This window comes from Hakea prostrata, chromosome 11 (genome assembly GCF_041222555.1).
Source record: "Hakea prostrata isolate BN-2017 chromosome 11, UWA_Hpros_2, whole genome shotgun sequence".
NCBI classification, from domain to species: Eukaryota; Viridiplantae; Streptophyta; class Magnoliopsida; order Proteales; family Proteaceae; genus Hakea; species Hakea prostrata.
This window is the reverse complement of record NC_142610.1, coordinates 10216960-10323941: the sequence shown is the minus strand read 5'-3', so window position 1 is coordinate 10323941 and position 106982 is coordinate 10216960. Positions and strand designations below refer to the sequence as shown.

General features: G+C 36.8%; 5 protein-coding genes across 5 annotated transcripts; 2 read left to right on the top strand and 3 right to left on the bottom strand.

The window, feature by feature from the left end:
- The first annotated feature begins 8443 nt into the window (after window positions 1–8443).
- ATSRL1 (PRP38 family protein) lies at window positions 8444–22674 on the top strand. The gene is made up of 5 exons (XM_089140030.1): window positions 8444–8686; window positions 8817–9281; window positions 9606–9686; window positions 13309–13380; window positions 21313–22674. The coding sequence occupies exons 2-5, from the start codon at window positions 8994–8996 to the stop codon at window positions 22189–22191; spliced, it is 1320 nt and encodes a 439-aa protein (XP_088996156.1). The 5' UTR covers window positions 8444–8686; window positions 8817–8993; the 3' UTR covers window positions 22192–22674.
- Window positions 22675–27872: 5198 nt separating this feature from the next.
- On the bottom strand, window positions 27873–63125 carry LOC149000029 (protein transport protein SEC23 C-like). The gene is made up of 12 exons (XM_089140916.1): window positions 62262–63125; window positions 61978–62151; window positions 51504–51665; window positions 45994–46136; window positions 44149–44224; window positions 43898–44073; window positions 43725–43806; window positions 40643–40720; window positions 33703–33864; window positions 33328–33591; window positions 29398–29502; window positions 27873–28593 (listed from the first exon to the last, which is right to left on the bottom strand). The coding sequence occupies exons 1-12, from the start codon at window positions 62982–62984 to the stop codon at window positions 28450–28452; spliced, it is 2289 nt and encodes a 762-aa protein (XP_088997042.1). The 5' UTR covers window positions 62985–63125; the 3' UTR covers window positions 27873–28449.
- A 3304-nt stretch (window positions 63126–66429) lies between these two features.
- Window positions 66430–74538, bottom strand: LOC149000028 (E3 ubiquitin-protein ligase SINAT2-like). Its single transcript, XM_089139362.1, has 4 exons — window positions 74391–74538; window positions 72682–73073; window positions 68475–68861; window positions 66430–68005 (listed from the first exon to the last, which is right to left on the bottom strand). Exons 2-4 carry the CDS (start codon window positions 72976–72978, stop codon window positions 67685–67687), a joined length of 1005 nt encoding a protein of 334 aa, XP_088995488.1. The 5' UTR covers window positions 72979–73073; window positions 74391–74538; the 3' UTR covers window positions 66430–67684.
- A 6281-nt stretch (window positions 74539–80819) lies between these two features.
- On the top strand, window positions 80820–85825 carry LOC149000027 (ferric reduction oxidase 2-like). Its single transcript, XM_089139361.1, is given in 9 exon segments — window positions 80820–81228; window positions 81319–81409; window positions 81492–81689; window positions 82148–82382; window positions 83946–84273; window positions 84365–84608; window positions 84694–84869; window positions 84872–85405; window positions 85500–85825. Coding segments are annotated over 9 exon segments (2160 nt in total). The 5' UTR covers window positions 80820–81014; the 3' UTR covers window positions 85640–85825.
- A 1997-nt stretch (window positions 85826–87822) lies between these two features.
- On the bottom strand, window positions 87823–90941 carry LOC149000026 (late embryogenesis abundant protein At5g17165). The gene is made up of 2 exons (XM_089140513.1): window positions 90712–90941; window positions 87823–88443 (listed from the first exon to the last, which is right to left on the bottom strand). Exons 1-2 carry the CDS (start codon window positions 90828–90830, stop codon window positions 88167–88169), a joined length of 396 nt encoding a protein of 131 aa, XP_088996639.1. The 5' UTR covers window positions 90831–90941; the 3' UTR covers window positions 87823–88166.
- Between the last annotated feature and the right edge of the window lie 16041 nt (window positions 90942–106982).

The following is a 106982-nucleotide window of genomic DNA, read 5'->3' as shown; positions in this document are numbered from 1 at the left end:
AAGAGGCGTTTGTTGCTAGTATACAAATTTAGGATAATATATATGTTGTTCAAGAAACTATTTCATTTTCTTTATTCAAGGCAAGAAGGTAAGTTTGGCTAGATAGCTATAAAGTAGACTTGTCCACAACCTATTATAGTGTTGAATGGTCATTTCTTTTTACTATTTTAAAGTTCATAAGCTTTAATGGTCTTTGGGTGCAATCAATTTCTAAACTTTTCTCTGCTTCATCTTTTTTCTCTTAAGCTGGAAGGCTCCTCTTTTGGATATTTCCTTCATGCTCATGGCCTTAGGAAAGGCTGCCTTCTTAGTCTCTACCTCTTTTTGTGCACTATAGAAGTGTTGTCGAGAATTATAGGGGTTTACCACGAGCTGAAAGGGTTTAAAGGAACCAAAGTGGCTCCGTGTTCCCTTCAAATCACCTATCTCTTTTTTGCCGACGATGCTTTCTTATTCCATCGTGCCATGGAGGAGGACTTCCTAACCGCTAAGAGATTCAAATTGAGCCTTGATTATAACTCTATGACTTGCCCTTTTTGCAATTATGAGACTAAGACTTTGTTGCATATGTTTTTATTTGTAACTAGTCCAAAAACATATGGTTTGTAGGACTTTTAGGTATTCAAACAAAATAATTTGTGGGCTCTTCTTTTTTGGATTTAGTGATAAATATTACCGTTAGATTGAAGTGGGATGTTTATGAGACAAAAAGAGTTTTTTAGTAGATCATGATATCTTGTTATTGTATTTGGAATATGCGTAATGACCATCTCTAAGAAGACCAAACCTAATCTTGTTAAGTTGATTTACACAATATCATTATGGTTTGGTCAAAATTATGAGTTGTATAACAAGGCACCTGAACATACTAGGATTCATCTAAGATATATATCTCTTTGGACAGTTTATCCAACTCTTCACTGACTGTCGCATGTATCCCAAAACAATGAGAATTAAAAGGTAGGTGGGCTTTTTCGCTTATACAGAATGGAAAAAGTAGAAGTTTTAGAATACAAGTAAATACTAAAGTTACCAAGGAAGACATTGCAATCAAGGAGGGATGGGAAATGGTTAAAGATCTATAGCTCAACGTGCACACAATTATGTTAGATCTAGATTGGAAATGATGGATTGTGGAACCTATTAAGCCATGACCATTTCACTTGATCCCTAGTTTTTTTTTTAATTATATCTAACTTATTTTAGTGAATGTTTGCTCTAGGACATGTCCTGATTTAGTTCTACATGTTTTGTATTAGCTTATAGCATTGGACCACTAGCTTGTTCATTTTGTTTCTATCGTTAAAAAAAAAATTAAAACAGAGGGCTCAAAACCGTGCCAAAATTCTGATTTCTTTGAAAAATAAATGAACAAAACACAAAAAACATACCAAACTATCATATAAGATTGTTTGCTTGAGGCATCATTTGTTTATCGGATAAAAAGGGGTAGAAAAAATAAGCATGTGGAACCCACTTATAGTGGGTTGGGGCAATAAGAAAGGAAATGATTTTGTAGAGAAGTTGCAAATGAAGGCCCCACTTTTATTATATCTCTCACTTTCCCACAAAGTCCACAAAAAACTTGGAACTTTTAAAAGGAATAGGGTTGAAAAAATGGGATGCCAAGATAGTAGATAAAATTCTTTAATCTGTGCACTTTCCCATCCCATTGAACAAAAAAATTTAGATTTTATAAATTTGTGGAAAATGTTACTTTTTTTATCCCTTTTTTCCCACCCCATTTGCAATTCTTCAAAGCTATGTTTGTTTGTAAAGGTGGGGTGGAAAAAAAAAAAACATGTGGGCCCTATGTGTAGTGGGGTAAGAGAGAAGGAAAGGAAATGAAAAAGAAAAAAAAAGTGTGGAAAAATGTTAATTGTGGGCCCTACATTTTACTTTTCCACAAAGTCTGGGGTTTTGAAAATGTTTGGGGTGGGAAAATTGGATTGCCACCTCACCAGACAAGTTTTCTTAATTTAAGGAAACATATCTCTAATTTTCTCACCCTAAACAACCAAACAATACACACTTCTAGGATTTAAAGGAAAAATAGCAAAAATGTGTTTTTTTCAAGAATTTTCTCACCCCACCTTTATTCCAGCAAACAAATGCAGCCCAAATAAACACTACCTAAGGAATTTGAAATGGGGTGGGGAAAAAAGGGTAGAAAATATAAAATTTTTCACAAAATTCAGAAATTGGGTTTGTTTGTTTAAATGGGGTGAGATAATGGGAGACAATCTTCAATGATTTAAGGGTTTTGTTTGTTTTTGTAGGAGAGCACTTTTCCCACTCGATCTCTTTTAAAGCTCCTACCTTTTAGATGAGACTTAGTGGGAAGAAGAAAAAAAAAATGAGACTTATATTTTTAACTTTTCCACAAAAATTCTTTCCTTTCGTTTCTTGTTCTCCTACTCCGCTACCAGTGATCCCACATGTCTATATTTCTCACTTCTTTTTCTCTTGCAAACAAACGGAGGACATATGATTTGGGCTCCTTGTGTTCTAATATTATTAAAAACACAAGAAACAAGATACAAGAATATTGCATGTTGGCATATAACCCTAATTCACAGCATTGTTGGGTGCTCAAGGCACACACGTGATGAGATATGGATCCTCTACTGACATAGAGAGAAAAAACTCCAATACACATGGTTGGATGTTTGACACATGTCTGATCTAAACACAAAATCTTTTTCTTTTTTTTTTTAATGAAAGGAGAAAGAAGATATGGATTCTTTTTTTTTGGGGGGGGGGGGATTTTCCTTAGAAAAAAAGGATTTTGTGTTTAGATCATGTTAAGTATTTGACAATGTGAATTGAAAATTTTCCCCTTCCGTAGGTGGAGGATCTTGACTCAAATGATAAAAATGTAGGGTTTTTCTAGTTGATCTAAAATCAAATAATAATAACGAGATTTATATCGTTCTAATTTTTAACGTTCATATTTTCAACCGGTTTATTTAAGCTGAACACGGCTTGTTTTCTTACTAGTTCGTTTGGACACCCAATTGACCCTTCGAGCTTGTTCATTTTGCACACCAGTTATGGGGTGTTATCGGGCTTGCTTTGGTGCTATCACCTTGGAAGTAGGCATTGTCCTTTTGTATTTTTGGGTTTGTGCTTTGCTTAAATGGTCGTACCTATGCATGGTTCTAACAATCATTTTCGGTTCCGGTAGCACTTGGCCGTTTCATTATTTTTATAACATTTGAATTATTGACCGTTTTAACGATGGTTTTACAACTAAAACACCAAATGCACATTTCCAAAAAAATAGTTTAATACAAGGCATTAAGTTCGATTTTCAGAGAAGGGTTCCCCACTTGTATAGCTTCCTCTGAGACATGACTCTATATTGCCCTTTCACCCCTTATGGTTGGAACCTTCTTCCAATTGAGGGGTGCCCGGGTATTGATGGCATATCATGTTTTACCATAAATACTAGGAAATAGTGGGTCAAGACCTCATCCTAGGAGTCAAATGGGGGTTATGTGTTACTAAGCTTAAACGAGACTATTGTCTCCCTAATCACCAAAAACTCAAAACCCCAAGAGTGTCACACTTAAGACCTATCAGTCTTTGCACCGTTCCATATAAGGACATAGCCAAGTTTCTGACTAATAAACTTAAACCCATCTTAGGGACCATTATTAGTTAGTATCAAAATGCTTTTATCCCAAGAAGAGCCATTTTGGATAACATTTATCTTGCACATAAGTATCTACATTTTCTCAAAAAACGGTTTCATGGATGTAAATTGAACCTGTGTAAAGCTTATGATAAACTTGAGTGGTCCTTCATTAAATGCATCTTGACACCGTTTTGTAGTGGATCCGGGATTGTATGTATACCACTATGGACTACCAAGTCAAAGTCAATGGGGATCTCACTAACAGCATTACCCCACAACGTGGTATTAGACATGGGCGTCCATTGAGTCAATACATTTTCATTATGTGTCAGGAAACCCTCACTCAAAGACTAATTTCAAATCAAGGTTTTCTTAGACTACCTGACATCCGAATAACACACCATGCACCTATTGTAGATCATTTATTATTGGGCAAATTACTTATAGCAACCCCCTACGTTTGCAATCAATTACTTCTACTACCCTTGATCATTACAATATCCCCTTGTTGTTGATTCTTGTTGATGTTATCACTAAACAATTAGGTAAAATACTAATTCTCCCCTTTTACATTCAAGTATTTTTATACAATGCCAATTTTATGTCCTTATTTTATTCTCTTTCCTCTCTACTCTTCATCAGCCTTCTCCTTCTTCTCCTCCTTTGGCTCCGGTAGTATCTGATGGGCCGGAAAATAAGAATCTAGGTAGGTAAAAATGGAGGAGGGAGCAGGAAAACCCTAGGATTCAAGGGTCCAATGGTAAGCAACCAGTCAAAGGTCGTAAGGTTAGGGTTGCGTAGGTTCTCACTCAGGTCATTTGCCATTTCGCCAAGATCTAGTTGAGATCTGACGCCAATCTCGCCAATATGGGAAAGAAAAAAAAAAAAAAAAGAGAGTAATCCAACATGTATATGGCTTACTCACCTTCACCTTCAACCGCCACTCACTTTCCTCACATCTCGACATTCCTCCACTCCAACTTCTTATTGGGACAGGCGCTCCCTTTCCCAAATTCCCTCATTCCCCCCCCCCCTCTTCGTTCGGTTCAACTTGAATCATGAGGGTTGCTCACTTTTTCAGTTTAGATCAAATAGTCAACTGGAATTTCTCATTCTGAGGTCGTCAGATGTTCCATTCTTGATAAAAAAGAAAATTGTTCGTCTCTTGATTGCGAGTAGATTTTGTTTGTCTCTTAAGGCCAATGGAAGGTGGGAATTTGGCTTGATCCGTTTGTGCTTGAGATGGCGGCAAAAGATCCTTTAGATCCTTTGACTTAAGCTAACAGCTTTGAAAATCAGGTCTTGGTTGCATTCTCCTCACTCATTTTCCAAACCAAACGAAAGAAAAGGACAACCCTAACCCTTCAGCCTTTGGCTGGTTTTTTTGACCATTGGACACCGGAACATTAGGGGTAGGGTAGGAAAAATCGCCAAGTTTCGGTGATATCTTGCTTTTTTAATAGAAATTTCATGAGATATGGTGATTTTTTTTTGTGATTTCTCGCCAACCCCTCTCCCTTTCTCATGTCATCTTGGGTTGGGTGCTGCAAATAAAAAAAAAAAAGAATGTATGGTGGTGAAGATTCAAACGTGGCTTATGTAATTAATGTGCACTTCACCCTAGGGTTTACTTGTGATTCACGTTATTCTACTCTCTTTTGTCTCACTTTCTCTTGTTATTCATGTTCGTTATTTTATTCTCTTTTTTTTTCTCACTTGTCTTATCAACTACCATTAAAAAAATCATCTTTCAGTAATTTGTCTTGTCTTCATTAATGTTTTACATTACATTGTCTTTTGATGAAGAAGCCAAACGGAGCACTCTCATCTCCATCTCCGGTGAGTTGAAGATTTATTTGCAAAGATCTAATGAAATGGCAAATTTTTTTTTCCAGAAATCTAACTGCTTCTCTTGCTGCTCCTTTGCTACTCCTCTTCCCCTTATGGTGTTGGATTTTGATGTTCCTACTTTGTGAAGAAAAAGGAAAAAATATATAGATCGGAAGATTCGAATGGGCTCAACTGTCGATGAACCTATTTACGAACTATTGGCGAAATCTCAATGAGATTTCGCCGTTTTGCTGGTTTCGGCAACCAACAAACCGGTGAAGTTCGCCCCTTGATTAGGGGTCTTTCTAACTCCCTCCATTTTTTTTGGCCTGGATTCTTTGTTTGTTGGTCCATTAGTTATGCCGGTGCTACCTAAGCTAAAGAAGGAGAAGGTCGGTGAAGAGTATAGAGGAAAGAGAATAAAATAGAGAGATTATGATAGAATTGGTATTGTAAAAGAAATACTTGAATATAAAGGGTAAAATTGGTATTTCAACTATTTGTTTAGTGATAACATCATCATTTAGCTTTAATATTTAACAGTAGGGGGATATTTGTAATTGGTTTTTTTTTCTAGGGGTAGTAGATGTAATTGATTACAAATCCAGGGGGTCTATATGTAATTTGCCCTTTTTTCTTTGCTGGCGATGGTATGCTTTTTGCCCCTACCACTGTTCAAAATGCATCACTGATTAATGTTATTTTACAAGATTATGAACAAATATCTGCCTTCACATCAACTCGGCAAAATTTGGAGTGGTTTTTAGTCCCATAACTCCTCAACCACCACTGGTTGACATCTCCTCCATCATGTATATTTAGGAAGTACCCTCTTATAGCATCTACTTAAGACTACCTTCATCCATTAGTAAATTTAAGACTCAAACTTTCTCTTTTAGACTTGATAGGTTGAAAACCAACTTGTTTGGCTGGAGGCCAAAACTCCTTTCCTTAGTTGAAAAGGAAGTCCTTGTCAAAGCAGTGGCTTTTGTCCTGCCCATCTATGCCATGGCTTGTTTTTCAATGCCTAGTGATATTTGCCAAAAAAAATTGAACAATTGATTAGGGACTTATGGTGGAAGAATGACAAGGGTAAGGATATTATGTGGGTGAAATGGAAAACTTTGTGCAAAAAGAAAATTGAGGGGGGCCTAGGCTTTAGGGATCTCAAATGTTTTAATAGGGCTTTGTTAGCCATACAATGTTGGAGACTTTTCGCTAAGCCTGATCTCTATGAGCTCAAGTAGTTAGTGCAAAGTATCTTAAAAATGATCATATTTTAGATGTTGTACTCCCTAGAAATTGCTCCTGGGTATGGAGGAGCATATTGCCAGGCAAAGACCTTCTATTGCCCGATTTGGTGAGACAAGTAGGTAATGGGAAACGATTAGAATATACCGAGACCCTTGGATACCCTCTTTACCTACTAAGAGGATCACTTGTGCCCCAGTGCCTTTTGGACCCAATCATGTGAGTAAACTTATCAACTTGAATACCCTACAATGGAATACCCTCCTCTTGCATTCTTTATTCTCATCTCAGGAAGTAGAGGATGTTTTGGCTTTGCCCATTTTATCAGCTAATGCAAATGACGCATGGCTATAGGGGAAATCAAACAAGGGAATTTCATAGTCAAATCAACATATCCTTTCTGTGTTGCAATTTTAGATTGTCAAAGTCATGTAGCCTCTTCATCTTCAACCCCCTCCCTTTGGATAGATGTGTGGGCTATTCTCACTCTCCAAAAATTAAACACTTCATTTGGAGGGCCTCACATGAAGCCATTGCCGTGAGTGACATTCTCTTTTTGTTGGAAACATGCTCCTACTACCCTTTGTCTTTTATGTGCCTTATGGAGAGAAACTCTTGTACATGCTCTATTTCATTGTAAATACATTAAGGACTGTTGGTCTTTATCACTTCTTAGGCTAGACACAAGTGATTTCAATAGCTCTTCTATATTTGACTGGATTAGTTTCCTATACTCTAGATTCAATAATTCTGTGGATTGGCCTATTGATACCATTTGGAGCTCACTTTGCCAGTGTATTTGGCAATCTAGGAGCTTAGCCCTTTTCCAAGGCATGTCTTCTCTTCACAGGTAGCATAAATTTTGCAGCTATTGAATGCTTTACTTGAGACCAATGTTGCTGAATCTTTTACTGTTGCTCTTGATCCTATTGAATAAAACACTTTCATGATCAATGTTAATGGCGTGTGTGACAAACACTGAAACAAAGGGGGCCGGGGTGTCATTAGATGGGATCATTTTAGGTCTTTCATTGCTGCCCAGTGCAAGAACTGCAGAGTTGTTTATATTGCAATGGCTGAGTTAGAGGCTGTGCATGATGGATTGATGCTACCACACTCTCTCCACATTGATAGTCACTCTTTTTTCTGATTCTGAGGCTATTGTTAAAGCCCTCAATGGACTGAATTTCTCTCTTGATTGGTTGTGTTGGAGTCTATTCATGAAATCCATAAGCTTCGCTTTGGTTTTTCATGTTTAGAGTTTCATTGTGTTGATAGGAATAATAACAGGTTTGCTAATTATTTACAGTTTAATTTAGTCAGGTCTTGGTGGATATTCTACCTCAGTTTATTGTAAATAACTTTGTTAACTTCTACAGTTGTTACTCGAGGGATTAATATAATTCTCTTTACGTTTTGAGCAAAAAAAAAAAACTCTTTTTTTTTAGCCGGTGAGTTTATATAGGTGACACTAGATGGATACGAACTGAAGACTTCTCATGGGAGTTTGGCTCAACTAACCCATCATTAAGCAAAAAAATAAAAATAAAAAATAAAAAATAAAAACATATAAAAGAGAAAGAGAAGCTATTAAAAAAAAAAAAAGAAACGATAGATGATCGATATGTATCGTATCGGCTATATCGTATCGTACCGTACCGTGGACACTTTTAAATCATGTCTTTAACCCCTTAATTACCAACGAAGTCTTGACGACTTTAATGCAAAAGACGAAACGCGTTACATCGAAATCGAATAGCTTAGGTCAAAACACCTCTCAAAGAAAGCTCTCTTATTTGCTCCATTCCGAAATCGAATCGAAACATTCACACAGAAGGGAGAGAGACGTTGAAGGGGTGAACTAGGGTTTATTCATCTTCAATCCAGTCCCAAAGCAACGGTCTACTCCCTTCTCTTTTTCATCTTTGAAACCCTAAAGTCACTGCGGGTTATCCTATTTCAAAGGTTAGAAGATCTTCTATCTATTGAAGTGTTATTTCTTTTGAATAAGCTTGTTGGATATTATGATGAGTAATCTTTCCTTTATTAAGTGATATGGTTCTCTAAAAATTTGCATTTATGCATTTCGTTGCAGATTCTTTTAAGCTTTCCAATGTCGCTATGCTTTCTTGGGTGTCGAATTCAAAGTTGTTGAAGACGGTTTTGGGATGCCCTTTGTTCTGAAAAATTTATTTTCTTTGGTTGAGTTCGGCTGTGTCTAGAAGTGGGTTTCTTTGGAAAAGCTAAAATTTGCTTATCTTGCTGTGAGTTAATGGAGATACAGACTTCTGGGAAGCCAATTGATTCTTTGTTGGAGAAAGTCTTGTGTATGAACATCCTTTCTTCGGATTATTTTAAAGAGCTTTACAGATTGAAGACTTATCATGAAGTTATAGATGAGATTTATAATCAAGTTGATCATGTGGAGCCATGGATGACCGGAAACTGTAGAGGTCCTTCGACAGCATTCTGCCTTCTGTACAAGTTTTTCACTATGAAGCTCACTGTCAAGCAAATGCATGGGCTCTTGAAACACTCTGATTCTCCTTATATTAGAGCAGTAAGTGTCTTTCTTCCCAAAGTTCTTATATTGATGGTTAGGATAGTTAGCTCGTTACAAATGTATTCTTCCGCCTAATACAAGTTCTTTAATTCTTCTTTGTTTATCTTGACTTCCGAGATGGATATATTATCCGAATTTAAAGCTGGCATAGCTGTATTGTTAGGAGTTTTCTTTAGAATTTATTATTTCCTGTCTGAATTTTGTTGGACTACCGTTTCCTGGTGTACAACAGTACACTCTTCTACATTATTATCTGTGACTGGGAACTGACTTTGGTACCTTGCGTCTTTGTATGTTTCTCATGCTCGTATGTTATTGCAGATTGGATTCCTCTACTTAAGATATGTAGCTGACTCAAAAACTTTGTGGAACTGGTTTGAGCCTTACCTTAAAGATGAAGAGGTACTTACCAAATCTTACACTCATATTGTATTCCACCATTTTCTTAGTTATCATTGTCTTTGGAATTTCTTCTTAAAATTTTGGTGTCCTTTTCCTTTTCCTTTTTTCTTTTTCTTTTTTCTTTTGGGGGTGCGGGGTTGTTACCAGCCTGCTTGTTTCTGTAGGGGCTGTTAGATTCTAGAGTTTTTTAAACGTGTACTGTTCTACTTAAACTCTTAAATGTATTACATGGTTTACTTCCATCGCATGGTAGAAGATCTCGCTCTCGACCTTGAAAAACCGAGATCTTGACCATCTTGGCGAGATCTCGGTCGAGATAGACAGTTTTTTGCTTCAACTCGGTGGGTTTTAGGGTCCCAATTGGGTTGAAACTTTGTATTTAAACTATTTAAGGCCTTTTGAACACATTGGTGGCCTTGGATTTGTCAGAAAACAACACTAAGCATGATTTCTAAGTCTACCCATAATGTGAAACCGAAATGTTGCAGGATTAGGGAATGTAAGGTTGTACAATATATAATATAGAACCTTTAAGGCATATAAATGAAAAGCAAGTGTATCAAATGCATCAAGTAACCTAAATGTTATCAAAATTTAATCCATATGAGTATCACAATCTCAATTTTCAAGAATAGAATAATAAAATTATACTACCATTAAAAGTTCTATATAAGTCATTAAATCATAAGTTCATATGACAAGCAGAGAATGATTGATCTTCCTTTGATGTTGTAGATGTGCTAAGAGTAGTTGCAAGTGAAAATTCAGCCGAAATCCACAACAAAGACAAAAATTGAGAGTTCCAGGCGAGATCCGGGCGAGATATGGCAAGATATCCCAACTCTCTACTGTCAACCTCCATCTCATCTTGCCTACTTGAAAAAACGAGATATCTTGCGAGATCTCGCGGGATCTCCCACCATGTTCCATTGTTGGTGCTGTTAGCTTTGAATATCATTGACATACTTGTCCAAGACTGACCTTTATGGTTACTAGAATTAGTAGATAGATTTAAAAATGAGTTACACCTATGTACCAAATTCATGACTTTCAATGCTTTTATTTCACATTTGTGGTGACTACTTTTCCTCGAAACATATAAAGTTGACATTGATTCATGACTTTGAATGTCCCTGATGTAAACCCAATTCTAGGGTTAGTGTTTATAGAATAATTTCCCTAGATTTATGTGTTTGCCCAGAATCTTCCAGCAACTAATCTAATAATTTTAAGGGAACCTATGGGTTGTAGGGTTTTATCAAAACTATATGGTTGGGATAATTGGGAAGGAAAGGGAAAAGTAGGGTGTTATCAATCTTTGTGGGATGGTAACAGAACAATGGGGAATGGATAACCAAGATGAAGATCCAAATACATGATAATTTGAAAAGGGAAAAATTAGGGAATGATCAATATGGGATGGATCTTTGAGAAATCTTTCTTGAAGCTTTCCTTTCTTCTCTTTTCTTTTCTGTTCTTTCTTTTTTCTTCGTTTCTTTTTCTGCTTTTTATTTTTATGTTTGAGGTCTGCCGCAAGCCAAAACAGGGGAGGGGGTGTTGCGATGATTAGAAGAGAGGGAAAAGAAGGGGCAGTAGGGTAGGGGTGTGGGAGTGACCAGGCAGAGTTGTTGAGGGCTGGGGAGGGAACTAGGGTCTGTCAAGGGCTGCTGCCAGGGGTGTGATAGCAAGGGGTGGTCGGGTTTTTAGGGTTGTGCAAACAGGAGGACTGGGGGGAAAGGGGTGCGATGGCTGCTAGGCTGTTGTACCTACCTGGGTTTGAGCTGAACTGATGTCTGCAGGTTGCATGCTCACTGTACTTCGTGGAATTGAAGGTTGAATGCTTGAAGGTGGGTGCTGGAGTTGTGGAAGAAGAATGCTAGATAGGTTGCTAACTATTGAAGAAGAATGCTTTCTCAGATTCTTCCGTGGCTCCCTCAAATAGGAACTACGATCCTCCAAAACTCAATTTCTTATTCACATAATCAAACTTTTATAAAGAAAGAGTAGGCTCTTATTTATAGTCTACTAAAAGACCTTAAGTATAAGTGAGATTCCTTTATAAATTAGGATCCCATCACATAATTTCACCCATTGAAATAAAAATTAAAACATCCAAGGGTCCCCAATGGACACATGCTGAAATAAAAGTCTAAATAACTTAAAACTCTAATAAACACATGCTAAATTCTATTAAGTAAAACTCTATTTGCCACATGTTCTAGACTTTGAAAGAACTAAGGAGTAAGGACTCAACTACTAACTTGACTACTAACTCAAATTAAGACTTCTTAACCAACGTGGACTGGTGACTAAATATTTCTGAAAATACACAAAATATTCCTTCTAGGGAGGGTTCTTCTGGCCTAGGAAGGCTTCTTAGGTGCATCTTGTGGGCTCCACTTAGGGTTTCGGCCAAGGGGCAATTTCGTGTGCACACATCACCATAATTCAAATATATGATACTTGGATTTCATTTAGCTTTTTTGTGGAAATGGATAGATTCCCTGATCTGAGCATAGAGATCGGTTGAGGCATAAAATGGCTATCTTCACACAATGAAAGGAAGGTGGCTTGCTGAAGATGGACGGGATCTATGACCACCCTCTCCCAACATTTTTTAATAGGGTTTTCTTTCTGCCAAACAACTTCATTTGCTTCGTAACCATCCCTAGTTTGTTCCTGCCACCAATGATGTTGTTCTATATTGAATAGGATCAATGGAAATAGTTCTTCCAAGTTCTCATTTAGGACCAACTTAAATTTGGACATTAGAGGATTCCTAGTAGGAATAGGACGGGTAAAAGGGTAAATTAAAAAAATCATCTGTTTAGATTGCAACCAGGTTTGAATGGTTATGCTAGAAGGTATGCAGATGATATGGTCAAAAAAAAAAAAAAATCAGCCTTTGAATGCGTTTTTCGAAGACTAAAGATTAAAGTGCTTATTTATTAGTCTTAGTTTCTGCATCTGTCTTTATGGATATGAATTGTGTGACATCTTTTCTGGAGCCTTTGTAGGGTTATGGTTAACCATGTTTGGAGATCATAGATCCCTTCCAAAAGCTTTGAGTTGGTGGATCACCAGTGTTCCTATGTATCCCATTTGGTTTTTGTATTGAGCCTGTCTTCGTATTTCTTTACATTCTCTGTTTTATCCATATTTCATTACCCAATCCTTGGTCCTTAATTTTAAGAATTTTAAGCATTGCACACGGGATTTCCGGTTATCAACCCTGCAATTTAGATTCCTGCCCTTGTCTATAGATCTGCTACCATAGGCACTAAGTGGATAGTAGTATTGGGGGCCACTTGGTGAGTGAAAAGGAATCTAAGGCACTAACTAGCATGTGTTTGCTGTGATCAGGATTCCTTATTTTTGGTACTTTTGAAATGCCTTACCTACATTTTTGGGTATCACATATTGACTTCCTGGTCGCTGATGTGGTTACCCAGGCTCACCTATGCTTTTTCACCACTGACACTAGTTGTGGGTAATGTTGGCTGAATGTCTTTTGGGAATTGGCATGTTGAATGCAGACAACATTCACGGAAGAAAATTTTTAATATATCATTTTATTATTTTGAGATTTGCTAAGTTTCTTATGTTCATGATTTTCTTTCAGGAATTTTCACCAGGATCAAATGGTCGGATGACAACAATGGGGGTATATGTGCGTGATTTGCTTCTTGGACAGGTGAGTTGCCATTAACTTCTTCCATTCTTTGAAATGTATAATATATTATTTTACTGCTCACTTGATTTTCCATTTTCTCTACACTAGAAATTCCCCTACTAAGTTTTAGGTTCAAGCATTATTAAATTTTGGAACTATTTGCACTCTGCATGTATGTTTACAAATGATTTCTCCTAAAGTTAAGGCTAGAAATCAAATGGCTATTGTTCCCTGATGCATGTGCTCGTTAGTGCTTGCAGTCTTATGGTCATTGCGGTGGCAAAGCATAAAATGATCTGTTGTTGTCCTGGGTAACTTTATTAATAAATGTGGTTCTCTGTCAAACAAAGGGTGATGAAACTGATGTGTTGTCACAGTTCTTTGTGTGTTTTTGTTTAAACTATTGATATCTTCAGTCAAATATTGAAATCTCAATTTGCTTATTGTGTAGTACTTTGCATTAGTCTCCTTTTTTCGGTTCATCTTTAGACCATCCAAGATAAATACGGCTGAAAGTTTTTCAGTCGAATCTAAATTTGCGTTCGAAGTTAGCATATGGTCAACCTATTTACTTGAACAAAAGGGAAAAACTATCGTGGCACCATGTTGTTCCAAACTGGCTTTGAGATCCAAGGATTTATGCATAGAAAATAGAGTTTTATATGTGCGCCCCCTTCAGAAAGCTAACCTTATGGATTCCCCCTCCAATCTTAACACCGTCAAAGGGCATTACCGAGTAATGGTTGTAATTCAATTTTTTTTGGTAATGATGATTATATACCCTTACATGCGTATTATGACCATTTTCCCCCTTTTGTTCTATTTTCAAATTTGAACCAGGGTATTCCTTCTTTCTTCAAACAACACAATGACTCTCTTTCTATGCTTACCGGCTTTAGAGGGAACCGACTGCAACGATGCCAAATATACTTCTTCTCTTACTCAATTCTGTTGCATTCTCATCTTCCAAACAACCCTTTTGGCCTGCAAACCAACCTATTCTGAATCTGAGAAAAAAAAACCTCTTGAAAGCAAGCTTTCTCAACCTTTTGGTACCATCAAATTCAAGAAAGGGAAGGTAAATCAAATTCTTACTAAATATAGACCAACAGAAGGACTAGCATTAGACTTAGATGACTTAGAAGCTGCTTACTTTGAAGCAGATTTAAAAAGTGAATTTGAAGATTTTTTTTATTAGCATAAAAAAGGGGGACTTTGAAGACTAAAAATCAGATTTTGAAGATTGAACATCAGGCTTTGATGCAGACTTGGAAGAATTTTCTTTTTCCAATTGGCTCGACTTATTGGCTTTGGCCACATGCTGGTTGTTGGTTCAGATTCGATAGACGTCCGTTTAGATGTCGATTTTTTGCTTTTGGCTTCACGTGCAATTTTAATTTTAGATCAGTTTCTCTCTCTCTCTCTCTCTCTCTCTCTCTCTCTCTCTCTCTTTGCCTAAGGAATCTAGATCGAGAAGCAGCTGAAGTTTTGATCAGATTGACCTTCAGGCGGGCAAGGACAATCGCCTCCAGCGCATCTCAATGGGTCTCTTCTAGCAGCTGATAAACCCTTCTGTGAGGGGACTGGAGGAAGCGAAAAAGACCGGGGAAAGGCAAGAACAACAATGCATGGCTTTTTTAGGAGGGCAATTTGGTAATTCATAATTGGTTTTTATTTAACTTAACCACTGAGTAAAATGGCAGCTATGCTTTTATCATTAACAGCCCATTGATGGTGTTAAGGTTGGAGAGGGATCTAGAAAGTGCTTTTGAATGAGGTGCACAGAGTTTAGGTTGGATGGATACAGAAGGTTTGCATGTCATAAATCTACAAAATAGTACAAGAAGGTATAAGATGTATTATGATCATTATTTGAGATCCCAGATCCTAGGATTTATGTATGGAAAATAATACAAGAAGAAGGTCTAATATGTGATCATTATTTGAGATCACTGATTTAAGTATCTGAGCTTGATATGGATTCAACTATATCAACAGCTCGAATCCAGGTCACCGTTCAAGTGGGTTGAAAGTTTTGGTAAACGTGTAACTTATTGAAGTAATTTTCTGTTGCTAATGTTATATTCTTTATATTGTTCCGCAGCAGGGTCATAGTGTTGGTTTGATTGGCATTGTTACTTTAGTTCAAAATGTTTCATATGTGTGACACTTCATTTGACAGGAGACAATGTGATATTGCCCTAGATTGAATAGGATTAACAAGGGCCAGTCTTCCGAGATCCCAATTCAAAAGATTAGGATTCTGGGGTAGTTTCATGGGTACAGGAGAACGTACATTATGGTAATTGGTGGAGTTGACCCCTCAAGTTTGGGATGTTCTAACCATCAAATTGGTGTAGATCTAAGTTTGAAATTTGGGTCTTTTTTCTGCTCAGATGTGGAAAAGAGAAAGGGAAAAATGAAATTATGATTGGGGAATTTAGATGGTTGGAAGCTGGGATGGGGTGATCTAATGTAGTGCTGGTCCGAAGAACAACAGGTGGAATGCTTGGAGAAAGCCTTGACCTTGTTGAAATGTCCAGCAACAAATGAAGAAGAAAATTGCATTAGAGAGATGGAGAGAAAGAAAAGAAAAAAGGGTGGGGGTGGGAGATGCTATTTTTTTTGGGGGGGGGGGGGGGGGGGTTTTGGAGGATGCTATTTCTTTGTACCTCACTGATAGCAATAAAACTCAAAATTTAATTCATCAATACTTGGATCAATTGCATCTATATTTATAGCCTATTGGCTGACAGTTTTAAACTCAAAACTATAAATCCAAATTGTAAATGGACTCCAAAATATATTCCTTTACTAAAATGGAAAGGCCTAATTGAATTCCTAACCTTTTAGGTACCTAAACTGTCTAGGAAACTGAATTAATAAAGGAAAAGATTACAAATAGGACTCTGACTAAACTAATGAAACCAATCCCATTTTCCTACTATATTTTGGCTCATCAAATTGGCAAGTTACAAATCAAATCCATGGAACCAAAAGCCAAATACGTATATGATCTGAACCTTAATTATTTCTATGGAAGATAACCCAGTTTCCTTGATGTAGCTCTAGATTGAATAGGATCAACTAGGGGCCATCCCTCTAGGATCTCAGTTCAAAAGGTTTCGAAGAAGTAGGAGGATTTGGGTTAGAAGATTAGAAGGAGCTCTTAGGAAAGAATAGAGAAGAAGGAAGAGAAGAAATCAGAATTGGGATAAGCAGTCTTGTATGCACTGTCAAACAGCATCAAAACACCTCTAGAAAAAATACTCTTTTCTTTCTTTCTTCCAGTTACCCTTAATTGACAGGGAATGCATTACGTACTTCGAGATTTCCTAATTTTACCCAAAAAGGACTTGGTCACTCTAAAAGACTTAATAACATAAATGTATTCAAATAAATTCTCATCAATTGTTAACTGTCCTAGTCTAAGCCAAATACTAATGTTAACTACTAATCCTGTATGCTAGCATTACCCCCACTCTATGGGTTTATATACTAGATCGATTATATCCATAAACCCAAAAAAATAAGTAGCCTAATGTCCATAGAATTCATCCATGGGCCACATTGATCCGCCTAGACATTTTGAACTGCATCACTATGTGCAACAAAACTTTTGCTTCACTTTTTTTCTTCTTCTGCAGAGTAGAACAACATTGATATGTTAAAACATTATTGCAAAAATGTTCCAAATTTCAGTTGGGATAACTGAAATTTCATGAAATTTTTGGGCTTAGTCAAAGGTTGAAGTCAAACTAGGTGCAGTACATGGGTCTTACTATGTTTTGTTAATTATTTTTCTGGTTTCGGCAAATTTTTGACTGTTTTTTGGATTTTGGTATTGTTTTGGTCAACCTTTTTGTATAGATTCCTATAGAAATTTCATAGTTCCCATGAAATTTCATCCATGGTTTGATTGTCAGGATAGTTTAGCAAGTGATTTTTGGTCAAATCACTCCATATATTTATTGGGGACCATTTATAACATTTGATAATTATTAAATAGTTTGTTGTATTCCTTATTCATTGTAAAGCATCATTTAGTTGTTTCAGTTGGATTACTTGTGTTCTTTTACTAAATTTATTGTATAATGCATGACATAATTATGTGTAAAGCATAAAAAAAATGTGTGTGCGTTTTGTTTTTTTTTCTTTAATATTGTTCAAAGGAACCTTTAAACAGGGCTTCATAAGAGTTTCAGGAATTAAATTGGGTATTAAAGCCTTGAAACCATTAACCAAAATTAGTAACTGAAGCTGTCCAAGTTTTCATCTGAAAATTGCACGGTTTCAAATCTTAATCTAGTTTGTAACCAAAACCTCGAACCTGATCTTCAAAAAGGCGGGGACTCAAATCTGAAAAGCTGGTTACTCTTTACAAGTAGAACTCTACTTAGAGTAGAATAGGAAAGCTCCAACTCATGACCCTTAGAGAGAGGGGAACAATCCATCTAGACAGCTAAAGATAGGGCAGGAAGCGGGAAAAAAACCCATGAAATGTGGTGTTAGAATTCTAGTAGACCCCCACTTGAGGGAATGCTTTTCTGCAATAAAGAAATAGATAGAGTGGTTTTGCTCGGCTTTTTGAAAATTGGGTTAGTCCCATGTCCTTACTTTCTAAAATTATGAGTTAAGGCGAGATGCCCCTAAGGCTGATGGGATGGTTTTATCACAAGATATTACCAGATAGAAAGGAGGAAAGTATACAAGTCCAGATTGTTGGACTGGGACGCATCTTGACCTGCTTCCCAAGTATGCTAAGCTGTGCTTTCTTTCTTTCCAGCTCCAGGTAAATGAGCTTGTTTTAGGCTGGTAAATGAGCTTGTTATGAAAGGGGAATAAAATTAGGGCTTTGGGGGAAAAAGGCTTTGAAGCCTGAAGCTGCAGGGTAGGGTAACTTCAGCGGAACAAGCCTATTAGAATTCTATTATTATGAGTATGGATCAGAAATAGTGTAAGCAGTCCTAGCTGCAGCTATCGGTCTATCTACAATCTCTTTTTGAAGAAAATGAAGCTTACTTCTACTTGGACAGTTCAACGAGCATTGTAACGATCCAACGAGCATTGTAACGATCCAAGTGAAGATCTCCTGGCTCGGCATTACTTAACTTTCACATATGCTTTTATAACAAGAGCAACAGTCACCAGTCTGGTCCCTACCTCACAAAGTAGCTTGATGGCCGAACTACTCCCAAGTCGAATAGTACCCTGGGGGTTGACGCAATGCCAACTGGCTGATGCTCCCTCACAGTAAGAGTGGACGGAGTCGGTATTCATCTATGAGAGGCCTGGAAAGGAGTAATGGAATAGTTGACTGTCGGTGCGCCCAAGCGCAGAATCTCTCTGGACTTTGTCTGAGTCTTCCGTAAAGGTAGATTTGGGTGAGAATTCTCGGGTTGACCCTGGGGCCTGTCTGGAGATGGTTGTATGGTAAACCAGATGCTTTGCAAACCACCAGTACTTTTCGTTGCACTTAAATCACCCTCATGAAGAGGCACACTCCGATAACATTGATGTCCAATAGCTTTGATAGTAATGGCTGGATCTACTACTACCTTGTCCATTGAGTATAACGGAGCAAAATATGGTATAGCAATGAATATTGGGATTTGGCTGAATGATGCTTCGGTTCACTAAAATCTTCCCCTGTTCCAGCAGACAAACCCCCCTCTTTTCTTCGTGCACGCAAATGTGTTGGTTGTTTTTCTTTTTTTCTGGTGGATGCGGGTGGGGGAGGGTTTCTCAAGTACAATATAACAGACAAGTACTTATATGTAGTTGTGTAAGGTCTTTGAATATTGTATAAGCTGTTTATTTTCTGCTCTGTTATTTTGTAAAGAGAAAGGTGACCAACTGCTTGGCACTGTGCTATGAATTTGATAAATTTTGGCATATGTATCATGAGAGAGATTATACAGAATATATTGTTGACTGGTATCACCATCTTTACTAATTTTGTATAATATGACTTCCATCTATCTAGTACATAGAAGATTTAGAGCATAATTTCTGGCCCTTAAAAGGCTGCCTAATTTTTGCAAAAAACTTTAATTTCTACTATATTAGCATATGGCAGTGGCATGGGTGATCAAACCATCCAGTGCATGATTTCTATGAAAAATAGAAGTGTTGGACATGACATGATTCCCATTTTGATGCATCCAGGTGTCATGGTTTGCTTCTTAGTAAGTTACTGTAATTGCACTCTGATGGCAAGTTACTTGACTCTGGTTGTCCTGGTTCAATGACCTTTGATGTGTGAAATTTGTTACAGATCAGCTTTTGGATCCAGTGGTAGGGTTACTGGCTATGAGGCTATGACATCACTATCCTCTGTAATTCTCTTCTTATTCTAGATTGTTGTGACTTGTTTGATTGTTTTCATTTATCATTTGACATTGTAAAATGGTTGGGACATTTGGAGCAAGTTCACATGCATGTCTGTGCTATTAAAATCTGCCTTGGTCCGGACAATTACTGTTCCAGACAAAAGTTATTCTGGGATTTGTAACATGTTAGGGGGGGGGGGGTGATTCCAATTTAGACAAGCCTGAGGGATGGTTCAGCCCTTCAATGCCATTGATTGGTGTTGCTAGGGTTTTAGTTTTATAATTGTTTAGTTTTATACGGGTAATTGAGTGTTTAAGATGGCAAGTTAATGGAACCTATTTTAGATTGTTAAGGCACAAGCCTTTTTTAGCCAATCCAGAATATGGATAACAATATATCGTCACAAGTGGTGCCTATGGAGGTCCTCTCCTTTTCTTTTCTTTTATTTTATTTTTGTTAACACTTTATATTGTTTCTGTTGCTTTTGACCTTCATACAAGTCTTTTCTGCAAAGCCATGCATTGCAATCACATGGTTGTATTTTTTTTCCTGAAGTTTGAAGTTACTTTTGCCTTTAACTCTATGGGCTGTCCTCTCTTCTTCTTTTTTTTTCCTTTCAATTTCCAAAGAACCTTTGGCATCCTAACATTTTGACTTGGAAACAATTATTGAATAGCACCCACTTGCTGAAAATGCTAATGCACTCAAGGCCAAAACCAAATGATCTTACTCTCCACTTGTTCTGAATTTTGACCATTTATGCATTAGGTGTGTGATAGGGCATCTTCATGGCCTCTCCAATGTATTGCATGGGTGTCAAAGCAACTTGTCATTGCTGTGGTATTCCTTGGCACCATAAAAATATGCTTGGTTCACAGATGGATTTGTTGCTGAACATACAGAATTGCTAACGCTGATGCTTCTGTAAAATTGCCCTTCTGTTATGCAAGTTATCTTCAGTCACTGTTACTGTTCATTGTTAATGTTGTCAACACCTATCAACAGATACACCCCTCCCTTACTGGCCATACAATGCAGTAGTGTCTATATTGGTAGATAAAATTGTAATGAAGATTTTTGTAGATTGGAGAGTTTTTTTATGGTATGAATTCATGAGAAAAGATGACGATGGCCCTTTTTACCTTCTTTTAGTGGGGGTGGTGGGCGGGTGGGCTAAGGGTTAACCCATAAAAAAAGTAAGATGTGAAAATTTTGTTTCATGAACCTATTTGTATTGGGTTGTGTTTTTTCTGAATGAAAGTTAGATAGTGCCTTTTCTTTAGTTTTTCAGATTTGATCATACTACAATTCCTCATCACTCAACCAAGTCCTTCCCAATAGATTATTGATTTAGTTTATTTGTTGGTGGCTTGAGCAGCTTGGATTGGATATTGTATGCTGAATGATATTGGTGATCACAGGATCGTATTTCCATTTTCCATATTTGGATTGCCAATTAATAGTGGACGCTGTTTGTAGTTTCAGGACATGAATATAATTCCTAAAAAGAAGCAATTGATTGTATTTGCTTTCCCTTTCTTGTGACTATTTGTAGCTAGATTCTATTGCTCTTTTTGTACCTCAGTGGAGGCGGAGTACTCACTTCTTGTTTTTCAACAGTACTACTTCGATACCCTCTTCCCTCGGACACCTGTGCCTATCATGCGTCAGATTGTTGCCAACCTCGAGAAGATGAATCTTCCTTCCAAGCACTCTGGTGTCACAGGGGAATCTACCCGTCATGGATCTGATGATACTGCTCGACGACCACCATCTGTCAAAGCTGCCCTTTCAGTCTCCTTTGGTCAGCGTGCTCCTCATCGTGCATCCACAAGGGATTCATCACCAGTTAGGCGAACGCTGCCATCTCATGACAGAAACAATGGGGATGATAGTCGAGGATCTCCCAGCCGCCACCGCAGCCGGAGCCGTGAATTTTCTGATCGTGACCATTCAGAGAGGGACAAGGACCGGGAGAGGGAACGGGATAGAACTAGGGAGAGGGAGAGAAGCAGAGACAGAGAAAGGGACAAAGACCGTGAGAGGGATAGGGACAGGGTTAGGGACAGAGACAGGGATAGGGATAGGGAGAGAGACAAGAACAGAGATAGGAAACATGAGTACGATCGACATGGAAGTTATGAGAGCAGAGACTATCACAGGTCCAGGTATGCTGATGGAGATAGAGAAAGCAGCAGACGGGACTATGAGAGGGGTCGGCGTGAGGGTAGCAGGCATAGAGAATCTAGCTCTCGTCGGAGTCGGAGCCGGAGCCGAAGCCGAAGCCAGAGTTTACAACAAGTCCACAATCATCACCCAAGTCCAGCTAAAGATGTAAACAAGGAGAAGACACCCACACCTGCATCTAGCAATCTGGCCAAGTTGAGGGATCTATATGGGGATACAAGTGAACAAAAAGGCTATACTGGCCCAGATAGGGGTCCCAAAGACAGCAGCACGGAGGAGGTGATTCGACTTGGTGGTTCTAAATGGAAGTAGACTTAAGTTTATTTCTTCTTCCAGGCATGTGGTTGCTGGAAATGTAAAATGTATCATCTTTGCTTTGGCCTTGCTTTCTAATAAGTTTTAGGAGGGACCAAAGCTTTATTCTGTTGGGACACATTCTGACAGTGTGGGATTGCTGTGACATGTACTGTTGTACTGCAGTTGTATGTGAACAGAAATTTTCATACAACAACGAATGACATGCATTTAACTTGATTTACTCTCTTTTTTCAGTTATTTGGTTTTTTTCTCTTCTCTCTTTCCCTCTCAAGCGTTTCTGGAGAAGATATTGCCATGCTTAGGACCACACTGTCTTGATTTTGGTCGTTCTTTTGATCTGGTTATGGCAATTGAAATCTTTTCCTTGCAGATCCATGGTGATATTTTCATTTTGGGATTAGATATCGTTCTGGGTTCTGCAGTGTCTTGGTTTTACAATTTAGGGAAAGTATATGTGATCCACTCTTGGTTACCAATTTGTTCCTTTGAGTTCGAGCAAGTCCCCTGACCTTCATTTGTGAATCTGTTTGGCGTCTTGGAGAGTTCTTCATTTGCCGACCTCGGCCGCTGTGGTTCCCCTCTTTGGAGGGTATATCCAAAGATCACTGTCTGTGGTTCCTCGCCCCATTGTGTTCATTCCTTTCTGTCTTTCCTTCTCTCCTGAGATCTGTTGACTCTTGGGTCCCGTATCTGTTGGTTTTTTTCTTGTCATTTCTATTCCTTCTCTTGTCAACCAAATTGACAAAACAGCCTTAGTAAACACTTCCCTTTTTTAGCTATGTAATTTGTTTAATGATACATCATATCTTAAGAGAAAAGAAGGCAGGTAAAGAGAACATAGAACAAACACATTGAATGAGAGTGCTAGAATTGTTCAAATATTCCTCCCATCTACTAGGGGAAGATGGACACAAATCAGAGATCCAAATAAATTAACAAGGATAAAAACTGACAACAACCATCAAAGGGAAGGTCTATGAATACCCAAATTTGAGAGAAGAGATTGATAGAGATGAAGCAGTGAACAATGAGAAAGCAGCTCAGCTCTCAATCCCAAAGGTTGCGCCCTCCTAGTTACGCTTAGTCTAGTCACATGAAAAGAAAATATGCTTAGACAAATTTGATACAATTTCCACAGAACACACAAGAATGATTGATTAAGTTCCATTGAGGAAATGGTAGATTGGGATCCCTACATTCAAGAAATGTTAAAAGGAAATCTTAAACTTGGAATGAATATTAAGCTTGCAAAAAACCTCCACTAATCATCAAAGTCATGCATAACACTGAAAAATTTGAAAGATGCCCCATTCTGATTTCTATTCATTTGAGAAATGGAGGACTTCTGATTTGGCGAGTTTATTGCTAACTTTGTAGAAAAACACCATTAGTAGATACCAGAAAAGTCTAGTAATCAGGAAAATCAGGCAAGTCAATAGAAGCTAACAAGATGTTCACATGATCATCCAATGTTGCAAGGAATCTTCATTCCTAACCACAGCAGCCACATTGGAAACTCTGTAGAGTATGTTAGGGTTTCTAACACAGTGGTTGTGAGAGGAAGGGATCCATGGGTCAAACCAGAAGGACGTATCGACCCATTGCTCACACACTTGAAAACCAACTTTTGAAGGGTAGGAAAAATTCCTTGTAAACTATTCCATGTCCAAAATCTATTCTTTTGTAAAACCTTGGGGGTCAAACACAGGTTTTCCCAAAATATTTAGATTTGAGAGTTCTAACCCATAGAGCAGCTCCTTGAGTAATAAGTCTCTATGCAAGCTTGAGGAGTAAAACATAATTAAACTCGTCCAATCTTCTGGAGTCCAAACCACTAAGACTCTTTAGGAGAGTAAGTTTTTTCACACCTTGTGGGTTCCCCTCCACAAGTTTTGACAAACAAAGTACATTTTTTAACAGAAGGGTCTTTGGAAAAAGCAAGCTATAGGGACAAAATCCAAAACAGATTGATTATTACACCTTGCAGAAAAAAGCTGGTTAGTCTTCCATTTGACCAGTTTAACCCTCATTTTGTCAAAAATAGATTGAAGACAAAATAAAAAGGTTGAGTCTAGTCTGGTTCAAATTTCTTTTGTTACCTTTGACTACAACGTGCTAATATATTCACAAAAAGTTTGAGTGTCAAGTTATTTATTAGTATTGTTAGGAAGTTGGGCATGATAGATATCTATGCACCAACTTGAGGGGGAAAGTTGTTAGTCATAAGTTGAGTTCAGTTAAGAGTTTGGTATATTAGAGAGTCTTTATTGTTTGTGTTTTTAGTCTCACATCGGGGAACATTGTGCTTGCTCATTCATAATTATTATTATAAATAACCCTCTGTTATATCACAGAACAGAAGTCAAGATTCTCTCAAGAGTTCTACATAAGGATTAACCTAAATATGCACCACCTCCTGGATTACTTGCATGGACCTACATATGGACAATCATATATATTATAAAACAACATTGAGGCTTTTTCATAAAGATAGATGTTAAGTTTCTGCAAGTATAGACCTACCTATTTGACATTTTTTCTATGGATGAGAGTTCTTTGTGGGGGGAACATGACCTTTGCTTGTAAATGGGGGCCAAAGGAAGCATTGCCTAGTGGTGAACCTGACCGTGAACCTTTGTTTGATGCCCAAGAATGATATGATGCATGGCTAGAAATAGGGTGTTTGGTGCAAGTACGTGACTATTTTCTTAATGCAATGGGCAAATCTAGGTCAGAGACAAACTCACTAGGAGGAATGGTTGCTTTAGGACTAGGATCTAGTGCTTCCAATTGCCATGGCTAGGACGACTTCTGCTTCCTTTGGTAGGTCTTTAGAGGAGGTCTATACTCCCCCTACACATCATCCACCAGCTGTTCCTGTCCAGTTACTATCTTCCAATAGAAAATTTGCCAAAGGAGACTCAATAGTAAGAACTTTAGGAGGAATCTCAAGGAATACCGAGCTTCTTCACTAAGACTCTACCCTTGAAGACGAGGAGAAAAAAGGGAATCTACTCTTGAAAAACAACACCCATAGACATAAAAAATTGACGAGATCCAGGATGGTAACATTATAACCTTTTTGTATAGGGGGATAGCCCTAGAGTATACACTGTAACCCTCTGGGATCAAGCTTACCATGACTATGATGGTTGCGAACAAATGCAACACATCCAAAGACCTTAAGGGGTACAGTAAAATTGGTTGTACCTCAGAGAACTTCAAGAGGACAGTGCTGATCTATGACATGTGAAGGCATCCTATTAATGAGATAGGTGTCAATTTGAACCGCATCACTTCAGAATTGAGGTGGCACATGCATAGTAAACATAAGGACTATGCCACCTCCAAGAGATGCCTATTTTTGCACTTTGCAACCCCATTTTGAGGAGGTGTATCAACACAAATGGTTTGATGAATAATCCCATGATCAGAATAGTTAGAGGGAAAGCTGCCACCCGAATATTCAGTCTCATTATTTGTCCTAAGTATTTTTATTACAGCTCCAAACTGGGTCTTAACCATATTGTGGAAATTTTGAAAACAGGTGAACGCATCACTTTTTTATTTATGCAAGAGATAAACCCAAGTAGTGCAGGTGCAACAATCAATGAATGTAACAAATAAACGATACCAAATATAGACACAGTCTAAGAAGAACCCCATACATTAGAGTGAATAATAGAAAAATGAACTTTACTTCTATTATCTAAAATGAGATAAATATGTCTTGTTTGCTTGGCCAAAATACAAGCATCACAACGGAATCATTCAAATAACACTTTTTAGCCAAATCATGAAAGAGTCCAGACAAAGCTGACAAAGGAATGTGGCCTAGACGATTATGTTGCCGTAATAAAGAGACTAATGCAAGAGAGGATGATGTAGAAACTGTAGAAACAACAGATGGAGAACCAAAACCATCCATTAGGTAGATCCCCTCCTTCTGTTTACCACTGCCAATTGTACACCTCGTCTCTAGGTCGTAAAAACCACAGGGAGATGGAAAGAATGGTATTTTGCAGTTCATATCAAGGGTTAGGCTACTAATGGATAATAAATTAACTGAAAATTTAGGAACATGCAAAACAGAGGAAAGGGTGAGGTTAGGTGAACAGATGATGGAACCCTTTCTAAAAATAGGGGACAGAGACCCATCAGTTGTTCGAACATTTTGAACAGGTGGAATAAAAGAATAAGTATGGAATAAAGAAAATGAACCTGTCATGTGGTCGATTGCCCCAAAGTCAATTATCTAGGAGGGATAAATATAATTGACACTATGGCAACAGAAAATACCTATAGGAGGCTGGGAACCAAAGGTAGAGGCAACAACAGATGCAACACTCGCATTGGAAGTCAAACCGGAAGAGTTTTTGTCAAGTTTGGTCATCAGCTGACGAAAAATATGTGCTGGAGTACTCTGTATGTATGGAATAACCTGATTTGCAAATACTTGATTGCTACACATACTGCCACTCTTGGTTGGACGTCTATGTAATTTCCAACATTTATCCTTTGTATGACGTTCCTTCCATAATACTCACACTTCACATGATGTTGAGAGTTACCAAAACTAGGCTTAGGATTATTAGAACCAACAACTAACACAGATTCCTGAACAGACTTATCAGGAATCTGTGTATGTACTATAGCTATCCGTCAATTGTCCTTTATATCTACCATGGCATAGGCCTGAGCCAAAGAAGAGAAAAACTCTCTAGACAGAATCTGTGCGTGGATTTGATCAAATTTTATATTCAATTCTGATAAAAATTTATAAACTCTTTGTTTGTCTTTCCATTGTTGATAGGCAATAACATCTTCAGCATTCTTCGGTGTAAACTTCCCATTGGAATCTAAAGTCGGGTAATATCCCCAAAGAGTGTTATAGTACTGAGAAGAGTAAGGTCTTTTCCCTGCAACTGATTGATCTTCCGTCTAATTTCAAAGCATTGTGCATCATTACCTATTTTGGAATATGTATCCTTAACAACTTTTCAAATAGTTGCCGCTTTAGGAAGGAGGAGATAATTGTTTGCTATGCTTGATTCCATAGAATTGATGAGAAAACCGATGACCAAGCATTCATCTGTGTACCACTTGAAAAGTTGCGGACCAAGTGTGGAAAGTTTTATAAAAATCCCATCAAGATGGCCAGTAAGACCACGAGCACCAACAACAAGGAAAACTGAATGAAACCATCTAAGATAATTTGTCCTATTGAGTTTCACAGTTGTCATCTGAAGCAGAGAAAACTCACGATCCTTATGAATGGAAGGTATGGGAGACTCTTCAAATATACCAGACAAGGGAGAGGTGTTGAAATCATCCATCGAAGAAACAAAAAATCACTCCAATTTTACAAACAGTTCCCTAAAATCATTTAAATTAGCTTAATAGCCCCCTGGAACTATGCAAATTACAAGCACCTAAAAACACCCTTGAGAGACATCGATGGTTCTAGGAATATTCAAAAAAATCTAGTTAGGTTAGGCAATAGGTTCTAGAGGGACTTTTGACTCATAAAAACCCTTCTAGCAATTATTGCAGGTAAGAGGAAGAAGGGACGAGAGATATTTTTTTCTTCTTAAAAGGAACGTTGATCATCCTAGGAGAGTCGTTGCATCACGGAGTATCACCAGATGATGCATCGAGACTCCTAGGGTTAATCGTTGGGTGTTGAAAGGGTACTTGGTGGTTCGGTTTAGGTAAAATGGTGTTGAAGGCTTAGGTGAATGGCTGTAATGGGTGGTGTGTTGTCAGGGGTGTTGATGATGGTAGGTATGGAGATTCAGAGTCTGGAAGCTTTTTCCGAATTTTTCTTGAGAGAATCCTGACTTATGTCTTGTGTGACACAGTTGGGCTTTATTTATAAGAATGGTTATGAATGACCAAGTACAATATTCCGTGATGTGAGACTAGAAACATAAACAATAAAGACTCTCTAATAGACCAAACTCCCAACTAGACTCAAACTCCTAACTAAACTCAATGTAGGACTTACAACACCTTAATCCCTTATCGACGAGGGATAATTATCATGAACAAAGAAATAATTATTATTAAAGAAGTATTGAAAACGGAGGAAGTATGGGTCTAAAAAAGAGTGTTTGTACAACATTAAAGCCAAGATACTAAACTAGAAGCAGAATTTTAATGATTAATAAGTGCAGACAAATGAATAATTCTGCAACTTACTGTACAAAAATTTTAAGATGAAATTTTACAAAACTGAAGGCCTTCCTAAAGTTATTGTTGAACTGCCAGCCTTTGGAGATGATCCAAAAAGACCTCAAAGTTGACATCATCTGTAAAGATGATATCCCCTCCTTGTGAAACAGAGCTTGAGTTGTATGTGGCTGAGGGATTCAGTTTGGCCAACAGAAAACGGGCCTGCATACATCATAAGATTGTAATTAAATAAAGAAATACACCTCAATCTATAATGTGAATGAAAAAGGAAAAAAAGAAGAAGATAAAGATTAAAAGCTTCCGCATAATGCAGTTAACTCAGATTCATATGCTTAATGTGACATATGATTGGCCCCATTCACCACAGATGGCCAGCATCCAAGTTCAAGTTAACTGAGGAACCAGCGGCTGGAGAGAAGATCTGAAACAAATACAACGTTCTCTTTTTGGCTGCTATTCCCCTTTCTTACATATTTATTTATTTATTTTTATATAATAACGGTGGGAAAACCCTCTTGCTTCACTGCGATAAGGTAATGGTGGCCTGGATCTGGGAGACTTTTTTCTTTTAAATTGGTTTGGAAACAGGAAAAGGAGGGGGGAAGTGGTTTCCGGCAATAGTGGATGGTTTCCGGTCAAGTGTAGGAAGAAAATGGGTACCCACCTAAGGGTTGGGTATGCGATGAGACAACATGAGTTTCACCCCAACTTAAGTGAGTTTAGATGTAAAAACTCTAATAAAATTATTGGTTCATACTGTCTTAGGAAGCATTTATGAACCATCTGCTAGATTTAGCAAGCGAATGGTTGTCCAGCGGACGAAAGGAGGATTATCTGAAGCAAACTAAACACCATTTCAATTATTAAGGACCGGCCTGTTCTTAAATCCACTTAGCATGGGCTATATCTTCCTATTCCACCATAACGATAAAGGAAGATCACCTATGTTAGTTTCTTTTGGGAAATAAAAACTCTTATAGAATGAAGGTGGGTCAAGGAAATGACCTGAGAGCCATATTGATCACAAATTACCAAGCGAGGCACTGGGAACCGTTCCTTGAGTATTGCTTCTGCATCATCACGAGGAGCTTGCAGCAACTGGGCAAATGCCTATACAATAAAGCACCCACAAATATTAGTAAGTATGAACGTTGAAACTAGTAATTTAGGTTGAATAACATTCATTTAAATGTCACCTAAGGAGAAATATTGGCATACAACAGATACGTCCCCAGAAGTCATCATTTAACCTTCGGAAACCACCTCTCCACAAGGGGGGGGGGTTAATGTAGTGTACATTATGACACTCCCCAGTTATGACCAGGCAGCATTAACAAGGGAATTGATGGATGGACTGTAAGCGAATGAATCTTGGGAATAGTGAAGGAAGAAATTATATATTTCTCAAAGAATTTAACACTGTGAAAGACAATTGTAATTTGAAGTCAGTCCTTTGGGTCTCGTTTGAATACCATCAAGTCTGTTCCTATATAATCCAAGTAAAATCAAGCGCAACACTCCCTTCAATAATTTTAATTTATAAAAAAAAGCATTATAGGACCACCAGATAACTATTGCATCCAGCTCTCCTATACCACCTTAAAATAATATATGCCTTCGAACCAAAATTACTGAATCTAAATGGAAATTTAGATGGAGTGTCACCTTGCCACCAAGTGTGCTCCAACACCAAGCACTGCGACCCAAAGTAGAACAGTACCAGAGAGGTCAGTCCAACCCTCTGATAGAAACAATGGTGCAAAATAGATGTGCTACATGCCCCTTCTGTGAATGTTCAACCATGAGAATTTTTTCTGTATCAAGGGAATAGAATCAAGCTCACACGGGTCCACCATTGCTTGAAATTAATCTGCCAACCGTAAGTAAAATTTGCCAAGAAACACATTTCTCAGATGAGAGGGTTGCATTAAAATCACCTAGCACTACACAAGGGAAGGACCCAATAGGAAGCAAGGCAATTTCCACTTATAAGGATCGTCAATCCACCCTACAGCAAGTTGCATGGACACATTACACTGTTTTGACCCTACCAATCTACCTCAACTGAGATTTTTTGTTCTGTAGTGAAGATCGCCACAAGCCTAGGAATGTCTTGCCTCCAAATAATTCACAAATTTGGTACCCTATCCTTTATGGAGTTTGAGATCACATCACTGGAAAAACCAACTTATCAAAAATAAACTAAATCTTTAGAAAAATCAACCTTTGGTTATGCTAAATAAAGAATGTCTGACTTGAACTACCAAATCAACACTCTTTAAGTGCACTCACCCAACCAGCCTTCTTACACCTCTTATATTCTAGGAGAGGTCTGCATCTCTAACTACTAAGAAGAGTCTGCACCACCAACCCCCTATGGCTGGCCTTCCTTTCGTCTTAATATTGCATCCAACGGCTCAAACATAGCAATAGTGACATCCTACAGGACCTCATTCACCCCCTGCACCTCATCATATAACACCATCACATGGCGTCACCCGACCTCTTACATCATTGGAGATGAAGTAAACACATGCCATTTTGGGTCATATCCCTCCATGGATCTAATCTCCTTCAAAGACCACCCACAAGCATGCCAACCTCTAAGATCATACTTCTTCCCTCCACATTGAAGTTCGAAATTTACATCCACATGCTTAGGACGTGAGTAACATCCACCCATTATATAAGTACCTTGCGTCATCCCTGTTTCAGCCATAAACATATGAACTGGTTGGGTTTGGGTTAACTTGACAACAAATTTGACATCCCTGAACTATAGAGTTGTCTACCTCCACCATCTGCATATTGCAATTATTGCACTCCAATCAAGTCTATTATGTAGCCTTACCTTTCTCACCTGCTAAAGACTCCTCTCTGACAAGTCATTGTTGCAACATAGCACACTATTGGCACTCCAAAGAAAGACTGAACCTCCCTGTACAACATTTGGAGTAACTACCATCTCCACGTTACCGAAAAGAGTGGCATACTTCTAGGAGAAATCCACCTGAAAGGACCTTCGTATCCTTCCAGGGCGAAATGTCCTCCACGTAAAGCGCACCAGGAGTACTACTCTCGTCAGTGACAAATTTCAAATTCTCTTTCCTTTTGGCTTAGTAAGACATCTTCATAAAAAACTTGTTGCAAGAAGCTGTTGACTTGGTTTAACCTACTGCACCAACTTTTGCTTCACCTCCACCTCAGTGGCTTCAACTTCATTCTCCACCAAATACATGCACAAAAACCTCGAACACCTTGCTTTGTTTGACATAGTTGTCAAAGCAGCAAGGCAACCAAAGTGATTGGGGTCCTGCCTAGGCAATTAAGCAACAAAGGCGGCAATAAGGCGACCAAAGCGGTTGGGTCAAAAGTTTTCATTATAACTACTTTTCAATACAATTACTTTCTATAATAAGCTAAACAAATATTTAATAGTCACATTCATCCAAAAAATATATATATTCAAGAATCATAATTATGAAAAATAATTCAAAAAAAGAACACAAACAAAAGTTCATCTCATCAAACCATGGTTGTCAAAACTTTTGCCTAGGCATATACTGATTCATTGATTCTTGATGTTGAATATGGCTTATGCATTGCCGGCGGGGGTGTGGGGGCAGCGGCCCTGGAGCAAAAAATAGGTTCTATGTCACTTTGGGCCTTGGAGTTCCTTTGCAGATTGGTTGTCAATTAAGCGGCTAAAAAAAAGCGGTTGAAAATCCGCTTTGCCGCCTAGGCAGACACTTTGACAACTATGCTGTCTGGTGGTCCATTGATATTTGTCTTCCTACCATCTTGGCAATCATTAGCAACATGCTCTCATTACCAATACTTAGGAGGCAAGTTTGAAAAGCCTATTGAACCAACTTTGAAAAGGGTTTTGTCTCATGAACGCTGAAAGTCTAGCCACCAGCACTGATACCTATGGACTACGACCAAACCCTCCAATAATTCCTACACACCTCTAATACATCACTTTTGCATCAAAAGTTGAAATATAATAAACCGCTTCCTTAATTGAGACATCGAAGGCCTTAGCTTCATATTCCATGTCCTTCTTGCCTCCTCTTGCAAATCAACCAGCGTCATGATTCATGAAGCAAATATTCTCCCCACCAATCTGAACAGAATGAGACTGGTTGCATTGTGCCTTATACTCCTGACGTATCAGAATACTTTGAAGAGGGTGGCCTGAATGGGTCCAAGAAAACATTCAATCCCAAGAAAATCCAAACTTCGCACCACATTAGTATAGGATTTTTTAGTCTTCGGATCACCTCTCACCATCTCCAAGCATCGCAACATCACCATGCTCAACACCACAACCTTAAGTTGGAGACACCACTGCCATGCATTGATCAATTTCAGTAGTTACATTGATTGATCCCATCCTCATTACCCAAAAGTGGGGGAAATCCTCTCTTGTTCAATGTGTAGAAGTTTTTCATGTTAACATCCTCATCTCTGCCACACATAGCTTCACTACATGAGACACCTTAACTGCCTAATGTTGTGCCCAATTTATCATAGCTGGTTGGAAAACATCCTATTAAAGTTTCCCTTCATCTTTAGAAAAGTTCTCTTGATAGTTAAGATTACAAAAAGCAAGACATCTCACAAGCTCTTGAAGTATGTAGTTGGTTATATATTTGTGCATAGTAGGTGGGGTAGAAGGGAATGCGCACCTTGGAAAGAGTCATCTCTGCTACCCCTTCCTCCCCCGGGGTTCTAGGAGGCTGCCTAGTGTGTAATTTATAATATAAAGCTTATTTATCAGGAAATAACCCCCCACCCCCCAGCACAAACATCCTGTTGGCCTCTGAAAATTAGGTTTATTCAAAGTCAACTACCAGCATCTTGACCTTATCCAATAATATGCGATGGCTAAATTAGTACTACGTCCACCTTGCATGTCAAATACAAAATTACCTCATGTTCTTTCTGATTATGGTATCCAGCATTTCGCCACTGAGCAATCGTCATTCCATGAAATACGACGACAGTAAAATAGGCATCCAAAAGTAGGATCCTGTCAGCAGCAACTGCAGCAACATCAAGGAGCACTGGTTCTGGACCTGAATGGAAGGAGTAAGATAATAATGATGGCTGAATCATAACAACTGAATTCGCCACATTTTCCCTGTTTAAGATCATTCTGAAATAAGCAGTTTCATCTGGGCTATTGTTAAAGACCTGTAGCAAATGAACAACCGTATTAACATTTGTAAGCTTTAAGATAAACAGGATACCACTTTTAAGACAAGGTCAATTAGGAAAGACAAGCAGAATGACTTTGAAACATACCTGAACAAACTGAGAACGCCGCAAATGGAACATAAATTGTGGAAATATTGAAAATCGGGGTGATAAGCTGAAAGAAGATGGACTATCTTTCTGGTAATCACCAAACCTAGAACATAGACGTATCAATGATCTATCAAGCCATCTGACAGGATCAAAATCAGCCTGCTCACCAATCAAATCTTTTAGTTATTAATGAGCAAACAAGTACATTGTCAAAATAGTAAATGATTATAAAAAGTATGACTATAACCAGCTAAATATTTACCAAAAAAAAAAAAAAACCAGCTAAATATAATACATTTTATTTAAGTGAGGAGTTTTTCCATGTGGGTTGTTTAGAAGGGTTCCTTGAAGGAAGCTCAAAGCTATGTGGTAGCTCAAGTGGGGACCATATCTTGTGGACAGGTAGCAGGATTATTAGCAGCCTACAGCCACTAAGTGATGTGTTGACTATCTGACCATGGTGTACAATAATGAAAACAATAATCTGTTATAGCTGCAAGACTCCCATCAGTTTTCATACACCTTGTTTGAGCTCCAGTCTTGGGATCTCTGATAATTTGCTCCACAAGGATGATTGTTGTCACATCTTGCTGATTTGGATCTTCCCACTTCCTCCACTTCAGAGTCAAATTTGGTTCTTCTACTTCATCTTCCTCAATATTGTCCACAATGATATTTTCATAAATTGAAAAGTTTACATTAGCACCTCTAGGAAACATTTTCTTCCCATCTTTTGAGTTTTGACAATGTTTACAAACATTTCCACTTTTAATGAAGCATTTGTATACCTTGTTTTTGATGAATAACCAAGGAAGATGCCTTTGTCAGTTCTACCTTCATAGGTTTTTGCTTAGTTCTGCTGATGGAGCACTTGCTTCTGAACAATTCAATGTCTGACATTTTTTTTCCCTCTATATGACATAGTTGTAAAGGTGCTAGGTGATCCTCAAGGTCCTTCCTAAGTGTCCAGGTGGCTCCACAACATAGTTGTAGGGGTGCTAGATGATCCTTGAAGTCCTTCCTAAGTGTTTAGGCTGCACTTAAGCGAGCAAAACCATGTTCAAGTATTATCATTATTTTTAGGTGTTCTTGATGCCAAATGAGTAAGAAACACATACACAAATAAATAACCCGCTACACTTCAGAGCAAAGGAAAGTTGGATGGGTTTGAATGGTTGAAGACAGATGCTGCTCTTGAGTCTATATTGCACAATTGAAATAAATAATCAGGGAACTAGATAATCATATCATCATAGCGTTACAAAAACACAAATCAAATAACCTCAAGTTACATAATCATACAATGAAAAATTATATGACCTATACAAAAAACTAAACAATTTGATTTGAACTAAAAGAAATTAAATACAACAGAATTACGGTCCCCTGCCACACCAACAGCAGCCAATGCTGGGGCCACTGACGCAGAAGAAGACAATGGATGGGAAAAACCCACGACAGAGCAAGATTATAAACTTTCAGTAATTTTAAAAGGGCATATCCCTTGTTTCTGAAAAAATAAAAGATCACTGCTCAAAGATTCCCATAATTATTTTTTATAAGAATACTTTGGCAAAAGGGGTTTTGAGGAAAATGGGTTTTGGTATGAAATTCCCATGGATCCATAAATGTTCTTCAGTAAATAATGCTCTCTGGAAGAGTTTTGGCTTTTACTAGAAGTCAAACCTGAGAAGTTGAGATCAGAAAAGAGGCAAAAAACAGGGGAAAAAACACAGTAGAGAGGGAAAAAGGACTTTTTTCCTTTTTGGAAAAAACACAGTAGAGATGGAGAGAAGCTTGCACCAAATATATCTTCCTGACAGAAAGAAGCAGCAGGACGTATCTGCTCATGTTCACAGCTTCATGATTAGGGCTCACACTTCTGAGTTCTACACAGCCAGGTTCTGTCCCCAGTTCCGACTTTTGTTAGGTCTTATGTTATATGGTTTTTTTCTTTTTTGTTTCAATGAAAACTTATGATGATGTGTAGTTTCTACCAGCCAATAGCACAGTTAGTAGTAGTATTCTTCATAAAATCAAAAGAATATATAATGTGATTAACGTGTTAGTGAAAGGCAGTCAACCACCAGGTCCCCAAATTTCTGCCTGGACGCTTTAGGTGACTCTTTCACAGCTATGCTTCACAACATCATTTTGTTGAGGAACTTTGGATGCTGAATATTGTCATTTTATTCCATGCTGACATGATACAAGGTGAACTCTTTCCAACTATAATCTCCACCCTGGTTGAGTCTCAAACATTTCATCCTTCTACCTCTTGGATCCAGATCTTGATTCTTGAAGACATTATAACAGTTCATAACTTCTGACATATATTTTGAGAGCATAGCCCACGTCATTCCTGATTGTCATCAATGCATGGCATAAAGACATCAGTATTTATGCTCTTAATTCTCATAGGCCTTCACAAGACATTGTCAACAAGATCCAAGGGTTTGAAAAAATTGTACTGTTTGGCCTTATATGAGTCTCTAGTCTGCTAACGTCTTTGACAACAGGCTCAGATGCTAAGCTCGTCAAGTTTGAAAGTATCCCTGAGAGCCCTTTCCCCCCCCCCCCCCCCCACAAATCTTTGTTAGATTGTCAAAGCTAATATGCTTGTGTCTCTTGTGCCATAGCCATTTTTCTTCTTCTTGTCCAAGTTACAAAACCCATCCATGTTCTCAGCAAAATTACAAGATTCCAGATGATGTGGAATCTGCCACTAACTTGCATTATGTTCTTTGTCACATACAAACAGGACATCAATTGATTTGATGTTTCCTTCCCAGTTGGAATAAACCTTTGTTGTACAAAAGATGTAATTGTGCTCAGTGCTGGTATTCTAATTGTTGTCAACACAGTTACACAGTCAAAGAGCAAAGCATGCACAAGTTTGATTGACCAAGTAGTGCAGTGAGTTGATAATGGAAGATTACTCAGGAACAGCATAACTGAAATTGTAAAGGCTGACATTGTTGAGCTAGATTGATAGACAAAGCAAGTTGACAATGTGGCATATGGTCAACCAGGCAGGAAGACAAGGGCACTAGGGTGATGCTGCACTCTCCACAAGTGTTTTTTGAGCCGTCCTCGATTTGTGATCCGTGGGAGCTGAGAGCATGAGAATATGGATCTCTCGAATAGATTTCCAAGGGTTCAAGAATCAGATCAATCCAACATCATAGTCGGAAATTGTAACTGGATCACCAGGCATGGCATGTATGCTTCACGATATTGTTTCTGCCCATATATCAGATTCAAGCATTTGGTGTCATCATGTACAGTTGTAAAGGTAGTCTACCGTCATTGTTGGCAACACCACGCAATTGTCCACGTAATAGAAATTCTGTCACCCAACGCTCTCTCAAATGGGGTGTCTGTATCTTGGAGACGGTAGTGGATGAGATTAGGATCATTGGAATGTGTTGAAAAATATCATGAGCTGGTATGATGAAGTCAACAAACATTAAGTGGAGGCACACTAAAGTGGCCTGGATGATTGAAGTGGCACAGTTGCTCAGAAGCCTGTTTCTCCATGTCCAGCAACTTCAAGCTTTATTTTGGACCTCCTTTACTAAACCTATACTGAAGCTCAAAAGTTAAACAACTCTAGCCCCATAAATATGCTTTATGGGTTGAAACTACACAACTAGAAGAAGGCCTTTCCATGGCTATCAAACATGGAGTTTTTATAAGCAGGGCCGCTGTTACTGTTATTAGTAATTGTGATATTTTACCTCTAGTTCTACCTATTCTCCTTAAACCATGGCCACTAGATTTGGTACCAGACATGGGGCTCCCAGCTACTTATGTTGCTGATACTAGCTCTACTATTCAGAAGCTCATACTTTGTACAAAAACTTTTCCTAAGTAATATAAAGTACCTTGCTTTGCCTGATTTAATCAAATAAAAAAAATAAAAAAGGGAGAAGAAGAAGAAGAAGAGCAAAAAAGAAACCACAGAAAAGAGAATTGACAAGAAGGGGAGAGAAGGTAGTAAGGAAGATGGAGCTTCTATGTGCAATCCTAGTTAACCAACCACTCTTGATAGTCAAATTATTTACTGAGAGCAAGAAGATTGGTATTTGAAGAAGTTATCAAAGACCTAGTATGGGTATGAGAAGATTGAGAATAAAGGGGAATAAAGGTTCATGAGGAAGAGAACAAAGGAAGAGAAGGAAGGAAGAAGACAGAGGATACCATCAGTGATCAAAGATGTCCAGTTGCCAGCATCTCCTTAGGTTACCCTGTTTCCTACTTAACCTTTTTAGCTACTCTCTTTATTAGACCATAAACTAGGTAATGCAGGCCACACAATAGGTCTGCTATGGTGAGCTTAACAATGGGAGATTAAAAGGAAAGAGGAAATTGCAGGAGTTAGGGGAAGAAACGCACAAGGCACACCACTCTCAGATCTAGAGAATACTCAAGTTCTAATAAATTCACTATAATAATTGCTGGGCTACAAGCATGTACTTAAAGAGAAAAAAAAACACATATCATAGTTGAAGTTTGAAACTTAAAATAAAGCGCAACTCAAAGTCTAACTCTAACTCACTCCTATGTAGGAAAATTAAAACAATTAAAACACTGAAAATAACTGATTCAAACCCTTATTGGACCAAAAACACTTAAAAAATCTTGTTGGGTTTGTGTTTCTAAAGTCTAGGTTGTTGGTCCAACTAATCTATTAATACCAGTGTTGTCAAAGCATCCGCCTAGGCGGTAAGGTGGTTTTTCAATCGCCTTGTTTTGAACCGCTTAATTGACACTATTTTTTTGCTGCTTTTCTGTCTAAGCGCTACCATTTTGTTGCCTTGTGCACCTTATTGCCGCCTAGATACTACAGTAGCCATTTTTTTTTTTAACATTTTGAACATAATATTTTTTCTTAAAACTCTTTTTTTTTTTAAATCAAAGTTTATTCTACAAAGCAGTATATAAATTTAATAGCTTCGTCATTTCGGAATCAAGGCCCAAATTGCAAAGGAACTCCGAAACCCAAAGAGACATAGGACCTCTGCAAGCTCCGGGGGCACTGCCCCCACATCCTTGCCAGGGATCCCCTCCCACTCACCAGGGAGCAGGACCCCTGTGCCTGTCGGCAACAGAATGTGAAGCATGAGCCATACTCAACATCGAGAATCAATGAATCATTAAATGAAAAATGACTTGGAAAGCGGAATAATGAGATCTATTAATTTATCGTGTTGGCCTTGTTTGTACATAGACATTGTTATGATGCTTGATGAGATGAACTTATGTTTGTGTTTTTTTTTTTTTGAATAATTTTTCATAATTATGATTCTTGAGTGCTTTCTTTTTTGGATGAACGTGACTATTGAATGTTTGTTTAACTTATTATAGAAAGTAGTTGTATTGAAAAATTTTAACCCAACTACTTTGGTTGCCTTATTGCCACCTAGGCACCACTTTGTTACCTAATCGCCTAGCCGGAGCCCCAATCGCTTTGGTCGCCTTGCCGCCTTGACAACCTTGATTAATACTGCATCAACTCTCCTACTCTAGAAAGAACTCAACTACGATGAGTTCGAATGAGGTCTAAGAATGTCATTTAAATAAACTCGTCATAGAAGGTATGTACCAACAATCTTCTTGAGCTTGATAGATGGAAGATTTTTCCTAGGAGGAATTTCACCTTGATTCCACCATGTTGGAAGTAATATGTGTTTCCATATCCACGATACTTGGCTTTTTTGTCATACAACCATAGGCCTCCTAATAGAATGCAGCAAACTGAATGAGCATCACATTGTACCGGAAGAATTAGTCCACCAATAGAATATACAAGTAAACACCTTTTGTATGCTTCAAGGTCTGTGTTGTTCACCCATACAACCTTGTAAGGATTTGGCCAAAGTTTTTTCTTCAAGTCCAACTTTCAAACAAAAACTTCAGTGACAATGTTAGTGTAACTACCTAGGTCGACCACTGTATCACACAGGATGTCATTGCATTGCCTATTAGTTTGAAAAACATTATTCTGACACCAATCTGTATCTTCGTCATCAGGAACTCTATGCGTAGTCAAGAAGGGCCCAGTAACATAACAATGTCTTTGCTCATCATCACTCTCACCATTAAAATCGCACGGCTCTAGCTGGCTTTCAGCCACCAGATTGATTGTCTCTGTCGGCAGGTGCTCCTTCAGTGTAGGATACCAATTGATTAGGGCACCAAGCACTCTTATGTCCATACCTTTTGACATGAAGCACTGAATGGAAGAACGGTGTTTGAAACAAAGCTGATGTGGAGAATATAGTTGACTAGGCAATGAGGGTGCCATTGTTGAGCCAGACACTTGTGGTTTGTTGAAGGACATTCTCTTGGGAAGTATACTATCACCGATTGTAACCACTACCCCTATGAGAGGTGTTTGCAAAAGGTCCTTTGAGTGTATGGTCATTTCAGACTTTTTTCTACCTAATATGCGACTGATACAACATCTTCTATTGTGGAGTCAACTGGAAGCAAGTGCAACGCCAATCTAAGGATGCAAACTATTGCAAAACTGTGCTACAAATACTTCTTCATCCAAATCAAAATCACATAAAAACTGTGAAGGACTCTACAAAGAAATTTAAATTTGAGAAAAAGCAAGAAATGCAATTTCCTCATGAATCTGGACTAGTTAATGGTCTGAGTGGGTCAAGCCACGCAAGTCAGCCAAAGGAATCTGAGGCACACTGAGCGAGCTTTATGAGTATGGACAGATCAGTGAGGATTCTATATTGTAGACATTTGAAGATCATCAGATGGATGCTCTTGTAGTCACTCATCTACTCGAGGTAGTGAGTTTTGGTACAATACAGAAAATACAATTCCTAAAATGTGAGAGCCTACCACCAACCAACATTAATAACAAAGCATGTGGAGTTAGCTTTTAAGTAGCAGAGTGATTCATTTGCATTACCTCAGATTCCATTTTGAAAGAAACTAAGCGTGCCATTACCGCTGCAGCTGCTTCTTGGTCAAATCCAGCAATTAATTCCTGCATAAGAATGAATAATCAGTTGACAAACTGTATCTAAAAGTAAAAGCAGCCTTAGATATGGAAGAAAATGTTTAAATAAAAGCAAAAAAATAAAATAAAAATAAAAATAAAAACACAGCAGAGACCATACAAGACTAAATCTAACGGCAAACAGTCCCAAATAGTTTTCCGTCCATGGTAGAAAACAGAACACAAGAAAGAAAATGCCCAAAATAGAGGGGGGCAAGGATTGGGCTTTCTCAGCCATGTGTCTCTCATCCACAGCAATCTCAACTGTTGAACAGGGAATATTTTCCCAGAGTCAAGTGTAAACATTGCCTCGAAGTTTCACTCATTGATTTATTGTCATCCTTCCTTACAATGGCTCCCTAGTTTATAGTCATGCCTGCTGACAAAAATAGACGGTAAGAAATAGAAACTGATAGAAAATAGGAAGCAATGAAAATGGTAGCTAATTGGAAATTGAAGGCACTTAAAGGCCATGATATCTCCAGGTGTTAGAGACAAGATCTAGGACTGAAATGTATTTGACTGAAAACTCAACATAACTCTTGCAAAATCTCGAGATTCTGGGTCCTGTTTCAATATTTCAAAAATTTCGAGGGCCTGAGTGTAACATTTTACAAAAATTATGGGAGAGAATAATTGAAACCCGTTTGAGACACTTAACTACAATTACGGAGAACCAGTTTGGGTTTATGCCGGGAAGATCTACAACGGAGGCTATTTATCTAATTAGGAGACTTATGGAAAGGTATAGAGAATGTAGGAAAGACCTTCATATGATATTTATTGACCTAGAAAAAAACTTATGATAGAGTCCCTAGAGCGTTAATTTGGCAAGTACTACAGAAATGAAGTGTTGCAAGTAAATATGTAGATATAGTTAAGGATATGTATGATGGTTCGGTGACAAGTGTAAGAACAATGGGGGGACAAAGTAATGAATTCTCAATTTCAGTTGGGCTACATCAAGGATCAACTTTAACCCCATATCTTTTTGCACTTGTAATGGATGAATTAACCAAAGACATTCAAGATGAGGTCCCTTGGTGTATGCTTTTTGCTGATGATATTGTGTTGATTGATGAGACTCGAGTGGGGATTAATACCAAATTAGAATCATGGAGAGCAGCTTTGGAATCAAAAGGCTTTAAACTAAGTAGAACGAAGACGGAATATCTAGTTTGTAACTTTAGTCATGATCAGGTAGATGATGAGGTGGTGATAATTGATGATAAGGCGATTCCTCAAAGTGAATGTTTTAGGTACCTAGGTTCAATCATAAGTAAAAGAGGTGATTTAGAAGATGATGTTTTCCAAAGAATTAAAATAGGGTGGATGAAGTGGAGAGGTGCGTCCGAGGTCTTGTGTGATTAGTGTATTCCATTAAAGCTTAAAGGAAAATTTTATAGGATCATTGTTCGACCAGCTATGATGTACAGTGCAGAGTGTTGGGCTGTTAAAAAGAATCATATAGATAAACTCAGTGTGGCAGAAATGAGGATGCTAAAATGGATGAGTGGCAAAACTAGGATGGATAAGATAACGAATGATCATATTAGAGTTGGTTTGGGAGTTGCTCCCATAAGTGATAAGCTTCGAGAAAGTCGTTTGAGGTGGCACGGCCACATTCAACGGAGACCTATAAATGCCCCTGTATGGAGAATTGATATAATCCAGATTGAAGGAACTAGAAGAGCTAGGGGTAGACCTAAGATAACCTTAAGAGAAGTGGTGAGAAAGGATATGCATAGCTTAGGCCTAGTATCTAGCATGGCCTCAAACAGAACTAATTGGAAGGCAACAATCCATGTAGCCACCCCATTTAGTTGGGACAAGGCTTATTGTTGTTGTTGTTGTTGTTGTTGAGTGTAACATCTTACTATTATTATTTTTTTATTTAAGTAGGGTCTTGTCTTTGACCGAGACATTGAGACTTCTAAGGTCACTCCCAACCCCCATTTCCACCATTTTGAGCCATCTTGAGCAAGATCTTGCTCAAATCAAGGGAGGAAACTCGACAACATCACCGGCAAACATGTGATGGATGTGGATCGAGCCTCCCAACAGCAAGATTGAAGCGGTTTCTCTAGTTTAAGGTACCCATAGTTCTCTAAATTAGTATTTTTAAAAATTTATGTTCAGAACTTGTTCAATGAAAGATAATTTAATATATGTTGAACCTCGTGGGCCAATCTACGACCTCACTATGCTGATTTTTTTTTTTGAACATGCATTATTATTATTACTATTATTATTATTTCTGGTTTGACAAAAATGTTTTCTTACATGAGAATGTAAAAGAAATATGTGATGGATGTATTGTATGGTGATGGAATAAAAGCCTCTTGCCTCTATTGGAATGCTCCAGAAAATGTTGACGATCTTCTTAGCTTATTCCTGCTCATCATTTTGGAAAGCTGAAAGATTCTGCACTTTTAGAGGGAATGGATGTGGGTGGACATGTCCTTTGCTCGTAAGGTCCATCTATGACATGGTGGGGAAGCTCAGATATGGTACAACCATTTCTCAAAAAAAAACACTTTTAATCCTATATCTTTACAACAGAATTGGATATCCATCGTTTGTGATGTCAAAAGTAAACATTTTGGTGTCTTTCCTACTGTGATAACTCTCCAAGGAACAAGCTTATCGTTTCAAAAGCCTCCCTCCCTCTTCCCCTCGGCCCTTCATTCCCCACTGATGAGGGTTGAGCTTTGTTTCTACTAGGATTACCGGCTTTGTATAGTTATACCTTCTGTTAATTATTTCCCCCATCCCCAGCCCTCCTCCTTTTGTCATGCTTTTATTCAACCCAAGAAAAGAAACTGAACCACAAAAGGATGATGAAAAGATTTTTTTCAAATTCAGGCAGGAGTTGTCTAGGTACTAAAGTTTCCTCCTGAGCAGTAAGAATCAAGAAGAGATTTGATTCCAGTAAAGGGATATAACGAACCTGAGGTGAACTATAACATATAAATGAATATACTACAGGTACCTGTACGCTACCAGGTCCAGCAACCCATCTTCTAGCAAGTGTAGTAGCACGAATTCTCATTTGACCATTGCTGTGCTGATAACTGGATGAAAATATCTGTAATCTGTTAGAAAAGCATCATTATCCTTAAAGCTCAATGGAGTAGCTTATTTAAAAAGAATATTGTGACATACTAAGTTAATAATTGAAGGTAAAACTGATCATTTGTGGATGAACCAATTGCGTCTGGAGTTTCCTTTCTGACAATCTCAAATACCAAGCACAAAGATGTAGATTTGTCAAGACCACACATCTTCCAGGCACTGGTGCTTCCCTGCCCAACTACTGTTTCAGAGCATATAGGACCTTTCTGCAAAATTAACATTGTGAAAATCAGAATAGAACAGGGAATGTCCACACCCATGCCAAAGCTCTGGACACATACCTTTTCAAGAGATGCACAAGGACCTAGAATTCCCTGAACTTTGATATCCTTGGAGCAGCTTACTTCAAATATACCACTACGAAGAAGGATAAATAAAAAGAGAGTAAGGCATACACCAGCATTCCATTTCTAATTAAAAATATATTTCAGGCATGAATAAAAGCAGCGCAAAAGCAAGCAACAACGCTTTAACGCACAAACCTCTAATTGTGTGTGTAGGCATTTGAATGAGTGTGTGTGTGTGTGTGTGTGTGTGTGTGTGTGTGTGTGTGTGTGTGTGTGAGAGAGAGAGAGAGAGAGAGAGAGAGAGAGAGAGAGAGAGAGAGAGAGAGAGAGAGAGAGGGTTAATTCCTTGAGCACAAATGTTGGATGTAATGCCTACTGCGGTGGCGAGTCCCAGTCTGAACACAGCTGAGAGAACAAGAATCAGAGAGAACAAGAATCAGAGAAAACAAGAAGAGCGGAGAAGAAGGGTGGCTTTGGAATGAAGAAGCAACAAAGAAGCTCCCAAATGAAGGGAGATGGCAATGGCAGAAGATTCAGCAGAAAGGTTGGGGTCAGAAATAGACTGCGGAACAGGGAGTGAAGGAGAGAGAGGGCTTAGGGAGGGAATGGCAGAGCATTTATGTGAGTAGCCAGACCTTCCATAAGTTGCAATGGGGGTGGCATTGAGTTGAAGCTGACAGGCTGGATGAAGAAGCTGTTATTGTTGACAACCAAGAATAGGGAGAGAACAAGAGAGGGTTTAGTGAGGCGAATGGCAGAGCATTCATTCAAGTAGCCAGACCTTCCATAAGTTGCAATGGGGTGGCATTCAGTTGAAGCTGACAGGCTGGATGAACCCTTTATTGTTGACAACCAAGATGGAATGTGGCAGAGGAGAATCAGCTGACACACATTTTCTTATGAAAGCAAGACAATCTTGCCTTTTGGTCTTTCCATACAGGTAAAGCAAGACACCAAGAACCAAGCCTACCACACCTAGACCTCCACTACAAGAGAAGTGCAGGGGGAACCCACAGAGAGAGCCAAAAGAGGAAGGGTGCTGACTTTGAGGTGATTCCACTGGAAGAACTGATCCCATAGTCTGAGAAAGACTGGCTTTCTACCAACATTCCAAGCACTGCCTTCAAGCACTATCTGAAAACTTGAAGATGAGAAAATCAGTGTCCAATATGTATGATTCAAATTAGCCAAAGAAATACCATTGCTTGGTCAAAGAGGTTTGATGACGACAAAGGAGAGAATAAAGCCCCTGAAGTGTCCGTTTTTTGCCTCATGAACCAGGAGATCAGCTTCATAGAGGTTGCTTTAGAGGCACTGATAATGGTAGGGACGACATAGTGGAGGAAGCCTTCTACAAAGGGTAGGTGGTGGCTGGGAATAAAGGATTGACCAGGTTGTGGCACCACAGGGTGAAGGGGGGAGCCCCGGGGGGGTTCAGATCAGACAGGAAAGAGACATTTTACTTCCGCAAAGATTGCTGTGGTATTTGAGCGATACTCTATTTGTTAATAATTAATATGACAGCTAATTTTCTCCTGATCTTTTCTAAAAGAACACACTCTAATAAAATAAAGTCCATGAACACAAAGGTTCCACCTGCAAAATATAGATAATCACTACACGGACAGAGAATACACTGATCTCTGTCACAGTTCTGTGTGGGAAAGACACTATGTAACAAAAGAAGATATACTCCTAAAAACAAATATCTAGGGATATTCTAGCATGAACTGCGAAAACTCATAGAAGATATACTCTTAAAACAAATATCTAGGGATATTCCAGCATGAACTGGGAAAATTCATACAGAACATCAAGGAGAGCTAATTGACACCTTACTTGAATGAAAAATCGAGCTCGTTGCCATTTGACTGGAATACACGCTTCAGAGAATCCTTGAAAACAGAATGCCCAAAACTTTCTGCTAGCACAACAAGGCCCCCAGTTCTTTCAACTGCAACTTTAAGCTCAGCCACTCCCACCTGGAAATTCAAAAGAAAATGAAACAGATGTTAAGTTCAATATGAAAGGTAGTAAGTTCTTAACTGCCAACGTAATCTTTAACAAATCAAAGGAAATTGCTTGCCACGAAAAATATATATTGGTGAGAAAATGAAGATCTTTTTTCTTTCTTTTATTTTTTGAACTTTTATATACAAATAACAACCTCTATTGGAAATTATTTATTACTAAAAAAAAAAGAAACCCTACAAACATAGAAGATTTCAGTTAAACAATGGATTGAAAAGTTGATAGCATTTCGTCAAAGTTTGTAACAACTTTGTGCCACCAAAACAAGACACTACATCAAAATGAAAAGGTACCACATCTCAGTTAAAATCTCGAAAATTTCTTGAACATTATATATTTTCCTCCATAGTTAGCCCAAAATAATTCGAGGGAAACTTGGTGGGAAACTGGGAAATTTCGAGGAAACTTAGGACTTTTTTGTGCAAGTTTCAACATGTTTTAGGGAGTATTTCAGGGTGAGACTTTGCATTTAAGCTAATTAGAGTATAAAGAATACATTGGTTGTATTTTGCTAAAAAAATCAATGTATATATGTCATTCAATATATATAACAACAATGTAGAGTTGTCCGAGAAGTACACTATAAACTTAAGTACATAATATTCAATATATAATTTCTAACTTCAAACATCAAATACAAAGTAACTGAAAATAAAAGGATAGTACAACTCAGTGCCAAGAGGAGTGTCTCAGTGGATCCATCCTGTGAGTTGAGTAGTACTATGCATGTAACATCCTCTCCTTCAACCAAAGAATATAGACATCCCTTGACATTTTATGCCTATGGTTGTCAAGGTAATCGACAACTGTAACTTTATAGTCTAGTCATCAACATGCCTAAGATAACCAATCTGAGAGAATACGCAATTTGGATAAGGAAGTCCTGATGGAGGGGGTATTTGTCATGGTATTTGGGAAAAATGAAAGAAACAAAAAAATTGAAAATTTGAGAAAGCTACGAAACTTGCAGGAAAGAGTCACAGATTTTCACAACGTTTCCTAGGTTTCCACGAAATTTGGGAATTTTTTTTTCTCATGAACCAACTAGGTTGAACCAGGTTTCAAGGTTTTAACATGTTTCAACGAAATTTCGACAATTTCGATTGAAACTTGGAATTTTTTTTTGTCCCCTAGTTTTTCGTTTGGAGGTTCCAAAATGCGAAATTTCGCAAGTTTCGACCGAATTTTGTTCTATGGTTAGCCCCCAAGGAATAGAGTTAATATACATTGGTATGATCTATTTCATATATTCTAGACATTAGGGCGGCAGCAACAGGCTCAAGGTGGACCACCCTTTTCACATCCCTTACCTAACCCTACTTACCCTTAGCTAGGACCAGGCCCTACCTAGCCTTGACTTTAGGTAAGAAAAAAATCCTACCAATGCTGCCTTGGCCCACCCTCCTCAAGGTCAGGCATGGCTGACTCTTATTGACCATAGCCATGGTGTTTGGGAACCAAGATGCAAAGGGTAGAGTGTGTCGGCCTCAAACTTGGCAGCCCTAACTCAGGCACGGTTCAATGTCTCACAAGATCTCGCACTCATGAGACCCTAACAAGAGCTTTTGTGAGACCTCAAGATGAGACTTGAAGCGAAATGTAGAAACTTGTAATCCCAGTCGAGTTGAGATCTTGGTTTTGACAAAGATTCGAAAACGAGATTTCGGTCCAACCAGCTCCTTTAATACCAAATCTCAATGAGTCGAGTGAGATATCTCATCTCGACTAGACTTCTGCCCACATTTCTGTTTTTTATCTTTGCATTGATTTCTCGCCAGAAAAGTGCTTGGATCTCCCCCTAGGCTGCATCAACACTCCATTCAGCTCATCTACAACAACTAATCAACTAGGATCTAGTGATTTTGAAGCCACTCTTCAAGCAAGGCGAGTGTTCTTTCAACATTTTATTTTTGTTGTAAAAAACTATGTCCTAGATTAGGTGTTTAGAAATGGATTAAATGTATGTTGAGCATCTTTTCCCAATCTAGACTTTAATGGAAACAAAATTATTTTTCTGCAATTGATTTATTTTTAAAATTTTCTCCTTAAGAGAAGTGGTGAGAAAGGATATGCATAGCTTAGGCCTAGTATCTAGCATGGCCTCAAAAAGAGCTAATTGGAAGGCAAGAATCCATGTAGTCGACCCCATTTAATTGATACAAGCCTTCTTCTTGTTGTTGATTTATTTTTAAAATTTTCTGAATTATAAAATACATTTTGTAATGTTTTGAAAAAGTTTGCAATATATGTTAGATTCCATTTGAAGGGCAATAACCTCTTGAAGTCAAATTTCTCTTTTTATTCCTTTAGCATATTGGTTTCAAAGTTAGGGTCGAGTCGGAACTCATATATACACTTGCTTCCTGACAAGTAAAAGGTCAAAACTGTGTTTAGAAGTCCTAAAATAGGCTAAATACCTAATTTCAGCCCAAACTAAGCCCTAAAACTCACTGAAATGGGCCCTCGAGTTCACTTGAGTTGCACTAGGAAAAAATACCAGATCTCAGCTGAGATCACCGTCAAGATCTCGCAAGATGGCATATATGTTTGGAATGCATTCCATTTCGAGAGATTTGAAAAAGCACTACCTGGTTGAAAGGTTCTATTCATATGTTGTTTCTCAACGAAATTCTTTAGACAAAGACTCCGTTTTTAACTCTTTTCAATGGTAAGTATTCCTCAGAACATAGAGTGTGAATCAAGCCCATGATTGAATTGAAATTAAGATACTGATGCAAGTTTTTTCCTTTTGAATATGAGACACTTGGTTTTTTTGACTGGTCGAGATTTGGGTTGAGACCAAGATCTCAAACCATGAACTCAAGGTCAGAAATTACCAACTTAAACCTGCCTCAAGGCAAGGATCTTTTACTCCAAACCCTGTCTAGATGTGGGGTGCACCTTGGCATGTTCAAGCCATCAGAAAAATGCACCCATACTAGCTGTAGTTGGCAAATTATGGCTTTATCATGTCACTTTATTTTCAACAGGAAAAATATTACTTCAAAATAAAAAAAATAAAAAAAAGAGAGAAAAATATGACATAATTTAAGAGAACAATATTCCATTTTGGTTGGGTTTCTAAGAAAAGTAGCCCAATTTTTTGTTGTGGGCCACCATCAATATATGGTCCACCAATTATTTTATAATTTTTATTATCTCTTCCTACATGTCTATCTATATCTACCCCTATAATAATATTTTCTGAACTAATTCCTTTAACCAATTTATCCATGTGTTACCAAAATATTTTATTCTTATCTAATCCATTTTGAGGTATGTAAGTATGAATTATATTGATTACCTCTTTCGTTATCACAAGTTCCATGATTTTACAGTCATCATGGTATAAATTTCGGTCGAAATTACTGAAATTTCAACCGAAATATCCGATATTTTTGAAAACGTAACGAAACTCATAAGATTTCTAAAGTCCTTTGTTTCGTCCGAAAAGTACCAAAAATTTTCGGCACCGAAAAGTTACACAGGTTATAAAATCCCATTTTTCATGCGGAAACTTCAATTTTTTTTTTCTGTTTCACCATTTTTCCAGGTTTTGTCTCTAGAGATTTCCCCATATTTCGAGAAAAAAAATTTTACACTTTTTGCCACTTTCGTCCCTCCTTTCACTTGATTTGTGGAACTCTATTTCATTCAAACACTAGATTTGGTCCTCCGTTGGTGGGTTTTCTCAATACAGGCTCGGGTACTCATGTATTAATCATTTAATCCATTAGATTTAGTCATAGCATAGGCTCATAGCACAGTAGCAGTGCAGCACTTTTGTTCATTACTTGCGGCTATGTAATTGAAACTTGAAAGTTTTTAAGTTGTTGTAACTTGTAACCTGTAAGTTTTAAGTTCTAAAATCTAAGTTCTAAGTATCATATTTTGAATTATGTATCTTGGTTCTTGTCATATGGTGGTATATACTTCAATGTTAACTTTTTAGTTGTTTTGTAGGTAAAATAGTCATTCCATTGTGTTTATTATACCTAAAATAGGAAGGAGGCAAGAATCTAGACCATTTTGAGGCCATATAAGTCCTGAAACTGAAGTTCGAAACTTCAAAGAAAAATCCCAAATTAACTTGGACATTTCGGCCTTTGCTTGGGTTGAAATCTAGGTTTCGACTGAAAATTTTTCCTTGACAGTTTTTTACCCTTTCATGTAGTCTTGTAACATACAAGCTTACATTAATTCGTCAATCGTCTTATGATCTCAATTTTAAACTCTTACCCTTTCAAGTTCCCTTAGCAAAATATTTCTTCTAAGAAGAAATAAAATATGGCAAACTTCAACAGTTCTAATAGAGGCTATATTTAATTAACTACCAAATACAGCTAGTTAAAGAGAAGATCAACAGGACCCGTTTGTCAAGCCAAAGCAAAGAGAGAAAGGGGGGAAAATACACTACCTAATATAGATAGATAAAAAACAGTGATTCATGTGGGTTAGCCAGTCTTTAATCAGGGTTTAATTTGGTTTTTTATGCTAGAGAACCAAAAGGTAATCACAGATTAATATACAAGCTCAGGAAATAGTACTTAGTAAATGCTTTAAATGAAAAAAATAAATAAAAAAAGGGTTTAAGATTATGGTTGCATACTTGCAATTGGAAGATAAACAAAGTACAGTTGACAAGAGCCTTTTCCCATCTAAATGGGCTAGCTGCGTTTTCTTGTTTCACCTTCCAATACTATTCAAAGCCATGTATGTTGAAAAGCCAATGCAATTCTTATCTTTTCTCAACACTTTTTCAAGTCATTTCAGCCAACTCTCTTTTTAACTTGTCTAATCTACATAAATCCTCCTTAAAGGAGCACAAATTGTTGTTATTAAAATTTAAAAATGCCCACCCATCTTAAACAATTCACTTTCCACTTCTTTCCAACTGGACCCATAACTGCAGCTTCACACAATATTTCAAATCTCAATTAAAGGTAGGAACTTTTTATGCAATTTGACTAGCATAACACGGTAGAGAAATTGGATTGGGTTAAAAGACATCAAAATTAATGCCAAGAATAACAAGGATAGGTCATAGTCCAGATCAACAGGCAATGTGGGTTTGAATCCTTTTACCTGCGTGGAGCCACACACCTTGGATTTAATTGGCTTTCCACTTAAATCCCTGAAAGCCGGGTCCTGTGACTATGGGGCTCACAAAGACCTAGGGGGTAGCCGACCAAAGGCTTGGATACCCTCGTTTATTTATATTTATTAAAAAAATAATAAATAAAAATAATAATAAAAAGAAAGAAAGAAGAGATCCATGCAGGAGGGGGATTGAGGTTGGTATATGTCTAAATAATTACCTGGTCAAGAGCACATGCAAACAGATCAAGAACATGGCCTTGATTTACAAGTTGCTTCGAGAGCCCCTCATAGAACTTAACAGCTTTGTTATAGTAGGGAACAGAATCTTTATCAAGGTCCTTGTGAGAACGAATTGGTTCAGATAAATTCTTGGATACAATCTGCAAATTCAGTTTACATAAAGTACATATCAGAAAATCTTGCAGTCAATTATGAATACAACAACAGATATTCTGAACATTTATGAATACCCAAAACAATAAATTGCAGGCATAAAATATATTCAATATTAAGTATAAATAGGGATTCCTTTTCAAATGTCTACAGAAACAGATAAATGGGTACAGCAGTCAGGTAGACAGGCAAATTATACTGGATCTTCTTGGTAATTCTAATGCAAAAATTGGAAAGCAACGAATCCTACCCATCAAGGGTGGGGTGGGGTGGGGTGGGGTGGGGGTTTAGAAGGCCCTAATATGGAAATACAAACACAAAGCCTCAACTACTGTTTTTTCTTTTTCTTCATTTATTTATTTATTTTTCCCGCAGATCCTTGACTTCTTTTTTGCACTATTTGAGTTTTATCTACACAACAAATCCGGTAACAGAAGGGATACAACTTTTGGTCTATAGTTCCATTCTTACTTTGATTCTTACCTTGGCTTATACCATAGTTAAGTTCAGCCTGGTACCCACACCAGTTTCCAACAAATAAAACGACTAATATCAATGAATTATTGGGAGTATGACCATGTTTTGGAAAACCAAAATTCCAAGAAAATCCCAATCACTGATAAATGAAGATTGCAAGCAAAAGCGTATTCCTTATTGTGAATGTAGTGGATCAGATTCAAAAAAATCAAATAAATATGCCAATGCAAGATCAGATTTTCATGAAATGAACCTTCAAGGGAAAAAAGTAGATTACAACAACATGTTCCTAGACATACTCCTAAAATTTCAAATCTCTTCTTTGCGGAAGATACTTTTTTGTTTTGTCATGCCAGGATATTTTATCTATCAAGGCAATTTTGGAATTGTTCTCTGACCAGACTGGACAGGAAATTAACTTTGCTAGAAGTGGTGTCTTTTTCACCAAAAATGTCCGTACATGCATCTTTCGCTCTTGAGCATCAAAGAGATGTCAAGAGATGTTACCTATTGGGACCAGACTATTCCACCCAGAGCTTAATCTAAAGGTCTCCCCAATTTATTGTGAACAGAATGCATGATAAATTACTTGTTGGAAAGCTAACCAACTGTTATTTGCAGGAAGGGGTATTCTGTTACAATCGAAACTTCATGCTTTTCCATTATATCATATGCAGAGTTTTTTTCCTAAGACTCTCTGTAGGAAGCTAGATTCAATTTGCCAAATTTTCTGGCTTGGCACCCCCTGTGGGAAGTAAAAGATTAACTCTTATATCTTGGGATAGATGTTGTCTTCCCAAACGGTTAAGAGGAATGGGGTTTAGACAGTTGGAGGATTACAATCTTGCTCTGGTTCTTCAATTGGGATGGAGGATGCTTACTCACTACTCAGCATGACTCTCTTTTGGTCCAAACTTTAAAGGCTAGACTGCTAGAGATTTTAGCAAATACTCTCTTCGATCCTAAGGTACTACAGAAACAGGCTTTGTGGATTTAGCTTACATATCATTCTTCCTACTTGTGCAGGATTGGTCTTTAGATGCATTGGAAATGGAGAAGACACACCCTTCTGGTATGACCCCTGGGTCATCCCAAGCCAGGACCATAAAGTTGGAGCAGCTAGTCACAATTTTTTCTCAAGGGACTCTAGTGTCTCAGATATGGTTGGAGTTGGATCCCATTTGAGCCAGGATTTTCTTGACTCTATCCAATCCAACATTTCTTCTTTATCAGTTTCATTTAATCTAAACAGATCTTCTGATCACTGAATTTCTTTGCTATCTAACAGTAGAGAATTTTCTACCAAGTTAGCCGGAAAAGATTTGTCAAATTCGAAACTGTCACATACTAACTATGAATTTGCTGCATAGTGGAGGTTTTTTGGAAGCTCATCATGCATCCTAAGTTTAATCATTCCTTTTGGTTAGTCTTGAATGCAGGAACCTGGTTAATGCCATTGTATCCCACTGGTGATGTAACTAACCCAGGGTCTGGGTTAACCTCCAGGACATTTCTTTATTTGGAACGAGCAAATAAATAAGCTATCAAAGGGTTAGGATTTTATCCATGGTTGTCTTCGGTATGCTTTGGGATGATAGGAAGTTTATTGGTATCCTATGGGATAGTTTGGAGTGAAATCTTGGCTAAGTTTAGGTTAACAAGATTCCAGATGGGCGAAAGAATTGTCTATAGGAAGCTAGGGTAATGAATGGGATGAACTAGGGTTTGTAGGAAAAGGGATAGGATGAACTAGGGTTATAACAAATTAATACGGTATGTGTTAGAGTTTTGTCAAGGAGGTATGCGTTGGTTTTGAGATATGCAGGAGTACCCTAGAGCTGAAAGGACAGCCTGCGGTTGGGCCTTGCGATGGCTTAGGATCTTGCGGCTAGCGGGGTAGGATTCTTGGTTGAATCTTGAGGGATTCTTGAAGGGATCTTGGCTTCTTACTTCTCTTCTTGATCTTTCTATTTTCTTTATTTCTTTTTCTTCTCTCTTTCTCTTTTCTTCTGGTTCTTAAATTTCAGAACCGCCGCAGATCAAGAAGAGGGGCAAAAGAGAGAGAAAAGGAGGGGGAGGTTGCCGCAAGGTGTAGGGAGAAAGAGGGAGGGTGGGAGATGCTTGCAGTGGCAAGGGGAGGAACTGTGGTGACTTGCAAGGGGAGGGGAGGGAGTGGGGAGGTCTTGCAATGGGAAGGGATGGGTGTGGGAGTTCTTGTGTGGCCTAGGGAAGGGGAGAGAGGGGCTGGATGGAAGGCAAGGGGGCTGGGATGCACCTACAGGCTACAGGTGGAGGGATGCTGCTGTTTGCTCTTGAGTTGAAGATCTATGCTGGAATTTCAAAATACTAACTCGAAACCTTCAGCCCAGGCCATGAGGTGTCTTCCACAACTCCAAGCTTTAATTTCATTCAACTTCAACTGAATTACAAGGAGATGTGGGAGCTATATATAGCCTTACATAAAATAACTTGGACTTGGACTCAACCTTGAAAACCTAATTGGACTCTACCACAAGAAAGGAGATTCAAAATACTTGTAAACTTCTAACTACTTGTCAACTAGGACCACAAAAACTAGCAAAATAAAATACTAATTATCTAGTAGGAATTTGCAAGGGGATTCCAACCAGGACTCCTAATTAACTTAACCATGACATAAGCAATTAATGAAAATAAAATAACTCTAGACTCCTTAAGAGGTAAGGAATCTAACTAGACCTAGGACACCCAGAGGGATGTGAAAAATAACCAAAATAACCCCTATGGAATTTGGCCAGGCCTCGTTGCTGCAAGCCCAAGGGGCTGTTTTGGGCCCAAGTTTCGGGCCTTATTGGGCCTGCTGACCCTAGTTACATCAAGTGGACTTTGATCAACCCTACTTGTGTGTTTTGTGGAAATTGTGCCAAGTCCATCTGCCGCATTTTTATTTCTTGTGAATGGACTAAGCATGATTGGGGGCGGGCCCTTTCTCTCAAAGATTGAGAACTCCATTTCTCTCCCAAAGATCATTGATTCATCTCTACCAATCATCTCTCTCAAATCTGTCAGTTGATACACCTACTCTTCAATGGATGATCATTGTTCTTATTATTAATTTTTTGCTACTTTTGTGTGGTCTCTAAGGAAGCCACTGCTCACTGAACCCATGTGGGTCATTAGTCATGTGAATAGTTGGATTTCCAAACCTAAGTCGTTCCCTCTCTAAGGTGGGAGAGCATTTATGAGAATTTTGGGCCTATGTTACTAAAGAATGTATTCAAATGTGTTTTCTTCATATTTAGCTTCTACTCACTTTGCTATTTTAATAATACAACAGCAACAAAAAGAAGAAGCCTTGTCCCAACTAAATGGGGTCAACTACATCGATTATTGCCTTCCAAGCAGCTTTGTTTGAGGCCATGCTAGATACAAGGCCTAAGCTATGCATATCCTTTTTCACCACTTCTCTTAAGGTTATCTTAGGTCTACCCCTAGCTCTTTTAATTCCTTCAACCTGGATTATATCACTTCTCCATACAAGGGCATTTACAGGCCTCCGTTCAACATGGCTGGGCCACCTCAAACGACTTTCTTATAGCTTATCTTTTATCAAACCTACACCCAAATCCACTGTAATATGATCATTCCTTATCTTATCATTCCTAGCTTTGCCAGTCATCCATCTTAGCATCCTCATTTCTGCTACACTGAGTTTATCTATATGATTCTTTTTAACAGCCTAACACTTTGCAACATACATCATAGCTGGTCGAACGACGGTCTTATTTTAATATGTGCAGAAATTCTGAAAGTTAAAAAGATCAATGTGAATTTATGGCCTTTTTCTAGACAGGTGTTTCCCTGTTATTAGCATGGGGTGGATAGGTTCTGACAATCTTTGGAGGCCAAACTTGTCTGCATATGGCATAGGTCAGATTACGCACAAGTCTTCCCATGCCATATTCATGACATATAATGTAGTGGACAAGCTGTCCTTGATCACTTCCCAACACTTGATAGACCCAAATAGAGTTGGCCTATTAGTTTAACCCTGGCTGTTTTGTATATAATGAGGAATCGGGGATGGCCCAGTTTACTTAGTTTGGAAATGATCTTTTGTTACAATGGTTTCAAAATCATGCTTATGATACATTAGTACGTCTGGACTCGAATACTCGGGAAAATGTAAAGGGAACCACATTATGTAAATGTTTTCTTCATTAAATGAATTTTTTTATCACTTTTTTACTTTACAAAAAATAAAAAACTACATATTCCTAAGTTGTATTAAACTCATTGCAAGCTCTTGAGTCTCATGGGACAAGATATATAGAATGGCTCTAACAAACTTGCTGTCTTAAAGCTCAAGAACAGGAAAAACTGTGAAACACGATATATGAGCAACAGTTCAATTCAATTATGTAGTAACTGGGCAGTAGGAAATGAGTTTTATTATAAAGAAACTCATGGATAAAAGAAATTCAAATTGATAACTCCCTAGAGAAAGTGATATCATTTCAACCTCTTAAAGAACTGAAGCTTGTTAAAGAAAATGCCATATGTTAGAATGAGACAAGGGAACTTCTGCATGATTTGATTATCAAATCTCACAAAACCAGCTACAGACATTATCATCTAGCTCTATTTTGGATTATAACTTAGCCTTCTGACAATGCAGAACATCAGCGTAGGACATCCTAACTTCTTGGACTTCAAGGAAACAATTTGATGAAATTATTGTCATCCTTGATTGTGTGATTCTTTTTGTGTTTCAAACAAAAGTCACAAGAACTTTCCCACAATAATCTGAGTACAGATATGCTAGATTGTTTTTGAATGAAAAAATTTCATGGACTGGAGTGGACCCTACGTAAAGAAGGCTCTTCTTAAGCTTCAAGCCTTAGAATATTAAAAATGGTATGTGATAAAGAACATCCATATTCATATCTGGTATTAACTTTGAATAAAGGTACTCCTCCTAGAAGGGGAAATTGAATGAATTAAAGGTAAAACCATAATTTATTTAATTCAAATTTAGGATATCTGGCTGCTGAAGCCAGACTTGCGCCTTTCATCAACAGTTGCACTCATCCAAGTTGATAATTAACTGAAATACAGATTTCTCTTGATGTAGAGAACACTACTACTCTACAACAACAAAAAACAAGAAGCCCTGTCCCAACTAAATGGAAGGGTTACATGGATTCTTGCCTTTCAACCAGCATTGTCTGAGGCAATTCTAGATACAAGGCCTAAGATATGCATATCCTTGCTCACCACTTCTATTAAGGTCATCTTAGGTCAGCCCTTAGTTCTTCTAATTCCCTCAATTTGGATTAAATTGCTTCTCCAAATAGGGGCATTTACAAGCCTCCTTTGAACGTGGCTTTCTTGTAGCTTATCATTTATCAAAGCTACTCCCAAACCAACTATAACATTATCTTTCCTAGCTTTGCCACTCATCCATCTTAACATCCTCATTTTTCCCACACTAAGTTTATCTATATGGTGCTTCTTAATACCACGACCCTATAAAATTTTCCTTCAAGCTTTAAAGGAATATATCGATCACACAAGACCCCAAACACAGCTCGCCACCTCATCCATCATATTTTAATTCTTAGGGAAATATCATTCTCTCTATCACCTTTTTTCTTTATGATTGAGTCAAGGTACCTAAAACAATCGCTTTGTGGAATCTCCTTTTCATCAAGTTTTACCACCTCATCTTAGTTTAAAGCCTTTTGACTCCAAGGTTGCTCTCCATGGTTCTAACTTGGTATTAATCCCTACTTGTGTTTTATCTATCAAACCAATATCAGCATACACCAAGGAAACTCATCTTGAATGTCCTTGATCAATTCATCAATTATAAGTGCAAATAATATGGGCTTAAAGCTGATCTTTGATATAGCCCAACTGTAATTATTCTCTAGAGCTAGAGAAACAGCCTAGAAGATCAAAAAGAGTATGCACTATCATAGGTTAGGGGGAGAGTGAGAAAGCCTTTCATTTAGCTGCTTGAGAAGACACATAAGAAAGCAATGCCTACCAAGAAGACATCCACTATCATAATCTCTATCCTAATGTGGTCCCTAGGCAGCAAGATATCTTCACGATGCAGGCCCAAGGCCTACATTTACAAGAAAGCAAAGAGGAAGAAGACCAAGAAACCATGGGCTTAATTGGCACCATACTAAAGTTTAGTTTAAGAGTTTTAAGTTAGTCAATTGAACCGGGTTCAATTTGTTTAAGTTTGGGTCAGTTTAAGATCACATGACTAGGAATGAGTAAGCATAGAAAGATAAGGAAACTTTTAATCGTTCTAGAAATGGAGGAATTTCTTATATACACATACACTGGATAAAAAAGAATGATTTTACAAAAACAATATGTGTAACAAATGTTTTACACTCATGAGATATAAAATTGAGGGAAAAATTAGCAGGCACATAGGTGAAAGAAAATTAAACAAATTATCTAAGGGCCTGTTTGGTTACATGAGTCTGGAGATTTCAAATATCTAGAGATTCCAAATCTATAGATTTCAAATCTATGGAGTCATAATTTTTAAAATTAAATGTTTGGTTGTGGAATGAAATTTGTGGATTCATCCTAAAAAACTATTTGATCGACGTGATTTTTGTGACTGTGCAAATGTATAGCTTTTTTGAAATCTCTGGATTTCACCCCTTACCCATAAATCTACAGATTCACATTTTTAGTGTAAAAAGATGAATCTCTAGATTTCATGAATTTGGAGATTTTTACAACCAAACGGGTATAATTCTCAGATTCATGAATCCAGAGATTTGAAATCTCTGGATTCAAGTAACCAAACAGGCCCTAAAATGCCCTTTCCTCAATATTTTTACTTTTGGATTTTTTTTTTTTTAACCCAGCCTTCTTTTCTTTGCATGCAAGTAGGGTGCAACAACCAAAAACTGAAGAATTAACCAATCGGTAGACATGAACTAATCGTGTCAACACTAAAGAAGGGGGAGGGGGACTTTTCAGATCATAGACTCTTCCTTTCTGGGGAGGAAATTTTCCCTTCAAGCGTTGTCTAATATGAAAATCATAGAAGAATAAATTAATCAGGAATCACAAATTAGTAGTATGACTAGTATCTTACTCGATATTTTTATTCTTTCAATTTTATTAGTCCTATCCTTCTTTTTCTTTGCATGAATGATATAACAACCAAAAATGGAAGAATTAATTAATCGGTAAACACAAAATAGTTGTATCAGCACCATAGAAAAAGCTTCAATCAAAATTGTTGAAATTTTGACCGAAATGCTTGCATTTTTTTTACCCGAAACAAAATTCCAATTATTTCGAAAAAGTTATAGGTTTCAAACGAGATTTTGAAGATTTCGACTATTTTAGAGTTTCGACAGAAATTTCGACCATTTCAACATTCAAACTTGTTTTTCCTCAGTTTTTGTTAATTTTTATCCCATTTTCACGACTTTCTTGCCTTCAAGCACCTCTTTTGCTCATCTTTTGCCCCCAAACACCTCCTAAGCCACAACAGCTACAAAGGAAATTCCGGCAGCAATAGAATGTGAAGCATGAACCATACCCAATAGTTACAAACTTCCCTTTTTTTATTTTTGTTTTGTTCATGCCTTAAATGATATTGTATTGCCTTAAAATTAATATATGTTTTTAGCCTAGGACTATAATCTATGATTGTGTTTTATTAAACTTTTTTTTTTTATTATTTGCTACCATTTTTTTCATTCTCTTATTTTAATAATTATTTTCTAAATTATATATTTTGAAAAAATACATATGTATATATGATATATGGGCTTCAACTTAATATATGTGAGACACCATCACTTGATCTAGTTGGTCATTTTATTTTGTTAACTTGTTGCATAAGCATATGTAACCATTCTATCAAACAATCTATATATGGTAATGATTTTAAACCTGCATGCAATACAGTTTGTACTTGTCGAAACCAGCCATTTGTTAGTATACTTGAATGATAAATTTTCAATAGTTTTTTTTTTTTTTTTGGCAAGATACTAGTTCTATTGTGTTTATTATGCTTTAAATAGGCGGAGGCAAGAAATCCAGATGAAATGGACGTCATATAAGGCTCAAAACCTAGGGTCAAAATTTATGAAAACAAAGCTTTCAAGACAAGTTTGGTTAAACTTTTCTTTCTTAGGGCACCCCCCATATGAATTTGCTAGTTTCTATTCAAGAAAAGCGAAGTCCAATTCCGTTTTTACAATTATTTTCAAATCAGTTTAATTTCTAAAAAGCAAGGTGGAGTTGGAAATTTAGAGGAGGAAAAATGTAGAATCAACAAAAAGAAAAAGAGAATAACAACAAGAGAGACCTAGGGAGGTAATTTGAAATCTTTGTTTAACTATGTGGAATTTAGTAACTCTTTTCAATTTGATATCTTGTCAATCTAAAGTATATTTTACATCTTCCATTTTTGTAATTACTTTTTTTTATCCCATAAATCTGAGAGAGTTTTCCCTTTCAAAAGTAAAAATTAAAAATAAAAACCTCAAAAAGAATCAAAACTTAGTTAGAGATTAGTAGGCTATTTATTTTAGAGTTTGTTAGGGATTAGGTCTTGTTTATTCCCCACACAAGTCTTTCACTTTCTGTTTTCCCAGTCCCTTGTGAAATTTGATACATTGATTTGTTTTGAATGACATAAAGGTTGTTACCGATTCCCCTCCGGAAGAGTCAAGAATGCTGGAGTTGGATTTCATTATCAACCAGGCTGGGACCTTCGAAGCTGCTGGGCAGCCATCTCTTGTTGGGCAAGCAAATGCTCCAGAGAGGGGGGTACTCGAGCAAGCAACAATCCTCAGGTCTGGACCTGTTCTTCCTCTTTTGAATTTTATATTTTTCCCCCTGTTGACAGCCATTAAATTTGCACATCACCTTCCCCAAATGCTGTCCAATTAGAAACATAACTTCCCACCATTAGAACTTGTGGGTTTTTGGATGAAACCTTCACAACTCTAAGCCTAGCATTTGATCCAAAACTCAACCTCATCTAAACCATTAAACCCCATTGACCTAGAATCACTCAAACTAATCCCAAAAAGTCAAACTTGTCCCAACCACCTCAAACTTTATACAGACCAGGATCAGAGTTTATCAATTCTATCCTAAAATCACAAGCCCAGCTGAGTTGTAAAACTCTAGACCCAGCTCTTCTCTTTAATATTGGATTCCCCAATAAACTCTACCCAATCTAACCATTAGAACTGTTCCAAATTCAAGCTATATACACCTTATATTTATCCCCTTTGTTGATACAAGTTACAACATCATCATACCCTCCTAAACCCCAAATAAGACCCCCTACAAGCCAGTTCTGTTTTTAAGGTCCTGTTTCTTTGCTGCCTTGCTTGGACTGCCGATGAAGGTTGTGTTACTTCTTCCTAAGAATGAGCACTCAGGTAACAATCAACAACAAAAACAACAACAATAAGCCTTGTCCCAACTAAATGGGGTCGGCTACATGGATTATTGCCTTCCAATCAGTTCTGTTTGAGGTCATGCTAGATATAAGGCCTAAGCTATGCAACAATCGTACCATGAAAATTCTAATTCACCAGCATAAAGAAAATGTATGGTATAAACAAACATGTCAAAAAATAAACCATGACACATTGGTAAACTAGTATGAACATCAAGAAGATGGAAGGAACAAAAACAAACAAACAAACAAAAAATGTGGTCATAATCTGAGATAACGTAACTGCAATGGTTTGTCAAATTCACGTGAGTGCAAAATCTTAAAAGTTCAGAAACTAAAACCACAACCATGATAATCAGTTCGGTGCAACTTACCGTACCAGGACCTTCTGTCGATGGTCCACCAATTAATGCTACAATTCTGGCTCCAGAACCAGGAACGCAAGCCCCTAGCAAACTCGCAGCCACACTCAATGCCGTGCTAGTGCACCTAGTCGCCCTCTGATCAGCTGGCACCGGCCAGGGATCTTTCTGAAGCTCCTCCAATACCTAATTAACATCCCAGTTCACCCCAATCCATAAACCACACAAAGCTTCACAATCCCTACGTTGATCCACTTTTTCATTAAAAAAACTCCATAGCATTCAAAAGAAATTACCAAATTCAAGGCGAATTCGCACTCGGAAGCAGGCACCAGAAAACGACCAATACTCTCTGAAGAAAGTCCATCTCTAACACCAGCGATCACGCCTGTACTCGGACGCGGCTTCCTTGCAAAGAAATTCAAATGTTCAAGAATCTGATCCTTCGATATCTCCTTAGTCCCCTTAAAAACGTAAGTCTTAGAAATCAACCCGAACCCAAGTTCATGAACATGAACGTAAGTCCCAAACGTAATGAATCCAACAAGCGAATTATCCGGGAGCAGATCAATTGCCTGAGAAAGAGCCGTTTTTAAGTACACCAATTCTTCTTCGATAATGCAAGTATCAATGACAAAGAGAAAAACAGGAGGGAGAGTCGATTTTTCAGCCGGTGTTTCATACTCGATCGTGGTGTACTGAGCGAATAACTCTGCGGGGAGATTTTCTTCGGTGATCGATGCGTAGTGAGGGGGGAAATGATTGCGTTGAAAGCAAAAAGGGCATATCCAGATCTTTGCAACGTAATCGACGATGCAGAAAGGATTGAGAACCGATCTACAGGTGCGGCAACGAAGTGGAGAATAAGGTAGAACAGGCATACTAGGGAAGTGCTTTAATGGTGTGTAGATCGCAGAAACTGGAACGACGCATTGTGTAGATTCTTGTTTTGTTCCTGGGAAGACATTCCATGGCATCCGAACGCCGTCTTGGGCTTCCAGGTCCAGAAATTCTGCCATTGAAGAGAAGAAACAGGGGATAGAGAAAGAGAGAGAGTTATATGCTCTGACCTTCGCGAAAGTAGTTCAGTTATTCCTCTTTGTACCTATTTCTCTCACTTCTGAGAATGACTGAACTCGAGTTCTGGAAATGGCGTTTTCTCGGGAAATATGGGCTTGGCTGGGCTTTCATGGGCCGACTGCAATTTGAGTAAAATTTTCTACAGCAGACATCCTCTCCACATAACTTGTCGGTCAAACTATCATTCTACACTCACAACATGAGTATAAATTTCACATTGTCCTACCTGACACAAGCAAATCCCATGAGTGTGGGTCCCACAACCTCATATAAGTGTAAGAAAATAATCTAACGCACAGAATGGGTGGAGAGGATCTAGACTCAATTTTTTATTTGTATGTTTTTACAATTGAATTAGAAATGCCTAGTGACCAGGGGTTGATCCAAGTGGTAAGCAGCTTGGTTCGCTTAAGCAAGGTTCCGGTATCGAAACCTTGTGGATACAAAAAATCTCCACGGGGAGACTCACCCACCACAACCAGGTGTGCGACCCGGTCGAACACCGGATTAGTCATGGCAAAGCCTTGGAAACCGGGATTGACAAACCAAAAAAAAAAAAGAAATGCCCAATGCAACAACGCAAAATAGTCTTTGAAAGAAGATTTTTGTTGTCTATTTACACCCCTAGTTTGATCATTACAGACGGCATATGTAATATCTCCATCTATACATAAAACACGTATTCCACAAAAGAAAAAAATTAAAAAAACATTTGTAAACATAGGTCCAAAAACTATGCAATTATGTTTCGTAACTAATCCACTTTGCCACATACCTCTACTAGCATTAAGTGCTGAGCTGTCTTTTTAGTTTGTAAAATTTTAAACCAAAAATGTCCAGAGTTGCTGTTTTTTTTAACTTTAAATTGTTTCAACTTCGGTAATTGATGCTGTCGTAAAAAAATATATATTAATAATTATAAATCAACACCAAACTAATTTAACAGCTATTCGTAAATTACCTGCCACATCTTATTTATTGTTATACGTATAACGTATCCTCCATTCTAGTATCTATTTTCCATTAAGACTCCATTAAATACAGTGTGATTGCAGCCTTTTGAGTTCCTCATTGATTTCTCTTGACTACAAACAGTGACAGAAATTTATTTCCTCAGCCTCCCATTGATGGATTTCTTCAAAGACAAACACATTTTCCTACTCCAATTTGGAGTTTGTTTTCTTTTTACATTTCCTCTATAATCTGTTCTACTTTCTTCGAAGTGATCCAATTTATTTGTTTTCTTACCTCCTTAAAATGTTTTTGATGGGTTTCCTATAACTTTTGAATGTTTCCATACTATTAGTTTTTGGGTTATGGCAAGAGATGTGCTCTAAAACATATTTAGGATGTGTTTGGTAAAGGTATCAAACAACAGTTCTAGTATTCTTTTGTTTTCGGAGAACAGAAGAACAGGTGGAATATGTCTGTTTAAGCGATTCGTTCTTTTGTTCCTAGCTTAATATGATGATTCCGACAATGAAGGTCTCTCAAGATCACCCCCATCCCGATCGCAAACCCACATTACCTTGCTCTCCCACTGTACACTCTTGCTCGGAAACTACATCAAATTGGCTACTCAATTAGAAAATATTTCCAAAATAGATTTATCAAATGTCATTTCCAAACAAAGAAAGTTCTCTCAATACATAAACATATAAAAACGATTTTACACAATAAATGGTCTCTGGGAAATAATCACATTTTCTTTCTACTTAGGGAGGTCACAAAATCCAATAGCATAAAGTGTGCTTGAAATGGAATTAGAAAGACATTCTACAAATTATGGATCCACGGGGTTAAAAGTGGTGAAAAGATCAATTAGGAAGGCAACAAACGTAATTTGAGTTCTTGTTTCTTTCATGGTCTCATCAAGCTTTTCCTTTTGAGTTCGTTCGGTTGCAAAGGATCTACAAACATTTTTATGTAAAACAAATTACACTGGCACCCCAAAATGGAGGTCTTAAAGCACTGACGCCCCCCACTTTATATTTAAATAACACAAAAACCTTAAAATTAAATTTTTATTAGATATATTTGTCAAATTTATCACTGAAAACTAATTAAATTACCGTTTATTTTCAAAAATATTCATATAATAAACAATGTCTGAAAGGTTTTCAATGACAAATTAGACAAATATATTCAATAAAAATTCAATTTTGGGGTATATGTGATTTTTAAACATAAAGTGAAATGTCAGTGCTTTAAAGCCTCTATTTTCGGATGCCAGTGCAATTTGCTCTTTTATGTAAGGTGAAACTTATTTTCCAAGAAATATAATTTAGGCGTTTGGGTTCTACGATATTAACTTTTTCAGGTAGAATAATTTTCACATCTCAAATAATTTTATAATTTTAATTTACTTATAAAAAACACAAGTAAATTAAGAACTTGGGGAATCTGGACTCTTAGTCTCCATCTTCAATGAGAGTGTTGTTAGCTGTAATAAATCCTATTTGTGGCTTCACCTCACAATTTGCAAATCCCAAATTACAAACATCAAAGGACAAGACTATCCAAGAGTTTGTATAGGATGAGTAGATTGACATGAACGTGCATGTCTACAATGCAGTCAACAACATGTACGCAAAGTGCAGGTCTCTATTGACAAGGCAAGTGATGGTTTTAATGCAATGCGTTGCACTAGGAATCCTATTATGGAATACCCTAATCACGGCGCTTCCAATAAAATAGGTTGATTTATAAATTCTAAAAAATTTAACATAATTCTACATCAATTTTACACTCAACCAAACTCGGTAAAATTAATTTCACTTTATTCCGTTTGCAACCAAAATAACATAAAAGGGAGAAAGAATTCCTTTCACTTTACTTTTCTTCACTTCCCTTTACCATTCCTCTTGCAACCAAACATGCTCTTCAGGCATGATGCTTGGAAATTGCATGATAGTGTCAAATTGTGATCTATGATGTTTCTTTTAACTTCTGAACATTCAGAAATCAAATTCAATCTTCCTAAATACCTAAAAAGCAAGAAAGCATCAATGACTAGGTCGCTTGAAGGTGGAAAAGTTTATCTGATGAACAAGAAGCATTAATGTCTAAGATGATAGAAAATCAGATTCTAAGGAGTTAAAGAGAGACATTTTGCAACACTGAAAGGGAAGAGGAAGTACACACCATAGAGAAAGCTTCTCTGATGTTACTTGGTATCCTTTGTTTGTTGGATCAGTAAAGGCTGAACTACAAATAGGGCAGCAACCAAGTCAGGTTTGGCTGGGCTTTTTAGAGCTCTGATACTAACCCTAAATAGCTTTGCCTAACCCTAACCCTAACCCTAACCTTATAAGACTAAGGTCAAACACTTATCTAACCCTAGCCCTAACCTTATAAGACTAAGGTCAAATGCTTAATCTAACCCAAGCCCTAACCATGACCCTAACTTCTAATCATATAATAATTAGACAATACATAATTCCATATTGAGCCCTTCATTTACCAAAAATATCCTCGATGATGGTAAGACAAGCTTGACTAAGTCACAAGACTCAATCTTGACCTGAACCTTACCAGTGCTACACTAACCTCAACCTTAACCCGCCCTTACGCATATTTTGGGCTCAGACTCTTTTCGGACTTGGGGTGCACCAGTGTAGAAACATCAGGACCAAACTTGCATCCCTAACAATATCAGGGAATTTCAATGAGACCAAAGCTCTTGTCAGATGAAACAGATCTTGGGTACAAAGGAATGGTTTAATATTTCTTTTCAAGTATATACACAACTATTCAGTCTTTCCCATCAAAGTGTATATTTTGGGCGACAGGTTTGGTATGGTTCTCCCAGAAAAGAAGACACAAGGAAATGAAACAGCAATGTAAACTCCAAGAACTTACAGGGAGGCCATCACAGAAAGTAGCAATGAACATAGACAAGACAATATCATTTAAGCTCTTCAAGGGTTAACAGGAAATACACCGGGGTCCCAAGAAGCACGAAGATTATTGAGTCAAATCAATGAACAGCATAATATATTGATCACCAATAGTCAAGTTTTGAAAGGGTCTATTCATTTTCCAAGACTCACAAACATCTATTCTACCATGTGGATAGACAATGCATCCATTCCATCCATTGTATAGGAAAAAACTGCTGTATTCATGCTGAATCTCTGCATTAAATTCAATCGATGATCTTGGAAACCTGGAAGTTACTTTCCAATGCCGAATGGAACCATAGGAGATTCACAATAAAATAAAACAATCGAAAATATGAAGGGGAAAAAAGGAAAAGATTAATCAAACCATATACGATAAGCGACTTGCAAGACAGTTTTCGTTGGCTAGACATCTTCACCTTATGCAGTAAAGCAAGCCACATATTAATTTGGCATGCATATCGATTTTGAGTATAGCTACATTTTCAAGGTCCAGTATCGTCTGTCCACAAATATGCTGTAGAGACGAAGAGGTACATGCATGCAGACCCACATAATCAGGGGGATACAACAGAGAATTCACATAATATACAGATTCTGCGATAGTTACCAGCTAATAATAATCGCAGCATTGTTTCTTTGGATTGTATTAGCAGTTCAATCTACATGACTAGCAGCTATCATTGATGAAGGCAGTGTTGTGGTAAAGAAAACATCAATGTTTTCATCTCACCATTTCAATGCTCCTTCCATATGCGGCCAGTCACTCGAAGCTTCAGCTCCTGCCTGTTGCCACCAGAGAAGAAGAGTGCCATGGGTCGATGAATGACCAGTCCATCATAACTATCACGGACTTTCCTATGGCTATCTCTAATACTCCTTGGCACCCCCTGCCAAATTAGCTTCCGCCCATTACCACCCACTTCTAGACTGTAGGTATAGTTTTTTGCTTCATTATCATCACCCATGAACCTCAAAAAAGCCATATAAACTGGAGCCAAACCCAACAGGAAAGCCTCAAAGTGCAGACAGAAGTGCTGCCCAAAGCAATTAAAAATCTGCAGGAGAAAATTACAAGCATAAGAATACAGCAACAACTCGGACTTATTTACGACTAATGAACACTTCAATAAACAAAATAATGTCAAAACAACCCTTAAAATAACAGGTATTGAACAAAAAAGCAATTAATAAATCATTCAAAAAACTGGGTGACATCTTTACTGTCTTTTAAACGGTCCAACCCCATGAAGCTATTGTTAGCAACTTGAACCAAGTACTAGAGTTCTCATATTTGAAGAAGTTGCGTTCACAGAATTGAGGACACTCGAAGTGAGAATACTCTTCATCCTTTGTGACTACTTGATTATATATGTCAGTCATTTTATATGACCAAGAATTCAATTTTGATTAAAAAAAATTGAAAATATGGATGGGAAATCCCAAACTAGACCCTACCAGCCCCCATACAGATGAGAAATCCAACTTGAATCAACCATAAGAAGAAGAAAATATGGAATTACTTACAGTGAGCATCCACGTGGCATTATCAACCTCTTGCAAGTTTGATTTGACGTATCGATGGTTGAAGGTACACCCATCATGCATGTCCACTTTATGATCATTTATCAGGTGTGCAACAAGTGACGGTATATCTCCGGTGACTAGGCACTCTGAACCTGCATAGGGGCAATTATAGGGCCTGAATCTGCAAAGATACTCATGTTTCAATTTGCTGTAATATGGGAACATGTCTGGACATCCCAGGTTCTGATATCGACAAGGAAGTTCAAGGGATTCTGCGACTTTCTCTAGAGCTAGGCATCTAATGTTTCCCAATTCATATCGGCAGGTAGGGCAATGATTATGTACTCTGGCTTTGCAATTTGAGCAAAGAGTGTGGCCATTTGGACACTGCAAATGAAACCAAATTTCAATTTTAAAAAAAAAAGGACAGAAAATTAAAGTAAATTTATATCCAGTGGAGTGAAAATTTAAGTTTCTTCAGAAATTAAAATAAATTTTTTTAAGAAAATGCAAGCAGCTCATTTAGAACATCTCCAACGCCACCAAAAAGAAGGGTCCAGAAAACCAAAAAAAAGGGAAAAGTATGTCAAGTAGCCTATCTCTGTATCTTTACAGAAGTTATAATTGTCAACCAAAGGTTCATGCCTCTTGTCTAGGTGATGAAAACAATTGAACGACACATCATGAGATATATGTATGATCCCTGCAAAGACTAATAAAACCCAAGCTGTGACAAAGTCATGGAAGCTTGAAGGTTTACAGCAGAAATCTTCTTCAAGACAAAACCATCAAGGGTCAAAGAGATGTAGTCTTGGACCCCCCCCTTCCCCGTCCCCACCCCCACCACCCGGGGGTTGGGGGGGGGTTGGGGCACCCTTCTCTTAATTTGTGATTCTTTTTGCATGTTCAACCTCTTATCAGATCTTGTTGGTCAACTTCAGATGCCCAAGCTTGTGATAGTGTTGATTATGCTCCTAGGTCAGCAGAAGTCTGCACTCTTTGTGAGACCTTCATGCTGGTATGAAAATCTGGGAAGAGAAGATGTAGTATAAAGTATCCATCCAGAAGACATCCGTGTAAAACCATGGATGTCCGCATGATGGTGCAGATGCCAGCATATAGGCGCAATGATGGAGGGCCAGCTAGCAGAAGGCAATAGTTGTAGCGGAAGAGGAGAGAGACTGCACAATCACACTCTTAAATAGGACTCTGAAAAATTATGTTCAATTCACCATGTCTATAAGCGGGTTAGAAGCAACCATATAAAGGAATAAGAACTTAAAAGACTATGAAGCTGAATCTTGTGAACTCAAACTCCAACACTATCCTACTCCTACATGGGTAACCAAAATAAAATAGACCTGTTCCAAGATGCTGGACAAAGACGCATTGGACCAGTTCTATTTGGGGCTTGGCTCTCCAAATACTATCATGCAAGTCCAACCAATAAAGTGATACTACATCAATTTTTATACTCAAAAGAACTCAACTCTAACCAGTTCGGATGAGGTCTAAGGATGATACCTAAGTCAAATCCTCACTCACTAGGAGGTATTTCATCCCAAGTCTACCATCGTAAAAGGAATATGTATCCCCAGAACCAAACTTCTCGTTTATCATAAAACCATGGTAGTCCAAATTGTAAAGTAAAAACATCACACTGCATCTGAGCAATCAATCCATACTGCAATATAAAAGCAACCACCTTTTATTAACATTGAAGTTTGTGTTGTTAAACCACGCAACCTTGTAGTAGATGAATGTTCCATATTCAATCCCAACTTGCAAACATCGTCAGCAACAACATTGGTACTACTGCTTAGGTCATCATATCAAACAGGTTGTCATTGCATCTGACCATGGTCTCAAAGATACTATTATGACAGACAATTTATCTTCTTCATTGAAAACTTTTTGTAGACAAGATTGGATGAATAACATAGCAATATGACTTTCATCATTATTGCCCACAAGAGGCTCAAACTCACATTCAGCCACTAGATTCACCATCCCTGTTATTGATAGCTCCTGTAGTTCAAAAGGTATATTGTCCTTGTCAACGTAGGTAACCAACAGGTTAGCACATTGAGCAGTCTTATGTTCATACCCCTTGCATGTGAAGTATAATATTGTAGTCAGTGGCATTACAAAAGACTAGTTCAAACCACTTCAAGGTGGAGAACATGGTTGTGACGATGGCCAAGATGAACCAAAGGTCTATGGTTTTTCTCCAGGGGTCCAGCGAATACTAGCGTTTGCAACATTCTGGCATCTTCTTCTTTCTACTCGGTTTCATGCTTGCCTTTTTCCTCTATCTAATGCCAGTACACCAGCATTAATGTACCTGCAGCTGTTTTTATTCTTCCTCCTCCAGCTTCTGCAACCGAAAGCTCAGTTAAGTTTTATTTATATATTTTTTTCCTCTTTCTTCTCCTTCAGGTGAGCAACTGGAATGGAGTTAAATGCTTCAAAGATGCTTCTCAGCTTACATGAACCAACAATAAATACAAGTACCTAGCTGACTTGCCCAGCTCATCTTTCACCCTGCAAATGTTTTCATCTTCTTTATTTATTTTTTTTATTTATATATAGATATTTTTTTTGCTTTACATTCCGTTCAATGATGCTCATATGCTGCTGCTTATTACCTAAAAACCTAACTAATGGAATGGTGAATAGTGATTTGCTCCTTGTAATGGTAGCCTTGACAATTGGCAGCTATATCCTTGATTCCATTTTCTTGACATTTGTACCTGGTTAACTGAATATAATAAAAAAAAATTTCAAATCTACTTCAGGCTGGAAGTAAATTACTAAATAAGAGACAGCCGATGTATTATTCATGTTTTTTATCCTTGGGATGACTTTGGGTGGCATTATGCAAGTTTCTTGTTATATAATATATAAGCTATATTTATATTCAAAAAGAGGAGTATAAGGGATGTATACTGAAAATACCTGCCAAGGCACCTCACCGCACCCCAAATGCCCTAAATCGCTCTGCATCGCCTCACCACCTCACCGCACCCCAAATGCCCTAAATCGCTTTGCATCGCCTCACCACCATGACAACATTGAATACCGGCACTCCTCTGGACTCTGAACCACCATGGAAACACTATTTATTAACCTCTGCATATAAATATAATGTTTCTCCCTTAAGTAGTTCTTTTCTTGCTTATGCGGTCTGTTTTGGTTGGTCCCCGTAATCTCTTCAAATATGGTTGATACTGGCCTACTAAAGTCTTTTAGTTCAGAGTACATATTTTTGTTTTGATTCACTCATGAATGCTAACCCATGTTTCCTACATTCACTTCTAGTGCACGCACCCAAGCCTTAGATAGTTTTGATTTATCGTCCTCTGACATATAGGTTGATGCAAATGTCGGCAGCTTAAACACAGAAGTCTAGGCCAAGAATATGTAATTTTAAGTCCCCTACCCAACTGATGTATTTTTTTGCCAAATAGCACACGTGCATACATTTGAATAAGTTAACAACCAAGCATATGTATGACTGTTGATATATTTAACAGTTACTTTCTAGACTGCTGCATACAAGTGGATGTCCACACTTACTTTGCAGAAGTCTGTGAAGAGTTAGTTTAAATCAACTCTGTTGGGCAACTTAAAAAGGAATTTTGGATCTCCAAATTCATTGCATAACACCACTATCAGTACTCTAAATCTGGATAATCTTTCTCTTCAAATTTTAAAGGTTTGGAGAGACTTTATTGATTTTGCAATTCAGCCTTTTCAGACAAAATTCTACCTCACTACCAAAGTGTTGTTGCCTTGTGTGAAGAACATAAGATGAAACAGTTGGCAACTGTTGTCAAGGTTTCTAATGAGTCAATTGAAAAACACAGGCTGCAAGGATCTTATTGCCACCTGGTATTGTCTCTTCTTTGCAGAATTCCCTAGGAAAGAAGAAGAATTCCATGACTAAAGCTTTCACATTCCTAGCAAACTCTCTGAGAAAAAGATAAAGGAGTTGCACAAACAGAGAGCGGCTAACAGTAGAGTTGACAAATGATTCACAAGATGACACTAAGACAATCTAGTGAAATATGGATTAGAAAATCATAAAAAGAAAAGGGAGCAGGAAAGGAAAACAAAAAGAAATGAAACTGCTAAAGGAATTATAAAAAAAACAACATGGGCAATGTCACATAGAAGCATAAATTATAAAGGTTAAGGAGACAACCTGGTGTATAGGAGGGTACATTGACACAGTACAAATTGGGCACTCAAGAAGCTCACGTACACCATTTGCAGCAGAAATTGCTCCCTGAATATTGGGAGCATTGGAGGGTTTACTGAGTTGGAAATTCAATTCATCATTGATAGCCAATGACTCCATATCAGTAATGAAAGATTCAGGAACCTCTTTGCAGATACTGCTTCCAGGAGCCATAAGTGATGACTCACTAGGCTCAGTTTCTCGAAACTGGGAAAGCCAACTTTCGCAGTCATACGTCCCAAATCCTTCAGGAGAATCCATCCATTTAATTTGTGTATCTCAAGAAATGTTTACTTTTATAAGAGATCAAACAAAAAACAAAATTCTGGAGGAAGTTATTGTTCCCCAAATAGCACCTGCAGTCATGTAGGAAAGGAAAGTTAAAACTGTTCAAGAAGTGATTAGAACCTAACCACATTCAAGAATGTAGTTTAGCAGTAAACTTATTACAACCAAGAAAGCTAAAAGTAATCTAGCAACAATACAATGGACATACTTTATCACCAAAACATTTGGTTGCACCCACACAAAAAAACAACAGCTAATAAGGAAGTTAAAATCCTTCTAGCAACAAAAATAAGTTACAAAATATACTAATTGTACCATACAGAAAACAAAAAAATAACAAACGGATTTGTTGCTTACGCCACTCTTTTATATTATTTCTTTTCCCTATGAAACTGGGATAGCTGTGATGCTTTTCACTCCCCCCCCCCCCTCCAAGGGGTTGGGGGGGTCGGCATCTTGCTAATTTTACAGGCTTTACTTTGCCCCATCATCTTGAGTGAGGAGTAACTGAATAGATCATTAGAACCTCATTTCAATATATTCACTCTATGGGGGCAATATTTTCTAGAACATCAACCAAATATGATACACAATCAAATAAAATAGGCTTGGCCTCCATACTTATTAATTTTTACCGGTGGTAAGCAAGTGCACAAAATCCAACTCAAGAAGAATAAGGATTTTCCCAGATCACTTAAATGACATCATTGATACTCGGAAAACAAGCATTCTCTACATATGAAGCACATGTACAAAATGAAGACACGATTCAGATTTCAATCCGTATCGGCCAAGGATTTTATCATAACTACGGCCAGACAATGGGTTGGCATCACAATAAATCTCTGTTAGCTTTAAGTAGTAACCATGCATGACAAACTACTTACCCAGCCTCTTCATTTTGAAAGAGCAGAGTTCTGATCTAAACTATAGCTGTTCGAATATAATTAGCACATATCAATTGCAGGTTTCACATTAACTATGAAGGGAAACAAAATGGCAAATTAATTCAACCAGAAAGTTCAGCACAGTGTCTCAGTAATTCATCTGAAATCTCATTTTTCCAAACAAAAAGAAAGAGAAAAAACTCAACCAACTACAAATTTCAAGTCCCCAGACCACACAAGAACACATCGTACGTATTCTGATCCACATAAACTCAACACAATTCGGACAATTAAAAACCCAAAAACACAGATCATCATTAAAGCTAAACAAATACTTAATTCGAAGACAGAAATTAGAAACCCTAAAAACGCAAATGGAAGATCTCTAGTTCTGCAACGTGAATTTGAAGAAAAACAAAAACGATTCATCCGACGACACTCATCAGCTCCAAAGACAGAACAGCTAAAAGGAAAAGAAAAAAAAAATCAATCAAAAACCTAAAATTTCTGCTCCGGCAAGAAGTGTCCGCAAGGTAGATTATCGAATTCGTCTATGGCAGCTGTGAGTTTCAGAAGAATCGACTTGATTCGTTCTCTCTGCTTCTACTCGTCCATTTGTAAAGTAGAGAGAGCGCATTAGCGGTTTTACAGATGAGACAACTGATATATTTTTGGTGGATCTTCACAACTTCTGTCATACCGCATTTTCTGAGCGTTGGATTGAAATGTTGTACCTTTTTTATGGATAAGATCTATTTGTACACTTTATAACAGTGTGTGAGTGTACCATCCAATAGGCTAATGTGATCAAGCTTCAACCGTTGAATTGACCACATGTCAATCGAACAACACTGATAAGCAAGATTTGTTTTTTATTTCCGAGAAAAGTTAAAACAAAACAAAACAAAAACAAAATTTCGAACGTTGTCCACAAATATTTGGAAATTTTTAGAGGTTTTACGTGTACCACCCTGAAGTGCCTAAACACGTAGAAGTCACAATTAAATTATGTCTATTTTACAATTTAAAAGTCTTAGTGGTAGTTAACTTTCATATGAAATGACAAAAATACAATATTAATGTTAAATTATTAAACTAACCTTTTATCTGTCCTATATACCCAATATATCCTCCTAGTTATACGTTTCTGTAAATGACAAATATACTCTACCTCGTCAAATTACGATTTCCTTCTCTTATTTCTCTTCTCTCAAGCTTTTTGGCTTTAGAATCTTGACCATTAATGAACCTACAATTACATCTCAATCACATGCAAGACCCCCTCTCCCAATTTTTGTTCTCCAAATTTGTCTTCTCAACAAAAATGAAAGTAGAGCTGTCAATGATGCGGTTTGGGAGGTTTCGGGCTGGGCTTAATGGTTTCGGGTTAAAAAGTACCTAGTCCAAATAAGGGCCCATTAGCAAAATAACTGCTTTGGATCGGTTTCAGTTTGGTGTGGTTTGAGTTCGGGCTAACGGTTTAGATTTAAATTGACTAACATGGTTTATGGTGTGTAAGAGGAAAAAAAAAAATTTGAGAATCCTACAACAAAAGACAAAATTCCATGCAAAGCAAAGCTGCTATTAAGTAATTTCTATTAAAAAAATTAAAAGTCATTCCACATTGTAAAAAACACACCCACCCTATAGAAATCAAGAACTTAGATACTAAGTAGTAACATAACGATCCAAGCTAATTCCTCAGGCTCCATTGAATGGTCCTCGATAAACAAATTTTTCAAACCAAAAACCCTTTTAAATTCCATTGTGTGCTATGATTGATTAGATTGAAATTGGATTTTTGTTCTATAAGAATGTAGATTTTTTTTTTTCTCTTCTATGAAATCTATTTCATTTTTGGATTGGTATTTAGCTTGATATGCAATAAATACCTTTGGATTGAATGAGTATTTAATTGACTCAATTTAAACATACTTAATACATTCAATTGGACATTCATACTTAATCCTTCTAATTGTTTTTTACAAGTAGTAGAATAACTATTTGATCTTTGAATTCATGCTTAATTTTTCTAATTGTCTATACCAACTACTAATGTAAAACTACAAAACAAGTTGTAAAATAGGTTATAACAAGTTGCACAGTTTCAGGCTGGTTCAGGCTCTGCCACTCTCAACTCAAATACATTAAGGTTTGGTTTGAGGCCAATTCAGGATATAACGGGCCGGTACTGTTTTAACGGTTTGAGCTACAAATTGACATCCCTAAATGAAAGGAATAAAGCAATAGATTCTTGAAATCCCAAGTAGTTGATTGCTAGTTTTTAAAATAAATCCTAGATCACAAGATCCAAAACTTAGACGATGAAAAGAACCCTTCACCAAAAAAAAATGATGAAAAGAACCCCAAATCATAAATTCGAAGACCAAGCCTTGCATTCCCCTATTCCCTATTTGGGTTTATCTTGTTTTGTACTCAATTTATCACGCTCGTGGGCAAAGTAAAAAGCCACAGAAACCTAGCAAAGATAACAGAAGAGTTCACTACAAACATAGGAGTTCTCTGCCAATGCAGTCATGCAGACCTCTAAATCAAGATGAAATTACAAGTGGGTTTTCATCTGTGGTGGAACTCCGTTAAGATTCTGAGCTACAAATCATCTACAATTAACTATAGATTTCAATTATCTAGAGATTTCAAATCTATGGAGTCATAATTTATAAAATTAATTATTTGATAAATCGCATATGTGGAATGAAATCTGTAGATTCATCAGTGATTTTTGTAAATCTACAGATTAACGTTTTTAGTGTAAAAAGATGAATCTATAGATTTTCACAACCAAACGAGGTATAAATCTCGCATTCATGAGTCCAGAGATTTGAAATCTCTGGATTCATGTAACCAAAGAGGCCCTAAGGGCCTGTTTGGTTTTTTGAGTCTGGAGATATCAAAAATCTTAGAGATTTCAAATCTATAAATTTCAAATTTATGGAGTCATGATTTATAAAATTAACTATTTAGTTAGCCTAAATTTTTTGAATGAAATTTATAGATTCATCATGAAAAGACATATATGGAGTTATGGTTAAAATGTTTTGCACTTTTATGGTTGGGGTCAAATCTTTGGAGTTCACCTCATACCCATAAATCTACAAATTCACATTTTTAGTGTAAAAAGATAAATCCCTAGATTTCATGAATCCAGAGATTCACACAACCAAATAGATATAAATCTCCCATTTGTGAATCCAGAGATTTCAAATCTCTGGACTCATGTAACCAAACAGGCCCTAAGGAATCTACGAAAAAAATTCAAGTTTGATCATGTTTTGGTCTAATGCACAGTCCTTAATTTTAAAGGGAATGTCCACTAATAGGCATTGTGTGGGTGGTCATAACAAATGGCAAGGATCATTTTATCAACCAGTGGTCGTCAGCCTCTGATGGGTCTTATGTGGGTGATCCTAACATACCACATAATCCTAACATATAGCAAGGATCACCTGATCAAGCAAGGACTACCTACTTCAGTCTATTTTTCCAAAAGTAGAGGTATATGTAATACTCTCCAAATTAGCTCCAGTCAGAGGAAAACAATTTGCTCTTCTTATTTCTCTTTTTTTTTTAATATTTATAGGTGATCCACCACTATTGTGTGGTGGGAAAAGCATCAGGGGAGCACAATATTCCTCCCTTGATGGGGAGGTGATCCAAATTCCACTCTAATGATGTGCTTACAAAAAGTCTTGCAGGATTTAAAAAGAATGACTTTGAGGGCCATAGCTTACGCATGGACGAAGAATGAAGATGATTTTTTTTTTTGTAAACATCACTTACCTTCCCTCTTAAATGACCAAATAGCATTTAGACCTTTTTTTAGTTGAATAATATCACTTATCTCCCCTCTTTCCTAGCAAAGGTATTAAATGCATCCCTTCTATTAACTTTTTCATTTATATTATACTTATATCGTTAAATATATTCTTTTAAAAACCCAAACTGCTCTTAACAAAAAGATATTTTAGTTTAAACCTCAAATTATCTTCAATTATCCTAGTAATTAAAACTCTAAATTATTCTTAATTAACATTATTGTTAAGATTCCAAAGTATCATGAATGATCTTAGTAGTTAAAATCCTAAACTATCTTTGATTAATTGTATTGTTACATTATTATCTTCATATAATATACTTCATTCTACTGATATTACTTATTATTTTTTGATCTGAAGTTCATCCACAGATTCCAAACTAAACTGAAACTGAAATGTTGACATAGAGCCCAATCGCACAATGCTACTCTGCTGGATTGTTGATTGAGTGACCCACAAGCTGAAGGCCCATATATACAATATCTCAACCATACTTGAAGACATTAAAATAGTGGCTAGCTTTCAAATTTACTAACTGTTCCTTAGATTTTTCTTCCTAGGGAGAAAAGTGTAATCGCTCACTCAGCCCGGATGGTCCTTCCCTTCTAGGAAGAACAATATGGTTGTGTTCCACACCATGGTTTTTGAAACTGTACAATCAAAACCCTTTGGTCATCTCTTTGTGAGAGAATGTAAAGTACAACATATTGTGTAACGTATTTGACACTATATATAGTGTCTGTCAAATACAAGAATACAACTTTCTTATAGTATACAAATACAATATACTATGTATTCCTTAATCACCCCCCTGCGCAAGTGCAGCATGTCCTAGATTGCAAGCTTGGAGCAAAGGAGCAAAAATTGTGGCCAAGGAAGAGGTTTTGTCAAGACATCAGCAAGTTGATCCACAATGGAGACAAAATGAACTGCCAAACTCTTGCTAGCAACGAGTTCACACACAAAATGAAAATCTATTTCCAAGTGATTTTTACGGGATTGGAACACAATTGTGGATCATCTCCCTTGACGGAGAGCACTTTGTGCTCTCATGACGGCTTTATAACCACAAATTACGTGAGACCCACAAGTAAAAAATAATAAAATATTTTAAAAAATAAATCTCATCACCTAAACCTTGTGGACCCCCTTGTAATTTATGGTCAATAGCCGTCAGGAGAGACGATCGGAACTCGTGGAACATCGGATTCATAGTAAGGAAAGTAACACTTAGATTATCACAAAACCAAAGGAGTTGTTGGTAAGAATACCCCAAGCTCATGAAGAAGAGACCTTATCCAAGTTAATTATGTTGTTGTAGAGGCATTCGCCTTATATTCGACTTCAATTGAGGACTAAGCAACCATTAATCTTTGCTTCTTGGAACTCCATGAAATAAGATGAAAAATATATTCTAAAACCAGTAATGAATCTTCTTGTGTCTGGATCACTAGCCCAATTTGAATCACTAAAGGCTGTTAAAGAAATGGATGATCTAGCTTTATTGAAAAGCCCATAGGACTTTGTTCCATTTAGATATCACAATATTCTTTTAACAGTAGCCCAATTTAAGTCAGTTGGTCCGTGCATAAACTAGGCTACATGTCCAACAACAAAGAAGATATCGAGTCGTGTAAAAGAAAAGTACTGAGTAATGCTTAAGAGAGATGCATTGATCAATTTCACCCTCACTTAAGGGAGCCACCAGTAAAAAAACTCAAAAGGAAAACACTGAAAATTAATAGGTAATAAATAGTTATCCGATGTAGGAGTGGAAGGTGATGTACATGCATATACATGCACAAGTATGCATGCATAGATGCATATAGATGTACATGCATGCGCATGCTCATGTAGATGTAGAGTACACACTCTCACACATGTAAACACATAGAGGAATCTAGATATACATACCTACATGTAGAAGCTCACATGAACAACCATGCACATGCACAAGATGACAAGCATATTCACACACACACTCTTCTCTATGCCACTTGCTACTATTAGGGCAAGGGTCGAGTCAGGATTTAACATCGGCAGGGGCCAAATAGTGGTGAATTGTGTGACTTAGTTTCTACAAAATTATCCAAGACCTTAAAAGCTAATATTGATAATACTGTTTTTATCCATTATCTTACTATTAAATTTCTCCAATTGGGGACCAAGTGCTGGTATTTCACACATGAAAAAAAGGATTAGAGGGGTCTCTCAAAAAAAATTTCAAACAATCAAAGAGGTGATGAGGGAGGGGGATGCATGGCCCTTGGCCCCAGAGAAGTTCCGTCACTGATTACGAGTGCTTTGCATTAACAAACTTACTTGATGCCTAAACATTATATAGACAACCTAAATTCTTCTTTCTCGTGGTAAAAAGCAAATCAAATTCCTCGAGATGTTGGTGTGGGATACAAATGAGTTAGTATGAACATCTCTATAAGCGTAGTTAGAATTTGACATCTTATCTTATTCTTAAAATTTATTTAATGAAAAAACTACATATCATCTAATAAAATTTTATGCAATGATCATATCCATCTCATTCATTGAAAACTACATTATCCCAGAAAATACAAATTTTACCCTAACACAGTTCCCATCTTTGTTGCTTGACCAAACACATTTCTTGCTTACGTGCCAAAATCCACACGTAAAGAGCATGAGAGTAACACTAACAACGGTTGAGGAGAGTTGACTAAACAAGAACCACGAGCAAACCACAAGGAGTTGGAGCTGAGAAACGCTTTCAATATCAAACCTCACACACAAACACACTTCTTGAGGCGCTTGGCACACACCTATCCCATCAAACCAATACTCTCTAACGTACACTCATCTTATAAGAAAAAGGAAGTCAACCCTCCAAATTTAGGAAACTTATAAATTCCCTTCAATATGAATTATTGTAGTCTGATTCATTTCCTTCATTGACTTGTACAGTTTGTACCACTTGTCTCATACAAAGTTTTAAACTATTGATGCTGCATATTATATCGATTAAAAAGATGATTGTATCTAATATGAATATACATCAACTAGTACAGTATGGCGATCATTGAATCATCCCCTCTCCCACCTTACGAGATAAACATGGACCAAAGCCCAGAACACTTTCCAGTTTTATCGCCCTGTGGAGAGAGAGAGAGAATAAATAGTAGTCCACTGATGCAATTGAGTGTTGAGATGCTTTTGGCATAAAGTATTATAGTTTCATTCTTTAATATAAATAAGCTCTTCCATAGATACATTCCCCAGATCAGAGAGAGAGACCTAGAGAGAGAGAAGTATGGAAAGACCATCTCTCAGCATGGGAAGATCATCTCCCTCTAATAGCCATGAGGTGATCAAGAAGGTTAGGGCAGCAATAAGACTTCTTCTCTTGCTGGTTTCTGTTGGGATTGTTTTCATCTGGATCATGATGCCCACCAACACATACAGGCAAAAATGGTTGCCTGAAATCCGAGCAAAGCTTGATTCAACTTCTTATTTCGGCAGACAAGGTAATAAGCATTCTCCATCTGTATATGTATGTTCATGGAAAATATTTAATTTCAAATGAATATACTAACCACGTTTGTTATGTTTTGCAGGAGATAGACTTCTCATGTTCATGTTTCCAGTCTTACTCATTGCTTCCTTGGGGTGTATTTATCTCCATTTAGGAAAGAAAATTGCTTCAAGGTATGCTTCTGATTATAATATTATCTTTTCCACGAAAACCATCAGCCCTTCATGGATTAAATGAGTGATTTATTTTATACAGTGAGAGCAACCATCACAAACTATTGGCAGCATGGTCAAGACCAGTACTTGTAAAAGGTCCTCTGGGGATTGTTTCATGGACAGAGCTAACTTTTCTCTCCATGTTCATTGCACTCTTGGTTTGGTCATTCTCAACATATCTGCACTTCGGCTTCAAAAGGATTACTCCACAGTCAACTTCAGAAGATGGCGAGCAAGTGTATGGAAATTTGTAAATCTTATTAATTTGTATTGCATTGCATGTTGGTCAAGTGGTCACTTGTTTCTCTCTCACTCTTTCTCTCTATTGCTTACCTTGGTTTCTACGAATTTATTCAATACTCTAAAAGCTATTTATTGACAATGTCATTTCTACTCATTCTATCTTTACCCTCAAAAAATTTCTCCAATCGGGAGGAGGGGGTCCAAGTGTTGGTATTTTACACATGAAAATAGGGCTTGAGGGATCTCTATAGGGAAATTTTAAAAATCGTAAAGGGATGACGGAGTACTTGTATTTCACACATGGAAAGAGGGCCAAAGAGATATCTATAAAGATATTTCAAAAAATCGGGAGGCAGCCCTCAGGAAGCTCGCCCCAATATCTATCTATCTATCTATCTTTCTATCTATACACATATATTGGTTAACAAAATGGGATTTGGTTTATTTTCGCAGATGGGAAGCAAAGCTGGATACTACAGCTCTAATGTTAGGACTTGTTGGTAACGTAGTTCTTGCCTTCTTGTTCTTTCCGGTGACCCGAGGATCATCGATGTTGCCGCTCGTCGGACTCACGGCAGAGGCTAGCGTCAAGTATCATATTTGGCTTGGACATACAGTCATGACCCTCTTCACATCTCATGGCCTGTGTTATATCATCTATTGGGGTGCAACTAATCAAATCTCAGAGGTAATTTACAATAAGTTAATAAGGATATGTGCAATAATGTAGTCTAGTATACTTTTAATCCTTGGATTATAAATGAAACTTCTACATAATTATGTAGATTATCAAATTTCAGTTGGGAATATTATATATCTGTGGTAATTCTTTCTACTGAAAAGAATATTATAGCTTCTCCCTCGTGGTTTTTTATTTATTTAATTTTTTAATGGAATATTCCCCCTCGTGATTAGGAACTACCTCTAAAAATCTCCATCAGTTTCATTATTTATTTTTCTTTTTACTCCAAAAAAATTTATGACTCTGATTCTTTTCATCTCTTTCTAAATTTAAGTTTCAAACATATGAGTTAGAAATGAAAATCCCTTCCTTTATCCTTCAATAATAATTTCTCTTTATTTTATCCAAATTGAAAATTAAAGACAAGAATAGACAGTGTGATGCCTATAAATAACAATAGATAACTTAGCTCATCCTAAGGCTTTAGCCCGAATCTCCTATCTTGGCCTAGAATGAGTTGAGTTCAACTCACGAGTGAGATCTTAGCCTACAGTTTTAGTAGAACAGACGACTTTATATATTGAAGATGGAGGTATTATATAATATAAGAGGGGGGGGGAACTAGCCCCAAAGGGATTCGAGCTCAGCCTAAAGTTGACCCATATCCTAGGGATTTGCTCCCATTTGAGGATGATGAGATAGATCTGAACCCATAGGATAAGCCTCATAGCTCAGGTGAGATTCAAGGGGTTTTATTTGTTCAAAAGATGTCAATCACACTGTGTTCTAGGATTGCTACAGGCTTGGTTGATCGGGCTTTTCAAAACCCTGATCTTGATCCTGAATATCTTAACTTTGTTTTGGCTCTGACCCTCACCTTACAAGAAAAGACTAGGTCAAGCTAGGTTAGACACTTAACCTTGACCTTGGCCCTAACTCTATCCCTAACCACAAAATAGTAAGATGTACAGTACATAATTGCCTTACGTTTACAAAAGATAACCTACAAAGTGATCGGGTTGGCTATGATGGGCTGACTGCAGTTAAACATTTAACATTGGCCAAACTAATCCTAATCAGATCCACTTTCACTTGGCTCTAACCAGCCCCTTAGGGCCAAAATTTTGAGCCCAAATGAAGCCAGCTAGGGCGTATTTGTCCCCATGAGGACCAAACTTGCATTCTTACATATATTGGTATGTTATGCTTGTACCATTTGATATATATGGTTTTGCAAATTTGATTGATTATGGCCCGGGTTAAAACGACTGAGTCTCGTCTGTCTTAGACCTATTGTTACTAAGTCACATCATTTTCCGTCTTTGTTGAGTCTATATAACTCTTGACTAGGTTTTCAAAAAAATTTCACTCATCTCAAGTGATTCAGCTGAGTCAAAACCTAGCTTTCCATCTACGTATACAAAATTATGGTGATACTCCAACTGTTGGCTGCACGTGCAGCCACTGCACTGAAGCAAAAGCGCTAATTGTATATACTTCAAAATTTTAAACTAGTTTTCTTTTCTTTTGTTGGCATCCAAACATGACCTTGAATGTTTTGTCTTGCAGATGCTAAAGTGGGATAAAGTTGGAATATCAAATGTTGCAGGAGAGTTGTCTTTGCTCGCAGGACTAGTATTATGGTCGACGACCTTCTCTCGCATAAGGCAAAAAATGTTTGAGCTCTTCTTCTACACCCATTACCTCTACATCCTCTTCATCATCTTCTTCATATTACACGTCGGGATTAGCTATTCTTGCATGATGCTACCTGGTTTTTACCTATTCTTGGTCGATCGTTTCTTGCGATTCTTGCAATCTAGGCAAAATGTTCGCTTAGTCTCTGCTCGTGTTTTACCTTGTGAAACCGTTGAATTGAACTTCTCCAAAAGCCCAGGTGATGCTATGATCATTGAACCAACTGCGGGGCTAGGTTTGATCTTTTTTCGCATGAAATAGCACTTACTTTTTAGGGTTTTATTCTTCAGGGTTGAGCTATACTCCTTTGAGCACTGTGTTCATCAATGTGCCTAGCATTTCAAAGCTACAATGGCATCCTTTCACTATAAGCTCCAACAGTAATATGGATCAGGATAAGCTAAGTGTTGTAGTGAAAGGTGAAGGAAGTTGGACTAAGAAGCTTTACCAGATTCTTTCATGCCCCTCCCCAGTTCCCCATCTGGATGTCTCCATTGAAGGACCCTATGGACCAGCATCAAACAGTTTCATGAGGTTTGCTCCTATACATAGACTTGCAAATTTCTTTTTTTGGGGGGGAACGTCAGGAAACCTAAAAAATGATTGAGTTGATATGCAGATATGACATGCTTGTGATGATAAGTGGAGGAAGTGGCATTGCATCATTCATGTCTATAATCAGAGAGCTCATTTTCAAGACCAGATTAGGGTTCAAGCCTCCTAGTTCTGTTCTCCTTATATGTGCTTTCAAGAACTCTTCTAGCCTCACGATGCTAGACTTAATCCTACCATCATCACAGTCACCCAGCTTTCTGACATTACTTCCTTGCAACTACAAATTGAAGCATATGTAACAAGAGAAAAAGAGCCCACATCAAATCACAAAGACCAACTGAGGTTTCTTTCCTTCAAGTCCAACATGACTGATGTTCCTGTCTCAGCAATCCTTGGCCCAAATAGTTGGCTTTGGCTTGGAGCTATAATCTCTTGTTCTTTCATTGCTTTCCTTCTCATCCTGGGATTGTTGATGGCTTACTACATAAACCCAATTGATCACAACACCAACGACATATATTCTTCTTCTTCAAGAGCTCTACTGAACATGTTATTCCTATGTATTTGCATAGTTATGACATCCAGTGCAGCTTTTCTTTGGAACAAGAAGAAAATGGCATTGGAAGCGAAGCAGGTTCAGAATGTGGATACTCCAACCCCGATGACTTCTCCATATTCGTTCTCTTATAATGCTGATTGTGAAATGGAAAGCTTCCCTCAGCAATCCCTTATTGATGCTACTAAGGTGCATTATGGAAAGAGACCAAACCTGAAGAGTAAGTTACCATTCACATTCTTGCATTGACCAAACCAGAGAACTTGATTGGATGTATTCAAGAATTGAAATGTTTACTTGTGCTTTAATTGCAGAGATATTGCTCGACTGTGAAGGATCAAGAGTTGGAGTTATGGTTTCTGGCCCAAGAAAGTTAAGACAAGAGGTAGCTGCAATTTGTGCCTCTGGTCTTGCGTACAACCTTCATTTCGAATCCATCAGCTTCAGCTGGTAGTTTGTCCAATAAGGAGAGGACATATGTTACTTGTATTTTCTTTTTTTTTTCTTTTTTTTGGGTGAATTTTCATGTTTTCCCTCGTCCATGTATTTTTCACATGTAACTTGTTTATTGTAAGCTTTTACCCATGATGCTTTTTTTTTTTTTTTGGTGGATTTTCATGTTTTTCCTCGTACATGTATTTTTCACATATAACTTGTTTAGTGTAAGTTTTTATCAATGATGCTTGTTTGTATGAAATACATAAAGTGTGGATCTTTTACTTGAAGAGAAAATTTTACAGTCTACATGGTTAAATTCATGACACTTTTTTTTATTTTTGATCAAAGCATGCATGATATTTGTTTAATCTAACAACAAAATCTTCGTAAGACAAAATCTTCTTACGAAGAGAAAAGATTTGATTTATTCCTAAATTTTTAGAATTTTTCCTTCATGAAAATGATTTTCTTTTTAATTTGATACTTGTCATGAATCTAACTATGTGCTTGAAAAACTTCGTATCCATGTGGATGAAGGATCCAGACTTAAGTACATGCCTATGTATGTTTCTTCAGTGTTCCACTTGAATGTAAAATTTCCATGTATTTCATAAGTTCTCTCTCTCTCCTAAACTTTGCTAAATGTGGATGTCTTGTGCACTACGCGCGTATTTGTATATATACACTTTCATGTGAAAGTGCATGTGTTTGGCACTTTCCAAATGAAAAGGGGAGAGAGAAAAATACAAACATACAATTGCTAACCAATCTTATCAAACAAATATCACATTTTAGATGCTGATATTCAATCAAATTGAAAACATCTCTATAGAACGAGCATGTCACAATCAAATAGCTAGGTAAGAAACCATAACTGGGTATTCAATCCAATTGGGTGATATCAAAGATCAATTTTAAGCCCATATTTATTTACACTTATTAATGGATGATATAACCAAAGATATTCAATTAGTGAGGTTCCTTGGAATATGCTTTTTGTTGATGGAATTTTTTTAGTTGATGAGACACAAATAAGGATTAATACAAAGTTAGAATCATGGAGAGCAACTTTAAAATCAAAAGAGTTTTAATTAAGTAGAAAAAGAAGAAAAAACAAAATATCTAGTGTCTAATTTTGGTCTTGATCGAAAGGACCATGAGGTGGTGAGACTTGGTGAGAAAGAAATTCCACAAAGCAATCATTTCAGGTACATTGGCTCAATCATAAATGAAAAAGGTGATATAAAATATGATATTTTCCAAAGAATTACAATGGAGTGTATGAAGGGAGAGGTGCATCTAGGGCTTTTTGTGATCAAGGTATTCGTTTCAAGCTCAAAGGAAAATCCTACAAGACTGTCACACAACCAGCTATATTGTATGGTGTAGAATGCTAACCTCTTAAAAAGCATCATATAGATAAATTCAATATATCATAAATAAAATGATAAGTTAGATGAGTGACAAAACTATGAAGAACAAGGTAACGAATAATTATATTTGAAATGGACCTAGAGTAACACTAATAAAGGAAAAAGACGAAAAAGTCAATTGATGCAACACTACCACCTTCAACTAAGGCCTCTAACGTCTCTGTTTAGAGTAGTGGTTTAATTCAAATTGAAAGAATCAAAAGAATTAAGAAGACACCTAAGATGACCTTAAGAAAAGTGGTGATAAATGATATGCATAGGTTGATCTCATATAAAGCTGATTGGCAAACACCCATGTAATCACCCGTTTTGATGGAAAAGAGTTATTATTATTTTTGCTCGTCTCCTCCAATTAAAACTAATATTTTGCTTTATGAAGTAGCCTAAAACACAATTGACATGACATGGTTGTGATGGTAAGTGAAGGAAGTGGCATTACACCATCAGAGAGGTCATCTTCAAGACCAAATTAGCTCAAGCCTCCTAGTACTATATAAGAAGAGAGGAAGAGCCCGAATCACTCATAAAGACCAAGTGAGGTTTCCTTTCTTTCAGTCCCAACTCCCAACTTGACTGATGCTCCTATCTCTGCAATCCTTGGCTCAAACAACAGGCTTTGGCTACTTGGTGCCATCAACTCTCCTTTTATTATTTTTCCTTGTAACAATTAACAACACCTACAACATATACATTAATCGTCGTCAAGTCATCACGCATATGGTTTACTACCCTTGTTAATTTGGATTTGAACCGAACTCAACACCAGTTTGGTTTAAAGATCGAGACTTTTGCTTTCCTTCAATGGTATTATACCCTGAGCTCAAACTTATCTCCTGTACAGAGAAACTATGATCACGAGTTCAAATCAACTCTACACGCAAAAGGATATCCTTAGTTGGAGATAGAGAAAACAAGCTAGTCCTCCCAGATGGACATAACCACATAGAGGCATTACATATCTACTAGACATAACACCATCAGAATACACTCCATAGTAGCACAATGAGTAGAGTACCATATAAGCTACTAGAAAGTATTTATTATCTATAGATATTTGATTGGTTGATTTGAAGTCTGTGAGGATTTAGAAGCAAAGGTTTTGCTTCTAACTCAGAATTGCCTTGGCTTCTCAACATCCTCCTGGGGACGGAACCAGGCCTTCTGCTCCAAAACTGAAGTCTCCCCATTTGATGGTGGGGACTGGAAGCCATTACCTCCTCCTGCTCCGGCAACACTGATGTGGTCAGTCGAGGGGCCAAATACCCCAGTCTGTGGATGTGGAGCCCAGTACTTATCCGATGTGGGATCGATCGATCCCTCTGGAACAACTGTCGGGCGGACTTGTTCATCGATCTCTTTGTCGTAGGTAGAGACGTGAACTCCCCTCCTGCAATGGCAATACAAGTTCACCATCAGCCTAAACAAGTCATGCTAAACCAGTTTTGGAACACATAAAAATGGCTTCAGAACAGAACATGATTAGGCCAAAAAATGCTTCAATGAGCTGGAAATATGATTGAATAATTATCTAATTTGTTGGAAATCAACAAATAAATAATCTAGCTAGTTAATATCCATGCGATATCCAAACTCATGCCAAGAACAAGATTCGTCGCAGAAAATCCCTACAAAATTAAGTTGAAAAAAAAATCCTTCTCCAATTCCCTAATGGGACTCACTCCCCAACTCAATTAAGAAGCTGGAGTTTCAACCCAAAGAAGGGAAAGGAAAAGAAGGGGGAAAAAAGGGTTGTGATAGCTGAAAGGCTTAACATCTAATGAAAAGAAAAGGTTAGCCAAAGATGTGCAATGGATTCTTATCCTGTCCACCTTATGTATGATCCATTTCCTCCTTATGTATGAACGACAAGTTTTCAAAGTTAAATTCTAAGGTTTACGTTAGATTTCAAAGATAAAAAGTCTTTTATTTAAATTTAACTTCAACCTTTAGATCTTACTTTCAACACCCGTCGCTCTTCTATAAGGAAATGAATGGCTCAAAATGGACAGGATAAAAAATCAGATACCAGGTGCCAACCTCTCATCCCCAAAGTCCCAATCTATTCTGAACTGCACCATAATTCAGAATCCGGAGGAAATTTTAAATTTCTTATCCCATGCAAGATAGGAAACCGATCCTCTGCAGCACCAAGGATCAAGCAGGGATCTGACCGTACGATGGGAACATTACCCATGAAAGTCAACCAATTTAAACCAGTTTAACCAGAGTGACTCACACATGGATGAATCAAGTTAAACCATGAACAAGTTTTTATTTTTGGTAGTATCCATCACATGGCTTGCAAGGAAATGCCTCAAATTATTGGAACCCATGTGAGGAGATGCCTTTTAAGGTAAGACCTCAAGGTCCACAGTGTATGGAGTCCCATACAAAGACCGTACAAACAGATAATGCAAAGATACAAAGGATATTTAGTGGAGGGGACCGCATAAAATAAAAAAGATTAAAATTAAAAGAGACAGTGAACTAGTGAAGTGAAGGTACGAAAGTGTCCAGAATAGCACGGAAATTATCCGATAAAAAAGTGAGGTCCCAATATGAAAAAGTGAAGGCAAAAACGGATAAAAGAATCTCCATTATCTAACAAGGTAAGTAAGGGTAGGTGGAGGTGTGAGGTTGACGTGTTAGCTCAACCGCCTTGTGCCTCGGCAAATAAACCACAGATATTATGGTAACCGTGACAGGTGCTACAGTGATGGGCAAAAGAGGAACAAAGATGAGAAAACGCAAATTCTGTAGAGATAAGTGAGGACTGACAGGTGCTACAGTGATGGGCAAAAGAGGAACAAAGATGAGAAAACGCAAATTCTGTAGAGATAAGTGAGGACTTTCTGAATTCTGCAGTAGATTTTCGGATACTGTATTAATTGAAAGGATTCCAGGTGTTGCATACCTGTCGCTCTTAAGGAAAAAGAGAGAAGACAAATGTGAGTAATGGAATTCCTGAGATTTCGTGACGTAGAAGAGTATTGATTAAGATATTTCACATTTCCAGCTCGACCGAAATAAGAAACTAGATTTCAGGAGGGGGAAAAACAGAGGAAAATGAAGAAATCAGCTAAAGAACTTTATGGACAGGTAAAGAGTCGAAGAGAAGTCAGGAAAACCACAGCGCACAAAATTAGACAGAGACTAGGAGAAGAAGAAATCAAAGTTTTTTGCAGAACCACAGCAAATCTGCAGGCGAACCGCGGGAAGACAAAAAATTGGAAGAGCACGAAATCCAAACTCTACCGAACAGGAGAGGTGGAGAAAACCGCCATGAGAGCACAAAATCCTTAAAAACTAAGTTCTCTGCAACCGTAGAACTCCAGAAAAGCTACAGTTTCTGACAGATCGGCCACCGAAACACTCGGAAACTTGAAACCAGCAAAGAACAACTTAAAAAAAACTAAAGAAAGCAAAACCTAAAACAAACGAATGGTCAAAATAACACAAATCAAGAGCCATATCATGGTTTTCCTGTACAAAGTAACACAAATTTGATATTATTTGCCAAATAATTCCTCAAACTAACAACAGAACGGTCACGAAAGGGAGAAAATCATGTCCTAAAGAAACAGAGCAGCAAGTTCCAGGAAACCGAAGATCAAATGTAGAGGAAAACAAAGAAATCGTATGAAACGATTATTACCTCAGAGAAGATGCCTGAGGGGAAGAAACGCGAGTGGAATCTCGGCTTCCGACCGAGATCTGGCTTATGAATCGCTTCCCTAGGCTGGCGATTCCTCGGCTCTGCGAATTGGCGGCCATACAATAACAAGTAGAGATCGAAGAGATCGAAAGTTTCAGTTTGAGCTTGAAAGAGAAGAAAAACACAAGAGAGCTCAAGCAATGAGTTTCCTTTCTCTACTTCTCGGCCCCTATTTATAGCCTGTAACTCTCTCTTTCTCTCTCTATCCCTCACTCACTCTCTTTCTCTCTCTATCTATCCGTCTCTCTCTCTACCCGCTCAACTACCGATCATCCATGTTAGAACACACCTACCTCCGTATCAATCCGTATTCGTTATCATTTGCCGTTAAATTTAACTGTACTTTAACGGTTCAACCTGGAAAGTAACGGAATCTTTTCCTAAGAAACCACGAAAACTACGCGGGGAAATTCGAATATGGGTCGGGTTTGGTCCGTTTGGATAGTGGAATGTGGAGCGGTTTAATGGGTGTAAATAAAACGGATCCGACTTAATTTATAATGCTACCCCTTATTTGTAAAAATTATATTTTTCATCCAAATTAGGAAAGATTCCATTATGGATAGACCATAATGTGTTTATTTAATTTCTTTTATTAATTTCTTTGCAATTAGAAAATGAGATGTGTCAATTTGTTTTGGTTTTTATGATATTATAGATTAATTAAATATTTCAAAATTAATTGTGATGAAAGTCTATTTTCAAGAGAGCCATAGGTTTATTATTATCTGTAAAAGGGTTGCAGATGGTAATCGAAATTCGCTTCCAAATCAGCATTTGTATTTGCTTAAGGATACTCAAGATTCCCAATTACTAATAAGATGTGGATAAGATTATATTATTTTTTTAATGATTATTATCTTACCAATTTGAACTGAGGTTGGCTCGAGTCAGCGTTCATGCATCTTGATATATTCTCATAAGGATAGCTTTTACATATAAATTAGTATATAAGGTGAAGCTTCACCCATTGACTCGGGAGATTCGAATTATCGATCTCATACCATGAGAATAATACCTCTCAACGTTTGGTTGGTGAAAACCTGTATTTAGTCTACATTGATTTAGATTAATTTGTTGGAAGAAACAAAATAAATATCCAAATCCGGTTGAATCTATCCGAAAACTACGAGGATATTATCCGACAAGATGTGCCAATGTGGACAGTTTACATCTCTATCTGTGAGGTATGGTGATTTTTGTCAATTTGCTTGAATTTGAGTCTGATATTTGTATTTATTCTCATAAATTATTTCTAGTCCCCAGAATTTAACTTAATTACTATCTTACCCTTTGTATTTTTAGAAATTACTAAATCAAATTTATATTTTGCCTGAAATTACTGATATCCCTCTACTGTTAAACTCCATTAGTTAATTGATGATGTGGTATCTTTGTTTTTTCTAAGTACCCTGAGGTTTGTTATTATTTAGTGATAACTAGGGGTGCTCCTTATATATATAACTTAATTACAATTCGAACCCTATTTTTTTTAAAATTACTATTGCTTTCATCACTTTTAATGGTATTAAAAAAACTATTTAAGTTACACACGTAACGTCCATTTTACGTCTTGCTATAACTAAGAAGTTCAACGACGATATGACTTTCATTTAAAAAAACTATATGAAATACTAATTTGCCTTTAAATTCTAGTCGTTTTGAATTTCTAAGATTGTAATGACATGACACAAAAAAGAGAAAAACAATAACAAACCTCAAAGTTATTTTCAAATTTTTGAAAAATATAAATATGCCAAAACATCAATTTACTAACTAACATTAATAGTTATTCTTCATTTTTGGTCTCTGACCCCATTCATGTACCTCAAAAACAAAAAAGAGGTGGCATTTTTAGTGTGTATGATATGTTGAGATATGATTCCATTTCAACCACATAAAATGAAATCTATTGTATATTTAATAGGAAAAAAAATGTTATACATTTACCAAATGTATTATATTTATTTGAGTAGTGCTTGTTTTGTCATTTTATAAATTTCAAGCTCCTCACCAATTATATATCTTCCGTACCTTATAGAAATGCAAATCTTATCTGGTTTTATCGTGAAAGTGTCATTGACACCTTAGACTTGTGTGCTTAAAAAGTTAAAACTAAAACAATTCTTCCCAATTGTCTTACTCTCCAAGTTTTTTAATATTAAAGAAATGTAGACATCACTTATCTTTTCTTTTCAGTTGATTATTTAGATTTTCTTGACAAAGACATCAAATATCTCACTCTCATTAACTTTTTTTTCATTTAAATTTCATTTTTACTTTTAAACATTATTCTAACCCTCGAAACTATCCTTTACATGAAAAGTTATTTTATCTTACACCCCAAATTTCCTTTAATTAATATCATTGTCAAAATTCCAAAACACCCTCGATTATATTTGTGGTTAAACCCCTAAATTACTTTTAGATAATATTATTATAAAAATTACTATTAAATCTAGACATCTTTTCTTTATTATGAATAAAAAGAAAAGAAATTAATTAAAAAAATTTATTTATTTTTTCATTTTTTTTTCAAATGAATTAAATATATATTTTTATAATAATATTATTTGGGGATAATTTAGGATTTTAAATACCGGGTAATTCAGGATAATTTTGGTTTTAAATTAAAATAAAATTTTTAATTTAAAGTAATTTGAATTTTTAAAAAATATATTTAATGTTCAATTGATAAAGTTAACAAAAACAGTGTATTTAACACATTTGCCAGGTAAGATGAGATAAGTGGTATTATCTAGGCCTGTAAACGGACCGGATTCGCTCGAATACACCAAGTATCCGAATCCGATTAGCAAATCCGCTATCCGTATCCGAATCCGAATCCGGCAAAAATTTAGAGAAGGCATCCGAATCCGAATCCGAAACTTTATCGGATATCCGATAATAATCCGATCCGATAAAATATCCGATTATTGATTGATAATTGTCACTTTTTTACATTTTTTATTATAAATTTCTAATTTCCGATTACCGAATACAACTATCCGAATCCAATTACCGGTATCCGAATCCGATTATCATCTATTTTTAAGGAAAAAATGTTAAATAGTTTACTCTATCCGGATATTATCCGATCCGATAAGCAATTATCCGAATCCGAATCCGGTTGCTTAGCGGACGGATACGGATATATTCCGATAATAAAATTTTCGGATACGGATATCCTTAAACGAACACGAATGCGAATTCGGAGGCGGATTTCGGCTATCCATTTACAGGTTTAGTATTATCCAACTAAAAAGGATCTAAATGTTATTTGGTCAACTAAAAAAGGAAAGTAAGTGATACTTATCTTCTTCTCTTTTTTTTTGTCAAAATAATATTTACTCTTAATGAAAAGTTTTAAACTAATTTTCAAGTGATATACTATTAAAAAGTATCATTATAATATACATTTTAAATTAACTCTAATTAATAATTTAAGAAAATAAACGACTTCCCAAAAATAAGAAAACTTCTTCACTCACATACCCCAATAGTGCCTTCAACTCGTTCATGTATTATTGACAATCGACTCTTGTTTAATCATTTAAAAATTTTTAACCCCCTCATTAATTATGTGATATATTACACATTAAATTATATTTGACCTTAATTACATGATTATTATTTTGTATGGTTAGATCTCAAGAAAAGTTGATTTCAAGATCAATTATCTTTAGGTGGTGGTCCTTGAAACATAGCAATCTCCTTGGAGTTCTTAATTTAAGATTTAACTCTTCTATTTCTTCATTTACCAAGAAAAGAAAAAAAAATCTTCTATTACTAAGAAACTACAATTTTATATAATTTAGAGAGAGAAATGGATATTCTAAAAATATGCCTTATACCAGTACCCTAGGGCTTATCCTTCCAATTAAGAAAAAGAGAGAAATGTGAAAATAATGTATAATAATAGGAAGAAAGTTGTGGTTAAATGTTTATTTTTGAATAAAAAAAATACTCTTTTAATTCTAAATTTCTCCTTTTGCTTGCGCTTGTGCGAATGTTTTTCACTACCCTATTTCTGCATTATACAATCAAGTGCCCCTTTTTGGGAAATTTATTTTCTTCCTTTTTAAAATTTTTCAAGGTCCTTTTGGCGTTTTCCCTTAATACTAGCATTAGTCTTTCCCTTTGAGATTTTATGGTAGCTGCTGTGTCTTGTATTTGTGGCTTTGTTTTTGGCGGGTCCCTTCCGCCGGCGCTTTTTATATTTGGGGCTTCGCGGCTGAGGGATTCAAACCTTCATCTAGTGGGAACGCTGGGTTTTGCCGTGCGCCACCCCTCGGGGTTATATTTTGTGGCTTTTTAATTGTTATTGTTTTCATAAAACACTAATATAGATTTACCACTAATATTTAATATATTTTTTTCTTAAATATCAACCGTAAAAATTTTGTAATCCTTGATTTTAAATGGTACCTTGTAGTTTATTTGTCCTTAAATATTGATGATAGAAATTTTGTAATCCTTGATTTTAAACTAGTACATTGTAGTTTTTTTCCTTAAATATTGATGGTAAAAATTTTGTAATCATCTGTAGATCTTGTTAGGCTAGTGCCTTTGACACGGTGGTGCTTGTGGGAGTTTTATCAAGTTTATTTCTAATAAAGAAATAGACTATCCATTTTCTTTTGTATTAACTGTTGTTCATCAATCACATCCAAATATTGAGGTAATATTTAAAAGATAAGGAAATTTTTTATTTTTAAATTAATTCGAACTTTTGGATGTGACTGATGAATACATTTCCTTCATCTAGAGGGAAGATGGGTGGTCGTGATAAAATTCTGATGCTTGTGGTTCCCAGCCAGTGGTGGTTGGATGCCACGTGAATTTCATTAAATTTAAACCGCACAAAAAACCATTTGCAAATTATATCAACTTAAGTGAATTTTTTTTTTTTTTTTTAAATTTTCCCTTGAACCCCATCAAATGATTCTTTTGTGCAACTGAAACTTAACCAAATCCACGAGGCATTTATCTAACGTTGAGCACCATAGGCTAGGCGTCACCACATCAGAAGCACCAACCTAGCATGATCCAGTTCGGCCCCTAATGTAAAATCCTGGCCACGCCCTTGACGAGGAGATGAACACCATTCCATTAGAGTGATTGGTAACAAAATATGAGAATTTTTTTGTCATGCAATTGAATGAAATACAACCGTGGTAATGCGGTCAATGGAATCCTAATATTGCAATTTCACTAACCACATTTAATCATGCAATGTTTCACATCTCACACATTCTTTATGTTGTTCTTCATAGTGAAATCCATCCATTTTCCTTGGCCGAGAACATAACTTTTGAGTAAACTGTATAAATCTCTATTTTGTGTATATACTTTTGCGAGTATGGATCAATTTTTCATAAAGAGAGAACAATGCGTTCTTCTGATGGTTACACAAAAAAAATGTGATCCACACAGGGTTTACTGAAATTTGTATTTCTATGCTTTTTACAGGTAGGTCCTACACTCAATTGTATAGTTCGAAACCATCAAAGGAACATATTGTTCTTTCAATTTTGAAAATTTTTCCTTCTGGGGTTTGCAAGCATCAAAGTTGAACGATGACATGAAAAACATCCCACGTGGCATTCATGTAGTGTAGGACCCGTAGGTTACATACCTAAATATGCTGTTGCCCTACAAATTGGCTATAAGAAAAAGATTGTGTCGGGTAGGGCCCGGATTTGGACCCGCTCCATTTATTCATTTTCTGAGCAAACAAATCACCCGTTAGAATTTAGAACCGTTAACTTCGCCGTCATCTAACGATGCGAATGATGGAAAAGGAATATTCTGATCTATGTTGATGACTTAATGTTGAAGTTGAACTAGGAAGACGATTTTGCCCTTGAATCAAAGGACAAGAGATGCTCTTGCCACCATAGCTTTTTTTGGGACAAAAAGCATTTCAACATGTGTTAGGTTTTGAGGTGTGACAAATGTTTTTAAAGTTTTTAAAAGCCAAAAGGCTTTATAAGATATGGTGGAAGATCGTATTTTTATTTATTGGCTGAAAATGAAATGAAACTACCCCTCCATCACCGTATAATTTGTATGGTCTTCTAATTTTGTCTTTATTTATTTATTTATTTATGCTATAATGACATGAGTATGTTTTGCATGATTTTTGAAATTATGACACATGGTGTTTTAGAAATTTAACGACTATAATTTTTCCGGCCATTTATTATTAAAATCGTTAAATTTCGAAAATATTATTTCTCACCAAGCTTATGGACTCATGAGTTACAAATGTTCTTTCCATTTGATTGTGTTGTGGAAAAAAATTAGGAACATGATATACATTGTCCTCAAAAAGAAGTGATACTAAATTAATATTATATACAGAAAATTTTTTCCGTATTGCGATATATGAGTAAGGGTGTCAATGGATCAGTTAATTTTGGTTGATTTTATTTGTTCTGTTGTGGGTTTTATGAAAATAAAAACTAAATCTTTAGGGAATTTTCAGTTTCTATTTGATTTCGACTAGGTTTTCTCAAATTTCATTTGTGTTACTTCGTAAGTGAGTCTTTGATTTCAGTGTGATATCAAACTTGTTATTACAATATTAGATTTGGTTTTTGTGTTTTTTCATTCATTTTAATTTGATTTTCTTTTTGGCAAAATAAAAAGAAAGATTTTAGTAATTAAACCAAGTTAAATCTCCTAACGAATATAAAATAGAAAATGGGTGAATCTCATGAAGATCTAGACACCTTGGAACTCAAATTTATCATGTGACAAATGCTTTTTAAAAACATAACCTTAGGAAGAATCTTATCATGACACATCATGTAATCTTATTATAACATTTCGTGTAATTGTCTACATCTCATCTTATATTGTATTGCCCTTATTTGTGTATATAGACTTTTTATTTATTTATTATTATTAACTTTTTTTATGTATATAACATTAGGAAATTCTATTCATGGTTGTAATTCCGTCTACACATTAATCATATTAAGAAAGTCTTTCTATAGATATATAAATTTTGTTTTAATAGATGACTTTATATAGTTGGGGATTCGGGTATTACATAATAATCATGGGTATGCCTCGGCTTGAGGTGGATTCAAACTCTGATCTCCTACTTAAAGTTGTTAGTTTTTTACTAATTGAGCCACTCTATTAGGGTTCCTTTTATATGCAGTACTTATTGAGTCTCAATACAAAGCACATAGATGCAGTGCATCAAATCTTCTTCGTGTTTACTCGTTAACATGTTATCAATCTATGTTTATTTTATTAACAATGAATATATGATCATACAAAAATATAAAACAACCCAAAATTTAGGTCATCAAATATGCTTTTCATGTTTAAATGATGAAAATGAAATGAATTCTCTTTGCACCCTGACACAGCGACATCACATATTTAGAGGGAAGACCAAAAAATGAATTAAAATAGACCTTCTTCATAAATATGTGGAAAGATATAAAGAAAGTACAATCCCCTACTTACCAACTCTAAAGTTGGACGGATTAGCATTCTTAAACCCAATTAATAATTGAAAATCCAGCCTAAAACCCACCCAATTGGAAAAGAAAAAGAAAGAAAAATCAGTTAAAAATAGAAGCGATGCAACCAATGATCCTATTCTAAAACGTGTATTTAAAGAAATTGGACCGGACGGTTTGGTCGGTGGTCAAGAAAGGGCCAGGGTTTTAGTTAATGACGATATTACCCTGGCCTGGTCAGCACGTAAAGTCACCGCCTTGCCTTATCTTGCACTTTAATATTTTCTGTCTAATTCTAAATTACTAATTTTTTAATTTTTAGTGGATTAATTTTATTTATAATAATATTGATGCTTATGTAAATCAAATATCAATGTGACACTAGATTTCGTAGTGAAGTTAGTTGTTGTTGAGGTATTTGAGTTATACCTAACTTGTGTTAAGGTACTTAAGTTATACCCAATTAATTATTGTTGAGGTATTTGAGTCATGCTCAACTTATATTCTAATATGAACCACGATTAGTTCGATCTAATTTAGGCATTTGATTTGTACTATTAGAGACTTATTGGTATTCAACTGATACTCTAGGTGCGGGCTAAACAACCTCATACTAAACCCTACCCTCAGCGTTAGGTGCCTTTCCGTGGTTAAGATCAAGTGATGTTTATTTGGATCTGGATGGTAATTTAGGCATTTGATTTGTAATTAGAGACTTCAATGGTTTTCTCTTAGATGCGGTGTCTCAGAAACTGGTTTGCAGAGGTGGTGGTGGGAAGCTTTCACCCGCGCCCCTGTAATGGAGGTCTATAAGGGTTTCATTCCATTATCGAATATGATTGAAATGCTGTTGTAAATCACCTAAATAGCAGACCTATCAATGTCTCTGCCCAACTGGAGATGGTTCTAGAGGATATTAGGAAGCTATCCTCCCTTGATATACCAGTTGTTTTTGAATTTATTTCTAGAGAGGCCAACTCTATGACAAACTTTCTAACTCAGGAGGCCCGGTCAATTGAAGGTGCATGAGACCATTTAGCCGTTATCCACTACTTGGCTTCACGATGCCTATTCTTGTGAGGCCTTGTGTCCTTCCCTTCAATAAATGGTGTTTTATCAAACAAACAACAAAAAAAAAAAAAAAAAAAAAAAAAAAAAAAAGGAAAAATAATCCAACAAAACACACACATATTTATTTATTTGTTTATTCTAAATATTCCACTTTGAGTTGATTAATTTGTACTTTGTTAAGTTTGTTTACCTTCAATATATGAACTTTCTTAAGTCTTCTTACGAAAGATCAATAAGTTTCAATCTTCTTCTAAAAAGATAAGACTAAGTATTAGAGTAATGCAGGTTTTGTTGGTCTTCTTTCAAACGGCAAATTACTTAATTTAAGTAATTGATACACCAAGACAAGAATCCATGCATATATCTAAACCAAATCTTGACTCTGGTTTTCTTATGCACCCAAACAAATGACCAATTACGGTGTTTTTCACTTGATAATTCAGGGAAACATTTTGACATTTGGTATTAAATTATTCTTATAGAGATTAGATTTCCATCACAAATAATGTATTATATGATATACCACGGCATTTTTGAACTTTCTTTTCCGGTTTTGGACAAGTTTTCTTCAACTTTAATAATATGATTCCATCTTTGACATGCCCATTGCGTGGAGTGTGAGGGCATTATTGACTTTGAAGGACTTTAGGAAAGCATGCATGGAATCTTCATCTAATTTCCATATGAGTGTACTCCATCTCCATGCCTCAACGAAATCGAAGACTTATCCTTTTACTTTTTTGAAAAAGATTGATTAACTAAAAATAAAAGAAAGGAGATTCTATTTTAGATTTGATTGGGTTCGGTGAAAGACCCGAACTCATTAAATACAATTTTTTTTTTTCCCCAGGGGATTTGAAGTTCATATGGTTCAGCTTACGTGTATCTCGACTACATCCTTTGGAGAGCTTTTAAATAATCAATATTGATTTGTCTCGATCATGCCTTTAGGCCTGTTTGGTTACCGGGGATTCAAATACTAGGTTTCAAACTATCTCACTGGGTTAATTGTGTGGGAACACTCCATTTTTTCGCTGTTTTGGTGTCTTGTGCTTTTTGACCGTTTCCCCCTCCATTCTCGTCCCTTTTCCCGTTCGGTTCTGTCTTTTCCCGGGTTAGTTCTCGATCGTGGTTCCAGACTGAAACTCTAGATTCATGTAACCAAACAGGCCCTTCACGAGTTCAGAGACGATGAGTCTTGCAAGAAAGGTCAGGCGCGGGCTGGCAAGGATGCCGAGTAACTGTCTCTGATGGCTAAGTTAGACAGTGATTAGGTTAAGGTCTTGTGCAAGAGCTACACAGGAGTTTGCTAAGAATAAGTTTGTGTTTTACCGGAGGAGTAAGTCTTTGTTTAAATAGTATGCGGGTTGCCTTTTTGATTGTAGATAGGCTTCCCTGACGGTGGCTGCCCAATTAGCCTTGGACAAGCTCCCCCGTCGGTTGCTCCGCCTAATCATCTTCGGGTTTGACTTTCTATTTAGGGTGGTGTTGCTGTATAGGTTCAGTGTAGATAAAGCATTCCATCTGAAATTGGCCAATATCCCAACTGGGTTACCACTGGTTGGGCCCATTCCCAGTCGGGTGAAATCATCTCGTATCAAATATAGGTGGGGCTTCGCCCCTAAGCTCGTGAGGATTCAAACTCTAACCTACATGGAAGTGTTGGTCTTTTACCAATTAAGCCACCCATCAAGGTTAAACACACGTTTTCATTCACCTACAAATTTACTGTCATTTATTTGGAAAAATTTTAGTCCCACCCCTTGAGTTACACCCTAATATTATTATCACATTTTGAGTTATCCAATTACTAACACCTTTAATATTAATTAGTTTTTATTTATTCATTTCTAATATTTCCCGTCACATCTTAAGTTTAAAAACTCTGCCTATAAATCATATCTCCCCAAACTTTATAAGGATTCATAAACGGGAAAAATGATCATAGACGATAAAGAAAATTGAAGAAACGAGTTGAGCGTAAGGTTTCTCATTCAAGATTATTCTTGTTATTTTGAAAAGTTTAACTTGCTTATATCAGTACTTAATTGTGATTTCTTAACTTTAGGAGGTGTCATTGATATATTTTCAACTTATAATGGGATTGATTGATAAATTGGATAACTCAAGAGGTGACATTAATTTTTGCGGGTAACTCAGGGATAGCATTGATTATTTTTTTTTTGGTGGGATTTGAAGTCGATCATAAATGAAAATCTAGCATCATTATCACTTCCCTTCCCATTCATCCATTATGCCCATCCAAATTCTCCAAATGCAATGATAGCTTCAAGTGAAGGAGCTCCTATTTTTTTTTTTTCTTCGTAGGTACAAGAGCACTTTTATACATAGGGGATGGAGATTGTTGATACGAAATCTTGCTCGTCCTTCCCTGTCACGTTCCTGCAAAACACGTGCTCGACCTTGGGGGTCGAGATACATCTCCGACGAGTAAGTCAGTACCAATGATATGATCTCAACTACTCAATAGAGAATTCAAATAGTTGATCACACAAAATATGAATACTTACTTCATAAAGCCTGCCTGAGGTGTTTATATAGCTTTAGATATCAGAGTTAGACTCCGAATATAACTCTAAGAAGAGTTGTGTTAGGAAAGTAACTCTAGAAAGAGTCTTTTACTTGACTTATCCTTTCTAGAAAGTTGGCAGATGATAAAAGTTTATCCTGATTGGGTACTCTTGACATGATGGTCGGACCGGTCAAGGTAGAATGACTATTTTAGTCATTAACAGAGATATTACATATATCATCAGTAAGAGTCGAAGTTACAATCTCTTCGCTAAGGGATGTTGATCTAACCAATCGAGCAACCCTACTTTGGCAAGAGCTTCTCCTTAACTATGGTTTAGGAATCCCCTCCTCCCCTCCACCCGGTGGAGCCCCAATTACGATGACTAATTGATGATGACTGAAAAAAAAGGAGGAAAAAAAATATGGTTTAGGAAAATCTCAATCCAATGTTTAATCTAAATTACAAGTCATAATCAATCCATTGTGAAACCAGTGGCCTCAATCCATTGTGAAACCAGTGGCCTACTTATTTAATTTCTCATCAATGGGTGGTTGGTAGGTGCTTCTACCTATTGGGTTGGCTTATGGTGTATAGATGGTTACGAGAATGCAATGGATAAAATGATACAAATGAATCATGCTTATCAAATATGAGAATCATTTTGTATTGACTAGATATGATACCAATATCAAATGGCATGATATACCATAACCATTTGGCATTCGTTATGACAATAATATGAGATAATTAAATTTCGTATCGTATTAAAATCGTATCAAATACTGTTGCTGTACATCACTAGTTCATATCTTTTCTACCATAATGGTAGAACGTTACGTATTGCGTTGACCATGGAATGGAATGAGTCATGCCCCCTAATAAGGGGTGGATTTCAGCACTAGGACCACACATTTTGCCTTTATTTTGTAGCCATAAATTAATGGAATAAAACATAATCTAGTCATGTGACACTTTACTTGGCGACCATGTTTCTAAGACATAACTGATAACCACGTTTGGCATTATGGAAAACATATCTTACATTTATCTAAAGGAAAATAAATATTTATATAAGGTAGTTTTGTGTCTAGGTATGATTGCTATGAAAAACACATAAGTGATATTATTTTGTACAAAATGGGAAGAAGAGGTAATATGTTCATATTCAAATTAATAGTTTGAAAGTATTTTCAACAATTAAAACAAAACCAAAAAGTCTAAATTTTGTGATACATTTTCAAAATGAAAGAATGAGTTAATTATGACAATTCATTTAACTTTCACATAATCTAACTGAGAAATTTACTCTAGAACATTAATGTGGTCATTCAATTTCTTCTATTAACATGAAAAGGACATATATCTTGCATTTTTTTTAGTCAAACTTTTCATATCAGCATAAATCATTTATTAAATAATTTATCTATTGTCAAGGTAGAGCAGTTCTAGTGAAGAGGTTGTGGTTTGACTCTTTTTTTTTTTTTTCGCACCTTGATTACATCTTCAGGGAGATGCTTGTCGTCTGCAAAAGTCAAACCCATAACCTTTCCATTGAGAATTATGGATCTTACCACTCTACTAACCCTCGGCACAATAAGCCCCTTTATACAAAAAAAAAAAAATAATAATAAAATTATCTAATATAATTTAAAAAGTTAATCTCTTTTGTTTTTTGGTAAATAAAAGTTAATCTCTCAGTTGGTTAGTTCACAAATAAAGAAAGTCTTTTCACTTTTTTTAATCATAAAGAAAACCAAAGTTGGGAAAAAGAAGAAATAACTTTGTATTTTTGTAATTTTAAAATTCTTACCGATACATTAATTAAACATTTTCAAATAGGGATTTTATATATAATATTTTAATATTAATGCTATCAGGATCGATAACAACTAAATTATTCAATTTATTTATAATTTTTAAGTTTAATTTCCCTTTTAGGCCTTGACTTCAATACAAGATATAGCATTCTAAAATTTTATTTTATAATTGCTTTCCAGATCAACAAAACATTATATAAATATTTTTTCATTACTATACTTTCGCCAACTTCACCAGCATTTTCATTTATCCAAATAAAAAGAAACTTCACCTGCATTTCTAATGCCTACTAAGGGCCTGTTTCGTTACTTGAGTCTGAAGATTTAAAAATCTAGAGATTTCAAATCTATGGAGTCATGGTTTATAAAATTAACTATTTGGTTAGCTTGAATCTTTGGAATGAAATCCATAAATTTATCCTAAAAAAATATTTATCGAGTCATAGTTCAAATGTTTAACACTTTTATTGTAGAGATGAAATCTCTGGATTTCACCTTATATCCATAAATCTACAGATTCACATTTTAAGTGTAAAAAGGTGAATCTCTAGATTCTTTAGATTTCATGAATCTAGAGATTCACATAACCAAACAGGTATAAATATCTCATTTGTGAATCTACAGATTTGAAATCTCTGAATTCATATAACCAAACAGCCCTAAAAGAATCTTGCATTTCTAATGCAGTGAAGTACAAATGGATGCAATCAAAGTACAAAAGGATATCTAGGGAAACAATAAGTGTTATAAATAAATAAATAAGAATAAATTTTTTTAATATAAATTTTTGATTGATGTTGTTGGGAAGATGTATAGAATATTCTCCTTGCTGCTTTGGTTCATTTCCGATCTGGTTTCGATTTTCTTGAAACCAAATCAAAGGTGAGAGTATGCCGCCTCTTAGGACAAGAAGCCACCTCCAATGATTAAGTTAGTTCAAGTGGGAGAGCTAAGGGTTTCCCCTGAGAAGTAAATGCTCATGAATTAATGAAGGAGAGTAATGGCTAGAGATCTCTCTCTTTACCTGAATAGCCGTCCTTCATTCATACAGCGAACCCTTACCTTTGGAGGTCATAGGATCCGTTTTGGCCCTTCGATTGGGATGGTTTTAATGGGCGGTTGAGATGGTTTCGGGATGTGATTGATGCTACCAGTTGGTTAGCGTTGTCCTTAGGACAGTTGGTGGCTCCGTAGGTGAATCAAGAAGTCAGCATGAGTATGATCTTGATGTGATATTGTTTTTAACTTGGGGGAACAAAATGGAAGATCGTAGTACTCGAGATAGCCTTGGAGCTAATGAGAAGCCTCCAGCTTGTCCCTAGGTATTTAATGGGACTCATGGCATTTAATGCTGAGGCATGACGTTTAGGAGAGGATGCGCCGAATCTCCCGTCTGTGCCATTTCGGCTGAAAAGTCATAAGGCGATAGCGGGGTGTCATCGAACTCTGTGGCTCCTGCCCTCTTTGCTGACATCTGCTTCGAGAAGTGCCATTACCTAAGTCCTGTTAGCGAGCCTTATTTGCATGGAGTTTGGGATCCTTGGTTTGACTCGGATGGTTCGTTCCAATCCAAGGGTTTGTATTGTCTTGTAAACCTATCTCATGCAACTCTTAGAAGGCCGCATATAGAACTGTTAGAATCGAATGATTGTGATTACAAGAGTAAGGAGATATACAAATGACCTCTTAGTAAAAAAATATACATTTTTCTTTTAAGTAAAATAAATACTTTATCTCTTATAACATTTAAAAAGGATACAAGATAATGACAACTCTTTATAATAATATTTAAAAAAATATATTTTACTTTTAAGTTTCGTAATTAACACAAAGGACAATAAAGGAAAATTACAATTTTCAAATCTCAGCAGGTAAAAGAAGATTATAATTTTATGTAGTTTTTATTTTTTTTTTTTTTTTTTACTTTTTTGACTTTCTTAATATAAATAACCTTTGGGGGGGGGGGGGAAGACAATGAGAAGCTTCTAGGAAGGTTCATAGTCCCATTCTATGATTTTTACTTTATGAAAATAAAATTCATTGAAGAAAAGACATTTTTGTAGAGGGATCTTATGAATAAAAAAGTATACAAATCTATAATATAAAATATTTATATTTTTTAATGGAAAACTAAAATACAAATATCAAAAGATACCTCTTGTAAATTACATTTGATATCAAAAATCAACTGGGCTATCACTACTATATCATCAAATTTTTTATATATTTACTTTTCAACTGTAATGGCTTTTAACAGTACAAGATCACATTTTTAGAAGTAGGTTTTATCTAAGTCTGAGCCAAACTTGTAGAAATTTAATATTAAGGTCGGTGCATAGAATCTTCACCATAAAATTTCATGCATGAATTTACTAAAAGTAAGAATGTGATGGATTTAATAATCAGACCTTATCTTCTCGATAATAACAATAATAAAAAAAATATATTTCTAGGCTTTAAGTGTGGGTGTTGCAATCAAATCTAACCCTTCCAGTGAAAAATGGTCGTATTCTAGCTGATTAGGCAAGAACCTGTCCACACAAACAAAAGTGATAGTGGGGCGATCAAGGTGGTTGGGTAGGCACCTCCAACGATCAAGTTAGATTCAATTACAATAATACCCTGAGAAAGAGGTTTCAGAGCTCTAGGTTGAGTAGCTAGAGAGCAATGAAAGAGTAAATGAGCTTTACCACTAATTTAGGTTAGTGAGGGGTATTTATAGCATAACTTGACCGATTGGGGTTGTTGGATCGTCCGACTGGCTCAGATCTCCTCCAAGATCAACACGTGGATATGAGAGTAACAGTGATAGTGGCGTCTTGATAGAACAAGCTTTGCCATCTGTAGGCAATAATTTTGTGGGGCTTGAGATGGATATGTTGTTAGATCAACGTATCTCTTGTCTGGCTTGGGCATGGGGGAACCTTTCAAATGACTGGTGCCTTCCTGAGCCCTCTGTCTTTGGATTTAGCGTTCGAGACTGATCATATGTTCTTGAACATCATTGTTCCATCCAGTTGAGCTGTATCACAAAGTCCAGGGTCGATTCCCTTGGATTGAAGTATCATGATCATGACTTAGGGCCTCCGTGTGTATTTGCAGACCAAGGGATGAGCCACTCAAAGATGATTTGTTGAATAACGTTTGGTTTGATTTGACCACCGCTTTGGGACAGAGACCAAATACTTGGCGCAAATTGGTACAACAGTGTGTGTAACATATCCAATCAATAAGAGAGTGAATGCATGTCTAGTATTGTAAATCTAACTTCAACCTTTTGATGTGATGTAAGGATACATGTCA

What these genes read in the sequence shown, in the direction of transcription:
- LOC149000028 (XM_089139362.1), bottom strand. Translation starts at nt 72,978, where the DNA reads ATGGATTCTCCTGAAGGATTTGGGACGTATGACTGCGAAAGTTGGCTT. An exon ending in TGTACCCTCCTATACACCAG is followed by an intron (nt 68,862 to 72,681) that starts GTTGTCTCCTTA and finishes TTTCATTTGCAG; the next exon opens with TGTCCAAATGGCCACACTCT. An exon ending in ATGCCACGTGGATGCTCACT is followed by an intron (nt 68,006 to 68,474) that starts GTAAGTAATTCC and finishes TTTCTCCTGCAG; the next exon opens with ATTTTTAATTGCTTTGGGCA.
- LOC149000026 (XM_089140513.1), bottom strand. Translation starts at nt 90,830, where the DNA reads ATGGCCGCCAATTCGCAGAGCCGAGGAATCGCCAGCCTAGGGAAGCGA. An exon ending in CCTCAGGCATCTTCTCTGAG is followed by an intron (nt 88,444 to 90,711) that starts GTAATAATCGTT and finishes TTGCCATTGCAG; the next exon opens with GAGGGGAGTTCACGTCTCTA.
- LOC149000029 (XM_089140916.1), bottom strand. Translation starts at nt 62,984, where the DNA reads ATGGCAGAATTTCTGGACCTGGAAGCCCAAGACGGCGTTCGGATGCCA. An exon ending in CTTGTGCATCTCTTGAAAAG is followed by an intron (nt 44,074 to 44,148) that starts GTATGTGTCCAG and finishes TTAATTTTGCAG; the next exon opens with AAAGGTCCTATATGCTCTGA. An exon ending in CTTTCAAAATGGAATCTGAG is followed by an intron (nt 33,865 to 40,642) that starts GTAATGCAAATG and finishes ATTGGTGAGCAG; the next exon opens with GCTGATTTTGATCCTGTCAG.
- ATSRL1 (XM_089140030.1), top strand. Translation starts at nt 8,994, where the DNA reads ATGGAGATACAGACTTCTGGGAAGCCAATTGATTCTTTGTTGGAGAAA. An exon ending in ATTCTCCTTATATTAGAGCA is followed by an intron (nt 9,282 to 9,605) that starts GTAAGTGTCTTT and finishes ATGTTATTGCAG; the next exon opens with ATTGGATTCCTCTACTTAAG. An exon ending in GTGATTTGCTTCTTGGACAG is followed by an intron (nt 13,381 to 21,312) that starts GTGAGTTGCCAT and finishes GTTTTTCAACAG; the next exon opens with TACTACTTCGATACCCTCTT.